Source organism: Salvia hispanica, chromosome 5, assembly GCF_029641045.1.
Source record: "Salvia hispanica isolate PSC_SH4W2 chromosome 5, Shi_PSC_v1, whole genome shotgun sequence".
Lineage (NCBI taxonomy): Eukaryota > Viridiplantae > Streptophyta > Magnoliopsida > Lamiales > Lamiaceae > Salvia > Salvia hispanica.
In genome coordinates, this window is record NC_142696.1 from 38,599,424 (window position 1) to 38,719,198 (window position 119,775).

At 35.7% G+C, this 119,775-nt stretch overlaps 5 protein-coding genes, 1 long non-coding RNA gene and 11 pseudogenes across 7 annotated transcripts; 2 read left to right on the forward strand and 15 right to left on the reverse strand.

Annotated features, from left to right (window-relative positions):
- Positions 1–12,184: 12,184 nt before the first annotated feature.
- Positions 12,185–12,987, reverse strand: LOC125189383 (dirigent protein 11 pseudogene; annotated as a pseudogene).
- Positions 12,988–16,893: 3,906 nt separating this feature from the next.
- Positions 16,894–17,684, reverse strand: LOC148926803 (dirigent protein 22-like). Its single transcript, XM_089058642.1, has one exon. The coding sequence runs from the start codon at positions 17,613–17,615 to the stop codon at positions 17,019–17,021; it is 597 nt and encodes a 198-aa protein (XP_088914768.1). The 5' UTR covers positions 17,616–17,684; the 3' UTR covers positions 16,894–17,018.
- Positions 17,685–19,811: 2,127 nt separating this feature from the next.
- LOC125186170 (uncharacterized) lies at positions 19,812–20,893 on the forward strand. Its single transcript, XR_016130496.1, has 2 exons — positions 19,812–20,101; positions 20,664–20,893. It is a non-coding gene; the product is annotated as an uncharacterized LOC125186170 (long non-coding RNA).
- A 510-nt stretch (positions 20,894–21,403) lies between these two features.
- LOC148926804 (dirigent protein 22 pseudogene) lies at positions 21,404–22,368 on the reverse strand (annotated as a pseudogene).
- A 2,990-nt stretch (positions 22,369–25,358) lies between these two features.
- LOC148926805 (uncharacterized) lies at positions 25,359–30,904 on the reverse strand. The gene is made up of 3 exons (XM_089059254.1): positions 30,898–30,904; positions 30,578–30,828; positions 25,359–25,540 (listed from the first exon to the last, which is right to left on the reverse strand). The coding sequence occupies exons 1-3, from the start codon at positions 30,902–30,904 to the stop codon at positions 25,382–25,384; spliced, it is 417 nt and encodes a 138-aa protein (XP_088915380.1). The 3' UTR covers positions 25,359–25,381.
- A 3,404-nt stretch (positions 30,905–34,308) lies between these two features.
- Positions 34,309–35,190, forward strand: LOC148926806 (uncharacterized). Its single transcript, XM_089059255.1, has one exon. It carries the CDS (start codon positions 34,309–34,311, stop codon positions 35,188–35,190), a length of 882 nt encoding a protein of 293 aa, XP_088915381.1.
- A 1,908-nt stretch (positions 35,191–37,098) lies between these two features.
- LOC125186169 (dirigent protein 22-like) lies at positions 37,099–37,869 on the reverse strand. The gene has a single exon (XM_048082513.2). The coding sequence runs from the start codon at positions 37,790–37,792 to the stop codon at positions 37,196–37,198; it is 597 nt and encodes a 198-aa protein (XP_047938470.1). The 5' UTR covers positions 37,793–37,869; the 3' UTR covers positions 37,099–37,195.
- A 4,043-nt stretch (positions 37,870–41,912) lies between these two features.
- On the reverse strand, positions 41,913–42,708 carry LOC125187728 (dirigent protein 22 pseudogene; annotated as a pseudogene).
- A 7,461-nt stretch (positions 42,709–50,169) lies between these two features.
- On the reverse strand, positions 50,170–50,865 carry LOC125189382 (dirigent protein 1 pseudogene; annotated as a pseudogene).
- Positions 50,866–55,183: 4,318 nt separating this feature from the next.
- LOC125187281 (dirigent protein 22-like) lies at positions 55,184–56,400 on the reverse strand. 2 transcript variants are annotated; one of them, XM_048083836.2, is made up of 2 exons: positions 55,734–56,400; positions 55,184–55,596 (listed from the first exon to the last, which is right to left on the reverse strand). In XM_048083836.2, the coding sequence occupies exons 1-2, from the start codon at positions 56,337–56,339 to the stop codon at positions 55,543–55,545; spliced, it is 660 nt and encodes a 219-aa protein (XP_047939793.1). In that variant the 5' UTR covers positions 56,340–56,400; the 3' UTR covers positions 55,184–55,542. The 2 variants fall into 2 exon arrangements, with proteins under 2 accessions (XP_047939793.1, XP_088914568.1); XM_089058442.1 differs by lacking the exon at positions 55,184–55,596 and having other exon boundaries at positions 55,602–56,400.
- A 2,847-nt stretch (positions 56,401–59,247) lies between these two features.
- Positions 59,248–59,979, reverse strand: LOC125189381 (dirigent protein 1-like; annotated as a pseudogene).
- Positions 59,980–62,142: 2,163 nt separating this feature from the next.
- LOC148926807 (dirigent protein 1 pseudogene) lies at positions 62,143–62,785 on the reverse strand (annotated as a pseudogene).
- A 21,636-nt stretch (positions 62,786–84,421) lies between these two features.
- On the reverse strand, positions 84,422–85,192 carry LOC125190720 (dirigent protein 22 pseudogene; annotated as a pseudogene).
- Positions 85,193–101,294: 16,102 nt separating this feature from the next.
- LOC125186126 (dirigent protein 21 pseudogene) lies at positions 101,295–102,077 on the reverse strand (annotated as a pseudogene).
- A 1,953-nt stretch (positions 102,078–104,030) lies between these two features.
- On the reverse strand, positions 104,031–104,864 carry LOC125189378 (dirigent protein 21 pseudogene; annotated as a pseudogene).
- Positions 104,865–109,227: 4,363 nt separating this feature from the next.
- Positions 109,228–110,011, reverse strand: LOC125191339 (dirigent protein 11 pseudogene; annotated as a pseudogene).
- Positions 110,012–114,543: 4,532 nt separating this feature from the next.
- On the reverse strand, positions 114,544–115,338 carry LOC125187803 (dirigent protein 22 pseudogene; annotated as a pseudogene).
- Between the last annotated feature and the right edge of the window lie 4,437 nt (positions 115,339–119,775).

The following is a 119,775-nucleotide window of genomic DNA, read 5'->3' on the forward strand; positions in this document are numbered from 1 at the left end:
TTTTGTTGAAAAAAGCACACGTGATATTTGAATTGAGAAGAACTAAAATGATTAGTTCACTTAGTACAAAATAAAGGAGTATCTAATTTTTACACAGTAATATGTCTAGTAAATTTATAACTAGAATACACACAGATAATTCGATATGTAATATGTTGCTCTTATTGAGAGTAACGTCGGCGCTTAATCCACATTAACAACCTTTTTTCTTTCCTAGCTAGTATATTAATTTTTATTTTAATATTTTAGAAATAGTCAGTGAGATCGTGAAATTTAGAGATTATAAATCGAAGTATATGATGTTTTTATTACTCCCTCCGTCCCAGAGAAGTTGGCATACTTTGAAAATGGCACGGGATTTTAGGAGGTTTTGTTTTGTGTGTTAAATGGAGAGAGAAAATATAATTTTTATATTCATGTGAGAGAGAACTTTTTCCAAAAAGGGAAATGTGACATCTTTTGTGGGACAAACTAAAAAGGAAAGTGTGCCAACTTCTCTGGGACGGAGGGAGTATATTTTTACTCCTCAAATAAGTAAATAATACTATTAATAATTGATTTATAATGTTAATGTGTAAATTCGATCTGTTTTATACCTCAAAACATAACTATCAAATTCAACTTTTTGCATAAAATTACTAATCTGGCCATCAAATTTAACTTATCCGAATAAATTAAATTGAAGAACGTCATGTTAGACCAACTCAAGAAAATAGTACTAACTGATAACATTGACCACGTGCTTAAAATATCTTGAGATTTACAAGCTAACTCAGGCCATGCATACTGGAGCTCTGAACTCTCTAGAACGCAAAGTTAAGCACGCCATGCTTACACGCCCTCACGTGCATTAGCAAGCATCCCGCAAGCAAATTCGTCGCCCCATTGCACATTGATGCATGCCAATTATTACCTTATGTTAAAGTTGTAACTGAAGATCAAAACAAAGCTGCATATTGTGCAGAGTTGGGGCGGGTGGGAGGGCGGAGGACTGGACCTCGCGGGGCGATAGGGGGGATCCGCCCCTCGCAGCCCGTTGCGCCCGCTTCTGTCCAACCGGGCGGGGGCGACCAACAAATGAAGGAGGGGATGGAAACTCCTCAGCATCCAGGGGGAGGTCGTGGGATCCGTCGCTGCTGCCGCTGTAGTCGCCGGTATAGTTCAACTTTGCTTCTTCGGCCATCCAGCGTCGCACCCCGCCCGGAACTTCTCGGAGTCCTTCAGCAACAAAAAGCACTCCCAGAAGGTGAACTCCTTGTACGTCCCCGCCAAGGGGAACTGACTCTCGGCTATCCTCCGGGCGTCGTCCTCATTCTGCCCACTACTGAGCTGACGGAGGGCGTTGGCGTACAAATTCGCAAAACAGCCCACCGCGGCCCTGATGCGCTCCCACCCCTTCCGGACCTCCTCCCCGCTGAAGTCCTTCCCGTGCAGGCAGTGCCTCCTATAGGCAGCTCTGATCTTCGCCCATATGTTGACGACCCGCTGGTTGTTCGCAACCAGCGGATCGTCGCACACCTCCAACCACCCCCTGGCCACCCCGGCGTACTCATCCTCCGTCCACTTCCTCCGGCCAGGGGTGTCGTCAATAGCGGGCTGCGATGACTCGCCGACCGCCAATTATTAACAAAGCAGCGACCGCCCCCTCCTGCCCCCTAGATCCGCCACTGCGTATGAGATTGGCTGGTGCACGAGACAAAGACAAAGTTGTACTCTTGCCAGCTAGTTTACATCAAGGAGCTGCTACTGCTTTGGCCAACAAATGTGAGGACTACAAGAGTACTTGGAGAGACATAGTCATTAGAGGTTTGTTAAAGAAGGAAGCCTAGTTTGTTTGTTATGCTTAATGGTCTGTAATCCGTTTGTACAAGGATTAGTGTCGCATTCTAGATTGTTCCATAGCTCGGCTATAAGTTGAGAATTTGTGTAACTCATTATTCAATCAATGAAATAATAACTCAATCTTGAATGCAGTTTGCACTACATTTCTTTTAGCTTTCTTCCTTATGACATTCCTCGTTTTCTTTCATGGTATCAGAGCAGGATCTACATGATCCTGTCTCTCCTACCTTTTGGTTCTTACTGAGTTTACCTTAAAAATGACAGAATCAAACGATTCCAATGCCACCTCTATTCCTCTAACTGCTTAACCTCTTTTCTCCCAGTTACCTCCTATCTCAGTTAAGCTAACTGATAGCAACTTTTTAATATGGCAACAACAAGTAGATGTAGCAGTGTATGGGTATGGCCTTGAGTCATTTCTCACTGGAGAAGCAAGCCCACCACCTCAAATGATGGCAGATCCAGCCACTGGATCATTGGTGATGAATCTAACTTTTGTGGCATGGCAGAGACAAGATAGGAGGGTTGCTAGATGGCTGCTCTCATCATTATCAGAAGGAGCACTTTCCCTTGTAGTGGATTGAGATGTGCAAAAGACATTTGGGGAGCGCTGGAGACCAACTTTGCCAGCCGCTCAACAGCCAAAGTCATGCAATACCGCCAGCAAATGCAAAGTCTTAGAAAAGAAGGACTCACAATGAGTGAGTATATAGCCAAAATGAGAAATTATTTTGATCTCCTGAGTTCAGTTGGTTGCAGGGTTTCTGATGGAGAACAGATCTTGCACATCCTTGGAGGTTTGGGTCAAGATTATGATCCAATAGTCTGTGCTATCACCTCCAGATCCGAACCATGGGCCATAGGAGATGTGAGCTCTTTCCTTCTCAGCTTTGAGTCCAGGATGGAGACTACAAGAACTATTTCCTCCAGCACTGAGGGATCTCAGTCCTCTCTTCACCTGGTCCAGCAACAGCAGTCAGTGCCTAAGAAGGATAATCAGCTTACAGCAGCAGATTTGACTCAGGTGGAGGAAGAGGGGGATCAAGAAATCAGAGAGGAGGAAGAGGTGGCAGGGGATTTGGACGAGGAGGCAACAAGATTATTTGCCAACTTTGTGAAAAGCCAGGACATTCGACAGCAAAATGCTGGCACAAATTTGAGCAGAATTACACTCCTCCTCAAGTCCAGTTCATGGCAAATCAGCCTCAACAACAGCAGCAAAAAAGCTACTTCAACCCCTCTGCTCACTTGATCCAGCCAGTTCCCAGTACTCCTACAACAAACTTCTTTGATGGAAGTCAGTCAGAGTTTGGATATGATCCAGCTGCATCAACAAGTTGGTATCCGGATTATGGAGCAACTCATCATGTCTCTAATGATTTGAGCAACCTCAACATCAGCTCTGAGTACACAGGAGGTAAATCCTTGATTCTTGGAAATGGAGAGTCAGTTTCTATAGCTAACATAGGTGAATCTGTTCTAAACTCTCATTCCTCTAATTTCTCTAGAAAACTTCATCTTAAGAACTTGCTACATGTTCCTAACATCACCAAAAACCTCCTCAGTGTCTCACAGTTTGCTAGAGATAACTCTGTTTTCTTTGAATTTCATCCATCCTTTTGTTTTGTTAAGGACCTGTGCACCAAGGAAATCGTGCTCAAGGGAACACTTGAGAAGGGCCTCAATCATTTTCTAGTAGATCATTCCCCAATCAAGAGAAGCAATAACTCCATTCCCATCATTTCCAGCCAAGATGCTCCTGCAGTTCACTCTGTCAGCCTGCCAGTTTCAGCTTCTAGAAGTAGTTCCAAATCTTCTTCTAGTCTAGATATAGCCTTGTGGCATAATAGACTAGGACATCCTACTCTAGATGTTGTTAAAAATGCTTTGAATGGTTGTAATGTTCCCTTTGTTTCAATGAATGATCAATCACTTTGCCATCCATGTTCAATCTCTAAAGCTCACATACTGCCCTACTCATCTTCTTATTCTGTTTCTAATTCTCCACTTGAAATAATTCATAGTGATTTATGGGGACCCTCACCTATTCTTTCTAGAAATGGCTTCTCCTATTATGTATCCTTCATTGATCATTTCTCTAGGTTCACTTGGATATACCTCATCAAACATAAAAATGATGTCTGCACTATTTTTAAGCATTTTAAGACCATGAGTGAGAATCTCTTCAATTCAAAAATCAAATCTTTTCAATCTGATTGGGGAGGTGAGTTTCAAGGTTTGACAACTTTTTTGAGAGAATCTGGGATTTCGCATAGGATATCTTGTCCATATACACCACAACAAAATGGCTTGGTTGAGAGAAAACATAGGCACATTGTGGAAACTGATCTTACCCTGTTAGCTCAAGCTTCATTCCCTCAACATTTTCTGGGATGATGCATTTCTTACTGCAACTTATCTCATAAACCGTATGCCCTCAAAGGTTATCAAAAACTTATCTCCTTATGAGAAACTATATTCCCAGAAGCCTGATTATTCTTCACTTAGAGTATTTGGTTGTTTGTGTTATCCTTTCACTAGGCCTTACAATAAGCACAAACTTGATTATAGATATGTTAAAGCTACTTTCTTGGGATATAGTCCTTCTCATAAAGGTTTTAAGGCATTGCTACCTGATGGAAAAGTGATCATCACAAGGGACATAATTTTTGATGAATCCATCTTTCCTTTCCATTCTCCATCTTCTGTTTCTCATTACCATACACCTATCCAGTCTCCTAATGCTCCCTCATTTGTTCCTCTTCAAGACTATCAGCTCCCAGATCAACCTCCACCACCATTATCTCCACCTTCGTCCAACAACACATCTCATCATCACTTGAACTCAGTCCCTCCCTCTCCTGTTTCTGATATCCCCAATAACTCTCAGAATGATCATTCCAGTTCTTCATATGATACTTCTCCTACTTCTTCTCCCTTAGATACTTCTCATCCTCAGTCTGATCAGCCCACAGTTCAGGGCACTTGTCACACCCCAATCCTTTCTGACGTATACACTTACTATAAATAAATTCAAATTTAAAATAAGCAATCCACACGGTAAGTAAATAAAACACACATTAAATAATTTCAAAAACCAACATTTATCAGGTACATATTTCAAAACATCTGAACAGTAGTGGGACCCTTTCACCACTCTATATACTATACATTTATCTACATGCAAAAATGATGAGGATGAGGAGAAGGTTGCCAAAATGTGTCAGCCGCTGACCCTTATAACATATGGAGTTCCTATGACTCACGTCAACGAATAATTTCACTGATATCTTATTCCTGAAAAATATTAGTGGTTTATATGAGTCACAACTCAGTGCATATAAACCTTACCTTTAATTTCACACACAAATATCAAACACATTCTTTCATCAAAATATATTACCGGAAGTAATAAATATCATAAACAATTTAATATTCATATGCATATGTCTCTCCGTTCTTTTTATTATTCTGTGACAGATCAAGCCCGGTATCTGCCCGGGATTTCTATTGTATACGACCCGAAGGTCCCTTTTACTTATTTGACCTTTCCACGAAGGCCCCTCTTTGTATTGATCTTTCCATGAAGGTCCCTCTTTTATTTGACCTTTCCACGAAGGCCCCTTTTTGCATTTTGACCTTTCCACGAAGGCCCCTCTTTGATTTGACCTTTCCACAAAGGTCCCTCTTTGCATATTTTCTTTGACCCGTAGGCCCATTATCATTGTATATGACCCGTAGGTCTATTGCCATTGATATCAGATCCAGGGCAAGACCGTCACATATCCTCTTTAATTCCATGATTCAAATAATTCCAATAACATGCATCAAACATATCCATATATTCCACCAATAACTCCAATATTATAGATAAACATATTCATTGCACAAATCACATATCCACCTCATTTACACCATCAATATCAAATAACACACAACCATTTCAGGCTCACATCATATAATTCAAATATTCACTCCAATTTAACGCATAACAATCAATCATATAAAATATGTAAAATTAAAAGTGTGATTTATACACACCTAAGCACGGTAGATAAACAACTCAAAAGCTTAATCCCTTCTCTTTGTTTGCCACTCTCAGATTATATATAGTTGTTACTTTTAAATCCTAAATATGCTTTCTACTATTCTTTTGTTTTTCTCCTAACTCTCGTTTCCCTTTTATTTTTTTAATATATATGTATACCGTAACTTCCTCAAAATTCCCCTTTCTCATTCTCATAAAAAAAAAAAATACTCTATAGCCTTAATACTTGTCACCTGCAAAACTAGGTGACTCACTTGTTATTTATTATATTTTTATAAACAAAACACGTATAAGTGGAAAACTAAAAACGTGTAATTTTGTAAACACTTGAGTTGCAAACAAATACATAAAAATGTTCATTTGCTATGCCACGTACAAATGTTTATTTGTTTAATATATATACCTTAGTCTCTCCAAAAACTAAATTTATAAATATGTATATATGTAATATAATCCCATTACACATGCACACGTTGCACCACATGCATATACATAATATATTATATATTTAATATATACAAACATAATTTATAATTATGTAAAATATACATTTACCTATTAAATAAAATTCTCTTGAATCGAAATTATCTATTTATTCGACTAAACTGATTAATCATAACACTAAATATATCCTCTATGACACACTTAATATCTCTGTAATATAAATGACAAGAAAATATGCTAATATGCAAAATAATGCATGTTTCGGGTTAGAGATGTCACAACACTCATCACATGACTACTAGATCAAAGGCTGGGATTTTCAAGCCCAAAATCTACTCTTTAGTCATCTCTCGTTCTATGCTTCCAAGATCTGCCTTAGAAGCTCTTCTCATTCCTATTTGGAAGGCAACTATGTTGGCTGAGTTTCTGGCCCTTCTTAAAAACAGAACTTGGAGGGAAAAATCTAATTGGCTGCACTTGGGTCTTCAAACTCATGTATCATCTTTCTGGTGTTGTTGCTCGGCACAAAGCCAGGCTAGTTGCTCAGGGATTTTCTCAACAACCCGGCTTTGATTTCAATGAGACTTTTAGTCCAGTTGTTAAGCTCACTACAATCAGATTGATTCTCAGCTTGGCAGTGAGTCTTGGATGGTCTGTTACTCACTTAGATGTTAACAATGCCTTCTTGAATGGTGATCTTGAGGAAGATATATACATGAAACATCCTGTCAGTTTTGAACAAGGTGGACCACACCTTGTTTGCAAGCTCAAGAAGGCTATATATGGCCTTAAACAAGCATCAAGGGCCTGGTTTTACACAGTTTATTCTGTTCTTATCTCTCTTGGTTTTTCTCAATCTAAGGATGATGCCTCCATGTTTTTCAGACAGAGAGGAGAAGATGTGGTTTATCTGTTGATCTATGTTGATGACATGCTAGTTACTGGAAATTCGACCTCTTCTATACAGCAAGTCATATCTCAATTGAATTCCCATTTCTACTTAAAAGATCTAGGGGAGGTGGTGAGTCTGTTTCTTGGAGTTGAAGTGATAAGGACTGATCAAAATGGTTTGCATTTGTGTCAATCCAATTACATCAAAGATCTTTTAAAGAAAACAAATATGACAAGAGCTAAAGGGTGTCCAACTCCAATGGTTTCCAACTGTGAGCTGAGCAAGAATGTTGGGGAACCAGTTGCTGATCCCAAGATGTATAGAAGCATTGTTGGAGCATTGCAATATGCTACTATTACAAGACCTAACATTAATTTTGCTGTCAACAAAGTCAGCCAATACATGGCTTCACCTCTTGATACACATTGGAGGGCAGTAAAAAGAATCCTTAGATATCTCTCTGGAACTCTGGATTTTGGAGTGCAGATTCATAAGTCTAATGGTGTGTGATAAGGCTAATTTCATGCATCGGTTATATGATGAAAAGTCACCATTTACTAGGTCTAACACATTGTTTAAGCCAGGTGTGTGAAGGAAATTCGCCAGGTCCAGGAAGAATTGAAGGAAGTGGACTAGCGAAGGAAGAAGGCGAAAAATGAGGAGAATCGAGAAAGAAAATGGCTAGACGAGGGGAGTCCGAAGCTGAGGGCAAAGAAGACAATTCACACAAAAAGCCTCTGCTGGACCCACTTTCACGCCTATATAAGGAGGAGCATGCAACACACATGAGGGATATAGACGATAGCTCTCAGCTCACACACACACACACACACACACACACTTGGGAAATGGGAATTCTGGGGTAGAATAGGGATCTAATCTTCGGGAAAATCTGTGCAACACCGTCCTCAAGGAGGGCGAAGATACAATCATTTACTTTCCAGCGTCTATGTTTTGATTTCTGTCGAACTTTCCGTTCGAAGTCGATTTGTTCGTTTTGCTACTTGCTGTTTATCTATGAATTTTATTTCATGTTATGATGGTTTCGATTCTGTAATGATTTATGTTGATTCTGTGTTTTAAGGAGTTTGTTTCGGAGGTTGATTGTTATTCACTTTGTTGGATGCTTTGCGTACTTGATCTGGGGAATATGAGTTGATCTGTGGTTGTTGTTGTTGATCTGTGGAGAATTGGTGAATCTGTAGTTATGGAGATGATTTTGACCGGAGTTTGTCTCGGATGCTTGGATCCGGAGTGGATTTAGCATCTGAAGTGTGGATCTGAACAGGGGAATTGAATTATGCATGGATTTTGAACTTCTGCTTCGTTTTTGTTTTACTTCATCTAGGAGATAGAGATCTGAGTTTTTTTTGGGTTTCTCGGCGTTTTCTGACGTCCGATCTGTTGGTCGTCGTTGAGTTAATATCATTGTTCTGTTTTCATCATGTTTCAGTTAAATTCCGATTATGCTTTGCATTTTGTGGGTAGTTAGGCTTAGAATTGATTATTTTGCAGCTTTTTGGTCGTACACTTCTAATTTTGGAAAAATGGTCCCCACTACATGCATCGAGTCTGTCTAGCTAGATTAGGTAGTAGTATTACTAGATCTAGGAAGTTGGTTTGAAGATAGTGATGATATAATGTCAATCTATGTTACGTGGATGTTTTCCTGTTCCTAGATCTACAGATAATTAAATTACTTTTCTCCTGTCTAGTATAAGTTCCTCAACCCAAATTTGCGTGGCAGCAGCCAAACCACCCAAAAGCCCCTTAAATGCATGATTTCGCATCTGTCCTCGTGGGATCGATCCCTGCTTCCCTATACTAATTCAAGTATACGCGGGTTGAGGGTTTTGAAGTGATATACTGTGTGTCCAACGACCGAGATCTTTCAGCGTTCCGCGAGGTCCTAGACCTTGTGATCTAGTGGATTCTCTGGACCCAGGAAGCTTGATATTCCATATTGTGCACGCAGCGAAAAATATCAGAGTTCAGTGTGATTTCAGCCTTTTCAGACTCAGATTGGGCAGCTGATTTGGAAGATAGAAGATCCATAAGTGGATTATGTACATACTTTGGAAGGAACCTTATCTCCTGGTGCGTAAAGAAGCAAGGAGTTGTTGCTAGGTCCAGCACAAAAGCTGAATATAGGAGCCTGGCCATGGCATCTTCAGAAGTTGCTTGGGTCTGCTCGTTGCTCAGTGAATTGAAGATCAAAAGAAGTTCAAGCCCAGTGATCTGGGTAGATAACTTGAGTGCCATTGCCCTGGCCTCAAATCCAGTGATGCATGCAAGAACTAAACATATTAAATTGGACATTCACTTTGTCAGAGACAAAGTGTTTGGAAAAGAGATTGAGTTGAGACATGTTCCATCTGCAGATCAAATTCCAGACATCTTCACAAAGCCTTTGTGCAGGCAATCCTTCGTGAGGCTAAGAGAAAGGCTTGGTTTAGTATCCTTGGCCTCACTCGGATTGAGGGGGTGTGTTAGAGAGGACCTTGCAAAGTTGTAACTGAAGATCAAAACAAAGCTGCATATTGTGCAGAGTTGAATGAAGTGAATGGATCCAGTGATCGTATGAGATTGGCTGGTGCACGAGATAAAGACAAAGTTGTACTCTTGCCAGCTAGTTTACATCAAGGAGCTGCTACTGCTTTGGCCAACAAATGTGAGGACAACAACAGTACTTGGAGAGACATAGTCATTAGAGGTTTGTTAAAGAAGGAAGCTTAGTTTGTTTGTTATGCTTAATGGTCTGTAATCCGTTTGTACAAGGATTAGTGTAGCATTTTAGATTGTTCCATAGCTCGGCTATAAGTTAGGAATTTGTGTAACTCATTATTCAATCAATGAAATAGTAATTCAATCTTGAATGCAGTTTGCTCTACATTTATTTTAGCTTTCTTCCTTATGGCATTCCTCGTTTTCTTTCACCTTATTTGTCCTAATAAAGAGGACTCACTTATGTTTTAACAAATTAAGATGATTTTTCTATAAAACAAACATTATACTATAAACACGCTCATTCATCACATACTTCATCTTTTTTCTCAAAATTTTTTCTCAATTTCTATACTACATCGTCAACATTTATGTAAATTATCTACAGTACATCCAAACCCAAAAAGCCATTAACAATTTAGATTTGTTGGAGTTGATCCTACAACTCTCTCACCTTCGATCAGACAATCCCACTAATTTCTCTAACCCTTATACGAATCCATCAATCTGTCGCCGGAGCTGGAAACACAATCATCACGCACCATGTATCCATTCCTTGGTCCGTCGTCACTCTCCCCAAAGTCTCGACTCGATCCATACATACACCACGTGCTCAGCGGATGAAATCCAAATGGTCTTCGAATGCTTTGTGGACATTAGCAACGATTCTTTTGTTGCCAACTCCAAAAAAGCCCGATCAGTTTAAGAAGTAGTTCGTTGCTACCTAGCTACAATGATGGAATTCGAAAGACACAATTCGCTGCACAAGTCGTATGTTAAATCCCCCTAACCCCTAACCCCTCTCCACTCCAATCCCTAACCCCTTTCCACTTGTTGCTCTTAAAACACAGCTCCCTATAAATTGACAATTAATTTATCTTAGATTAATATATTATTGGTACTCATGATATAATTTTAAAAACTTTCTAATCACACTAATTACAAAAAATATAGTAAAATAACAAATTTTCTAATCGCGCGCACTAATTACAAAAAATAGTAACACTAAGCTAATTACCCTATCAAACAGTAATATATTCAGAGTACTAATTTGTTACTCTTAGGCTAGATCTATGATATCTAGATCTTTGATTTAATTAGTATACTTATATTTGATCACACGAATATCTATAATTCAAAGTTTATAACAGTGTTTTGTTTAAATTTAATTAGAACGTGAAATGCATGGTTGATCTGAATTGGGATTCCGTTACTTGAAGTAAAGTGGGAATCGGACAGGCAAGATCCTAATTTCTAGTCTGTATATACTTATTAATTATTTCCAGTACTACTGCTCGATCAAGATCTACTACAAATCGGCCATTTATTCCCTGAACACCAAATTTATTATACAAATCCAAAATCATAATGTATATTTACTCAAAACAGTGATTCCAAATATCGCATGGGCTACCTTACCCACCCACACAAACCTCAATCATTGTGTACACCGTCCACACCATCCAAATAAGTGACAATTCATTGCGATCAGATCAATTATTTCATTATTTAAGGTAATAGTAATATTACCCTACATACTTGAGTACTCGACGTAGATAACAATGCGAGCATCCAATGCGTGAAGGAACAAAAGATGTGAAACAAATGAGTTCACATATAAATTCACCCACCAATGCATGTGAGCACTATATATATTCAACCATAATGATCTGGAACTAAAAATAATAAATACTATAATTGAAACCATTATATAAGTCTTATGTACCTCTCCTCCTATCATCGATTGGTTTTATAATAAACCCTATGAATTTCTACAATAATATCAGAATGGATCGCTAACCGTGAGCAAAATTATCTGACCCAATAATATATCTAGATTGAAACATAAAAAAAATGACTGCTCCAGTTTGATAGAGGGATGGTCCAACTGATCAATAAAAATATCCTTCAAGATTCACCTTGAAGGGTTTGAAGGAGAGGGTTTATTATTGAAACTAAAAATATAAATATAACTATCCCACTTTACTATATATTCACAATTCAAATACTCACACATATAGTACTCCTCCGTCCCAATAAAGAGATTTTATGCAGTGGTGTTTTGTGAGTTAATGAAAAGAGGGTAAAGTAATAGAGAGAAAAATAGAGAGGATGTTATTTCCATTTTAGAAAACGTTTCATTTTTAGTGGGACATTCCAAAAAGGAAAATGTTTTATTTCTAATGGGACGGGAGGGAGTATTTATTTTGATCAATTCAAACAAATTTCATGTGTGGTACACATTTTGTGACATTAATACAAGTTCCTCAAATAATAATTGTTACACAATAACGACGCAAGCGCGATAACATTCAACCATTTCACAATTAATAAAAACAAAAGACTCATTTATTTTGATCATAACCACACATTTAACTAAATTGATTTGAATGATGATCTCACCAAGTGCAAGTCCAATTTTCCGACGTAGCTCACATAAAGAGTGTATTCCATAACAGCGTAGAGCCTCTCGACGTCGTAGGAATACGTCGATGAGAGCGCATAGCCATGGGCCAGCCGGAAAACTCCCGTGCCACCAACCACCGGCATCTCCCTCTCCTCGTTCATCACCTCATTGCGGCCGAGCATCGTGAGCGAGCTGCCGGCATACTCTCCCGTTGTGAAGTAGAAGTTGAGATACATCGCCTCGCCGGAGACTTGGAAGTCGGTGGATATTGTGAGCCCTTGCACTTTTCCGATGATCTCCGAGTCGAGGCCGGGGCCCGTGGTTAGGAGGTCATCGCACACGTGGATCTCCCCAAAGTCGGTCGGGGAGGTCTCGGAAATGGAGGATGTTGCCACCATGTAGACAGTGGCGTTCGGGCCACCACCGGCCCGGAAATCTTGGACGTAGAAGTGGAGCACAGCGGCGTTCTCGGTGGCAAGGTTGGCTACTTTTTTGGACCACGATTCTTTATTGGCAACCCTAATTGCCCTAGCTAGGAATAAAAATGAAATTATTAATGTGATACTAAATATATATTAACTTAGCCATAATTTTGTATCGAAATTTTGAACCATATTTTTTCAGACTAATTTGATTATGTAGCAGGTTTCTATGTAGATATATATATATTGTAGAAAGTGGTGAATAGTACATGAATAATAAAACATATTAGAAAAGGCGTATATATTAAAGAGAGATTAATTTCAAATTTATAAAATTAATGAGTGAGAAAAGTAGATAGACGTAGTATGGTTTAATTTACCAAAAATATTTCTAAATTTGAATTTCCGTAACACGTCAAAAGATAAGGTGCACATTATTAAATATTAATGCTATACATGTGATCAGCAAGTAGATAGTAGTAGTATGGTTTAATTTACCAAAAATATTTCAATATCCAGGTTTAAGTACTTTGACGACTACGTACTATATAAAGAGAAAAAAAAGTAGGAGTAAATAGAGATAAAAAGTGTGATTTTTGCCAAAGAAAAAAAAATGCATCATTTTAGTTGTTACGACCCTGTCATAAGATTAAACAATTTAAAATATTTGTTACGTAATGAATTTTCATTTAGATAATTTTTTGAAATGGGATATCCATATGAAGAAAGATGATCTAATTATTTATGACGGCAAACAGAGTATATGTGATAGTGAGAATTGAATATAGTATAAAATTATGGCATTTGTACTGAAATTAATTATATTTCAAATGTAAAATGAGTAGTATCAAAATTTTATCATTTCATATTATTCCAAACATTAAATGCTTGTGCTATGATTTTTTATTAGTTATTTTTATTTCACATGGGCCATCTTTTCTTTTTTTTCTAAGTCATGGGCCATGACATGGATTGATTTTTTTTACTCTCCGTCCCACAAAAGATGTAATACTTGTGGGACGACACGAGATTTTAGGAGGTTTTGTTTTGTGTATTAAATAGAGAGAGAACATATAATTTTTATATTCATGTGAGAAAGAACTTTTTCCAAAAAGGGAAATGTGACATCTTTTGTGGGATAAACAAAAAAGGAAAGTGTGACATCTTTAGTGGGACGGAGGGAGTAGATTTTAAGCAGACTCTCATATTGATAGTCGCATATGCATGTGCACAACTAAAATGACTTTTGAATTTCTCAATCTATTAATTGAAAAATAGTAGCAGCCACAGTGTGTACAAATGCATGTGCGATGATTGATTTTATTAGTAATAATTCATTTCATATGGATGATGCCATGAGAGGAAAACAGGTCACATTGACTACATTATTCTTGACATTGATTGGTTTTGAGACTACTATACATACTAAGACAATGTTTTTTTTTTATTCAAATTAACATATTATCTCACATATACTAATTCTCAATTTATAACATACGTACGGAGTATTTTATTTTAATTACGTACTTCATATAAATGAGAATCAAGAAAAAAATGTTTAAATTTTGTAATTTGGTATATATAGCTAAACTTTCTTTTATTCAAAAAAGAGTCCAAGCCAATAAATCAGTGAGTATAATATGAGATGTTCCAGTACAATCTGCCATCAGTAAATTTTACTACTACAAAAGGAAACAATTAAGGTAGTAGAAAGATACAACACTGAACAGAACAATTCACACATACTCGACTTTACAACCACAATAACAATTAAAAAAATAAAACATAGTAGTATATCTCAATCAAGCCTTCTATAAATAAATAAATAAATAAATAAATAAATAAAAAACCTTCTACTGAGTCTCAAACTCGAACCCAAAACAACATAAACACAAGAATCAAGAAGATTGGATAGCAAAAAACATGAAATCAAAAAGAGCAAAACACATAACAGGTCGATGAGCTCATACTCTCTTCAATATTATCAATTTAGCTATTTTTGTTTAATTTTGCAAGGTTGTTCACGTCTTTTAAACCCGCACAAAAATATCTCAGTTCATGAAGGATTTAAACTCGAGATCTTGACGTTAACATTAACCACTCTACCAGTAAATCAATAAATCTGGAAAAAAAATTATGTGGAGATAACACTGTACATGTACATGTTGCTATGCCCATAATTAAATTAGCTAGAAAGTTGTTAGAAAGAGGACCCGCTTGATAAAAAATTTTCAAAGTTTAATAACTAATTTTATATTCGAATTAGTTCGAACTTTATGATAGCAGCCGGGAGTGAGAAATATATCAAGACTCTTTTTGTCACACTTTCAAATCAGTATACTTTTTGTTTGTATTAAGACTACATTCACATGGATGAGTAGATAACAACTGCATTTATGAAATACTCTATACTACATAAATAAAACTCAATCAAACCATATTTAATAATGTAATTTTATATCCAAATTGACTTGAAATGAGCCAGTTTTTATGCATCAATTTAGGACTATATATCGTCGTCATAGGTTTTTAGGTATTTATAAGAAGGGCTAATATCAAGAAAATACACCAACTATAGCTTAATTTATATTTTCATCATCAATTTTACGTGCAAAAATACATAAAACTTTTTTTTTTGTAGTCAACATTCACGTATAAAATATTCTAGCAAAATTAAATATTACATGTCCAGTGACAATTTTTAATGATATGGAAATGACATGATAAAAATTAGGTTTAAAATAGCAATTACTATTACAATATCATTGTGGTCATTACTTTGATGTATTTTTTTTTTATTTAATTACAAAACTGGGTATTATGTGACGAAACAACGTGGTTTTGGCCTAGTTAGAAATTTTGACATGCCACCTTAGACCAAAACAACATTGTTTTGGACATTCCGGCATGTCACATTGGACTCAATTTGGCCAAAAGTTGATTTTATTAGAAATTTTCCGCACAATAAAAGTTCATGTTTTTTTCTCTTTAATAAGGTACGTGTATGACTCATTATCCACTAACGTTATTCCATTCACATTTTCTTTCTATATCTCATACTCTACCAGTTATGCTTTAAATTTATTGTCATCCTAGAAATGTCTATTTTTATGGGTCATATGGTATATTATACTGTAGTAAAAATTACTTTCTTATTACTAACAAAGATATCCAGATGAAGCTCATCCATCGACATATAATATCTTTTTCACTCACTACCTATATATTAAAACCTCAAAAATGATAGAACCACTCCAATATATGAATAAATTGTTGGAGGTCTAGCTTAATTTACCTGCAACTGTTAGGCCATCTCTATTGTACACTATATTCAAACTCAATTTTTTTAATAAATGTCATACTCAAGTAGTAGTTACATTCCAATTATTGATATTTCGATGTCGTCAAAGTACATAATCCTGGATATTGAATTTTATTATTTTAACGGGAAAATGCATATATATTTGGAATCAACTCATATTTAGTTAGCATTAATATACATATAATGTGAAAGACGGATCACCAATTGCAACGAACACAAACGGAAATCAAGCGCAAGAATCAAAAGACACAGCACATACGTGGTTCGGCCAATGAAGCCTACATCCACTGAAGAACTCGAGCACTTTGTATTGATATTGAAATGAGGATTACAGATGTACAAGAACTGAAATTTCACACAGAACTTTTCACAAACACAAGCTGACCACAACTGAAACTCGACAGAGAATCAACTAACCAATGCGATGTGAGAACACCTAGAACCGAGCTGCACTTTCCGATCACTAAGATCACCCCACAGCCTTCTTCTCCGACTGAATCTTGAACCAGCTCTCGAAGGTGTATTGCTCACTGAATGTGTGTAATTTCTCTCTTAACTTTTCGTCACTCTTCTAGAATGGGTATTTATACTCAGCCCCAAAATAGAAAAAAATCATGAGCTATAATCAGATGCAACGCGCCCTCACATACACCTCACTTATTTAATTGATGTTGTGAGATGCACAAAGCTAACATATAACATAGGAGTAGAATATAGTATGCATGTGTTCCTTATTTTTTGTGTGTTATCTAAATTCAAATTTAAAATTTCTACTAGAATCCGTGCAAGCAGTTGACTAAACTGGCAAATGATAATTATTCATCCATACAAATGTATAGGAAAAGACGAAAGGGTTTTAGCCACAGATGCAAACGCAATTTAAAACACAATCTGAGTGGAAATTCACAATTCCCTCATCACATTTGACTGAGTGTTCCACTATAGGTGGTGTAGATGTTGTAGTCCAACACCGATATGTTTGTTCCGGTTGAATTAGTCTTTTGAATTGCGTATCCACGTGCAAATCGGAAAACTCCAGTCCCGCCGGCGACCACGAGCTCCCGCTCAGCCAGGCCGATCTCGTTCCGGCCGAGAATGCTGAGTGTGCTGCCCGCGTAGGGACCCGCCGAGAAGTAGAGGTTGAGGTTCACTGCGATGGCGAGCGTGTTTAGGTCGGCTCTCGTGAGGAGCCCCTGAAGGCGCCCGAGCGCTTCCGAGTCGCCCTCCGGCCCGGCCGTGACGAGGTCGTCGATGACACGGACTTTTCCAAAGCCCGTCTTCGAGGTGGCGGTGATGGAGGCTTGCGCCACGTCGTACGTAGTGGTGTTGGGGTGGTTCACGCCGAGATCCTGGACAAAGACACGGAAATTCGCGATACTTTGTTTTCCAAAGCCGCGAGGGAATTCTGCGAGTTCCTCCACGACAAGGCCTTGCTTTCTAGCGTCCACACTGAACGTGGAAGCTAGCAAGCATGAGAGTGTTAGTAACACACCAATTGAGGCTAGCTTTGCCATGTTTGTTTATTTATGGCTGATTTAAACTTAGATGGAGATATGGGAATTTTATGGTTTGATTGATTTCGTATTTAGAGAGGGGTTTATATAAAGGTATTGAACTAATATTAAAAGGACTTGTGCTTATTCATTTCGGAGAAATTTCTCTAGCTTCATAGTTAGAAATAATAACTTTTGTCTGTCTTGTGATCTTATAACTACTATTGTAACTACTCAATTGAAAATGTTTATAATAGGACCATATGGAATATAAAATTCATTTCACAGTCTATGATCAACGAAAAGATGTAAACTCAAACTTACAAACACTAAAACATAAACTTAATCAACTTGGCGCACGTCAACTTTCACGTCATATTGGATTACTACGATAAATTTCCCCCTAATAATTAAATATAACTACTACACGAATTGATCAATTTAGTGTTTAGTCTTGGTAGTTGCTACTATTACAATATTATTAAAATGCCATAGGGTGCATCGTATCAAGCTCTTTGACTCGTGTTATAATGCACGGAACAAAGATGTCATTATTGACTGTTGTGACTCACCCTCAGGCTGCTAAAGCAAAAATATTCGATTTTACATGAAAAATTGATAAGTGGTCCTAGGTAATTAGATTAATAGTAATTGAATTACGTGGAAATTGTGAAAACCCCACCATAAATTATTTAAAAATACTTAAATTTCAAATTGTGAAAAATATCTCAACAATATTTTACGCTATTTAAAAATATCTCAAATTGTGAAAAATATCTCAATGTGTTTTGTATATTTGGAACTGTTCCTCCGTCCACGAAACATATCACAAAAAATGAAATACTACAAAAAAATAAATAAAACGCCCAATAAATTTCAGCCTATTACGGTTCATAAGTCCAATTTGAAAATAAACCCATAAAATTATAGACAAACAAAGAGAACAATTCCCCACACACATGTAGAGTTTCTCAGCCCAACACAGACATCGCGTGGGTGCTGAAGGTGGCGCGTGAGTTGTTAACGTAGATTCTTCGGAGGCTATGAATAATTTTTTAGGCTACCAAAGAAGTGGAAACAGTTTAAAGAACCACTAAGTCAATTTTAACGAGCATGTCCGAGCACTATAGTGCTCTCCACTAAGTAATGGACTCATTCCCTACAATTTACATCTCTTGTTCTAATTTTTTGATAACTAAATCTGCTCAGTAAATTGGATGATTATTTATATAAAAAAATATACTCTTCATTCCATGCTACTCATATGTTTTAGATAGTAAATTAAGGATTGAATAATAAAGTGTAATTAAATTAGTATAATAAGAGAACAAATATATTAACTCCATTATCTTAATTAAATGCCCTAATTTTTACTTAAAATAGAAATATTGCAAGTGGTTTGGGACTGGCCGGAAAATATAAGTGCGAGTAGTATGTGACATGGCACATGTAAGTATTGTTAAATAGAGGAATGCATATTGTTTAGGTCGATTAATTTAATACTCCTAATTATGGAGTATTACTGAGTGTTTGGTCAATATGTATTTTTGCTACATTTCTTTTTGAGTAAAATTCATAGCAAAGTATGGTAATCCCTACAAGCCACTAATGTTGTTTGAGCGTTTACATTTATAATGAAAAAACACTATCATAATCATACTCTTTCATACTGACATAAGTATGATCTTTCTCCGGTTTCAAAATTGGACCAAGCTGGCTAATTGGATCGGCTCGATCGATTTGCACAATAAACCAGTCAGTTAGAACCATTTTCAATTTGATAAAATTGTCCAGTTCGACCATAAACCGTCTGGCCGGTTCAACTAATTTTTTATTTTCTAAAAACTGCTCCATCCGTCCCTGAAAAATAGCCTCATTTTGCAATTTTGCGATATCCACAAAAAATAGTTTCATTTCTAAAAATGGAAAGTTTATCTCTCCTACTTTTCTCACTTTTTCTCCTCTCTCATACTTTACCTACTTTTTCTACCTATTTTTCTCATTTTCTCTCTTAATTTACCAATTTATCATTAAAGCTCGTGTCGTCCATAGATGAGACTATTTTTTAGACCGGAGAGAGTATTAAGCATTAAAATCTTTTGCTTTTTAAAAAAATATTAAATCTCATCGTATAAGAAAACGATGTATCATATTTTAAAAGATTAGTGATATCGTAATTTGAGAATTTAAAACAGATGGTTTCACTGAATTTTGTATTAATTTTGATTAATTTATTTATAAATGTATAAACTCGTGAATTCAATGTTATCAGGAATTAAAATATGTATTCTAGTATATTTTTCCTTTAGCATGCATTACACTGCAATATTTATAGTATAATATACATATAGTATAATGTGAACCGTTGCAGGCGAAATTTGGTCGTCGCTGGTGTGCAAGTCTACAATCGCAGGAGTCGGACTCTTTTCAATTCTGGTGTCGGATTCTTCTCAATTCCGGTGTCGGACTGTTTTCAATTCCCGTTCCTTTGCACTACATTCGTACGGGTATGTCGAATTGTCGATTTTCTGGTTCGATCTGTTGGCAGTGAATGTGAATTTGTTGTTGATGTTTGAATTTGACTCCGATTTGAAGAAATTTGTCTCTGCATGTGTAGCTTTACAATGGGCACAGCCGAATTGCATTGTTTTGAAGCTCGATTTGTTGGGGAATGCTTTGAATATGCGAATTGTGGGGATTTTTTTGTTGCATACTATCTGGATTTGTGCCAACCTTGCGAATTTGTTTTCGATAACTCTGGGTTGTAGAGTTTATTTGGTCCTGCATCCTCCATTGTTAATCAATTTTAAGATAGCTTAGTTGCCGTTCCGTGCTGTTGTTTTAGTTCGAATATGAGCTTCTATGGATTGTGATCTATTGGTTTAAGATTAGATAATTTTATTTCGCCGTAGTTCCTTGCTTCTGTTATTTAAGCAAAGTTTGAAAATTTGCATATGTTTTTGAGTTTGTCATGAATATTTGATTTGGGCCAGCCTAAAAAAAAGTCACTCCAATGAGAGGAGATATTGTGCATCTAACTGTACTCTATTTTGTGCTTGTATGTTGCAGTTCGTAAGTAACCTACGAGTTCGAATTTGAGCTTTCGTGGATTGCAATCTGTTGGTTTAAGATTAGAATATGTTATTGGTCTGGTTGTTTAAGATTTGGAATATGTTATTGCCGTAGTTCCTTGCTTCTGTTTTTGAGCAAAGTTTGTAAAGTTGCATATGTTTTTGACTTTGTCTTGAAATTCAGAATTAGAGATGAATGTATTGGGATGAATGCGGATTTGAGTTTTACTGATTTGGAACTAACAAGTTACCAACGAAATTGGTGAAAATCGGAGAAGTAGAGTAACTTGAAGTTGCTAATTGAGTGTGAATTCGCAAACGAGAATAGTTTGTTTAGTAGCAATTCGAGTACTTAAATCCGAGAATAGTTTGTTGTATGTTCAGGAGTAGTTACCTAGTGTTACATTTTTGTGTCAATTTTATTTCAGTCTGTAGGCTGAAGGATCCTCAGCAGAGTCGATCACTGCCCTTGCTAAAATAAATATAGTCAAGAGGAGGATGGAAGCTGCATATGAGACATTGCAGGTCTAGTTATGATTTAAATTTCTTATTTAGGACTCTCTCAGCTGATGGATGTTTCTTGTTGGTCAGTGGAAGTTTTTTCTGTTGTTGAACAGGATGCTGCTGGATTAACACAACTAAGCTCAACTGTGGAGGATGTATTTGCCAGTGGCGATCTCCCATGAGCTGCAAATACGTTGGCTAACATGAGACATTGTCTTGCTGCTGTTGGGGATGTATTCTTTTCCTAACCCATGCAATTGTTTCGTTTGTTGCTGAGAATCTGCGAAAGAGCATCGCTCATGAATTTGGGATGATTAGGTTGCTGAATTTACTTGCACAGATGAAAGGGTAATTTAGTCAGATTGGATTTTGTTTCCTTCACACCCTGCTTGAACCAAACACTAGATATAAGCCCAATCAGTCTACATGGGCTGAACCAAACAATGTATGAGTCTATCAGCCAAATTAGGAAAGCCCATTATCAATGGGATCATGTTAACATTAGTGGTGGCTACCAGACGCGCCCTTACACGATAACGACGCAAGCATAAGCATGATAACATTCAACCATTAATTGATTTGAATGATGATCTAATTCTCCGATGATCTCACCAAATGCAAGTCCAATTTTCCGACGTAGCTCACATAAAGAGTGTATTCCATAACGGCGTAGAGCCTCTCGACGTCGTAGGAATACGTTGATGAGAGCGCATAGCCACGCGCCAGCCGGAAAACTCCCGTGCCACCAACCACAGGCATCTCCCTCTCCTCGTTCATCACCTCATTGTGGTCGAGCATCGTGAGCGAGCTGCCGGCATACTCTCCCGTTGTGAAGTAGAAGTTGAGATACATCGCCTCGCCGGAGACTTGGAAGTCGGCGGATATTGTGAGCCCTTGCACTTTTCCGATGACCTCCGAGTCGAGGCCGGGCCCCGTGGTTAGGAGTTCATCGCACACGTGAATCTCCCCGAAGTCGGTCGGGGAGGTCTTGGAAATGGAGGATGTTGCCACCACGTAGACGGTGGCGTTCGGGCCACCACCGGCCCGGAAATTTGGACGTAGAAGTGGAGCACGGCGGCGTTCTCGGTGGCGAGGTTGGCTACTTTTTTGGACCATGATTCTTTATTGGCAACCCTAATTGCCCTAGCTAGGAATAAAAATGAAATTATGAATGTGATACAAAATATTAACTTAGCCATAATTTTGTATCGAAATTTTGAACTATTTTTTTCAGACTAATTTGATTATGTAGCAGGTTTCTATGTAGGTATATATTGTAGAAAGTGGCGAACAAAACATGCATGAATAAAGCATATTAGAAAAGCGTATACACATATATATATTATATATTAAAAAATGGAGTAAGTAGGATACAGAAGATGATGTTTGTAAATATGCAGGAAAAAGAAAGATTAATTAATTTGAAATTCTTAAAATAAAAGAGTGAGAAAAGTAAGCAAAAAAAATTAGCATAAGATTAAGTAATGTTAAAATATTACCCCCTCCGTCCCAATAATTTGGGATACTTTGACCCGGTACCGGTTTTAAAAAATCTAATGAAAAGTGATTTGAAAAAGTTGATGGGATGTGAGTCCTACTTTTAAAGTATTAGTTTTATAATAAAGTGTGAGTATGAATGAGTGAAGAGCCCTAGGATGAAACTTTGTGTTTAGAAGCTAATGACGGCTAGCGAAAGCGTGTTCTTAAAAATAATGAAGAAAACCCTCGGTCCAGGAAATCCGCTAGACACTGGGTCTAGGAACTCAGAGAACCTTGAGCTACCTGTCGTCGGGCACACAATCACTTCCTTAACTCCCTCTTCAAAAAAAAACCCTCAACCCACTTTACCTAGGAAAACTAGTACGTGGAAGTAGGGATCGAATCCACAGAGATGAATGCGCAAGTAAACATGCTCAAAGACTTGGGGACTATATTTTTTTGTTGGCTGCTGCCACGCAATTTTAGGGTTGAGCTTTAATTCCTAGACTTGGTAATTGAAATATACTATTCTAACTGCTAGATCTAGACAGAAACTTAGATATATGCATATTAAGGGAAATGGAGCGAGACAATTGCTAGATAAAACGAACAGTTTCCTAGATTAACCTAGACCTGAGAAAACAACTAAACGTGGGGACCATTTTCTGAAAAGGTAGAGTACGATTGAAAAGCTGCAAAATAACTAACTAGAGGACTAACTAACAGCGACATCATCTTCTCCAACATTTATCATGAAACAACCAGTTAAAACAGAGCAAGGACGAAAATCAAAGCAGACGGAATTAAAAGCGACAAAATCGAAGAACAGTTAAAACTAAAGCAGATCTACGGCTACTAGACGAGGTAAAACGAGAATGCAGAATTTAAACAACTAAATGAAACACAAACATGCAGATCCAACCACGAGAGGCTTAATCCACTCCGGATCCAAGACATCCACAACAACCAAACACCATTACCATCTCCGATCCTCACTGATTCACGTAAATTCAACCTATTAACTACAGATTTCTTATAACAGCTTCAAAACTCCGATCAACCAACAAAGATCAGCAAATCAAACCCAAAAACAACACAATAAGATAAACAAAACATAAACAAACATATTCATAGCAAAATACGAGATATCCAACGATAGAAACAACGCCAAACCCGAGCCTCGAACAGTGAGGACTCGACGAGTACCAAAAACAGACAGAAATTTAAAGACAATTGCTTCTTCGCCTCCGTAGAGACGGTGTTGCACCCAAACTTCCGATGAAACGAGAATCCCCCTAAACTTTCCCCCAAGTGTGTAAAAAAACTAAGCTAGGAGCTGGAAAAAGTGATGATCAAGTCTTTCTTTTTTAATGTAGATTGTGTGCTCCTTTTTATAGCGTATAGAGCTTCTAGACTGTTCTTGTGATTCCTTTTTTGCCCTCCAAGCGATGCTCCTCAGTCTAGTGGCTCTTCATCCTTCTGCTCAATTTTCCTTGTCAGCTTCCTTCACCAGGCGATCTTTGTAATCCTCCTGGGCTGACATTTTCTTTACACACCTGGCTCAAAAAGGTTTGTTAGACCTGGGAAACTGCAGAATTTAACCTTATAACCAATGCATGAAATTGGTCTTATCAATGAGTTAGTGGAATATAGGATCCACTACCAAAAATGATAAAGTGAAGTGGGACAAATTATATGGGACGGCCCAAAATAGAATATTGGATCATATTATCTGGGACGGAGGGAGTAGTTACCTAGCTAGTAAATTTTCATTTTAGATAATATTTGAAATGAGATATCCATATGAAGAAATATGATCTGTTATGGATGGAATACTCTGCTTTTACAAGTCAAATTTCGATAACACGTCAAAAGATAAGGAGCACATTACTAAATATTAACGCTATACATGTAATCAGCTAGGGGTGGGGATTCGGTTCCGACCGAACCAATTAGTCGGTTAACCGAATCCCGTTTTTTCCAAAATCTAGAATTGAAATCGCACCTTTTGTCGGTTCGGTTCCTCGAGAAATCGATCGGTTCGATCTGCGGTTTCCACCGCAGTCCGCAGGAACCAGACTAAACTAGCAGCTACTTTTGTTAAAATTGAGATAAAATATTAATAAATATACATATTTCTTGTAGTTTAAAAAATAAACTTTGTTCATTTATATTTGAACCTGCTCAAAAATTGAACTCATAAACTAAAAATCAGCAATATCACAAACATCAGCATCGATATGAAATAAACAAACATCAAACATTAATATGTAAATAGCTAAATAAGTAATACTAATAAGTAATAAGTCATGAAATCAAAAGGACAAAAACCACGATTCCATTTCATCATCAAAAACTAAAAATCCAACAAAGTTTATAAAAATAAAGTTTAAATTCAATATAAACCATCATCATTCATCAAACTAAAAAGTCTAAAATCAATATAAACCATCATCATCCATCAAAGTAATACTCCCTCCGTTCCACAAAAGATGTCACACTTTCCTTATTAATTTGTCCCACAAAAGATGTCACATTTCCCTTTTTGGAAAAGGTTCTCTCTCACATGAATATAAAAATAATATTTTCTCTCTCCATTTAACACACAAAACAAAACCTCCTAAAATCCCGTGCCGTCCAACAAGTGTGACTTCTTTTGTGGGACGGAGGGAGTATTAAAAAATCACAATCATCAACATTCACGCTTCACTTCAAGCAATCGAAGGCGTCTCACTATTCCTTCTGCTGCAAAAACATCTTCACGCAATCAGCTCGTACTGTATATTTGCTCGGGATTTGGAACATAGGGCATATTTCTGCCATGAAAATCTTGAATCCTTCTTTCTCTATGGCTCTGAAGGGAAGTTCATCAATGATAATATATGTAACACCCTACTTTTTCGAACCCTAATTTTTGAGACGTGAATTTTTTTTCCATTAAATGCTTTTAATGCTACGAAGTATGTGGACTAAAGGATGAGTGATTTATTACATGATTCCTTGTGACCTAATTGCGAATTTGAAATTGAGATTTAGTTGAATAGTCAAACTTGTTGATGTTATGACGTGGCTATTAAATAGTCAATATTGTTGATAATATTGTGGTGAATTATTTACCTAAGGGATGAGTGAGATTTAATAGGATCATTATTTAATATTTTGAAATTTTCGATCCCTACTATTATTGGAGAGGAATTCTATTTTTTTCTTAGATTTAATTATTGCTTGGGATAATTACCTAAATTAAATCCAAAGTCCGATTATTCCTTATTTTTCTTCGTGAATTTTCGACCACCATGCCTATTATAAGGAGATTTTCGAAAATCTCCTATTTATGGGAGAGAAGATTATTTAATTATATTATTTGATCCCTTATTTGATTCATTCCATTCATTAATTTAAAGATTCTAGCAAATCTTACCATACCTCAAGGAGATCTTGCCATATCTTATTTTAGTTAATATTTAAAATTGATTACTTATGGAGGAATCAATATTCACGCCTATTTCCTATTATTGGTGGGAGAATTATTATTTTTTATTCTGCTCCGTGATATCTTTCTTCTCCGTGAGTATTTAAATAAATCCTACACATAAATTATAGGCAAAAAAAATAGCCTACTCTCTATTCTCCCCATAATTCACGCCACTTTTCCTTTCTACATGGGAGATTTTCTTTATTTTATTTTGCTCCGTGATATTTTATTCTACTCCGTAAAATACCAAACAAAATCATTAGCTAATTAAATAGCCAAGATTTCGAAAATATCTCCTATTTCTCTGCCCTAATTTACGCCATTTTTCCTTCCCCTCTACTTCACAATATTTATTTTATTTAATTGTGGAGAATCAAATCTTCCCAAATATTCTATTTTAATTACCTAGAGATTTTATAAATAGGAGAGAAAAACCCTAACCCTAACACCACAAAATTTTTGCCCCACCCCATATCACACGCCCCTTTCTCTTCTCCACACCCCATATCACACGCCCCTTTCTCCTCTCCACTATCTCTCAGTTTTCTTCTACTTTTCTCCAATAATTCTTCATCTTTTGAGAAGAATTAGAGTTTGAGCCTCAAGAATTGTTGAAGAATCAAGTCTCTGCTTTGTTTCTACCGTTTGTTTTGGCAAGAAAAGGTACCTATATATTAATCTTTCTCCATCTAATCGATTAATCGGTATTCTTGAATCCTCATGCATTTAGATTGAGTGAAAGTGGGATAAATGGTATATAGGAAGTGTGTGTGCATGTGTGCGTGTGTGTGTGTGCGTGCGTGCGTGTGTGTGTGATGTAACATCTCGGAATTTAGAACCCTAATTTTAGAGCCCTAAAATTTATTATTGATGACGTGGAGTCGAGAATGCATTTATTTTATGTGATGATATGGTCGAGTTGAGTCTAGGGTTTGCGTTGGGAGTTTGAAAAGTCAAACTTGCTTATTTAATGATGTGGCATGTGATTTATTAATTTATGAGATTATGTGGTAAATTAATTGTCTAAGGGTGAGTGAGAATATTAGAGAAAATTTCCATAAATACTTGCCACCTAATTCTTGTGATTTTCGACCCCCTTGATTTTTAGAGGAGGAATTCTATTTTTCCGGATTTAATTTAATTCTTGGGATATTTATCCAAATTAAATCCAAGACCCAATTATTTCCTTATTATTAAGGAGGAAAGATCGACACCCCCTTGTGCCTTGTGATTTTCGAAAATCTCCAATATAAGGAAGGGAGTATTATTTTTATTTTAGTTAACCCCTTATTTGATATCCTTCCATACCTAGAATTAAAATATTCTACCAAATCTTTCCATACCTCAAGAGATCTTGCCTTACCTTATTTTAGTTAATATTCAAAAATCCATACCTTATTTAAAAAGGGCTACTACACGCCTCTTTTGACTCCAAGTTGGGAGAATTCTTATTTTTATTTTTGCTCCGTGATATTTTATTCTACTCCGTAAAATATACCAAAACAAAGTCTTGGCTATTTTAGAAGCCTAATTTTCAAAAACTAGGAGATTTGCCCTAGGATCTATTTTTGTTAATTCTTCTTCCCTACTTCATAATATTTATTTATTTAATTGTGGAGAATAGAATCTTACCAAATATTCTAAAGATCTTATTGGACTCTATAAATAAGAGCCAAAACCCCTAACCCTAGCCCCCATATTTTCGCCTCCTACCCCATAATTCTCGCCCCCTCTCATCTTCCATTCTCTCTCAATTTCCTTCTACTTTACTCCAATAATCCTCCATCCCTTTTGAAGAATTGAAGTTTGATCCAAGAATTTTGAAGAAAAGAGTCCAATACTTAATTTCTACCGTTCGTTTTCTCTCTTAAGGTATTTTTATATTCATCTTCTTGATTCTACTCGATTCCTCTTCTTTCTAACCGATTAATCGGTCTTCTTGAACCCTCATGCATCTTGGTTGAGTACAAGTGGGATAAAAGGGATGTGAGAATATGTATGTGTGTGTGTCGTGTATGTGTGTGTCGTGTATGTGTGTGTGGCGTGTGTGTGTGTGCGACGTGTGTGTGTGTGTGTAGTATTGGTGTAGTGTGTGTTTGATGGCTAAATATTCTTGTGTGATAAAACATGATCTTGATTGATTAGTAATGATAAGATAAGTCGATGGGAAAAGGGAAAAGTGTTGAGACATGCATGAGTAAGAGTAGTGTTGAACCTAATTTGTGATATGTGCCTATGTGATTAAAAGGTGAAACTTTGGTTGCGAAGCCGGATAACGGAAAAACGAAACTACTTGAAATCTAAGCAGTCGAGGTGGGCTTTACTCTTAAAACTCTCTTTTATTTTGTCAAAAGTATGAATTGGTGTTATAAGGGTGGTTTAACTGTTATGCCATGCCTATGTTTGTTTATTTGTGATATTGTGCGCCTGATGCCTAGTTTGTGAGTTCGCTCCATTGGGCTATATGGTTGTGGATGTGATTATACGAATTCGGGTCTGAGTATGGGCCGCAAGCCCTACCAGGCTATGTACACGAGGGGATCGGGAGCCGTCCTTGCTAGTCGGCCGGTCTCGTGGGCGAAAAGTGTGGCCACACTTTCGTCGCACCATGGAATGATTGTGATTGTTGACGTTGTTGAGAAAAATGGGGAGTTATTTTGACTGGCCAGTCTATGGAAAATATATTTTGTGATACTCGTGATATTCTCTTATAACTGCTTAAAACTCGAGTTCACTTGGTGAGGGTGGCATAACTTATAAAATGTTTTGGCAATGAGCTCACTGAGTATTTCAAAATACTCAGCCCTGCATGTGTTTTCCTTATGTGCAGGTTGAACGATGATGAGCGGTGGCGGATGTTGAGCATGATAATTAAATTAAGATGGTGGTTATGAACTTCAAGCATAGTTGTGTCTTCATACATAGCTATTCTTTCTCTTGGTCATCTTCCGCTGAGTTTTGATACACTTTAGGATTTATTTTTGGGATATTTGCATTTTGCCTTCGATTTGAGGCCTTAGCCCTTTTCTCTGACTTTCATCTTGGATATTATGTCGTACTCTTGAGATTTTGATCGTTATTTAAGAGACCCCTTTCTCTTTCTCATTTAAGCTTCTAGGTTAAGTTATTGCTTTAAATACTCTGATAGTTCTTTCAAATCTTTTGGTCAACACTCTTTAAATGAAACCCTAGCCTATGTTTACTTCTTTGGAGTCCGTTCGGGTAGCAGCCGCCGCATTTATTGTACCCTAGGAGGGCGGGCTGTTACATGTGACGTGTGGATAACACTCATGTGTGACATAAGTTGATGTTAGATCTAAGATTTTTGAGTGTATAAACTTATATGATGAATATGTCTTGGTTTGAATGATAAACGTAAACTGGATCGGTGGGAAAAAGGGGAACCATTGGGACATGCATGATTTAGGAGTTGATGTTGAAGCTAATACATGATATGTGCATATGTGATTAAAAGGTGAAACTCTGGTTGCGAAGCCGGATAACAAAAGAGGGAATCATACTTGTAACCTAAGCAGTCAAGGTGGACTTTATTCTTAAACTCTTTTATGTTGCAAAATTTATGAAAGTGGAGAGACAAGGGTGGTTTAAACTGTTATGCCATGCCTGTGATTGTTTTGATGATGTTGTGCGCCTGATGCCTAGTTTGAGAGTTCGCTCCATTGGGCTATAGGGCTATGGATATGTATAAACGAATTCGTGTCTGAGTAGGGCCGCAAACCCTACCAAACTAGTGTACACGGTGGGATCGGGAGCCGTCCTTGCTAGTCGTCCGGTCTCGTGGGCGAAAAGTGTGGCCACACTTTCGTCGCACCATGGTAATGTTGTGATTGTGGAAATTGATGAGGAATTGGGGAGTTTGTTTGACTGGCCAGTCTATGAAAATATTTTTGTGATACTCGATGATATTTATTTTGATAATTACAAACTCGAGTTTACTATGGTAAGGGTGACATAACTATTAAAATGTTTTGGCAACGAGTTCACTGGGTATTTCAAAATACTCAGCCCTGCATGTGTTTTCTTTATGTGCAGGTTGAACGGCGACGAGCGGTGGCGGGTGTTGAGCCCATTAATAAAATAAGATGGATATTTTGAACTTCGAGTGTAGTTGTGTCTTCATACATAGCTTCACTTTCTCTTGGTTGCTTCCGCTAAATTTTTGAAACTTATTAGTATCATTTGGTTGTTTGAACTTATTCCTTTTGAATTAGAAGATGGAGACATATTGTGCTTTTGTTGAATTTATGTCAAACCCTTGACTTTTGATCATAGTTTATGGTATCTATTCTTCATTGATTTTCTTGGTCAAACCGTTGACTTATTGCTTTGATAGCTTGTTTAATACCTTGGTCAAATCTCTTTAAATGAAACCCTAGTCTATGTTCTTATTGCTTTTAAGTCCGCCTTGGTAGCAGTCTCCATATTTATTATACCCTAGAAATCCGGGCTGTTACAATATACTTGCATAAAGCTATCCTAGACTCAGTTTGATTGAATTTCCAACTACTTAGGAGCCCCGATCCTTCTTGGCTGAGCTTCATTTGAGTCTTTCCAACTTGTTGTTTCTTCAAACACGAAGCATGATGTTTCCACATTGCAGAGGTGCCGTTCAACTTCAAATCAGCAGCGATCAACTTGCCACACATCTTACATTTTCTTTTTCTAACTTCCACGGGAGGATCTACTGCATGAACAAAAGTTTTCTCAAATTCATCCCACACATTAGGTCTCTTTGTCGTTGCTCATGTCTTACGTTCCATCTGCAGAATTCACGACTTCAAAGTTCAATGGTTAAACATCAAAATGTTAAATATAAAATATTATTGGTAGACCTACATATGATTTTAGTAATAGTTAAACTATATTTGATTAATTTCTATCACAATTCACAAACATACACTAAAAGTGGCATATGACTAAGAAATCATATTGGCATAATATTATTGATTCCATCACCAACATACACGAATAAATTTATATTACATGATAACAAATTACAAAATCTAATTTAATCATCTAATCTTGAACAACACATATAAATCCCTCACACTAATTACCTCCTTCACTAATCTATCTCACCAACAATAATTCCTAACCTATGCAACATAAGTTAAATAATTTAATATAGCACATATATTAAATAATTCCTAATCTGCTAATTGCCTAATCTGTTAGTATTGTACACATGTACAACAACATGCATGAAGAGAAGTTTTACTTTTCTAAAACCAAAATAATAAAATTAAAATAAATATATAAAAATTAAATATTACGGTTCTAACCTTTCGGTTCTCGGTTAACCGAGAACCAAGATTAACTTAAATTTAATAATCGGGACTGAACCTTAACCTTATTTTTTCGGACCGAGAACCGAGAACCGTTCCCCACTGATCAGCAACTAGATAGTACTAGTATGGTTTAATTTACCAAAAATATTTCTATATCCAGGTATTAAGTACTTTGACGACTACTAAATAAAGAGAGAAAAAATAGGAGAAAGAAAAAAAAATCATTTAGATAATTTTTTGAAATGCGATATCCATATGAATAAAGATGATCTTACGACGGCGAACAGAGTATATGTGATACTGAGAATTGAATATATATAAAATAGTAAATGCCAAAATTGATTCTGAACATATGCCAATTTTACAATTTTGGTCATATATTTTATCTTTTAAATTTTTGCATCTTTAACATTTCAACTTGGATCACAATTGGTCATTTACTAACAATTCCATCAATTTTTAAACGATTTTAACTCGATTTTGACCGATTTTTAAATGGTTTTAACCCGAATGAAACTGTTAAAACCATCAAAATCGGGTTAAAACCATTTAAAAAATTGGCAGAATTGTTAGTGTAGGACCAATTGTGATATGAGTTGAAATGTTCAGGATACAAAAGTTCAAAAGATAAAGTATAGGACCAAAGTCATAAAATGAGCATATGTTCAGGACCAATTTTGGTCTTTACTCTATGTAAAATTATGGAATTTGTACTGAAATTAATTACATTTCAAAAATAAATGATAGTATTAAAATTTTATCATATCATATTATTCCAAACATATGCTTGTGCTATGATTTTTTATCAGTTATTTTTATTTCATATGGGCCAATTTTTTTTTTTTTTTTTTCTAGTCATGGGCCATGACATGGATTTTTTTTTAGATTTTATGCTCGCTCTCATATTGATAGTCACATATGATCTCATGTCCAAAATGACTTTTGAATTCTCAATCTATGAAATTAAAAATAGTATAGCAGCCTGCAGCATGCATGTGCGATGATTGATTTTATTCGTAATAATTCATTTCATTGGATTATGTCATGAGTGGATAACAGGTCACATTGACTAAATTATTCTTAGACATTAATGATTGGTTTTGAGGCTATTTTATACGGCATGAGATTTATGCGGCTTTATTTTATAGCATAGGTACGAAGTATTTCATTTTCGTTACGTACTTCATATAAATAAGAATCAAGAAAAAAATGTTTATATTTTGTAATTTTAGTATATGTAGCTAAACTTTTTTTTATTCAAAAGAAGAGCTTAAGCCAATAAATCAGCTGAGTATAGCATGTACAATACAAGCTGCCATCAATAAATTCTAGTAGTACTACAGAAGGAAACAATTAATTAAGGTCGTACAAAGATTCAAACACCACTTAGAACAATTCACACGTATACTAGACTTTACAACAACAACAACAATTACAGAAATAAAACATATATATCTCAATCAAACTTTCTACTCAAAAGTCTCAAACTCGAACCCAAACAAACATAAACACAAGAATTAAGAATTAAGATTGGACAGCCAAAAGACATGAAGTCGAAAGAGCAAAACACAAAACACATATAACAGGTCGATGAGCTCTAGAAATCTACGATACTCTCTTCAATATCAATTTAGCTATTTTTGTTTGATTTTGTAATGGTTGTTCACGTCTTATAAACCCGCACAAAAATATATCAGCTCATGAAAGATTTAAATTCGAGATCTTGATGTTAATATTAACCACTCTACCAGTAATCTAATAAATCAGAAAAAAAAAATTATGTGTAGGTACATCGTAGGGAGTCGCAAACAAAAGACTGAAGATAACACATGTTGCCATGACCATAATTAAATTAGCTAGAAAGTTGTTAAACAAAGGACCCGCTTGATAAAACAAAGTTTAATTTGCAAAGTGCAATAATTAATTTTTTATTCGAATTAGTTCGAACTTTATGATAGCAGCCGGGAGTGAGAAATGTATCAATCAAGACTCTTTTTGTCACACATTTTAAATTAGTATACTTTTGTTTGTATTAAATTTAAGACTACATTCACATGAATGAGTGGATAACAACAGCATTATGAATAATTTATACCACAAAAATTAAAACTCAATCAAACCATATTTAATCATGTAATTTCATATCCAAATTGACTTGAAATGAGCCAATTTTTATGCATCAATTTAAGACTATATATCGTCGTCATAGGTTTTTAGGTATTTATAAGAAGGGCTAAAAACAATAAAATACACCAACTATAGCTTAATTTATATTTTTATCATCAATTTTAAATTAGTACAAAAATACATAAAATTTTAGTTCGTAGTCAACTTTCACGGATCAAATATTCTAGCAAAATTAAATATGACATGTCCAGTGACAATTTTTCATGATACGGAAACGACATGATAAAAATTAATTTTAAAATAACAATTACTAGTATTACAATATCATTGTGTTGTAACTTTGATGGATTTTTTATATTTAATTTAAAAATTTGGGTAATAAGTGATGAAACAAGCCTAGTTAGAAATTTTGACATGCAACCTTACACCAAAACAACATCCTTTTGGACGTTCCGGCATGTGATTTGGACAAAAGTTGATTTTATAAGAAATTTTTCATACAATAAAAGTTCTATATTTTTTTGTTCTTAAATAAGGTATGACTCATTATTCAATAACGTTATCCTAATCACATTTTCTTTCTATATCTCCTACTCTACCAATGATACTTAAAAATTCTTGTCATCCTAAAAGTGTCTATAAAGGTCAAATGGTATATTAGTATTTTAGTAAAAATTACTATTAATAAAGATATCCGGATGAAGTTCATCCATGGGCAATGGAGCGAGCACAAGATTCTGGCTTGATAAATGGACTGGAAATGCTACCTAAAGTCACTCTTCCCTAGACTTTTCATGATTTCTACCCAACAATACAACTTGAGTGAGAGCATGGGCAAATGGGAAGAAAATAGATGGGTGTGGAAGCTTAAATGGAGAAGAAGACTATTTGTATGGGAGGAGGATTTGGTGAAAGATCTCTACCTAGCTGTGGATCATGACTCCATGAGTGAGAGTGCGGGGGATGTCAGACTATGGGCTTTTGACAAGTCTGGCTCTTTCTCTGTTTCTAATTTTTGCCGGCAGGTCTGTCGCATTGTAGGACAAGGAAGCAACCGCTTTTGTCATGGGAAACTCGCATGGAAGAATGTGGCTCCGTCGCGTGCACAACTCCTCGTTTGGTTTGTCCTACATGGCAGACTAAATATAAAGGAAAGACTTTTCAGATTCCGATTCCCCGGAGTTGAGGATGAGCTTTGTGTATTTTGTGGGGAGGAACCTGAAACAGTTTATCATATTATTTTTGGTTGCAAGTTGTCTAGTAGCTTGTGGTATTTCGGATGCAAATGCTGGAACCTTGCTTTTTGTCTCCCCAAAGATCCGATGGCTTGCTTCCTTACATGGATGGATGCACCTTTTACGAGATTTGACTTTAAAATTTGGAGCTCCTTATTCTACGTGATCTCATGGTCTATTTGGTGGCTCAGAAATAAAGTTATATTTCAAAAAATGGAACCGAACTGGGAAACTGAGAAGAGACTCATTATTTGGAGGCTTGGAGCATGGACTAAAGGATGGTGCCCCGAATTTCCTTTCTCACCGAGCCAAATGTGTGAGGACTTACTTAAAGCTAGAAGATGGACGGAGCATAATCACAGAAGCAACTCTGATAAACATAAAGGTGCATTATAGCTCGCCCTGCCTCCTAGTTAGTTGGTTGATGTTTGTTTAGGTTTTGTTCTCTTTGTTCTGCTTCAGGGGTGCATTTCATTTGCTTAGCTTGCTTTTTATGGCTTTGAGGTTTTTTTGTTGCTTGTTTTCTTGGACTAGTTTGTTGAAACTGAACTTTGGTTCCTTTGCTCACCGATCTCTAAGCGGTTTGAGCCTTTTCTTTCGTATAAAAAAAATATTAAAACCTCAAAAATGATAGAACCACTCCACTATATGATTAAATTGTTGGACGTCTAGCTTACTTTACTTGTTAGGCCATCTCTATTGTACACTATATTCAAACTCAATTTTTTAATAAATGTCATACCAAAGTAGTAGTTACATTTCAATTATTGATATTTCGATGTCGTCAGAGTACATGGCCCTGGATACTGAATTTTATTATTTTAACGAGAAAATGCATCTATGAGTGTTTTTGGGAACATGGAATTGGAGCTATGGAATTAGAATTGGAGGCTCGAACTTCAATTCCATTGTATCAAAAAAATATATAGAATTGGAATTGAATTATAATTCAAAAAATTTCAATTTCATTATTTAAATTCCATATCAAAAGTAGAAAATTAGAATTCCAAATAGTCATAAAATTAGATAGCTTCACTACCTAGTACATACATTTCACATACACTACACACATTCACACACTTCACATATTACACATTACATACATTTCACACAACACACACTACACACATTTCACACACTTCACACACTACACAAATTTTTACACATTTCCCTCATCACACACATTTCACACAATACACAAATTTCACACACTACAAACATTTCACACATTTCGCACACTACACAAATTTCACACATTTCACACTACACACACTACACAAAATACACACGCTATGTACACTATACACAAATACACATGCTACACACATTACACACAAAATACACAGACGACCCAAATTTTACACAAAATACATACACTACGCACACTATACCCAAAATACACACACTATTCACAAACCACAATTTCAAATTTGGTTCAGTTTAAACTTTTGAAAATTTTTAGTTTTTTATTCAGATCGCAAAAAAAAATCTAAAACTGGAAAAAAAAAAAACAAAATCGAATGCTTGAAATGTGTTAAATGTGTGTAAAGTGTGAAAGTGTGTGAAATTTGTGTAGTGTGTGTAGTTTGTGAAATGTGTGTAAAGTGTGAAAGTGTGTGTGCAGTGTGAAAGTGTGTGAAATTTGTGTAGTGTGTGTAGTGTGTGTAGTGTGTAGTGCGGGAAATGTGTGAAATTTGTGTAGTGTGTGTAGTTTGTGAAATTTGTGTAGTGTGTGTAGTGTGTAAAGTGTGTGAAATGTGTGTAGTATGTTGAAATGTGTGGTGTGTGAAATGTGTGTAGTGTGTGAAATTTGTGTAGTGTGTGTAGTGGGTGAAATGTGTGTAGTGTGTGAAATATGTGTAGTGCCGGAAATGTGTGTAGTGTGTGTAGTATGTGAAATGTGTTAAATTTGTGTAGTGTGTGTAGTGTGTGAAATGTGTGTAGGCGGTGTGTGTGAAGTGTGTGTATAGCATGTGTATTTTGTGTGAAGTGTGTTTGAGTGTGTATTTTGTGTATATAGTGTGTGCACAAATTATTCAAATTCAATTTCATATCAATTACTTCACTTTACCAAACATAGGATTTGGAATTGAATTAGAATTCAATTTCTTCCAATTCAATTCCATCAAATTCCAATTCCAATTCCAATTCCAATTCCGTGTAGCAAACGGAGCCTATATATATTTGGAATCAACTCCTATTTACTCAGCATTAATATACATATAACGTATATAGTATGTGTTCCTTATTTTTTGGCGTGTTATCTAAATTCAAAAATTTTAATAAATCCATTCAATCAGTTGATTAAACTGGCAAAAGATAATTATTCATCCATACAAATGTAAAGGAAATACAAACGCAATTTAAAACACAATCTGAGTGGAAATTCACAATTCCCTCATCACATTTGACTGAGTGTTCCACTATAGGTGGTGTAGATGTTGTAGTCCAACACCGATATGTTTGTTCCGGTTGAATTAGTCTTTTGAATTGCGTATCCACGTGCAAATCGGAAAACTCCAGTCCCGCCGGCGACCACGAGCTCCCGCTCAGCCAGGCCGATCTCGTTCCGGCCGAGAATGCTGAGTGTGCTGCCCGCGTAGGGACCCGCCGAGAAGTAGAGGTTGAGGTTCACTGCGATGGCGAGCGTGTTTAGGTCGGCTCTCGTGAGGAGCCCCTGAAGGCGCCCGAGCGCTTCAGAGTCGCCCTCCGGCCCGGCCGTGACGAGGTCGTCGATGACACGGACTTTTCCAAAGCCCGTCTTCGAGGTGGCGGTGATGGAGGCTTGCGCCACGTCGTACGTAGTGGTGTTGGGGTGGTTCACGCCGAGATCCTGGACAAAGACACGGAAATTCGCGATACTTTGTTTTCCAAAGCCGTGAGGGAATTCTGCGAGTTCCTCCACGACAAGGCCTTGCTTTCTAGCGTCCACACTGAACGTGGAAGCTAGCAAGCATGAGAGTGTTAGGAACACACCAATTGAGGCTAGCTTTGCCATGTTTGTTTATTTATGGCTGATTTAAACTTAGATGGAGATATGGGAATTTTATGGTTTGATTGATTTCGTATTTAGAGAGGGGTTTATATAAAGGTATTGAACTAATATTAAAAGGACTTGTGCTTATTCATTTCGGAGAAATTTCTCTAGCTTCATAGTTAGAAATAATAACTTTTGTCTGTCTTGTGATCTTATAACTACTATTGTAACTACTCAATTGAAAATGTTTATAATAGGACCATATGGAATATAAAATTCATTTCACAGTCTATGATCAACGAAAAGATGTAAACTCAAACTTACAAACACTAAAACATAAACTTAATCAACTTGGCGCACGTCAACTTTCACGTCATATTGGATTACTACGATAAATTTCCCCCTAATAATTAAATATAACTACTACACGAATTGATCAATTTAGTGTTTAGTCTTGGTAGTTGCTACTATTACAATATTATTAAAATGCCATAGGGTGCATCGTATCAAGCTCTTTGACTCGTGTTATAATGCACGGAACAAAGATGTCATTATTGACTGTTGTGACTCACCCTCAGGCTGCTAAAGCAAAAATATTCGATTTTACATGAAAAATTGATAAGTGGTCCTAGGTAATTAGATTAATAGTAATTGAATTACGTGGAAATTGTGAAAACCCCACCATAAATTATTTAAAAATACTTAAATTTCAAATTGTGAAAAATATCTCAACAATATTTTACGCTATTTAAAAATATCTCAAATTGTGAAAAATATCTCAATGTGTTTTGTATATTTGGAACTGTTCCTCCGTCCACGAAACATATCACAAAAAATGAAATACTATGAAAAATAAATAAAACGTCCAATAAATTTCAGCCTATTACGGTTCATAAGTCCAATTTGAAAATAAACCCATAAAATTATAGACAAACAAAGAGAACAATTTCCCACACACATGTAGAGTTTCTCAGCCCAACACAGACAGCGCGTGGGTGCTGAAGGTGGCGCGTGAGTTGTTAACGTAGATTCTTCGGAGGCTATGAATAATTTTTTAGGCTACCAAAGAAGTGGAAACAGTTTAAAGAACCACTAAGTAAATTTTAACGAGCATGTCCGAGCACTATAGTGCACTCCACTAAGTAATGGACTCATTCCCTACAATTTACATCCCTTATTCTAATTTTTCGATAACTAAATCTGCTCAGTAAATTGGATGATTATTTATATAAAAAAATATACTCTTCATTCCATGCTACTCATATTTTTTAGATAGTAAATTAAGGATTGAATAATAAAGTGTAATTAAATTAGTATAATAAGAGAACAAATATATTAACTCCATTATCTTAATTAAATGCCCTAATTTTTACTTAAAATAGAAATATTGCAAGTGGTTTGGGACTGGCCGGAAAATATAAGTGCGAGTAGTATGTGACATGACACATGTAAGTATTGTTAAATAGAGGAATGCATATTGTTTAGGTCGATTAATTTAATACTCCTAATTATGGAGTATTACTGAGTGTTTGGTCAATATGTATTTTTGCTACATTTCTTTTTGAGTAAAATTCATAGCAAAGTATGGTAACTCCTACAAGCCACTAATGTTGTTTGAGCGTTTACATTTATAATGAAAAAACACTATCATAATCATAATCTCTTTCATACTGACATAAGTATGATCTTTCTCCGGTTTCAAAATTGGACCAAGCTGGCTAATTGGATCGGCTCGATCGATTTGCACAATAAACCAGTCAGTTAGAACCATTTTCAATTTGATAAAATTGTCCAGTTCGACCATAAACCGTCTGGCCGGTTCAACTAATTTTTTATTTTCTAAAAACTGCTCCATCCGTCCCTGAAAAATAGCCTCATTTTGCAATTGTGCGATATCCACAAAAATAGTTTCATTTCTAAAAACGGAAAGTTTATCTCTCCTACTTTTCTCACTTTTTCTCCTCTCTCATACTTTACCTATTTTTTCTACCTATTTTTCTCATTCCCTCTCTTAATTTACCAATTTATCATTAAACCTCGTGTCGTCCGCAGATGAGACTATTTTTTAGACGGAGAGAGTATTAAGCATTAAAATCTTTTGCTTTTTAAAAAATATTAAATCTCATCGTATAAGAAAACGATGTATCATATTTTAAAAGATTAGTGATATCGTAATTTGAGAATTTAAAACAGATGGTTTCACTGAATTTTGTATTAATTTTGATTAATTTATTTATCAATGTATAAACTCGTGAATTCAATGTTATCAGGAATAAAAATATGTATTCTAGTATATTTTTCCTTTATCATGCATTACACTGCAATATTTATAGTATAATATACATTTAATTATATTATATATATTCGCTATATTAATTAGATTCGACCAATAATTCGGCCTGTCAACTTTTAAGACTTTATAGGTTACTCTGTACGTAGACTGTGGCGAACAAAAGACTAATGAAATTAGAATAACACATGTTGCTATGATAAAGAGTGGTTAGAAAAAGGGCCCACTTAATGAACAAATTAGTAGCAAAAGTAGTAGTATAATGATAGCAGATAGCAGGCGGGAATGGAAATGTAACATGATTCAACACTCTTTTCTTCATAACTTTTAATTAGTACTAGTACTATATATACTTTTTGTTTTTGATTGTATAATTTGTATTTTCCTCTGTCCCATTAAAGATGACTCGATTTCTTTTTTAGTTTATCTCAATTAAGATGATTCATTACTTAAAATAGAAATATCTTTTTCTTTACTTTATTCTCTCTCTTACTTTACTCTCTCCTCTTACCACACAAAATATAACTGCATAAAATTCCGTGCCGCCCAAGGAAGGGGTCATCTTCCTTGAGGACGGAGGGAGTATTAATATTCCGTTCACATGGATAAGTACAAAACAACGGCATTAATAAATACTCCATTCGTCCCATAAAAGATGTCACACTTGTGGGACGGTACGAGATTTTAGGAGGTTTTGTTTTGTGTGTTAAATGCAGAGAGAAAATATAATTTTAATATTCATGTGAGAGAGAACTTTTTCTAAAAAGGAAAATGTGACATCTTTTGTGGGACAAACTAAAAAGGAAAGTGTGACATCTTTTGTGGGACGAGGGAGTACTTTATAGTTGAAAAAAAATCAATCAAACCATACTACGTACTCCCCCTGTCCCATAAAAGATGTCACACTTGTGGGACGACACGGGATTTTATGAGGTTTTGTTTTGTGTGTTAAATGGATAGAGAAAATATAATTTTTATATTCACGTGAGAGAGAACTTTTTCTAAAAAGGGAATGTGACATCTTTTATGGAACAAACTAAAATGAAAAGTGTTACATCTTTTGTGAGACGGAGGGAGTACTATTTAATTAGTATATAATTTTATAGTTAAATTGACTTGAAATGAGCCAGTTTTAACGCACCAATTAAAGTATAATTTGAAATACTTAGTAGTATACTATTGTCGTCATCCTTATTTTAAAAAACTACTCTTTCTGTTCCAGAATAATAATAATAATTCTTTTCGACATAAAAATTAAAATAGAGTGAATAAAATAAAAACGTAAATATAGTAGATTAGTGCATATAGGAGAGAGCAAATTGACAAGGAAATGGTTAAATAAGAGAAACTAAATAAGTATGTTACTAATAGTATTTGATTAAAATTGAAATGATTCTGTTACTTAAGAATGTCTCAAATATAAATACAACTCTATTAGTACTATATTTAAACGGAGGTAGTATTTATAACTGAAATTACTTTTTTCTCAACAAAGATAAATAAAAACATATGAAAATTCTAGCTTCAACATGTAATTTCTTATTCATTCACGACCTTTTAAAAAATGTTAGCATCAACATGTAATTTCTTATTCATCCACTACCTTTTAAAAAATGTTAGAATGCTTCAATTGTTGTTGGTTTAGCTTAAACTATATTGTTAACTACATCATATCTCAGGGAACACGCATATTGGAAAATCAAGTGGGTATATTTTAATTTTTAGATGTCGTCAAAGTTCTTCATCCTGGATATTGAATTTTATTAGTCCAAGGTAAATGCTCCTTACTTTTTGACGTGTAATTATGTAAATGAAATTTAAAATTATAATCCTCGCAAGCAGTAGACTGAATTTGAGAAAAGGAAATTTTCATCCATAGAAATGAAAAGGAAAAGACACAGTGTTTTAGCGACGGATGCTAACAAAACAAAGTCATAAACACAATCAAAGTGGAAATTCATCATAATTCCCTTATCACATATCGGCAACCTTATTGATTGTAGAGCAATAGGTGGTGTAGATGTTATAGTCCAACACCGACACATTAGTTCCGGTTGAATTAGTCTTTTGAATTGCGTATCCACGTGCAAATCGGAAAACTCCAGTGCCGCCGGCAACGGTGAGCTCTCGCTGGGCCAGGGCGATCTCGTTCCGACCGAGAATACTGAGCGTGTAGCCGGCAAAGGGCCCCGCCGAGAAATAGAAGTTGAGGTTCACCGCTATGGCTATCGTGTTTAGGTCGGCTCTCGTGAGGAGCCCCTGGAGGCGCCCGAGCGCCTTGGAGTTGGCGGCTGGCGCGGCCGTGATGAGGTCGTCGATGACGCGGACTTTGCCGAATCCCGTCTTCGAGTTGGCGGTGATGGAGGCTTGCGCCACGTCGTACGTAGTGGTGTTGGGGTGGTTCACGCTAAGATCCTGGACGAAGACACGGAAATTTATGAATTTTTCTTTTCCGCGGCAGAAGCTGTCGGGGAAGCCTGTGACTTCCTCGACGACAAGGTCGTCTTGCTTTCTAGCGTCCACGCTCAGCACGGACGCTAGCAAGCATGAGATTGTTAGGATCACACCAATTGATGCTAGCTTTGCCATGTTTTTATTGCTATTTTGAACTAAATAGGAGCTATGAGAATGTTATGATGTGATTAGTTTTGTATGTGGTGAGAGGGGTTTATATAGAGGTCTTAACAATATTTAATGATTAATGTTCATACTTGGGAAATAATAGCATGTCTTCCATGTGCTTTTAGAGCAGCTGATCCGAAAGAAACATATAACCCCCTCATTAAAGTGTCATATTAATTTATAGTTGCTATTAAAGAATTATACTGTCTACTAGTATTATTGAGTAAAATGCCAAATCCAGTGGTAATAATATCGTGCTCCTTGCTGTAAATATGAATGCACTAAATAAAGATATCGTTAATACGACCCATCTCATCAAGCGGCTAAATGCAAAAGTTTTCATTTTTATTGAATTTTTATTATAATTGGTCTACGTGGAAATTATGAAAACCCCACCATCTATTATTTAAAAATACTTAAATTTCAAACTGTGAAAATATCTCAATAATATTTGATTGCTATATTAGTAATGTGTTTTGGGTTAAGGAGGAACTATTCCTCCCCCCACGAAACATAATCACAAAAAAATAAATAATAAACTAGTAAACAAAGAGATCAAATTTGGCCCAATAAATTTCAGCTATTTACAGTTCATAAGCCCAATTTGATTGAACCCATAAAATTATAGTACAAACAACAAAATCAAATTCAAGCCTCACACATGCGTTGTCGACGATATTTTAAGGGATATGAAGAGTTTCTCAGAACCAACACAGACGGCGCGTAGATGCCGAAGGTGGCGCGTGAATTGTTAAGGTAGATTCTACAGAGGTCTAGTTCATCACCTATTGTCCCATGAATAATTTTTTATGCTACCAAAGAATCGAAAATGTTTATACAACCATTAAGTCATTTTTATCTAGCATGTCCGAGCATGTAGTGTACTCCCTCTGTTTCAAGATGTCTACTTTCTTTAGTGACACAAGATTTTAGGAAAAAATATTAAATGAAGTATGTAGAGATAAAAAAGTAGTTGAATATTTTAATAAAAGGATATGACACTATAAAAAAATGTCTATATTAGTGTTGGATATTAGTGGAGGAAATAGTATGCCAATATAATTATAAATTGTTAAAGTGGAAAAAAAAAATAAAATAAGAGAGAGAATATTGTAAATAAAACTCTTCTCTATATTTTATTTATCTCTCTTACTTTACTTCCTCTCAGATTTAACTAATTATATTATTTTTCTAAAATGGGTGTAGAAAAAAAAACACATGGGAAACCTGCTTCAAGCGATTGGGGTATCCGGAGTGGTGGGAGGAGCGACAGAAGGCGAGGGGTACATCGGCGCAGGCGAAATTCACCGCCGCAGTGAGTGGCGAGGAACAACCTCGACAAACCGATGTTAGAAATCGGAGGGAAACCACCAGTGGCGGCGGCTCAGGAGTCCGTCAAGAGGGACAATCCAGTGGTGGCGGCGTACGAGGCGCCGGAAACCTCGCTGAACGGACGAGATTTAGAAAGTGTGATAGAGACTCGGCCATAACACAAGATATCACAAGTGCAGAACATGCAGAAGAAGAGCAACGAGGAGAGTGATGGAAGAAGAAGCAGAGAAAGAAACAGAGCTTAAGGAAGAAAGGATCGACCAAAGCGTCGGGTGTCCAGGCCCGCGAAGTATGGAGATTTCGTCACTTATTAGAGCTGGAAGCATATCTTGAAGAATTGTCTTTATTTTGTTTTTATTTCCATAATTACCAAACTTATGTTTAGAATAGATTTGAGTCAATCTTCTTGGGTTTTCTTCTTGATTCTTTCCCGAGTCGTACGTCCGAATCAAGTAGGAGGAATTCTATAAATACTATAGAATTCCCATAAATCGAGTCATCGAGAAATAAGAAATAAAATTCTTTTCCTCGAAACCCTAGTCCCAGCGAATCATATTTCCGCCGTTCCTATTTTTCTGCCAATTCTTCACGTTTCAAAACAGGTGCTCCATCGCCGATAGGACTCAGCGCCTATCAAAGTGTGACGGCGCAACAAGGAGGTAAAGGGTCCGGTCTAGAACCGAACCCTAACTATTCTACCCCTTTATATTTTTAGCCTCCAAGTTTTAAGTTAATAGAAAAAAACCCCATCATGTTAAATATCGGCCTCCCGACTTGCTGAAATATAAAAACGACCCCAAACCTTGGCAGAAATTTCGAATAGACCCCAATACATGTAATTATGTGTAAGAAAACCCTTTTGCACCCTTACAAAATATTTCCACTGCATTTCATATTAAAAATATGGCTGATACACATACGAGGGGATGTATTTTTGACTGTGGGGAAACCGATACTATGACTCCGGAGAAAAATTATTATATTGATCTAAGTTGTGAAGTTGATAAATCCTATATTAGAACTGCCAATGGGGAATTGATTATAGTTGTAGGATCTAGAACTATTGAGATATCTCCAACCCTTCGTCTCACGAACTACTTATATGTTCCTACTGTGTCTCAAATCTCAAAGGCTGATGTCTATTTGTCATGTCACGAAGGAGTTAAACTGCGCACTCCTAATGCACCCTGATTTTTGTATCTTACAGGATATTCAGACGAGGAGGATTCTTGGGCGTGGCACTGAGAAGCAAGGACTCTACTATGTGGACGAGATAGCTCAAACTGGTAGTGCGATGCTGGCTCACGGGTCCACGAAACAAGAAAACTTGGCTTTGGCACCGAAGACTAGGACACCCCTCCCCTGGTTATTTTAAACTTATTTATCCGAACCTTTCTATTCCTGCTAAATTTTCTTGTGAAACTAGTGTTTTGGCCAAGAGCCATAGGCAGTCTTTTAAACCTACGAATACTCGAATGAATTCCATGTTTTCTTTAGTATATTCTGATGTGTGGGGTCCTGCCCCATTCGTGGGTGGAAATGGTTTTAGATATTTTGTGGCATTTGTTGATGATTGCACTAGAATGACATAGGCTTATTTCTTGAAACATAAGTATGAAGTATTTGATAGATTTGTCTCCTTTCTCAAACTCATCCAAACACAGTCACAAACTACTGTTAAAATTCTTAGATCTGATAATGAGGGAATTTGTGAATAATGCCATGACCCAATTCTGTAAAGAAAAAGGTATAATCCATCAGACTTCTTGCCCTTATACACCCGAACAAAATGGGGTAGTCGAAAGGAAAAACAGAACAATCCTAGAAATGACCCGAGCCTTGATGATTGAATCCAAAGTCCCAAAATCTTTCTGGCCGGAAGTAGTTGCCACTTCTATCTACCTCATGAACCGCCTCCCTACTAAAATCCTCCGCATGAAAACTCCCCTTGATACCTTGTCCAAATTAGCCAAAAATCCCGATCACCTAAACCTCTCACCAAAGGTCTTCGGATGTACCGTCTACGTTCATATCCCAAAACATGAAAGAACCAAACTATCCCCGTGTGCAACTAAATGTTTCTTCGTGGGGTACGAGTTAAACCAAAAGGGTTATTGTTGTTTTGATCCTCACACCAAAAAAGTCATCACCACTATGAACTGTAATTTTTTGGACACCGAGTTCTTTTACCAAATTCATCTTAGTAGTCAGGGGGGATTGATCCAGGTAGTACAATTGACTAAGTTGGGTTGTGCATTTAAAAAGAATACAATTTGAAGAGAAGTGCATTTTATATAAACATACAATTTGGATAAAGTGCATATAACATCATGACCACATGGTTGTCTCTTATTCTTATTGGTTGAACTTCTTTTTACTGCCGTGTTTTCCTTCTCTCCAAGCTTTTTGCATTGGTCCTTGTCTATTTTGTGAGAAATGTGGGATGTTTGTGGCAGCTCTGTTTTTCTTAGATTTCTTAGTGTAATATTTTTGGTTATTTGTATTCTTGGACTCTAAGATCGCTATCGTTTCTTGACATGAATAAAAAAATATATTTTAAAATTTCTATAATGTGCCATGCGAAAGACCCGCCAAATATGCACCCATTCACACGTATATATCCAAAGCGTTTGTATTGAGAAATGTGATCAGGACAACAATGCCCAATGACATGTCTATCATGTGCTTTTAGAGCAATTGATCAAAAAGAAAGATATAAACCCTAACATCATTTTCATCCGTGCTCTTAAATAAGAGTATAGAGGTGGGCCCGGATCCACTTTTACTCCTTGTTCTTAGGCAAGAGCACAACACCCACATCCGTGTTCTTCCACAAGGACAAATTCAAGGATCCCACTATTCTATTATTCAATTACTAAAAATATTTCTACAATATAAAAATATATTAAAATATAAAAATTACATAATTAAAATCCTAAAAAATAAAAATACATAATTAAAGTGTGAGTTTTGGGGAAAAAATTGAAAATAAATTAAAAGTGTGTAGAAAACGGATATAATTTATTGAGAAGTGGGAAAATAATTTTTTTATTATTTAAAAATAATTTTTTAAATTAAACTCGAATTTTTAAAATAAATTATAAAAAAAAACGAAATTGTCGTTGGCCAATCGCGTGCCGCCACGTAAGGCTGCTCAGCGGCACGGACGTGCTCTTATTTAAGAGCATCGCCATACCGCTGGCACAGAGGGACGAGCTGCAGCGGCGGACAGACTGGGGATGCTCTAAGCTCATTAAAGTGTTTAATTAATTTGTTAGTTGCTATTAAAGAATTATACTACTATAGTAGTATTGAGTAAAATGCCAAATCCAGTGTTAATATCTTGCTCCTTGTCGTAATGCACTAAATAAAGATATCGTTAATACGACCCACCTCATCAAACGGCAAAATGCAAAAGTTTTCATTTTTATTGCATTTTTATTATAATTGGTCTTATTATTTTAACGAATAAACAAACTGAAATTTTAAAATGACAAAAAAAGGTGGATTCAATTTTTTTTTCAAACTGGTCTTTTTATTTAAATAAATAAATAAACGGAAATTTGAAAACAGCACAAATACGATGTAGCATTACACTGTTACTCCATAATAGAATCAGTGAAGCTGCAAATGGCTAATTAGTAGTTACAGCTGCGATTTTTTGCTTTAATTAATAAGTATAATTTTTATTTTTAAAATTGTATTGGCGTAACGTGAAATTCAATTTCATATTACATTTGAATAATGGACCAAATTGATTTCGGTGAAAATTTCGAAAGGCAAGGAGCACTAGTAGTAATTAAAATACTCCTATACACCTATACTATAGCTAGACTAGTGGTCCTCTAACATAAAACAAAAAAAGTAACATTAAAATAAAACAAGCAGGAATAAAGATTAGTAAGATAAATTATTCAAAGATCGATTAATGTATGTCTAAATAAAATCACTTTCTCCTATTGAATAGAAACAGTACTCCATACCTATGCACACTATAAAATCACAGGAGAGAACATAAATATTTTGCTTTAACGTGTTCTCTCATTATAACTCTATAAAAGGTACAAATTAAATATTATATATGAAGAAACCAAGACATTGATCCAGGCACTAAACCATCATTATATTATTGTGGTAACAAGAAATGAAAGCGAAAATAGACGGATCCTATTTCTCATCCTCCATCACACAAATTCCTAATTTAAGAATCGAACCCTCCATTTATTTTCTTTCAATTTTAAACATTTATAACAAGCTCACAATCTTTAGGCAAATTATCTCCTTCAAATGAAATGCATCTGATAAACCTTACATTCATTGATCGATCGAACTCAGATTCTGAGTTAGACTAATTCATACTCTAGAATTTTAGTAATCCAAATAATCCGAAAACGATCAGCAATACCGGATTAAATTAGACGAAATTATATCTTAATTATGTAAGTGACATACATATACAACAAAAAACGCGTGTTGTGCTTGCAAAACACTTTGTTTTGTTTTTTTGTAGTGATAGAAGTATAGAACCATAATTACAAATAAACTCAGACTAAAACCTATAGCCCAATATATACTTTTCAGCCTAACAAGTTTCTTAAGCCCAACTTCTAAATGAAACCATAAATATAACAAAGATTCTAAATTGAGACCTTAATATACCAAAGTTATTACACCATGCACCCCTAAAAATTTATCACCTTCTTTTCATTTCTGTCTGTCCCTAAAAAATTTTCACTTTTCACTTTTACTATTTTTGTTAATGGACTTCACATTTCATTCACTCATTATTATTCACATTTTATTATAAAACTAGTATATAATAAAAGATTGACCCACATTCTACTAATTTTTTTAACTTTCGTGACAGATCAAATGATGACAAATTATTAAGAACGGAAGAAAGTATATACCGATTTGCATTTAATTTTCAAGTATCTTTGAGGTCAAAGTGGATATGGAATTTCAACAACTTCACGTCTTCCCTAAAAGAATAAATGATCTGAATTGCATATGAGCAAACCAGTAAACACTAGTGGCCGCCGGTGACGATCAGCTCCGGACGGTTGACCAACGTTTATTAACTTATTGAAATTAAAAATGAGAAGGTAACTCTATTTAGCTAAATATTCAGTGTGTTCAGCCAATTATTATTATAAAAAGGGTTTTTGGCTTTTTAAACCAAAACCTTTCCCCGAATTCCGGTTTTTCCCATGAATTATGAGATTTGTTTTTAAAACCACGAACTTTCATTTCGTTGGGATTTTCCCCCGGCGGGTCAACGACGAAACCCGGGTTGTCTACATGTCAATTTTAATCCTATTTGTCACTAAATTGATTACTTAGATCCTATTTGGCACAATAATACATACAGTCACAATTATTACATAACAAATGACAACTTTTGAATAAACAAGACACAACTTTAACATTTTGAATTATGCTATTCGGGTCGGAAATGTGCTATTCGGGTCGGGTTGGGAAAATTTTAACGAAATGAAAGTTCGTGGTATTAAAAACAAATCTCACAGTTCATGGGAAAAACCGGAATTCGGGGAAAGGTTTTGGTTTAAAAAGCCAAAAACCCTTATAAAAAAGAAAAAAATGAAGAGAAGAAATATTGTTTCTATAATTATGATTGACTGAAGTTAGTAGTCACCACGTGATAATATGTGCCGATCATTAAAATTTTACTCAATTCTATACCCGAGTTTAATACTCCCTTCATCCATAGTAGTAGAGTCATTTTTTTCGGTATGAAAATTAAGAAAGAGATGTTAAATATATTAAGTGAATAGATAAAATGTAAGGAAAAAAGTGTTATTTTTGCTCAAATATAAAAATGACTCTACTATGATAGAATGTTTCGAGCCACTCCTATAAAATGAAGGGAGTAGTAATTAATACTCCCCCGTCCTGGATAATTCGTCCCAATTTTTTATTTCTGTCCGTCCCACATAATTTGTCTCATTTCACTTTTACCATTTTTGGTAATGGACCTCATATTCCACTAACTCATTCTTACTCATATTTCATTATAAAACTAATTTATAAAGGTAGTACTCACCTTCCACTAATTTTTTCAACCCACTTTTCATTACAATTCTTAAAACCCGTGCCCGGTCAAAGTGACCCGAATTATTCGGGACGGAGGGAGTAATAGTAATCAATCTTATTGCAAAGGCATACAAATGAATCATGAGATAGAACATCTCGAGCTCCAAAATAAAAACATAGCTAGGGACAAAAGGTTGAGTAGATGGTGAATTCTATAACGGTATAGAGGCTGGAATCCTCTCTGACTGCGCTCGAGTAGGTGCTGAACACTGCGTAGCCACGCGCGAACCGGAAAACCCCCGTTCCCCCAACGACGGCCAGCCTGCGCCGCTCTTTCGCCACCTCATTCCGGCCGGCGACGCTGAGGCTGCTCCCGTTGTACTCCCCTGACGTGAAGACGACGTTGTAGCTCATCGCCATCGCTGCATTCGCCATGTCAGCGGAGGTCATGATGCCCTGCGCCTTGCCCAGCGCCTCTGTGTCGGCGCTGGGCCCGGCAGTGATCATGTCGTCGATGACGAACACTTTCCCGAAGGAAAGAAGCGCGTCTGTGAAGACGGCGGCGCGTGCGACCTCGTGAATTGTTGCATTTGGGCCGCCCACTATGTCTTGGGCGTAGAATTGAATTTTGGCTAACTTTTCATTTTTGAGGCATAAATAATTGAGCTTGAGTTCATCTACTTCATCACCTATTTTCCGACTGTTTATTTGCGTCGCACCAAACAAATAAAGAACAATCAAAACTTCATATATATTAAGGCTTGCCATGGACAAAAATGTGTATATAGGGTTTAGATATTTCAGAGAGTTCGTTATATTGAGTGATGTGATTTTGGTGGGTTTAAATAGTGAGTTGATGAAATTGCTGATTACGCAAGTGATAATAATTTAAAGTTATAGTTTTGATTTTCAATTTTATATGACTATTGACTTTGTATTTAATTTGAGTAAGTTTAAAGTTATAGTTTTGATTTTCAATTTTATATGACTATTGACTTTGTATTGGTTGTTCATATGAATAAATGTCTAACTTTGATTTGAACAGATTTTATATAATTTTAAAAAATAAAGAGAAAAAATAAGTAAAATATACTCCCTCCGTCCACGAAAATTCGTCCCGGTTTGACCGGGCACAGGTTTTAAGAAATGTAATGGAAAGTGAGTTGAAAAAGTTAGTGGATTGTGGGTCCTACTTTTAAAGTATTAGTTTTATAATAAAATGTGAGTAGGAATGAGTTAGTGGAATATGGGGTCCACTACCAAAAATGGTAAAAGTGAAATGGGACAAATTTTGGGGGACGGACGGAAATGGAAAATTGGGACAAATTTTCGTGGACGGAGGGAGTAATATCTTATTTCTATATAATAATTATTTTAGAATAAGTTAATTGAATGTGAAGTCAATTTACTAAAAGTAATAATGCATAAGACGATATTTAATAAATGTGGATATTCTAAAATGTTACTTCCTCCGTTTTCTCATAGCTGGGTCACTTTTTTTTACTTGATTTGAAGTATTATTTTTCCAAAATAAGTGCTAAAAAGAAGCGATTCAACTATAAAGAAACAGATGAAGTAATATAATATATTAAATGATGAATGAATGCGTGTAATTTGCATTCCGAGATGTTCTAGTTATAATCTCTCCGTACCATTAAATATGAAATGCTTGTTTTTTCACACGTGTTTTGGAAAAATAATAAGTAATATAATTAGTTAAAGTGAAAAAAAGTGAAAAAGAGAATAATGTAAATGATACTCTCCTCTATATTATTCTTTATCTTACTTTAATTTCTCACTATTTTTGTTATTTCTAATAAATTTTTTAAAATAAGTGCGAGAAAATATCTTTCATATTTAATTGGACAAATGGAGTATTGCTCCATCGGTCAAGAGTGTTTTCTTCATTTAATTTTCACGTTTATTTATTGCTTGACTTCCAATTGATGTTGATTGCGATTAAGGAAAACCTTTTTTAAACAACTAGCTGCAAGAGCCGCCTAAGACTTTGAATATGAACCAGGTGTCATGTGAAAATAAAATGTTCTATTGAATTTTATATTATTTGACTGTGATAGAAAGAGATGATCCGTAAATTTCATCTGGCATGTTTCATAACGAAATTTACTTCAATGTTACTTATCAGATTTATACAGAAAAAATCAAGTAAATAACTGCCCTCAACAAATATAAAGGCATATTTTTTACGTTTTACATGCATGCAGTCCGCATAAACATATAATCTAACAAGTTTTCAAATATATATTACTACTATAAATATAAAAATATGTACACTTTACATTTTTATCAAATATGTAAACTTTCTATTTTTATCAGTCCCGTAAAAATAAGTATTTCCATTTATGAAAAAATATCTCAATTTATTACTAAATATATAAATTATTTACAACTTATACCACCATCAAAACACTAATAATAATATGAGTCTCATTATTCAGTAACACTACTTTAACTATATTTCTCCTCTTCTCTTTTACTTGACTAAGAGCATCTCCAATGGAGGCTAGCGGATAGGCTAGCCGATCACGGGCGCTAGCCGATCCGCTAGCCTCCATTGCGGCAATTTAGGCTAGCCGATCGGCGAGCTCTAGCCGATTCGCGGGCGCTAGCCGATCCGCTGACGGATCCGCTAGTCTCCATTGCAGGCTCAATTTCGGCTAGCCGATTGCATTTTTTTAATGTATTTTTTATGCATTTTTTTTATTTATTGTATTTTTTAATGTATTTTTTAATATTTTTTTATTGCATTTTTAATGTATTTTTTTATGATCTTTTTTTAATTATGTGATTTTTTTAGGATGTACCCTTTTTTTAAATTTATATAAAATTATTGCATTTTTTCGTATCTGTGTCGTAAATTTAATTCCGTATTTTGCGCGATTGTAATTTAAGTAATTTTTTTTATTTAATGTAATTTGTTTTAATCAATGTACCTTTTTTTTATTTAAATGAAATTAATGAATTTTCCCGTATATGTCTCGTAAATTTATTTTCGTAATTTATCATAAATTTAATTTCGTAAATTGAATTATTTTTATTGCGGCTATTTTCTTAAAATGATGATGTGGCAGGTGGAATTTTAGTGCTGATGACGTGGCAGGGAGAGAGAGTGGTTAGCCTGTGACTGGCCTAAAGCCATTGGAGATGCTCTAATTTTGTCTTCATTCTCGTGCCATAGGGAGATATATATGGTTATACTAAAATGACAACAACAATCAAAATGACAAAATAACGCTAATAAAACCCTTACATTTAGGAGCAGATTCAACCCTAGCCTGCCACGTGGTAGACTTGTTTGCCTATGTATTGCAAATTGCTTGATTATCTTTGATTTCGTATCGCAGATTGCTTGGAACCATTTATTTTTATAGGTGGAGTAGATGCACAAAAATGCTCAAATCCCCAGCGAGTGGTGAGCAGAGAGTTACAAAACAAACCCAAGAAAACAAAACAACAAACCAAAGCCGCTTGGAGTACTACACACACCAAGCTAAGAGCCTAAGACAACAAAGACAAAGGCACAACTCTTAGCCTAATCTAATACTAGCACAAACACCACACCAAGCTTAGAAAGTCAACATACCCACATAAGTCGCGTACCTCCTTCAAACGTGGAAAAGGAAGAAAGCTAACCCCATGTGGACATCATAGTCTAGCTCTCTGTGTGCGTTCCACTCCATGCCACTTTCTTTGACTAAATGAGATTTCTTTTCCATGCACTCTTTGATTCCGACCATCCTCTAATGTTGTGTATCACTTGTTCTGTAGATTATGGAGAGTCCCAATGCCATTCACATATCCATATACGAAGCTAAGTTGTTTGTCTAGATATCACATACTCCCTCTGTCCCATTAGAAATGAAACGTTACCCTTTTTTGTCTGTTCCATTAAAAATGAATCGTTTCATAAAATGGAAACATCTCTATCTCTACTTTTTCATCTTTCTTACTTTACTCTCTCTTCATTAACTCACAAAATAACACTACATAAAAATCCGTGCCAATTTCCAAATGTTGCATATTTAATGGGACGGAAAGAGTATTATTTATCTATGAATCGCCGATTGCTCGTCTAGATTATCATTTTAACCATGTTATCATAGGATTCTTGAATGTGTTTATCTATAGGTTGTCATATATATTTACAAGCTAACTAAACATTTTTAAATGCAAAAAGATACATAAACCCCAGAGTTATTAATGATCACATATAAGATGTTTAGATTACGACATGATGACCATAATTAATGATTTGTCAGTATTTTTCTTTAGGTTGAATATAAGTAGTCTATTGGGTAGAATTTTGTATTTTTTTTGTTTTACATATCTTATACTTCCTCCGTCCACAAAAAATAGATCACTTTTGCCATTTTGGGACGTCCACAAAAAATAGATCACTTTTTAAAAATGGAAAGTTTATCTCTCATACTTTTCTCACTTTTTCTTCCCTCTCTCGTACTTTACTTACTTTTTCTCCCTATCTCTCTTACTTTACCTACTTTTTCTCCTCATCTCTCTTACTTTACCAATTCTACATTAAAATCCGTGCGAACAACAATAAATTTATTGTTTGTGGACGGAGGGAGTAGTATGTTCTTCGAATTTTCTCTGGTTGTATTAGCCAAACAATTTTTAATTTTAAAATGACATTTAACCTATAGCAATGACTGAAATATGTTGTTAATAGACATATCAAAAGAATTAATATTTATTAAAACAAAGTTAATTTGAATCTGGAGATTCGTTCTAGATGAATTTTTTTGATAATAAACAATAACAATTAATCTACCTCAATTGAATATATTATTAAAAAAATTCATGTAAGAAATTATACAATGATATAAAACCATATAATATTAAAGTCATATAACAACAAACGCAGTACTCCCAATGAAACTCATTAGTCTTATATAACTGATATATACATCGAATTGAACATTAAAACTCGTACCCCCTCCGTCCCGGAGTATTAGACTCACTTCTTTTGAGCACATAATTTAAGGAATTGATATTTAAATAGTTAAAATGGAGAGAGTAAAGTATTAGAGAGGGAAAAAGTAGGAGAGAGAAGAGAGAAAAAAGTAGGTGGAGAATAAAATAAGATAGATGCTTTTTGCTAAAAAAGGAAATGAGTCTAATATATTGGGACATCCCAAAAAGGAAAGTTGGTCTAATACATTGGGACGGAGGGAGTATCATATTTAATAGACGGAGGTTAGTATCATTCAACTACAATGCCCATTTACTTAAAAACATGTATGGAATTTCTCGTTGCACAGCATCTAAATATATGTAGTATATTCCAAAACACACTTTTTATTCTTGATCACAACTCACATTTTGATCACATCACACTGGTTCTCGTCGCCATCGCTGTCACCTTCATATATGATTCCTTGAAACTTCCCCATCTCCTTCGAGTCGAGCCCTGGTCCTCCGGTGATCACGTCGTCTAGGACAAGGATCTTCCCGAACGATAATGGGTCGTCCGTGGAGATCGCGTAGACTGAATTTGGAAAAGGAAAATTTTCATTCATAGAAATGTAAGGAAAAGAAACAGTGCTTTAGCGACAGACGCTAACAAAGTCATAAACACAATCAAAGTTGAAATTCATCATAATTCCCTTATCACATCGCCACAACCTCATTGATTGTAGCGCAATAGGTTGTGTAGATGTTATAATCCAACACCGATACATTAGTTATGGTGGAATTAGTCTTTTGAATTGCGTATCCACGTGCAAATCGGAAAACTCCAGTGCCGCCGGCAACCGTGAGTTCTCGCTGGGCCAGGGCGATCTCGTTCCGGCCGAGAATGCTGAGCGTGTAGCCGGCAAAGGGCCCCGCCGAGAAATAGAAGTTGAGGTTCACCGCTATACCTATCGTGTTTAGGTCGGCTCTTGTGAGGAGCCCCTGGAGGCGCCCGAGCGCCTTGGAGTTGGCGGCCGGCCCGGCCGTGACGAGGTCGTCGATGACACGGACTTTGCCGAATCCAGTCTTGGAGGTGGCGGTGATGGAGGCTTGCGCCACGTCGTACGTTGTGGTGTTGGGGTGGTTCACACTGAGATCCTGGACGAAGACGCGGAAATTTATGAATTTTTCTTTTCCACGGCAAAAGCTGTCAGGGAAGCCTGTGACTTCCTTGACGACAAAGTCTTCTTGCTTTCTAGCGTCCACGCTCATGTTGAGCGTGAACGCGAGCAAGCATGAGATTGTTAGCATCAAACCAATTGAGGCTAGCTTCGCCATGTTTTTATTGCTATTTTGAACTTGATAGGTACTATGAGAATGTTGTGATGTGATTGGTTTTGTACGTGGTGAGGGGTTTATATAAAGGTTTTAACAATATCTAATGATTAATGTTCATACTTGGAAATAATAACTTGTCTTCCATGTGCTTTTAGAGCAACTGATCCAAAAGAAACATATAAATCCCCCATTAAAGTGTCTAATTAGTTTGTTAGTTGCAATTATAGTATTGAGTAAAATGCCAAATCCAGTGGATAAAGATATCTTGGTCCTTGCTGTAATGCACTATATAAAGATATCATTAATACGACCCACCTCATCAAGCGGATAAATGCAAAACTTTTCATTTTCATTGGATTTTTTTTTTATTATTATAATTGGTCTTATTATTTTAATGAATAAACAAACGGAAATTTAAAATAACACAAATACGATGTAGCATTACACTATTATGATACTCTGAAGCAACGAAGCTGCAGGTGGCTTCGTAGTTACAGCTACGATTTTTGGATTAATCAATATAATTTCATATTTTAGTACTTGCGTAACGTCAAATTCAAGTTCATATTGATCATGGATCACACTTGAATAATGGACCCAATTGATATTGGTGAAAATTTCGAAAGGCAAGGAGCACTTAACATATAGTAATACTCTTATACTAGTGGTCCCCTAACATAAAACAAAAAAAAAAGTAGCATTAAAATAGAACAAGCAGAAAAAAAAAATTAGTAGGATAAATTACAATTCCAAGATCTATTAATGTATGTCTGTAAAGATGTACTCCCTCCGTCCACGAATAAGAGTCCCATTTACTTTTTTGCACTTGTTTTGTAAAAATGATAATAAATAGTTAAAGTAGAGAAATGATAAAGTAAGATAGAGAATAATGTAGACAAGACTCTTATTTACATTATTCTCTATCTTACTTTATCATTTCTCCATTTTAACTATTTATAGTCATTTTCACAAAACAAGTGCGAAAAAGTGAACGGAACTCTTATTCGTGGACGGAGGGAGTAATAACCTTCTTCCTATTGTATATACAGAAACACTTCATACACGTAATATGCACACTAAAATGAATTGAAATGAAAGGAGAGAAAAGAAATATTTTGCTTTACCATGCTCTCTCAATTTTAACTCTATATCTTTTATATGTACAAATTAAATATGAAAAGATCATGACATTAATCCAGGCACTAGTAAACCATCATTATTGTGGTTACAAGAAATGAAAGCGAAAATAGACGGATCATATTTTCTCCTTTAACATTTATAACAAGCTCACACTTTTTAGGCTATTATCTCCTTCAAATGAAATGCATCTTAGAGCATCCACAATGGATGCCCGATCGTGCGCCCGATCGGCCGAGATCGGGCTCGGGCGCGGTCGGGCATCCATTGCAGCCCTCGGTCGCGCCCGATCCCGAGCCCGACCGATCGGGCGTGAGCTCGGGCGCCCATTGCAGAGCCGCGCCCGAGCCCGAGCCCGAGCCATATTTTTTTTTTTTAAATTATTTAACCCTAATTTAAACCACTATAAATACTCCATTTTCTTCACTTTTCACACACCAAACCTTTCACTTTCTCTTCTATATTCTCTCAATATCCACACTTCCAACAATGGATCCGAGTCAATACCCGAGCCCGAATAATATCCACAGAGGACTAAGAATATGATCAAGAATTTGGCGCAGAGGTTGAATTTAGATGACTAGTTTGGTTTTTTCTTTTTTTTAGTATTTTAGTTTTAATGTAGTTTTTTTTTTTAATCTAAGTATGATGTAGTTCCACTTTTCTATTAAGTAATGTAGTTTTTTTTTTTTTTTTTTTTGCATTTGTGGTGTTTGAAATAATATATTTTGATAATTTATAGTAATTAAAAACAAATTAAAAAAATAATAATTTAAAATTGAAATGAAAAGTGGATAAGAGATAGGGCATGCACTAGGGCTCCACCATTGCAGAAAGATAGGGCATACTGACGTAGCAACCACTAGGGCTCTCACTAGGGCTTCCACTAGGGCATCCATTGTGGATGTCCTTATAAACCGTATATTCATTAATCGATCGAACTAAGGTTCAGATTTAGACAGATTCATACACTAGAGTTATACGAATACAAATAATCCGAAAACGAACAACAATAAAAAAATTAAATCAGACGAAATTATAGCCCAATACTTTTCAGCCTAATAAATTTCTTAAGCCCAACTTCTAAACAAGCCCATAAATAAATCAAAGATTCTAAACTGAGACCATAATAAGTCCATTAATTAATACACCAAAGTCATGAGACTGAGAGGTGATGACGTCATCATGAGGAGGATATGAAATTTCAACAACTCCATCTCCACGTCTTACCTAAAAGAATACATGGTCTGAATTGCATATGAGCAATCAGCTCCCGACGGTTGACCAGCGTTTATTAGCTTATTTAAATTAAATATAAGAAGGCAACTCTACATAATAAAAAATTCAGTATGTGCAGCCGATTACCATTGTAGAAACATAGATAAATGAAAGAAGAAATAAAGGCAACTCTACATAATAAAAAATTCAGTATGTGCAGCCGATTACCATTGTAGAAACATAGATAAATGAAAGAAGAAATTTTATTTCTATAATTATGATTGACTGAAATTATCACGTACGTGACAATTTGTCCTGATCATTATAATTTTACTCAATTCTATACCTGAGTTTAATACTCTCTCCGTCCAAAAAAAAATATGGACTTTGGGTTCGGCACGGGTTTTAATGGAAAAATAGTAAAGTAAGAAAGAGATAGAGAGGAAAAGTAATTAAAGTGTTATAAGTGGAGAATGAGTCTCACCTCTTAAATAGAAAAGAAATTCTAAAATTGAAAAGCGCATATTCTTGTGGGACGGACTAAAAAGGAAAGAGTGCATATTCATATGGGACGAAAGGGAGCATTAATAGTAGTAATCAATCTTATTGAAAAGGGAATACAAATGAATCATGAAACAGAACCTCTCGAGCTCCAAAATAGATACTGTACATAAGATTTAGGGACAAAAGGTGGAGTAGATTGTGTATTCCATAACGGTATAGAGGCTCGAATCCTTCCCGACGGCGGTCGAGTAAGTGCCGAGGACTGCGTAGCCTCGCGCGAACCGGAAAACCCCCGTACCCCCAACGACGGCCAGCCGGCGCCGCTCTTCCGCCACCTCGTTCCGGCCAGCGACGCTGAGGCTGCTCCCGTTGTACTCCCCCGACGTGAAGACGACGTTGTAGCTCATCGCCATCTTTACATTCGCCACGTTGGCGGAGGTCATGATGCCCTGCGCCTTGCCCAACGCCTCTGTGTCGGCGCTGGGCCCGGCGGTGATCACGTCGTCGATGACAAACTTTCCCCAAGGAAAGAAGCGCGTCCGGGGAGACGGCGGCGCGTGCGACCTCGTGAACGGTTGCATTTGGGCCGCCCATTACGTCTTGAGCGTATAAATGAATTTTAGCAACCTTTTCATTTTTGAGGCATAAATAATTGAGCTCGAGTTCATCTAATTCATCACCTATTTTCCGACCATTTGTTTGCGTCGCACTAAACAAATAAAGAACAATCAAAACTGCATAAATATTAAAGCTCGCCATATGAAAATGTAAATGTAGGGGTTAAATATTTTGGGGAAATTTATAATAATAATTGTGTGGTTAGGAATTTTGGATGGGTTTATATAGTGAGTTGATGAAATTGCTGATTACGCAAGTATCAATAATTTGAGTAATTTTAATTTGGTTTTATATAATTAATTGGTTATTATATTTATTTTCGATTAAATATATTGTTGACTTAGTATTCTCTATTCACGTGAATAAATTTTTTGACTTTGATTTGCACAAGAAATGTAAAAAAATGAATTAAAAAAATAATAAAATTAAATCTTACTTTTATATAATACTCCTAAAATTTTAGGTGAATAGGAAGTTAATTTATTAAAATTAATAAAAGTGAAATGAGATATTGAATGATGGATATTCTGAAATGACAATATGAGATATTTAATGGACAACGGATAGTTTAATTTTGATTTTGAGAAATCTAATTCTAGTTATATATATTAGTCAATATGTTTTCTTCGTTTAATTTCCTTGTTTCTTTTTCTATAATGTTCTCTTGACTTCCAATTGATGTTGATTGAGATTATGGAAATTTCTTTCAAACTAAGGGGCCTTAAGACTACAGGATATATGAACTAAGTGTCATGTGATAATCAAATTATTGTATTGAATTTTACATAATTTGACTATGGAATAGAAAGACAAAATCAGTAAATTTCATCTGGCATGTTTGTTTTCGTCAATATATGGTGTAGCAGTTATCGTAAGAGACTTTTCATATTGTAATCTACTTCAATAACTAATGTATTTATACAGAAGAATTATATAAATAGCCCCCAATAATACTGTAGTTTTTGAATAAAATATAATATTATGGGAAGTCTCTAGACTATATAATTTATATTTAATGTACTTTTAAACATTTTTTGCTTTTACTAAAATGTCCTCAACAAATAATGGTATTTTATACCCTTTTCATCTTATGGGTTATTCCAAGATAGTTGAGTTATTTCCATTTTTTGGCAAAAACTGTATCCTCTCTCGTACTTTCTTCTATCTTCATCTTTTTTACTTTATTCTGTTCACTTTAACTTATAACACATCAATTTCTTAAATACCGTACCCAAAAAAATGCCTCAATTACCTTGGTACGGAGGGAGTACATATTTACATCCCAAATAAATCATATATCAAGTTTTTTAATATATATTACTCCACTTACTACTAAATATTATATTTATAATACAAAGTAAAAAAATATTATTCTTGATTGTGTTTAACTAAAGGTTGTCATTCGTATTTACAAGCTAACTAAACATTTTAAAATGCCAAAAAATATATAATCCATAGCTAGAGTTTATAATGATCACTTATAATTAAGAAGTTTAAATTACGGCATGGTAACCAATTAATTAATGATCGCCCATTCGCCCGTGTTTATCGAAAGGTTGAAATGTTGAATACTTATTTACTTACGGAATGATGATCACAATTAAGAAATTTTGATTAGGATATAGTCGTAGATAAATTATTACTTAAAAAGTTGCTTTTCGGATCTTTACTAGCTTGCTTAATATAGTCGTGCTCTTGCAGAATTTACGTGAATGAAAATTCTTTAAGTAGGCTATGGGGTAGAATATTGATTTTTTGTTTTATCTTGTGTATGTTCTTCAAAATTTCTTTAGTTATGTATATAGTCAAACAATTTTTAATGCTTTAATGACATTTGAACAGATGGCGAGGACTGCAATAGGAGTATTATTAATGGGCATGAAAAGGATATTTATTAAAAGAAATCGAATTCCAATCCGGAGACCCGTTCTAGATGGTTTTTTGGTAAAACACAATAACAATTAATCTATATAAATAAAAAAACAAGTAAGAAACTACACGCTACAACAAACCTAGTACTACTATCGTTTGAGGAAACAAAATTAGAGACACCGTTACATGAATTGGAAAATTTTTAAAAATAGCCAAAATTATAGACATAAAGAAAAGTGTACATTCTTATATTGAAGATACAATTGTCCACTACTCCATTTTCCTTTTATTTTTCTAAGACATTTTCGTTTCGGTCTTTACTATTAGTTGAGACATCAAGATAGAGAGTGTAGATGATATAGTGGAGTATATTTTAGAAACACCAATTAACGTCCTTAACTGACGTATGTATAGCACACAACATCGAAATATATTCCAAAACACTATTTATTCTTGATCACAATTCACATTTTCATCACATCACATAGGGACAGGGCAAAAGGTGGTGTAAATGGTTAATTCTCCAACAAAATAGAGCACCGAATCCTCAACTCGGCTTGAATAAGTGCTGACAACGGCGTAGCCACGTGTGAACCGGAACACGCCGGTTCCCCCAACCACGGCTATGTGGCGCTCCCGGTCCAAAATCTGATTCCGGCCAGCAATGCTGATGGTGCTCCCCTTATACTCCCCCGATGTGAAGACAACATTGAGGCTCATCGCCATCGCTGTCACCTTCATATCGGCCGAGGTTATCATGCCTTGAAACTTCCCCAGCTCCTTCGAGTCAGAGCCCTGGCCCTGCAGTGATCACATCATCCAGGACAAGGATCTTCCCGAACGATAATGGGTCGTCCGTGGAGACCGCGGGGCGTGCGACCTCCTGCACGGTCGAGTTCGGACCGCCTGTCACGTCATGGGCGTAGAATTTAATTTTGACCAAATTTTGATTGTGAAGGCAGATGTTGTCGAGCCGTAGCTCATCGCTGGCACTAATTTTTGTGGCGATCAACAAAGTGAAAATCACTAAAATTGGATAATTGGCATTGAGTTTTGCCATATCAAAGTTGTGTGTGCTTATGAGAGAGAATTTCTATAAGTTATCGATATTGCTGTATAAGAATGGGATTAATATGCTAGGAGCACTAGTAGGCGCGGAATACGTATGACAAATTAATTACATAGGAATGTTAATTGGACGCAATATAATAACTGGCGTGAGAAGTCAGTTTGATTAACAATAAAATACAAGTGAAATGAATTACTGAAACACGACTTTCATTTGAAAAGAATAATTTAATAGTAGACCTGAAATCTCAATATGATACATTCAACGGTGGATGAAATTATGAAGGGAGTACTCTTAACATATTTTTGGAATATTCCTGATCTAGATAGGTGTAAGATTTAGACCGGGTGAGGACAAACCTAGTTTGGATGGTGACAAATCCATATCTAAAATAGAAAATATGACTAGAGGACTAGAGGCCTATATCTTTGGATTAATAACGATATTTATCTTGATCTTAGGAATTTATTAATGTAACATTAAATTGACGAAATCAACTTTGCTTTTATATTCCATAGTCAATGCCGAGTAGCGGTACAATTTAAATTCTAAAATTGCCCAATGCTGCAGTTTAGAGCTGTAATTTGGTTGCAATAAGACCATTATTTTTTGGTGAAGGGTGATTATTGATAATACGTTGATGTGTGTTGCTCGTTTGCTTATATTTTTCGTTTTTGTCTTAAGTTTTGGTAGAATGCTTATTTTGTGGTATGTTTTTACTGTTGTTTATATCCTAAATTATTTCTAGATCGGTTCGTACAAATTAAAAAGACATGAGACTTTGATTTTCTGCGGCATATTCGATTCTTCTTGAGTTATTTTAGTTTAGAACATATTCTATATATTTCATGACTCTGGGGACTTATATATTGCAAATTGATTGATTGATTCACCACGACAGCGTGGAATCAAATCCTAGGACCCGCTCTCATTCATATATAGATTGATTGTGTGGATTGTATACGCGTATGTACATGTCTTGAGATTGAAAAATATGATCAAAGTTTGAAGTCGTGTAATCTTTTATTAGGGGAGAGGAAGACTGTTGATTTTTCTGTACGTGTTTTTAGTTAAATTCTATTGTTTTTTTTGTGACATTTGAGGATTATTACATAGGTTTGTGTTAAAATGATAACTCATTTTAAAGTGACACCGTGACATCACTTATACAACAATATTATAAACGCTATACAACAATATTATAAACGCTATGCAACAATATTCAATACGCTAGATAGCAATCTATAGTGTACAACATATTGTTGGCCGTCTTTTTTAACTTTTTTTTTTTTTTGCGACATGGCAGCTTATTATTCGTCCACGTATATAAATAATTGGCTAGAAATAGTGGTATGATGTTATTTTAAGAGGTGTGGCACCCTAACACGCCCCTTATTACATGTCATGATTTTGGGCCATAGGTAGAAGTTAAATAACGAATCACAATTGGAAAGTTAAGGGGTTAATATTAAGCCAACATAAGATAGAATATATGCAAACTATGCAACTTAGTTTATAATAAAGCAAATCGACACAAGGGAAAAGCCAAATTCTATACCATAACTTGTTTGTATAAACATTTCATAAATCACAATTAATCTAGGCCAAAGAATTAGGTAGGCGCGGGCATTATGTGCGCCGCCATCAAGCACCATTATCTACAGAAATTTAAAAATGACTAATTAATTAGAATGCTTAAGAATTAACTACGGTGATTAATTGAAAATTATGAATTAGACACATGTAACATGATATTAAAGACAATCATGAGGCCGTAAACTCGTTTGATTTCCAGTTCTCCAATCTCCAATTCTAATCGCGATTGATCTTCAAAATAATAACCAATGGGCTGAGGAATGGAGAGTAAAAATTGTGTGATTTGTTTCTTTCGTAAACACTTCAATTTTTTTGGCTTATGAATGGAGGTAATTTTATTTAATTGATTTATTTGATACTAAGGGCAAACTAAAAATACTATAAATATTTGTATTCTACACATAAATAGGGTATATAATAAGTAAACTAGTCTTATGAATTTGTCGAGATTTTGGGCCTTTATTTCAACATCAATTTTTTTATACAATCCTCAGAAAGGCCTAAATACGTTAAGATATCAACAGTTTCGAAGTCTTAACAAAGCATTGTTTATAGTACTCTTCGTATTTGTCATTTCTCTCTTTTCATTATAATTTATAATTAAGTTTATTTACGAATAAACCAACGGACTGAAAAATCATTAAAATAACTAAAAATAGATGATTAAAAACTATAAAAAATACATAATTTAATAAAAAAATACTCTCTTCGTCCCACAAGAATATGTGTTGGAAAGATAAATTGAAGTGTCCCAATTATGTTGGGAAGAGAAAGTGTGGAGTCCCAAAATCTTTGGAAAGTGGATAACATTTATAATGTAGAGTTCCAATATTATACTCCCTCCGTCCCACAAAAGATGTCACACTTTCCTTTTTAGTTTGTTCCGCAAAAGATGTCACATTTCCATTTTTCGAAAAAGTTCTCTCTCACATGAATATAAAAATAATATTTTCTCTCTCCATTTAACACATAAAATAAAATCTCCTAAAATCCCGTGTCATCCCACAAGTGTGACATCTTTTATGGGACGGAGGGAGTAGTTCCTAGGTATATTTATATCTAGAGTCCTATAAATACCTATGTATTATGCATCAACAAGAACAATTCAAATCAATCAAATTGTAGCCTTCAAGAGTTCTTGTGTTTTATTTTCCGCATTTTACTTTTCAATATAGTATCAGAGCAGGTTCGATCCTCCGCATGGATCGACCTGTCTCTATAGCAAAAAAAAAAAAAAAAAAAAAATATCAAAAACCTCCCAAATACACAGCCGAGAGTCAGCACATGTAAACCATACAGCCGTGAAAAATTGAAGAGCTGGAGCGTGTGCGCATAATGGTCGGCGAAGCGCTAACTGATGATCAAGCAAATGTCTGGAACATGAGCAACAACAGCGCCGAAATTGTAACAGAGAAGAGAACCAACAACGGTTGATTGTCAGTTGGTCGGAGGAAAGGCCGTACCGGTCATGTTGGAGAAGGAGGTTGAGCACAAAAATGGTAGAATGCTCGTCATCTCTCCTCAATCATGGAGAAGACACTGGAGGAGCAGCCAACGTCTTCGCGGCGAGGGAGAGAGAAATGACGTCTCCCCACATCCGTTGTGAAGGCCAAGGTGGGAGTAAAACCTTCGAAGTAGCCATCGTCAAAGCCCAACCAGGAGAAGCCCGCCGAAACGGTGTGCACAGTCGAGGCGGCCGAGGTGGCCAGAGGCCCATTGCCAAAAGTAGTCATTGAGGAACTTTCCTAGAGGAGAGGAATCCCACTAACTGAAGGGAGAAGAGTCTGAGCTGGTCGGAAAGGAGACCATCGGGAAATGAGCTAGTGTCAGAATGGCCGCTGCCCAGCCACTGCGAAGAGCAAACTGACTTAACAAAGAGAAACCCATTGAGAATACCTCGGCATCGGAGAAGACGACGAGTCATCCAGAGGGCGAGAAACTGACTAACTGGACCACTCGTCCTCAAAACAGAAGCACCACCAGTGGAGGGAATCCTCCCAGTAATTGAGTCGGATGCAAGAAAGGGAGCCATTGTCGGAAGTGCATGAGAGAAGCGAAAGCAACCTGTCGAGCAGATGTCATCCAGGAGTATAAGCGGTGCCACCCGGCCGAGGGTGAGAGAGAGTATCCGACCGAACAATCCCTCTCTAAATTTATGTTGGAGAAAGAAGGCAAAGATGACCGGAGTAGGAATCACGAGAAAGCTACAACAATGAAGCCGTGCTAAAGTTTAGGAATCATCGAGACTTTGTATCGTCCTTTCGGATTGTCCATCAGACTGTGGGTGAAAAGCCGTGCTAAAGTTTAGGCGTGTTCCAAGCTCGCGCTGTAGACTAATCCAAAACTTCGAGGTGAACTTCGGGTCACGATCAGACGTAATCGTCACCGGGACTCCATGTAATCGCACAATTTCTTGAATGTAGATCCAAGCTAGCCTATCTGATCCATGGGTTATGGGGATCGGTATGAAGTGCGCACTCTTGGTAAGTCGATCTATGATCAGCCAGATCGTGGTGTTCCCTTTTAGGATCCTTGGCAATGCCGTCACGAAATCCATGGCGATGTGCTCCCATTTCCACTCGGGTATCTCAAGCGGTTGTAAGTTTCCGTACGGCTGTTGATGTAAGGCTTTCACCTGTTGGCAGGCTAAACAGCGCTCCACAAATGCTGCGACATCCCTCTTCATGCCGTTCCACCAAAATGACTTCTTCAGGTCCTGGTACATCTTTGTGCTCCCGGGGTGAGCAGTGTATGGGGTTTCGTGAGCTTCACTCATGATCTCGTTCTTGAGTCCTTCGTCGTTCGGCACGCACAATCTCCCTTCAAAGGTGAGAGCGTTGTTGGAAGCCTCGCTTAAACTTCCGGATTCACCGGTTCTTACTTCGACTCGAATCTCCTCCAACTTCGCATCCATCCGTTGTGCTGCAACGATCCTCGTCCTTAGATTAGGCTTTACTACTAAAGCGGCGATTCGGCCCTTCACGGTTTCGGGTGCCCTCACTACTTCTATTGCAACTTACTCAACTCTCTTACCAAACTTTCCTCTTCTGTCAGAAGAGTAGCGAGTTGCGAATGGTCTCTACGGCTCAAGGCATCTGCCACTACGATTGCCTTGCCAGGGTGGTAGTTGATGCCACAATCGTAGCCCTTCACCAGCTCGAGCCACCTTCGTTGTCGCATGTTCAGGTCCTTCTGCTCGAAGAAGTACTTCAAACTCTTATGGTCCGTAAAGATTTCGCACCTAACTCCGTAGAGATGATGCTTCCAAATCTTTAAGGCATGCACTACCGCTGCTAATTCTAAATCGTGGGTTGGGTAGTTCAACTCATGGGGTTTCAATTGTCGTGACGCGTAGGCGATCACCTTGTTGTTCTGCATCAACACGCATCCTAATCCAACCTTCGAAGCGTCGGTGTAGACTATGTAGTTCACTCCAAGCTCTGGCACAGCTAACACTGGTGCGGTGGTCAATTTCTCCTTCAAGATTTGAAAGCTCGCTTCACACTCCGGCGTCCAGTTCACCCTGACTCCTTTCTTGAGCTGTTGGGTCATCGGTCTCGCTATCTTGGAGAATGCTTCTATGAACCTTTAGTAGTATCCTGCCAAGCCCAGGAAACTCCGAATCTCGTTCGGCGTCGATGGCGACTTCCATTTTTGCACCGCCTCCACCTTGGCGGGGTCCACTCGGATTCCTTCTGCCGACACAATGTGTCCTAGAAAGTTCACTTCCTTCAGCCAGAATTCACACTTGTTGAATTTGGCGTACAACTTCTCGGCCCTCAAAGTCTCCAACGCGATTTGCAGATGTTCCGCGTGCTCCTTCTCGTCCTTCGAGTAGACTAGAATGTCATCTGTGAATACTAGGACGAACTTATCCAAGTATGGGTGAAATACCTGGTTCATCAAGTCCATAAATACCGCTGGGGCATTCGTCAGACCGAACGACATCACGATGAACTCATAGTGACCATATCTGGTTCGGAATGCGGTCTTTGGTATATCCTCCTTTCGTACTCTCAGCTGGTGGTACCCGGATTTTAGGTCCATCTTCGAGAACACGCCGGCTCCTCGGAGTTGATCGAACAGGTCGTCTATCCTCGGCAGTGTAGGAACTGGCAGCGGAAGCGCTCGCATAAATCAATTACATAATAATCAGATCTATTTAGCAGATTATTTAGACAAAACCTATTCGCGTAATTATCACATGTATCATGCTCATAACTTGAATTAATCATGCTTTAAGAATATTGAAACCTAAAACATGCTTTTCTACGGAGCAGAAAAATACCTAATTAATTCTCCAAAGAATTGAAGATGGCTAGCTTCTTCTCCACGTGATGCTTTGAGTACTAGACCACAAATCTTCTCTCTGGTTCCCGAACTGTATCCCAATATCAGTGTGGGCTGATCTTACTAGAATACTAGGACTTAAATAAAGAAGACAGAAGAAATCCTTTTTGGAATAGGAGAGGAATTCGAAAATCTCCTCAGCTGGGGAGGGGAATTTTCGAAAATTACAATAATGAAAATTGTGTTATTTTCGTCTCCTTTATTCTCCTATTTATATTAAGTTCCTTTTGGGCCCAGACAGGGATCTATGGAAGGTTTTGGATATGGGCTCATCCAATTTACTTTTTACTAATTAAATTGAACCCTCAATTTAATATAAGTTATAATTGGAATATTACGAGCAGCCACTACAGAAGTAATATTGAACTCTCCCCATCCAAATCCGAAATTACAAGTAATCCGGGTTTCTGTTTAACTTTTATTTCCCGTGCTTAAGATTAAAATATCCATTAATTAATTAATGTCTGCTATTGACTTAATTAATTAACTTCTTATTAATTCCAAGAGTGGACTTAGCATGAAACGCTTATTTATTATTCATAGAGTAATCAAACTCCAACTAGCTAGGTTCCGAATAATAAAACCTTGTTTCGCGCTTCTCTTGAGGACATTATCAAACGAGACTCAACTCGCGCACGATTCAATATAATAGCAATCCCAGCACCGCTAGATGTTGATCACCACTACCCAATATATCAGGATAATTGGGTTACAAAAAACCCGCACCATTTGATAAGTCAAAGTAGTGCATAATCAATACCGTATGCTCAATGCTAACCTACATTGATTAAGAAATAAATATTTATCAAGACCTCGCCTTTCAGTACATAGCCTAAGGCAAGTCTTGCTGTTAGATCCGTTCAGTGCTATACCACACCAATGTCATCTTATTTTAGTAAGGCTTAGAAATATGCGGACTGACATTGCAACCTTTCTCGATGGATAGTAAAATTCCAACTAGGTTGTGAAATTCATCTTTTTCTTTGTTTAGAACTGACCGTGTTACCTTAAAGTGGACGACGCTCACAACCAGTCTACTAAAACAAAGACTTAGACTTTGTTAAGTTAACTTATACATTTAAACATGCATTAACATCCATTAAATGTAAAACATAACAACATTATGACAAAAATAATCTGTTTATTCCTTTGGAAAATAAAATAAGAGTTTTACAGTATTCAATCACTCGAAACGTGATTTCTAGTATACAAACTCTAACAGGCAGTGGGTACTTGTTCTTGAGGGTCAATTTGTTCTCATTGACCCGTCCTTCTTCTTAACGAAGAGCACCGGTGCGCCCCATGGTGAAACACTGGGCCTAACGAATCCTAAATCCATGAGCTATTGCAGTTGTATCTTGAGTTCTTCCAATTCCTTAGGCGTCATTCGGTACGGTGCCTTGGATACAGGTGCGGCTCCAGGTTCAAGGTCGATCGTGAATTCTAACTGCCTATCCGGCGGCGGTCCAGGAAACACTTTGGGAAAAACATCGGGGAAATTTTGCACGACAGCGACGTCTTCGAGCCTCCTTTCCTCCTCCTCCTCTCTGTGGAGATAGACAAGGTAGGCAGGGCGTCCTTTCTTCATCATCGCGGTGGCTTGTAACGCGGAGATTATGGCGGTTCGCCGGCTCATCGAGATTCCGTGGTACACGATGGGTTCCGTACCTGGAGCTTGTAGGGATATCTGCCTCTCCTTACAACGAATCGTCGCAAAGTTCGCGGTCAACCAGTCCATTCCTAAGATTACGTCGATATCTCCCATCGCCATAACTTGTAGGTCATGAGCAACTAACTTAAGTTCTCCTAGTACGATTTCTACGTTCGAGCAAGTTCGGGCAATCTCTACTATCCCTCCTACTGGTGAGGACACCATCATCCTATGTTCAGATTTTCTAGCAGGCAAGCTCAAGGTATGCACACACAACTCAAATATGAAAGAATGCGACGCGCCCGTTCAAACAAAACAACAATAGGGGTATCGTGGATTTCGCCTATACCTGCCAAGTTTCCACTCTCGTGATTCCCTTGCTCAATTCTGAATTGCTTCTGACTCACGGCATACGCTCTAGCTTGTGCGGGAAGTCTCGGGCAGAAAGGTTGTTGCTGCCGCTGAGGTTGATCCCAGTTCACTCCCGATCCCGTTGGTGGCGCCCTCGGCTGCTGACGGAAACCTTGATTGTTCTGCCTCGACCCGATTCCCATGTTTCTACTCGGACACTCCCTAGAGAAGTGACCGTTTCCTCCGCAGTTGAAACACCTAATCGGGTTCGGCACTCTACACTCCCCAAAATGGTACTTGGCGCAAACATTGCATTGGGGTGGTCTGGCCTGGGAGCCGCTCCTCTGGTTGAACGAGGTCTGCCCGCCTCTATACGGCGGTCGGTTCGGGGCGGGGCGGTATCGCTTGTTGTCATAGTGGGTCCGACTCTCGTCCCACCTCCTCTTATCATGGTTAGGGCGTGGCAGGGGTAGTGCCAGCATAGTGTTCCCCGCGCTCCTCTCCTTAGGCATCGCCGCCTCAACGTCCAGTGCGAGGGCCAGCGCCTCTGCGTACGTAAGCTTTCCACTGACAGCCAACGTCATCCTAATCTCAGGTCTCAGGCCCTCACGAAACTTATCAGCTAGCTTCTCGTCAGTATCTGTCTGTTCCGGCGCATAGCGGGTCATGTCACAAAGCGCACGGTCGTATTCGGTCACTGACAGGCGCCCTTGAGTGAGGTTGTAAAATTCGGCTGCCTTTGCCTTGCGGTAGCTCTTAGGTATGTACTTGTTATACACCTCGGTTTTGAAGTCCTCCCACATTATCCCGTCCACTCGGTCCTGGGGCATGGTCTTCAGCTTGGTATCCCACCAAAAGTCGGCGGACCCGGTTAGTTGATGCGTCACGCAGATCATCTTCTCCTCATCATTGCACACCAAGGTCTTGAAAATGCGCTCCAAAGCGCGTACCCAGGTTTCAGCCTTCGCTGGTTTACCCACCCATTCCGTCGAAGAGGGGAGGCTTTTGGTCTAAGAACAGCTTCACGACTTCCCTATTTACCCGTGGAGGTGGTGGTGGCGGCGGCGGCCTTGGTTGCGTCACACTTTCTTCTTCCGAAGCCTGGGAGGAGGGTTCCTCGTGCCTTACGTTGCGTCTAGGCGGCATTCTGATTCATTTTCACTTGAGTCGTTAGCGCACTTATTCAAACCCAAAAATAGTAATGTGATATATTTTGAAAGAAAAGTTTGATTCTTTCTACAAGTAAGGTCCAAGGGATGACCACACAATAGCATTGTAGGAAAACAGTTGCGCAAGAAAAGGCGTAATAAAGTTGCACCACAAAATGAAAGATGCTTGGGAGAAAAGAGAAAAAAATAGAATGGGCAAGTACATTCACGCAATAAGGTAGAAAAGAGTAGAGATAGCTCATTGCAAGACAAGATAATAAAAAGGTGCAATTTCCCCATTAATTCTTAAAACGTGGCCAAAAGGTCTTAGTACATCGAATGAAAAGGAGTAAAGCAATTGCGAAAGAAAAGGTAAAGTAAGTAAAGGTCTTAAAATTCTCAAAACATGGGGAAAGGAAAACAAAAATCACTATTTGGTCGCTAATCATCTCCGCCCTCATCCTCTCTCGGTTCTTCCGACTCTCCGCGTTTGAGCTCTCTCCCTTCTCGGATGGTCCCATCTCCTCGTCTTTCTTCTCGTCGCTTAGGGGCGAAGGAATTGAGGTGAGCATCTCTTCGACCTCCCTTCTAGCAAGGACGGCTCCCGATCCCACCGTGTACACATCCTGGTAGGGTTTGCGGCCCTACTCAGACTCGAATTCATTTAAACATATCCATAGCCCTATAGCCCAATTGAGCGAACTCTCAAACCGGGCATCAGACGCACAATATCACAACAAAACATACATAGGCATGGCATAACAGTTAAACCACCCTAATCTCTCCACATTTATAAATTTGCAACATAAGAGAGTTTAAGAATAAAGCCCACCTTGACTACTTAGATTTCAAGTATGTTCTTTCCCTTTGTTATCCTGCTTCGCAACCGAGGTTTCACCTTTTAATCACATAGGCACATATCGCAATTCAGTTTCAAAATCAACTCCTAAACATGCATGTCTCAACGCTTTCCCTTTTCTCATCGACTTATCTTAATTTCACCAATCAAAATCATGATCATCATATAAATTTCATTCGCATCTTAACTCTAGATCTATCATCAACATATATCACACATGAGTGTTTTGCCAACACACACACACAAACACACACACACACGACGCACACACGCACACACACGACGTACACGCACACGCACACACATGATTTCACACACACACATACATCCAAATCATCAATTTATTTTCCCCCTTTCACTCGTTCCGTATGCATGAGGGTTCAAGAATACCAATTAATCGGTTAGAAAGAAGAGGATTAATATGAGAATACCTTTTTGAGAAAACGAACGGTAGAAATCAAAGTATTAGCCTTGGTTCTTCAAGATTCTTGGATTAAACTTCAATTCTTCTCCAAAAGATGACGAAATATTGGAGAATAAAAGAAGAAAAATTGAGAGAGTGAGGGGAGAGAGGGAGGCGTGTAGTAGGGGTGGGGGGCGAAAATGTTGGTGGCTAGGGTTTAGGGATTTCTCTTATTTATAGAGTTAAACAAAATCTCTAGGTAAATAAAATAGAATATTTGGGAAGATTTGATTCTCCACAATTAAATAAAAATAAATATTGTGGAGTAGGGAAGAAGAAATAAAAAGTGAGCTAGGGTTCAAGGCATGGAGATTGCAAAAATTATGTCCCTTATTTAGCCAAGATTTCGTTTGGTATATTTTACGGAGTAGAATAAAATATCACGGAGCAAAATAAAAATCCTCCTTTGGAGAAGGGAAAATAGGTGTGTACTATGCCCTTTTAAATAAGGAATGGATTCCTAATATTAACTAAAATAAGATATGGCAAGATCTTTTGAGGTATGGAAAGATTTGGTAGAATATTTAAATTCTAGGTATGGAAGGAAATCAAATAAGGGATCAAATAAAAATAAAATAATTCTTCTTTCCCAAATAGAGGTGATTTTCGAAAATCACCTAGAACAAGTATAGGTGTCGATTTCTCTCATCAAGAAATAGAGAATATTTGGGTTTTGATTTAATTTGGATAAATATCCCAAGAATTAAATTAAGTCCGGAAAAATAGAATTCCTTCCCCAAAAGGTCAAGGGGTTCGAAAATCTCAAAATTATGTGGCTAGTATTTATGGAAATTTCCCTAATATTCTCACTCACCCTTAAACAAATAATTCACCTCATAAATTAATTAATCACATGCCACATCATATAATCAACAAGTTTGACTTTTCAAACTTCCAACACAACCCTAAACTCGACTTGGTCATAAGAAACTCATGCAATAAATTCATTCATCAATTAATTCTCGTCTCCCACGTCATCAATAAAATTCTAGGACTCTAAAATTAGGGTTCGAAAATCCGGGATGTTACATGCATGTTCTTATATTGTGATGAGAATGGATCAAAAGATGATACCCATTGTTGAAGTGGCTGATACATTTAGTTGCGATGTGTATGAATTAGGGCGGATAATTGGCCGGGTGGTTGAATATGTTGATTTGAAGTTGCATGAGTTTGATATTGTGAATGATTTTCAGCGAGCAATGACAAGCATCCCTAGTTTTACTCATGTGGCGGTGGATTTGGTTAAGAGGATGCTGCAGCAAGGGGTGTTTTTGGTGCAGTGTTTGATCAATTGGTTTGTAATTGGGCTCGCCTTATTGGGCTCAGATGAATTTGAAGCTGAATGGGCTAATAATGGCCTTCCAAAATGTTGCTTTGGGCTGCAAATTAAATTCAGTCCAAAGACGAGTGAACTTCTCGACACGAGTCAAAATTGTCAGTAAGAAAAAAAAAACTGTCTAAGATGGCTCCTAGATTTGAGCTAAAACTATAAAAAATGGCTCCTGGATATGAGTTAAAAATGTCTAAGAAGGCTCCTTGACATGAGTTGAAACTGTCAACCAAAAATCGAAGAGCTCTATGACACGAGTTAAAACTGTCAACAGAAAATGAATAAGCTTCTTGAAATGAGTCTAAACTTTCAATAATGAAGAGCTCCTTGATAAGAGCCTAAACAATCAATGAAAAAATTGAAGAAGCTCCTAGAAATGAGTTTAAAATTTCAGTGAAGAACAAATAACTCCTTGATATGATTATAAAATATCAATGATGAATTGAAGAAGCTCTATGATACGAGCATAAACTGTCAATGAAAAGTGAAGAACTCCTGAATACGAGTATAAACTATTTATCAAAGTGAAGGCCATGCAAGTTAAGTGTCGAAAAAAATCGATACTTGACTTGAGGGGTAGTGTTGGAAAGATAAATAGAAGTGTCCCAAGTATGTTGGGAACAGAATGTGTGGAGTCCCAATCTTTGTAAAGTGGATAACATTTATAATGTAGAATTCCAATATTATAGTTCCTAGGTATATTTATATCTAGCGTCCTATAAATACCTATATATTATGCATCAACAAGAACAATTCAAATCAATCAAAATTAGCCTTCAAGATTTCTTTTGTTTTATTTTCCGCATTTTACTTTTCAATAATATGTATTCTTTTCTTTTTAGTCCGTCCCACAAGAATATGCACTTTCTATTTTTGAAAAGTGTATTTTCTCTAATGAGGTGGGACCTATTTTCTACTAATAATACTTTTATAACTTTTTCTCTCTGTCTCTCTTTTATTTTATCAATTTTATATTAAAATCCATGCTGATTTCAAAAAGCATATTATTTAGGGACGGAGGAGGTAAACAATTCAGTGAACTCAATCCTAATAGGATTAACCTAAAATCCAATAAACTTTCCCGGTGACATCTATATCACTGAATGAGAATGAGCACGAGAATATCTATTCAATTTCATTGCTTTTTTGTCGCACCAATCACATCACAATGTTTTGTCATAAACATAAAAAAAAATCGCCTTGTAGTTCTAGATAAATCAAACTAGATAATGTTCAACTTCATAAATTTGTGAATCCATTGTTCTATTAGATCCAAAGTCTTTATTTTGGATAATATTTGGACCAATTTTGGACCAATTCTAGGATACTGAACAATGAAAACAAAAATTATATATGTGACTAATTATGACTCAATTCTTGAAAAATTTAATTCTTCCAAATGTCAGAAATGGAAATCTTCTATAGTGAACACGCCCTTAGGGTATAGATATATGAAAGATAATAGTATTATTATATAGTACTACTCCCTCCATCTCCTATTAATTGGTCCACTTTGATTTCGATACGAGTTTTAAGGGCATCCGCAATGGGGCGGACGATGAGACGGACGATGCATCGTCTGTCGCATCGTCCGCCACTGCAGCATCGCGGACGATGGGTAACCCATCGTCCGCGCCCGATACATCGTCTGTCGCCTCGTCCGCCACTGTAAACGATGCGGACGATGGGTCACGGACAATGCGACGCGGTTCTATTTTTTTTAAAATTTTATTAAATTTTCAAAACCTATATATTCCTCTCATTTTCACTTCATTTTTCTCACTTTACTCTCAAATTCACTACATTTTCAAGCAAAATGGATTCCGGGGATTATCCGAATAGTCCGATGTTCGGTGGTGCACGATGGCAGGGTACAGAACCCGATGAATACCAGCCATTCGACACCAACGCCGAGTACGATCTCTACTTTTCCACCGACTCATACGGGCTGTCTGATATGGAACCTTCTCCCCACCGCCCCTCCGCCGCCGCGGCGCCGCCGCACCTCGCGGCCGGCCCGCCGCCGCTTCTAGGTCCGCCACCAAAAATAAGCGGATCAAGGCACGAGCCTAGAAGTTGCCTACAACGGAGGTGTGCGAAGAGTTCGCCCCGGGAAGGACGAACTACTCCGACCCCGAATCCATCGTCTTGACGAGATGTTGGATTGATGTTTCGGAGGATCCGGTGTACGCCAACAACCAGAGGGTGACTGCGTAATGGGAGCGCATCGCCGAGAAATACAACGCGGCCAAGCCGGCGTACGCGTACAAGCGCCACAGGGAGCAGCTCCGCAAGCACTGAGATCAAATAAAGAAGCAGGTAAATTTATTCGCGGAGGAGTACGAGAAGTGCGAGAGGGAGCAGGCCAGTGGCGAGAGTCTCGCGGATGTGCGGGACAAAGCGATGCAGTCGTACATTTCATTGTACAGCGATTTCAAGCACTACCAGTCCTGGGCGCTCTTGAGGGACAAGCAGAAGTTCGTTGGTGGTGTGATTCCCCAATCGACGGCGGCGAGGAGGAGGGCGTCGAAGCACACCTTCACTGATTATACAAGTAGCGATAGCGGTGCGTCTCCGATGGACCTCAACAGTCCGGTGTTCGAGGATGAGAGTTCCGGCACACCGATGTCCTCCCGGCGTCCCCCTGGCGTCAAGGCTGCCAAGGGTAAGGGCAAGGCCACATCCTCCTTCGCTGCGCCGCCTGACCAGGCCTCGTCGCCGACCCCGAGTTCAACGCCGTCCGCGACTTCGACTGCGGCCCATGCGTACGCGGATTTGGCGGCCTCCTCCGACTACAGGACGTTGTTGGACGCGTACACCGCCCTCATGCAGGCGACCAACCCGGCTCAAATCGAGGGCATCCAGCGGATGATCGATGGCCTCAGCCGCAAGTTGAGACTTCTCTAGACTAGCCTCCTTTTTTTGTATTTTGTGCTTTTTTTTTATTTCTTATTTTGTAACTTTTTTTTAATTAAGTAAATTTAGAATTTTCCTTTAACTGTGTTATTTTTATTTATTTATTTTATTTACATTTGCAAACATAAAAATATAAATACAAAATAGAAGTAAAAAATGCTTAGGGCGTCACTTAGGGTGGGCTATAGTCCGCTCCACTGCAGGTGGAATAGGAGGAGGATAAAATGCTGACGTGACGGTGCATAGGGCGTCGCTTAGGGCGTCCCTGACAAACACGGATTTTGCATGTTTTTAAGGGCTAGATTTGGCTCGTTTTAAATGTCAATCATGCAAATTATGTTCTTAAATTGCATATGTTATACATTTGGTATTTTTAATGTGTTTGTTGATAAATGATAGAAAAAGATAGAAAAAGGTGCAAAAAGACCAAGGTGCAGCAGCCTCTGTTCGAGCCCATTCTGCAAGCGAGTTTGAAGTCCAATCAGTGCTTAATTTATATCATTCTCTTCGTCTTCGAAAGAGCTTCGCGTGGACATCTCGCTCGTCTCAACCGAAGTTCTGTGGAGAAAGTTATGACTATTTTACGAACATTGCGCAGTGCAGTCAAAGCTGACGGAAATTAGGCGGAAATTCAAGGAAGAAATAAATTATTGCTCAAATCTCTCCTATTAATTGAAGAATTCGAAAATAATACTCCCTCCGTCCCCTATTAGGAGTCACTCTTTGACCGGGCACGGGTTTTAAGAAATGTAAAGAAAAGTTGGTTGAAAAAGTTAGTGGAATGTGGGACCCATTTTTTATATTGGTTTTATAATAAAATGTGAGTGAATTGAGTTAGTGGAATGTGGGACCTACTTACTATTTAGGGTAAAAATGAAGTGTGACTCTTAATTGAGTACGGACCGAAATGGAAAAGTGTGACTCTTAATGGGGGACGGAGGGAGTATCTTTTATATTTCTTGGAGGATAATTTTTACCATTCCTAAACCCTTTTTCTAGCCTATAAATACCCAAACCTAATTCACAATCTCTATCTCAGAACCTCCAATCCTTTCCCCTCTACACATTCTTCCATTCCATATTCCACACATCAATTCATCCATCTTCCATTGGAGCGGAGCTCTGCAGATCCAGGCAAGAGAGATTGAAGATTGAAGATTCAACCTTGGGTTTTATCTATTTCTTTCATGTCTAGTACTTTTATTGATTTTTACTACTTGTCTATGAGTAGTTAAATATCTTTTGTATGGTTTTTGGTGAAGACTATTATGAACATGTTTTGCTTTTATTGTTCTTTTGTCTGGCCAACTTTAGAACTATGTCCGTTTAACTAGATTAATCGAGAGATAGCTAGTTTTACGTGGTAAAAGGAACGGGTACAACACATAGGTTTATCTGCACTCGAGAGAGGGGACCCTTTGTGAGGGCTTGAGTCTTAGGAACTTAAGGAGTTAGAATCTAATCTATTAGAATGAGACTTTGATAGTTAGAGTCTAATCTACTGGATAGGTACACTCGAGAGGGGGCTTATCTGATAATCGCGACTTTCCTAATAATCCTGGAGACACATAAAGGTAAAGGTTCTATGAGATTAATCATCACTAGGTTATATTAGTTGGATCCTAAAACTCTACATTCTTTAGTCTGTTTTATATTATTTTATTTTATTTTATTTATTTATATTTATGTCTAGTTTATAAAACCAAAAACCAAAAATAATGTGTGTCTAGATAGTATATGACGCTTAGTATATGATAGACAGTTGCAATCTTATTCCCTGTGTTCGATATCCCGGTACTGACCTTTAGCTATACTAGATCTACCCTGTAAACTTGCAGGTATTTTTAGTGCTAATAAATAGTGCATCAAGTTTTTGGCGCCGTTGCCGAGGATTATTATTGCTTTAAGCTGATATTGTAGAACGGTTGATAATACTAATTTGGAGTGTAATATTTTGTATAGTTTTGTTTTAAATTTTTTTTTATTTATTTTGCAAGGAGCACGAAGCACAACAATGGATTACTCTCCGCTCCTATGGAAGATGCAATTATCTACTACAACATTTGATATACTCCGTAGAGCGTGGGTACAAAAGGCACCCCAAAGGAAGTCCCGAGAATGGGGGCTAACTTATGAGCTTAAAAGAACGTCAAGCTAAAGAATTTAACCAAGCGCTTGTTGGGAGGCAACCCAACGTTGGTATCATTTTTTTTTCACTTTTTCTTTTGTTGCTTTAGTTTATTTTGTTTTCTTAGTTTACTCACGTCCCTATCGACTTTAAAAACTTATTCTTAACGTAGTTTTGAATAAGTTTGCGGGGATGAAGTAGTGGACCGTGAGTTTAGTTGTTTTTGCTTATTTTTGTTAGTTTTAGATTAGTTTGTTTTTGTTAGTTTTTTTTTAGTTAACCCGAGGTGAATCTTGTCATGAGCATAATATAGAAAACTTAGAATGTTGAAGGACATCAGACCGAGTTGCCTATGATGAAAAGTTTGTTTATGTATTGGTTGAGTTGACTTGATGCATTGATTTGAAGGTTTAGTGAAAATGTGCACAATTAATGAATTGTTTGTTTACCTTGAATCATGCTTATACCTTGTGAGACTTTGAGCTATAATTTTCTTCTTGTGTGATTTATCTGCTTTCATGTACTTGTTTCTAGAACTTGCTCCTAGTCTGCCTAAGTCTACATAGTGTTTAAATGATAAAAGAGGACGTTAGGCCATCCTTCTTAACTACTTTCTATATCCAAATTATTAACCTTACTCAAAACATTTTTTCCTAGCTAGCCACTTTGAGCCTTTAATGCCTTTTCCTTTGGAAGCTTAATAAAGGGAAATATACATACACTTTTGGTGAATTTTAGTTTATATTTTGTGAAAAGAGTTGGAGAGATAAGGTAGAGAGAAAAGTAGTGTGCTTACTTGTGAAAAGTGCATAGACATTTGTGGTTTGAATGAGATATTCAGTTGTGCATAAAAAAAATGATGTAAAAGAAAAATGAAAAGAAAAGAAAAAAAAATCAAAGGAATTTGGGAAGTGAGAAGAAATTTAGACAAAGTCTAGAATTTACTGAGATTCGAATTGTTGGTGGGATGCTAAGTTTGATGTAGTAGAAATTGATCACTTTTGCTATGTTTGGGTTTAGTCACTTTTTAGCCATATTTCCTCACTTTACCAAAGAGCCTACATTATAACCTAAAATAAAGACCTTTCGGATTTTTGATTTTAATCACATAAAGTAGAGGAGGGATTAGACTTCGAGCAAGCCTATAGTAAACTTTGCATATTGCATGATCTGAGAGCATACACTTTTTCCAATAAACACTTTGAGAGTGAGTGATAAACACACTTCTAAACACTTGTGAGCGCATGTATTTCAACGTGATCAACGAGCTAGTAATGAAAATGCACTAATAAGCTATGCTTGATTTGATTTGTATTCTTTGTCAAACTCTTTATTTTTATTGTAATTTTTTAGGCAACTATGAAGTCTAGTTCTTAACATTCGTGTTTCTTAATTTGTTTTTCTCTTGTTTTGTTTGAGGACAAACAAATAATTAAGTTTGGGGGAGTTGACAAACACGGATTTTGCATGTTTTTAAAGGCTAGATTTCCTCGTTTTAAATGTCAATCATGCAAATTATGTTCTTAAATTGCATATGTTATACATTTGGTATTTTTAATGTGTTTGTTGATAAATGATAGAAAAAGATAGAAAAAGGTGCAAAAAGACCAAGGTGCAGCAGCCTCTGTTCGAGCTCATTCTGCCAGCGAGTTTGAAGTCCAATCAGTGCTTAATTCATATCATTCTCTTCGTCTTCGAAAGAGTTTTGCGTGGACATCTCGCACGTCTCAATCGGAGTTCTGTGGAAAACGTTATGACCATTCTACGAACATTGCACAGTGCAGTCAAAGCTGACGGAAATTAGGCGGAAATTCAAGGAAGGAATAAATTGTTGCTCAAATCTCTCCTATTAATTGAAGAATTCGAAAATAATATCTTTTATATTTCTTGGAGGATAATTTTTACCATTCCTAAACCCTTTTTCTAGCCTATAAATACCCAAACCTAATTCACAATCTCTATCTCAGAACCTCCAATCCTTTCCCCTCTACACATTCTTCCATTCCATATTCCACACATCAATTCATTCATCTTCCATTGGAGCGGAGCTCTGCAGATCCAGGCAAGAGAGACTGAAGATTGAAGATTCAACCTTGGGTTTTATCTATTTCTTTCATGTCTAGTCCTTTTATTGATTTTTACTACTTGTCTATGAGTAGTTAAATATCTTTTGTATGGTTTTCGGTGAAGACTATGAACATGTTTTGATTTATTGAATTGAACTTTTTCCTAGCTCGTGATTGTTTTGCTTGTTCTTGTGCTTTTATTGTTCTTTTGTCTGGCCAACTTTAGAACTATGTCCGTTTAACTAGATTAATCGAGAGATAGCTAGTTTTACGTGGTGAAAGGAACGGGTACAACACATAGGTTTATCTGCACTCGAGAGAGGGGACCCTTTGTGAGGGCTTGAGTCTTAGGAACTTAAGGAGTTAGAATCTAATCTATTAGAAGGAGACTTTGATAGTTAGAGTCTAATCTACTGGATAGGTACACTCGAGAGGGGGCTTATCTGATAATCGCGACTTTCCTAATAATCCTGGAGACACATAAAGGTAAAGGTTCTATGAGATTAATCATCACTAGGTTATATTAGTTGGATCCTGAAACTCTACATTCTTTAGCCTATTTTGTATTATTTTATTTTATTTTATTTATTTATATTTATGTCTAGTTTATGAAACCAAAAACCAAAAATAATATGTGTCTCTAGATAGTATATGACGCTTAGTATATGATAGACAGTTGTAATCTTATTCTCTGTGTTCGATATCCCGGTACTGACCTTTAGCTATACTAGATCTACTCTGTAAACTTGCAGGTATTTTTAGTGCTAATAAATAGTACATCAGTCCCATTGTGGATGCCCTAAGAAATACAAAAAAAAGTGAGTTGAAAAAGATAGTGGAATATGGGTTCCGTCCCATTTTTGTATATTAGTTTTATAATTAAATGTGTTGAAATGAGCTAGTAGAATGTGGAACCATTTATGAAAATAAAAAGTGAAAGTGGACAATTAATGAGGGGACGGACTAAAATAAAAAAAAAAGTGAACGATTAATAAGGGACGGCGAGAGTACTAATTTTTAGATAAAATACAAAATGTACAGAAAACAAATAATATCAGTAAATCATAAATTCAAACGAAAATTGTCCACACAAAAAAGATAGCAGCAGACACAAATATAACACAATGAGATGACTATACAATAACCAATTTACCACCAACAACAAACAAAAAGACGCCGTATCAACAAAAGAATCTCAAACCAAAAACTGAAGCAAATATATTCTCTAAAATTGAATAAAAAGAACAACTCATGTAGTTGTTGCCGAAGCAGGAGGCCTAATTATAGTGTCTTGTTTGTGATCGCATATTGTCGGGACTAAAGAAAAATACTTGAATTACTATAGTATTTTCTTGAAATCAATATTCAATATATAGTGTATACATGAGTGATACTGCATGTGCTAGTTAGGGAATTCCATTATCAAAGATAGCCCTCTCCATAAATTCGGACTTTAATTTTAGCAAGTACAGTACATTCAAATTTATACGTGGCTCATGTTTTTTTGCACGTGGACAAATTAAACAACAATGAAAAAATTTACAGTATCTTCAAGTCAAGTGGCACCCTCGACTGGGATAGGAATTCATTTTAAATGAGCAACAGTCATATATTCCATTCTCGTTTAGTTCACATTGACATCAATTTTTTTGTTTCATTTATTTATTTTTATTTTAACACCTTAATGTTGTTCATTTTTTGGGTTTTAATTTCATACGAATTTATATACTCAGATTATTTTAATTACTAAAGAGTATAGTCTATAATACATTATCCCAAAAATATTAAGTACTTCACTTTTAGAGAGGCAGATCAACCTATATGTATGCTGATTACTACGAGTATTTTGTAACATGTCTCACATTCGAATCAAGATATTATAACTCACGAATTGCTGATTAGATGTGAACTTCAATCCTAATATTTGACCAGTTGTATTTAGACAATCACTCTTAATTATTTTGATCCATTAATGGCTATGGGTAACAAAATATCATTACCTATGACCAATTCCAAAATTTCGCACATGGTAAAAACAACTTGGATGAAAAAATCATGAATTTTTATATTATTTGGGATTTTCCACAATTGTTAAGTCTGGCGAAATGGAATCATATGTGGCCATTACTAAATTGAATCTAAACTAAAAAAAGAAAGAAACTTGACGATGATAACTAACATATACGTGCACAGAAGGATGATATATCCTAAAATTTTGCCTACGGACAAGGAGAATTTAATCTAAATACATGAAAAATATCATGAGGCATGTGGTTTAATCACAATCTTTGCGTGAAACGACGTCGATTACAACTATTCTAAATGACAACGTTGCTTAATTTTCCCGTCCTATTAGTCTACCCAAACTAACCAACGAGCTGCATATGCTTCAATTTTGCCAAAGTCATCAATTGTTGTAATCTCAAACACAGTTAAAGTAGTCAAAGTACTTGATATTTACGACAAAAACTTAAGCTCGTGGAAAAGTACAAATTCAGTCATAATTGGTGGTATTACCTATATATATAACCCACATTCATTAATTACCTTCCATGTGATTAAAAAGATTCAAAAATATTTCACTACAAAATAGTGTAAATGATTCAGGATAGATAGACAACATTAATTAAGTTATCGGTTAACAAGATTAACCTCATGATTAAATATATATCATATTTGGTTCAAAAGATAGTATCACAACTTTATCCTATATGGACAGTCTTATGATAATAAGTCATCATAGTCACACTATTCAGCTAAAATAATCTCATATATAATTTAATCCTAGATAAATAATTCATAATGACAACTGAAAAAACCGAATCCATTCACTCATTCCAATCAGTTACAATACAATAACATCACTACTATACCCAATATAGGCGTAATTATTTCATAAAACGTAGAACCATAAAAGTCGCAATTAGTCAGCTTATTACAAAAACTAATCTCAAATACAACAACGGAATATTAGACGGTGCCGCGTGATGCGCCGGCGTAGCGTGTCACGTAAAATGTGTACTGCAACACAAGATAATCCGCGACGGTATCTTCCAAGTAGGTCCTCGTGATGGCATACCCCCGCGCAAAACGGAATGCGCCGGTTCCTCCGGCCACCGTCAGCTCCCTCTCCGAATTCGCCACTTGATTCCGGCCAATCGTGGTGATCGTGCTGCCGTTGAACTCCCCCGCCGTGAAAACGAAGTTGATGTTCTCGGAGGCCGCCACCGTGTGCAGATCCGCCAAGATCGCCAGACCCTGGGCCCGCCCGACCGCCTCCGAATTGATGTCCGGCCCCGCCGTGACCAGGTGGTCGACCACGTTGATCACGCCGAAGCCGCCCGGGGAGCTAGCGGAGATGGGAGATATGGCCACCGTGTAGACGGTGGGGCTAGGCCCGCCTTGGATGTCTTGGATGTACACGGTTAGCTTCACAAGGTTCTCCTTTCCCTGGCAGATGTTCTCGAACCATACGGCTTCGGAGTCGGCCGCGGCGGTTAGTAGGCACGAAATTATCAACAAGAGTGGTGTTTTTGTTTTCTCCATTTTCTACTTGTTTGGTAAGGTAAGTGTTTCTGAAGCATGGGAATATATAGATACATATTTTGATTAAATACGATAAGCACAATTTAATTAATATCTTGTTTACTTTTGCAATTCTTTATTAAGGTTCACTGATGTAATTTTAACTTGTACTCATGGTATATAATTTGTTGAAATTACAAATTTTAGTGAATGATATTGAGTACGAATAATTATATAAAAATAACTTCTTTTTTCCCATTTTAGTATGTTTTAAAATTAATATTTTAATTTTAAAAAAATATAAAAAAAAATTGTTGTTATGGTAATTAAGAGGTATGGTTTTGGATTCTAGTGTATCATCAGTTCATCACAATGTACAAAATTATTTGCTCAAACCCTAAAAAACCTCGTGGCACAAGAGACAAGAGAGGTTGCTGTTTCATTTATTATTATTTATTGTGAAATGCAGGAGGTTGGTGACATTAGTTTTTAATTCAATTTTTTTGGAAAGCTCGTTTTCTTTACCCTTTACCAAAACAATAATGCTATGGCATATGTGGTCACATTATGGCCAGCCATAAATTGGTTTAATAGCAAAAAAAAAAAATCGGTTTACTTCAAATTTCTGGTTTAGTATTATTTGATTTTACTTTTATATCCTTTCAATATTTGGAATAGAAATTGGCAGTCTCAGTTCTTCTCTCCCGCCCGCATTAACACAAAATGGAGCCAATAGCCATTTTTAGTTTCTCAGTCAGTCTCACCCATTTTCTTTTCACAATGATTTGTGCAAAAAATCCTTAATATACAAAACTTAAAATTTTTCGTATGAGTTTAGCTCTATGTCAAGCATAGCAAATAAGTGTCGATTTTTTTACTTAAGCTAGAGCTGAAAGAGTTATCGAGCAGGATGATGAGCAGCTGGCCGTCTTTGAGTATCCGGGCGCGGGGTCGCCCTACATAACTTTGATGGGTTTCTTAAATGTATTTCATGAAATTGTTTTTGATTATCTGTAAATTTCGATAAATCAATAGAAAGACTTTTGGTTGTTTTTGAAGAAATGTTGTTGCAGAAAAATGGATATGGCCTACGTAAAGCATTGGAACATGAGAGGAGGGTCAATTCTAATTTTCAATTTTGATAAATTTATTCATCTTGATAAATGTTGTAGATACTTAATTAAAGAAACATGCTTGTATTTAATCAAGCACGATTAATCATGCCATTAATGAAGCATGCTAACAAGATAGAAGGAGGATATTATTTCAAATTTAAATTTAAAACTATTCTCTCCCCGCGAGAGGTACTACTAATTAGTTACAATTTTAAATCAATACAATCAGTAACTCAATCACAATGTTAACAATAAAATTTAATTCTCAATTGAATTTAAAATTCAACTCAATTGTCTAATTTTGCAAAAGGTAATATATTATCATTTTATTTGTTTAAAATAATAGTAATAAATTTTTTAAAAAATACAGAATACAACATAATACTTATTACTTAAAAATTATCGATTACAATTAAAAATAGCTATAAAATTAAACAACAAATAATCCTTAAATAAATTTGGTTCAATATAATAATCTAATAAATTAAGAAGGCTGATGGGATTTTGAATTTGTACTAATCAATTAAAATCAATCAAGTAATTTAAATAATAACAAAATAGTAATATTTGACATTATAATAATTCATAATTCATTAATAAAATAATAATAATCGTATAAACACATTGACTTAAAATTTAATAAAACAGATTAGTCAACCGAATATAGATTAGTTTGATATTCAATTCAATTGAGGCTTATACTGAAATGAATAAAATTCTAGTTTCGCTTAAATATAAGATGCAATTTAGTTACAATCGAATAATTTAGTAGTGCTTAGATTCACTTAAATATAAGATGCAACTAAACTATTCAATTGAATTTAGAAACAATTGAACAATTCAATAGTGCTTAGATACATATAAACACACGATGTAATTAAATAATTCAATTAAACTTAGAACTAATTGAGCAGATAATCAATTGAACAATTCGAAAGTGATTAGATTCATTTAAATATACGACATAACTAAATAATTCAATTGAACTAAGTGTAAAGTGTAAACTGAACAAATATTCAATTGAAAAATTCAATAGTGCTTAGATTCACTCGATTATAAGATACAACTAAACAATTCAATTGTACTTAGAGATAATTGAAAATAGAATCAGTTGAGTAGTTCAGTAGTCTTAGATAGAGGTGCCCACGGTTCAGAAAACCGGCGGTTACAGTTTTGGAAATTGTTGGACCGGAACCGCACCGCGAGGTGTTTCGCGGTTACGGTTCCGATTCCAAAACCGCCGGTTTCGGTTTCGGTTTCGGTTCCGAACCGGCGGTTTTTTACGGTTTCTCACGATTCCGAACCGCTGGTTTTTTTGCGGTTTCGGCTTGATTTTACGGTTTTCCGGTGGTTTTTTTGCGATTCCGGTTTGAAACAGTCCGGAACCGGCGATTCCAGCACGGTTTCGGTTCAAAAAATTTTGAACCTGAACCGAACCACGGTTCAAAAATCGACGGTTTTGATTTGGATAAATTCTCACGGTTTCGGTTCACAACCGTAACCGCCGGTTACGGTTTCGGTTTTAACCGCCGGTTCGATAAACCTTAGGCAGGTCTAGTCTTAGATTCATTCGATTGTAAGATGTAACTAAAATTTCAATTGAACTTAGAGTTATTTTAACATATAATCAGTTAAGTAATTCTACTTAACTCAATAGTGTTTAGATTCAATCGATTATATAATGTAACTAAACAATTCAATTGAATATATAATCAATTGAACAATTCAATAGTGATTAGATTCTTGAATTGGGTTGAATCTAAAATTCACCTTAATTGTCCAATTAAATCTAAAACTAGAATATAAAAGACAAATATATTAATTTGATATGCTTGGGATTTTTTAATTGATACTACTGAATTCAATTGAATCTTAGATAAAAATAGAACAATTTAATATAGTGTTTAGATCAATTCAATACTATAATATAGTGAGTTTTTTAAATTTGAATGAAGTTATACATTAATCACTATTGGACTGTTCATATTAATCTAAAAATCACCTTAATTGTTCAATTACATTTAATAAATAAAATACAAAAAGTAGTAGATTAATTTCTTCAATTATAATTTCCAATAGGATTGATTTTCGTTAATGAGATTATTAATACAATTTTAAAATTTTATTTTTAAGAGTTACAACTAAGATTCGTAGTTATATATTTTAATTTTCTAAATAGGTTTTGTTAATTTCTAATTTAATTTCATAGTATTAAGAAAGAAAAATCTTAGTACTAAAATGACAGCTGTCGTATCTTTACTAACATGATGTAGTACAAGAAATAACAAGGATAGAAAAGGTTGTGAGTTTATTCTCTTTAATTTGCAAACGCTATTAAGTATACTAATGAATCTGCTATTAAATGGAGTAGTAATTAATGAGGACAGTAATTAAATTTGCTATTAAGTCGAGGCTGAATTATCTATTAATGACGATTTGGAGGGTAACATAGACTAAAAATAGGGAAGGACAATCAAGTAATTAATAAATGGGTGACGTGGAAGGAGTCGCTCATCTGTCGCTCATTTTTAGTCTATGTTACTTGATTGTCCTCCCCTCATTTTTAGTCTATGTTACCCTCCAAATCGTCATTGATAGATAATTCAGCCTCGACTTAATGAGAAAAGATCTGCTGGGCGATTGTAGTGAGCGACAGATGAGCGACTCCTTCCACCTCACCCATTCTTTTCAATTATTCTACGAATTTCTCTCTCTCCTCAACTTCAACGTCTACACCTAAAATTTTGCTGCAATTGTTCCTCTGTAAAAGTTAAAAATTCTCTACACTCTCATTCACAATTTTCTTCTTCGTCGTTCCTTAATCTTTTATCACGGTCAAAAGTTATACCCAAGGGGATAAACAATGTTCGACAAATTTCCGTCCATCGCCGATGAAGAGTTTATCAGCGCTGAAGAAGAAGAAGATAAGAGCTCCAGTTCGATTGCTACTGCCACTAATTGAGAAGTGCAATTTCTTTGGGAAATTTAACTGACCAACCAGTTGCATTGTTTCTTGCCCAATTCTATAGAGACGGTGACGAATCTCTTCTTCCCCTTTCTTGATTTCTCTCGGTCTGTTTCATTCTCAGTAGCAACCCTTGACCACTTTCATATTTCCCCAACTCAGTCGCTCCCGTGAGTAACTCAATCGCTGCCTCAACGTTGCTAGTGGCCAGAGCCACCTACACCTCGACCGGTCCATCCCTCGTCGAGAGACTCACGGTGCCTGACGGTTGATGCAAACTGAGCTTAAGATTTGATTTAATTTTCCTCGAGTTGGATTGATTGTACTTGACTGGAAGTTAGCGAGTCAGTATGAGAAATTCATAGTACTTTGGGAGAAATTAGATTTTGATCATTGAAACAAATTTTTTGAGAAAATGCTCCAGTATTATCTTATAAATACCTTATTCTTGTTTCCTTCAACCTAAGTCCATCTTCAATTTGGTTTTTGGTTGATCTACAATGACAATGAGAAGTTGGTGTATGCTTATGTATGTTAAAGAGCTTGGTTTTCGTCATGGCATGAGGTCATTTGTCTGTTGGTGTGTTTAGATTGATATTGAGTTGGTGATGTCTGCAATCTAAAGCAGTTCAATACAGCAAGTTACCATATTTTGATCAGTAATTCTCTAGTAATATTTGACCGCTCATTTTAGAAGATACCATACTGTAGTTTCATAGATGAAGGCCATTCTTTTTTGATATTGTTAGTATCATCCTAAAACATGAAGAATCAGCAGATAACATGCCAACACAAACATCTTTTCTCCAAAACATAACCGTATTAAGTTCAAGCTTGCTAATACCATCTCAAACAAATTTATTAGAATTGAAGAACGGAAAAGAGTCACAGCCTCACAGGACTAGGTAAATAAATATGCAGTCCCGACTCTAGTAATCAGAGTATTCAACATCCACACAAGTGACCCCAAAGTATTAGCATAACAATGCCAATTTACTTCTTTTGCAAAATAGAGGAGGATTATTCTGCCTTAAAACTAACTCTGCTTGTAGAACAAAATAGATCTTCTTACTCTTGTTGCTCATTTACAACGAGTTCTTGAAGTGGGGGTGTCATATCCGAGGAAGAACGCTAAGGACGCCGACTTTTGAAAAGAGAGAATAAAATGCGATTTGTGTTGTTTGTAGTAGAAAAGAATTGATGAAACAACTATGAAGGCAAATATTATAGACATACAATTAAACAATAGAGAGAATGAAATGGTATTTGATAAAAACTGAGCACAAGGAATTTGATTGTCACATTAAAAGAGAGAGAGAGAGAGAGAATTGGCAAAAAAGAAGAGGAACACACGTTTATGGAGAATGAAATTGGGTAAGAAAGAAGTGAATTGGTCAACGAAATAAATTTCTCTAAAAATTTCGCATCTCAATTGGCGATAGTTGAATTGAAGCTCAATCATCCTCTTTCTCTCATCCTTCATCGACGATGGACAAAAATTTGTCGAATATTGTTTATCCCCTTGGGTATAACTTTTGGCTGTGATAAAAGATTAAGGAACGGCGAAGAAGAAAATTGTGGATGAGAGTGTAGAGAATTTTTAACTTTTGCAGAGGAACAATTGCAGCAAAATTTTAGGTGTAGACGTTGAAGAAGGTGGAGTTGATGAGAGAGAGAAATTCGTAGAATAATTGAAAAGAATGGGTGACGTGGAAGGAGTCGCTCATCTGTCGCTCACTACAATCGCCCAGTAGATCTTTTCTCATTAAGTCGAGGCTGAATTATCTATTAATGACGATTTGGAAGGTAACATAGACTAAAAATGAGGGAAGGACAATCAAGTAATTTTAATTTTTTGGATACCATTAAATTGACTAAATTAACCCTGTGTGACTGGCCATAATGTGGCCATTTAGCATCACTCTTACTAAAAAGGCTCAACCTCACAAAATTATAATCGAAATAATAAGATATGGAGGGACAGTGCGGTCCGACGGCCCAGAAATTCATCATTTTATATAATTCCAGAGAGGCATTTTTCTCATACTATTTGTGTTTATTGATTATGATTTTTGAATTTTTTGCATTGTATTGATGTCGACGATGCTTAAAACAAGATGTTCTCGTCATCAGTGTTTAAAGATGTGGAGATTTTATAGATGCATTTGTCGTCCACGATTAATTGCACTTATAGCATTGTTTTCTTTTTTCCTTTCATTTGTTTTACAGCCTATGTTACTAATTTCCCCTGATTAGGTTTTGGTAAATTATGTAGAGTGCCACATTTGTGTTGTAATTTGTTTAACTTTGATTATCTGCGTAACTTTTGTCCCAATTTAATAGTCTCAATCATTTTTTTACCTAGTTTTATAAAAATGATATTAAAATAATAGTTAAAGTGGAGAAATGATAAAATAAGAGATAGAACAATGTTGAAAAGTTGAGAAGATTCTTCTCAACATTATTCTCTCTCTTACTTTACCATTTCTTCACTTTAACTATTTATCATTTTTATAAAACGAGTGCAGAAAAGTAACTGGTCGAGACTCCTAAGTGGTCCGGATGGAATATCACTACAAAAAAACTCGCTATTTAGTGACTGTCCGTCACTAATTAGTGAAATTTAGGTACTAAACAGATTTAGTGACATACTTAATATCGGCTAATCCGTCATAAAATATCTTGTCGATAAAAAATATTATTGACGGATTCGTCCGTCACTAAAGTTACAACGACGGATATCAAGCCGGTTGCCTGGTAAGTTTGCATTAGTGACGGAATATTCTATCACCAATTAATGACTGACGTTTTTCAGTCATTTATCCGTATTAATTCTTGAAATTTCAATGGTCGTCACTAATTTCCGTCACTAAGTAGCTTTTTTTTTGTAGTGATATATGTTATAAGGATTTTGATCATCCGAATTGTGATATATTGGTATAGTTAGTACTATGATGAGTCAACTACATTGAAATATGTAGGCATCCAACATCTTCAGTTCACTCATGTATAAAATTCACGTTCTCAATGTATACTAGTTTGTCAATATATCTTGACTCATAATCCATTTTTATTGATAAATTGGTATTCTTTTTCTCATGACTTATGAAAAACTCGTCAAGTTTTTTTTAAAAAAAATCATTTGCACTAGTTCAAGCTTTTAATAATGAATATATAAAATATTGAATGTCTCTGGAAGTATTTGGCATTACATCTACAAAAGGTATCAATCCAATTTCCCCATAGAAAGTTTTTAGTTATACCGTCGGTCGAACTGGACCATGTATAATTTAATATGAATTTCATAAAAGAAGTCTATGTCATGCTTTTCCACATTGTAGTCCAAACGTATTTGAAACACTAGGACATTAAGATGTTCACATCTTTAATATATTCAAAGAATATCTCTAATAGTAGTCATGTTATAGAGAAGAAGTGTGGACATAAAACGTGTTAATAAAAGAGATATGTATATGTATTATTCATAGATTAACTTAGAAAGTTTCCAAATTTCAAGATTTTATATCATTTATTTAAACTAAATACCTTAAATAGTTTATATCTTTAGATTCTTTCTAGTTACACTTGTCAAATGATAATTAGTGGGACACACCACATCATCATGTCACGTGGTGTGTGGTATATTCGGTGGTTTTGCTCTTATTCATAAATTTATTTGTACCCTAGTCTAAATAATCATAATAATTAATTTTGATTATAGATTTCTACTTTTTTTTAATAAAACAAGATTAAATAGTGCTATAGCATATCATAAAAATTTATTAGTTAAATATATTTTGACTTTTATTGAATTTATGTAAAAGTAAAATAATATTTAGTCATTTTTATATATTCATTGAATAAGCTAATTATCATGTACTGCAATATAACAAGTACTATTTATATTTTATTACAAAATAATTATATAAAAGTTGGAGTACTAACGAGTACTATTTATATTTTAATACTAGTTCTTATTAAAAAAATAATTATTTAACTATTGGAGTCCTAGTTATTTCGTTAGTTCCGACCCATAATTATCAATTCCTGGATCTACCATTGAATAGAAAACTAATGTAGGAATACAAGGAGCTAAACCCTTCTTCTCTGTCAGAATAGGCACCGCAGAGCTTAATATTGAGAACGCGGCGGTGCAAAGATTGTGGGGTCGGCAGCCTATTGAGAGCATTTCTCAGCGATTCTCCGGAGCTGGCGGTGGGGTCAGCTGACCCCACTCGACCCCACCTACATTGATCAAGCCCCGCAAAAGTTTTCATTTTTATTGGATTTTTATTATAATTGGTGTTATTATTTTAATGCATAAACAAACTGAAATTTTAGAATGGCAAAACACGGGTGGATTCATTGCTTTTAATAACTGGTCTTTTTATTTTTAATAAATAAATAAACGAAAATTTGAGTGGTCCTCTTACCTAAAATGGCAAAACACGTTTTTAATTAATACTCTTATACAGCTATATATTTGTGGTCCTCTAACATAAATGAGTGGTTCCCTAACTGTCTAACATAAAACAAAAAAGTCACATTAAAATAAAAACAAGCAGGAATAAAGATTAGTAAGATACATTATTCAAAGATCGATTAATGTATGCCTAAATTAAATAACTTTCTTCGTATTGAACATAAACACTTCATACACGTAATCTGCACACTAAAAATGATAAGAAATCAAAGGAGAGAAATTAAAAGAAATATTTTGCTTTAACGTGTTCTCTCATTTTAACTCAATATTTATAGTACAAATTCAAGATGAAAAGATCATGACACTAAACCATCATTATTGTGGTAACAAAATGAAAGCGAGAATAGACGGATCGATCCTATTTCTCATCCTCCATCACACAAATTCCCAATTTAAGAATCGAACCCTCCATTTCTTTTCTATCAATTTTAAACATTTATAACAAGCTCACAATTTTTAGGCAAATTATCTCCTTCAAATTGATCGATCGAACTCTAGAATTTTAGTAATACAAATAATCCGAAAATAATCAGCAATACCAAATTAAATTTGACAAAATTATATCTTAACTATATACGTGACATGTATCTATACACTACAATAAAAATGCGTGTTTTGGTGCTCCCAAAAAAAACCTTTTTTTTTTGTGGTGATAGAACCATAATCACAAATAAACTCAGACTTAACCTATAGCCCAATACTATTCAGCCTAATAAGTTTTCTTAGGCCCACTTGTAAATGAACCCATACATATAACAAAGATTAAGACCATAATCGGTCCATTAACACCCCAAAGTTATTACTCCCAAAAAAAAATAAAAAATTATCCCTTATTTTCATATTTGTCCAACACTAAAAATTTATTACTTTTCATTTTTATTATTTTTTTAGTGGTCTCACGTTCCATTTACTCATTTTCACTCATATTTTATTATAAACAAATACTCCATAAAAGAGTACTTAAATTTCATTAACTTTTTCAATTCACTTTTTATTACATTTCTTAAAATTCGTATTGAGTCAAACAGTGAAAAATTTGTAGATTGTATGCTCATATCATCTCAATACTTAGAAAATAAAGGGAAGGTTTTAAATGGGAGTTTAAATCCTAGCCACAGATCTGAATTGATCAAGATGGATGAATCTGGACCATTGGATCAGTCAGCTGCTGATCTTTTATCTTGACTTTTCATTTACTTAGTTTGTATAGAAGAAACATCTGTAATTCTTCATTCAAGTTGAAAACTCCGAAAAATCCCCAAATTACTCAATCAATCAAATTCTCTCATTCTTCCTCTCTGAATCATCTGAATCACCTGATTTCAATCTCAAAAGCTAACAAATCTGGCGCCGTCTGTGGGAACAACAGGCATTTGAGATTGTGTTTGTCTGGAATCGAATTCGCGAGGAAGAGGATGGCTTCAAGATTTGAAGCGGAAAAGTTCACCGGGAAAAACGACTTCGGTCTGTGGCGGATGAAGATGCGCGCGATGCTCATCCAACAAGGGCTATCGGCGGCGCTTGAAGGAGAGAAGGTGGGGGACGGTACAGCACCGGCGGCTGGAACGGCCGGAGCAGAGCCTGATGAGAAAGTGCTCGCGAAGCGAGCAGAAATTATGGCGAAAGCTCACAGCGTAGTGGTTCTGTGCCTTGGTGATAAGGTGCTGCGAGAGGTCGCGAAAGAAACTACAGCGGCCGGGATTTTAACCAAATTGGAAAACCTCTACCTGACGAAGTCTTTGGCAAATCGATTGTGCATGAAACAAAGGCTATACTCGTACAGATTCTTGGATGATAAAGGCGTAATGGAACAACTGGAGGATTTTAATAAAGCGATTGATGATCTTGAGAACATCGACGTGACGATCGGCGATGAGGATAAGGCGATACTCCTCCTCAACGCTCTACCTAAATCCTATGATCATCTCCGCGATGGGATGATGTATGGAAGGGAAGGGACCATCACTTTCCTAGAAGTTCAGTCTGCGTTAAGGGCCAAAGAGCTTCAATCTGTTGGGGCAAGAAACGTTGATTCTACCTCAGAGAGTCTGAATATTAAAGGCTTCAAGGGCAAGAAAGCATCCAAGAAGAAGTTCGATGGGTCGAAGCAATCTGGGAATGATCAGAAAGAGAGCCGGGTGTGTTTTTGGTGCAAGAAGCCTGGGCATTTGAAAAAGGACTGCTATGGCTGGAAACGGAAACAAGCTACATCTGGAAATCAAGGTACAAATACTTCTGACTGTATTGAATCAATTGAAACTGCAGAAGTTTTGATTGTAATGGAAACCATTGATGGGGCATCTTGGATTATGGATAGTGGATGTAGTTTTCATATATGTCCAAATCTGAATTGGTATGAACATCTAGATGAAGCCTCTGGCACTGTGACATTGGGGAACAACAAGGTGTGTGATGTGAAGGGGATAGGCTCAATAAGGTTGAAGATGCAAGATCAGTCTATAAAGCTGTTGACTGATGTAAGATATATTCCAGAGGTGAAAAGGAATTTGATATCCCTGGGGTCACTAGAGATGAAGGGGTATTCTTTCCTTTCATCTGGTGGAAGAATGGTGGTAAGGAAGGGGCAAGATGTGGTCATGACTGCTGAGAGGAGAGGGAGCCTATACTGTCTTTATGCTTCTGTCATCAAGATTCAGAGTAATGAGGTAAACTTGGTGAGTTCAGCCAGCTTGAAGTTATGGCATGAAAGGCTGGGTCATCCAGCCATGGGGAGCATCAAAGAACTGGTGAAAAAGGAGATCATCTCAGCTACTGATACACAAGAGCCAGAACCTTGCCAAGATTGCATTCGAGGGAAAGCAAAGAAACAGCCATATCCCATTGGTAAACATACTTCTTCTTCTCCTTTAGAGTATGTCCATAGTGATTTATGGGGGCCAGCATCTGTGAATACTATTGGTGGGGGTAAATACTACATGTCACTAATTGATGATTATTCTAAGAAGATTTGGATATATATTTTGAAAGAGAAATCAGAAGCCTTTAGTAAATTCAAGGATGGTGTAGTGAGGTGGAGTTAGAGAGGGGTTGTAAGGTGAAGTGCCTCAGAACTGACAATGGCCTTGAATACTTATCTAAGGAGTTTGATAATTTCTGTAAGGAGAAGGGAATCAAAAGGCATAAGACTGTTCCCATGAACCCCCAACAAAATGGGGTGGCTGAGAGAGCCAACAGAACCATTGTTGAGAGAATAAGGTGTATGTTGTTCTCTTCAGGGCTAGGAAAGAAGTTCTGGGGTGAAGCTGCCTCTACTGCTGTGCATTTGTTGAATAAATGCCCATCATCTTCCATTAATGGTGACACACCAGATTACAGATGGTATGGAAGGCATTCTAGTTACTCTAACTTGAAGATTTTTGGCTGTAAAGCCTTTGCTCATGTGAAGCAAGGAAAACTGGATCCTAGGGCATTAATGTGTGTAATGCTAGGATATCAAAAGGGGGTAAAAGGTTATAGGCTATGGTGCATAGAGCCTGGAAATCACAAGATCTTGATAAGTAGAGATGTGACTTTTCTGGAGAATGATATGCCTTACTTGAACAAAGGAAATACTGCTGATGGAATAAGGATTCTTACTGATAGTAGTAATGACTTTGAGGTGGAGCCAGGGGTTGATAAGGATGATAACCAAGGTCAACAAATGCCTGAAAGAGATGCTGGAACTGAGCAGGTAGATACTGATCAATCTGATGAATCAGGTACCGGAACTCATCAGCAAGATGGTGCAGCTGAGGATTTGAAAAATTATCAGTTAGCCAAGGACAGAGTCAGAAGAACTTCAAGACGACTTCCTGCCAGATTCTCTGATTCTGAAATGGTTTTTTATGCGCTGACTATTGCAGAGCAGCTAGAGCCTGAAGAGCCACTGACATATAAAGAGGCCATGGAAAGCAATGACAAGGATAAGTGGCTGCAAGCAATGAGAGATGAGATAAACTCTCTGATGAAAAATAAGACATGGACTTTGGTGGATAGAGTGGAAGGCAGAAAGCTGGTTACATGCAAGTGGATTTTCAAGAGAAAATTGGAGGCAGATGGTTCAATCAGATATAAGGCCAGGTTGGTTGCAAAGAGTTTAGTCAAGAATATGGAATCGATTACAACGAGGTTTTTTCACCTGTTGTGAAGCATAGCTCCATCAGAATGCTTATGGCTATTGTGGCAAACAGAAACTGGGAATTAGAACAATTGGATGTCAAAACGGCATTTTTGAATGGTGACTTGGAGGAAACCATATACATGGTGCAACCCGAGGGGTTTGTTGTACCTGGGGAAGAGATGAAGGTTTGCAAGCTCAACAAGAGCCTTTATGGCTTGAAACAGGCCAGTAGGCAATGGCACAAGAAATTCAACTCTCACATGCTGAAATGTGGCTTCATCAGATCCAAATATGATTCTTGTGTGTACTACAAGAAAAGAGGTGGAGTTGTTGTGGCTTATCTGCTATTATACGTAGATGATATGCTCGTTGCAGGGTCCAGCATGAAAGAGGTGCAAATAGTGAAAGATGATCTGAAATCAGGCTTTGACATGAAGGACCTAGGGCCTGCAAGAAGAATACTTGGGATGAGTATAGTCAGAAGTAGAAAGGCTGGGAGTATTTGGCTTGGTCAATCTGAGTATATCCTAAGATTGTTGAAAAGATTCAGAATTGACAACCTTAAGGAAACAGCTACACCATTGGCACAACATTTCAAGTTATCAGTTGATCAAAAGCCACATAATGCAGAAGAAAGGAAAGAAATGGAGCTCATCCCATATGCTAGCATCATAGGGAGTGTGATGTATGCCATGATTTGTACGAGGCCGGACATTGCACAAGCTGTGAGTTTGACTAGTAGATTTATGTCTGATCATGGAAAGGAACACTGGTCAGCTCTCAAGTGGCTCTTAAGGTATCTAAAGGGAGCAGCAAATCTGGGAATATTGTATGGAGGAGGCAGTGGCTGGAAAGGGGATGCACTCGTAGGTTTCTCTGACTCGGACTTTGCTGGCAACGTGGATAACAGGCGATCTCAGTCAGGCTACGTATTTACCATGTTTGGGTCAGCAGTTAGTTGGAAATCGAGCCTCCAAGATGTTGTTGCACTATCAACGACAGAGGCAGAATATCTTGCCTTAACAGCAGCAGTTAAGGAAAGCTTTTGGCTAAAGGGGCTAGCTGCAGAGTTTGGGATTGTTCAGAGATCAGTAGCCATTGGATGCGATAACAACAGCGCTATATGCCTCGCTAAGCACCAAGTCTTCCACGAACGGAGCAAGCACATAGACGCGCGCCTACACTTCATCAGAGAAAAGATAGAGGAGAATGAAGTGGAGATATTCAAAGTGAACACCAAAGTTAATCCAGCAGACATGCTTACAAAGGCACTACCGAGAGAGAAACTTCAGCTCTGCAGGAGATTGGTGTTTTTGAGTGATGACAGTGGGATGATTGAGCAAGGTGGAGATTTGTAGATTGTATGCTCATATCATCTCAATACTTAGAAAATAAAGGGAAGGTTTTAAATGGGAGTTTAAATCCTAGCCACAGATCTGAATTGATCAAGATGGATGAATCTGGACCATTGGATCAGTCAGCTGCTGATCTTTTATCTTGACTTTTCATTTACTTAGTTTGTATAGAAGAAACATCTGTAATTCTTCATTCAAGTTGAAAACTCCAAAAAATCCCCAAATTACTCAATCAATCAAATTCTCTCATTCTTCCTCTCTGAATCATCTGAATCACCTGATTTCAATCTCAAAAGCTAACAAAATTATTAGGTACAAGGAAGTTTAAAGTATATACAGATTTGCATTTTAACATATAAGTACAGTAGGTCAACGTCGGAGGATGACATCATCATGACGAGGATATGGAATTTCAATAACTTCACATCTTACCTAGAAGAATAAATGGTCTGAATTGCATATGAGCAAACCCGTAAACACCAGTGCTGCCGGTGACGATCAGCTCCTGTCGGTTGACCAACATTTATTAGCTTTTTGAAATTAAATATGAGATGGTAACTCTATATATAGCTTAAAATTCAGTGTGTTCAGCCAATTATTATACTTATAAAAAAGAGAAAAATGAAGAGAAGAAATATTCTTTCTATAATTATAATTGACTGAAGTCACCGCGTGATAATATGTACGGATCATTAAAATTTTACTCATATATATCCGAGTTTAATTTTCCCTCCGTTCCATAGTAGATGTCACACTTGAGGATTGACACGAGATTTTAGGAGGTGTTGTTTCGCATGTTAAGAAAAATACCGTACCTAAAGTTTTAAATATCCCATTTTAAATACGATTAGGTTCAATGTTGCTTATTCATGGAAGATATTATCACATCAGCAGTGTGGAAATAATGGAAAGTAAAAAGTAAGCCAAAAATTAAGAAAGCAATGCGAATTAATTACAACGAATCAATATACTATTATACCACTCAGAAGCTAACACACAGGCTATAGCACACGGTTTCGTATGCAATTAAAACTCAAATTGAATTCTCAAGCTAAACTATAGTACATTAATTAACGTCATAAAACACTATGTAACACGTTTCCTTATTTTCCATGTTATTCGTTCCAGTTTTACTCTCACCTATAAATTTCGAGACTAGTAAGTACAAGAAAAATGTTATAATTATATTGTACTAATTACAATATACGTTATGAGCTGTTAATATTGTGTCACACACAATCTCATATTATACTGTCAAAAAATCTATTTTCTTTATATAATCCATCTTCAACTTTTGGATTCTACCGACATATACATTCTCAAATTAGTAACCGTTTATACATCCCCAGATGTATTGATTTTATTTGTAGTGGAGTACTAATTATATTTCAACATTTAAAACATTGTACTAGTTTTATTATCTCCCAACTTTTATTCTATAAACCAAAAATCTCAAACCACAAAAGTGATGAGGGAGAGCACAAGATAGTAATAATCCAACAATTAAAAAAAATCACAAATACAAACACAAACGACATCACAACAACCAAAGATCTGATAAATGAACATAAATGCACATATACATAATTTGACATTTTAGGTATTTTACATTAAAAATTAATATTTCATAAACATAAATTAATTGAAAATAAAATTATTCTTCATATTATATAGTATGTCCTAAAAAAAAGACTACTTTTACTATTTTAGGTCGTTCCCTAAAACTATACTAAGTCTAAATATGAAAAGTTTTTAACCAATTACAACCAACTAATATTGCGGATCTCACAATCCATTAACACTATTTCCATTATTTTTTCCCTCTAATCTTTCTTACTTTTTTTCATTTATCTCTTACTTTACCAATTGCATATTTAAACTCATGTCATTTATAAATTTATCTATTTTTTGAGAACGAATAGAGTATTAACTATTAACCCTTATGCAATAACTTAATAAAAGAATAAATTTTCGTATTACATAATTATTTCCACATCAAGATCAAAATCATTCTTCTAATTTTTTATTACTATAAAATAATATAAGTAAAAATAAATTAATTTTATAAGGCCATTCATAAAAAGAAAACTCGCAGATGTTGAACAATACGAGGAACAAAAAAATAAAGGTCGTATTATACATTGTGGGACAATATCAATTTATGTACACATCATTTATTCTAACATAATCCAGAGACCACAAACATCATGAATAAAAAACCACATTTATACTGTTACTATACACACGATCGATGTGTACTAATAAAAACGTTCAAGAACATTTTCTAGAAGTCCTGATATAAATCGTATATTCGAGCACACCATAATTCGTTGCCGCATCATTAGAATAGCTCCTAGTAATCGCATATCCACGAGCATACCGGAAGGCCCCGTTGCCGCCGACAACCGGCAGCTCCCTCTCCGCGTCGGAGAACTGGTTCCGGCCGACAACGGTGACCGTGCTTCCGTTAAACTTCCCCGCCTTCAAGAAGAAGTTGAGGTTCATGGATGCCGCCGAGACTTGGAGGTCCACGGAAGTGGTGGAACCCTGCGCTCTCGCCACCTCTTCCGAGGCGATGTCCGGCTCCGCTGTGACCTTGTCGTCGAAGACGTTGATCCGGCCGAAGCCGGTGGGGGAGGTGGCGGTGATGGAGGAGTTTGCGACGTTGTATAAGGTGGCGTTGGGGCCGCTTCGGACGTCGTGGACGTAGAAATGAAGCTTTGTTGTGTTTTTCTTACATATGCAAAGGTTTTCGAACCATGGGGTTGCGGCGGCGGTGGTGGTGATGAGGAGGAAGGAAATTGTTAACAGAATATTAATTGTTGGGTTTTTCATATTTTCTTTTTTTTTTAGGGTTTTCTTTTTGGGGATCAATGTGTTGATGGTATAATTTGAGGGGGTGATAAAAGGAGTTTATATAGAATTAATCAATTAATCATATATAGATGGACTGATTTAAAAATGTTGAACCCTTGGATTAGCTAAAGTATAGGATTAAATAATTAAGATGATATAATTATAGACTTTGAATACTTACATCAGCTTCATTATAGATTTAAGTACATCTGTATTTGCGGCCTTTAACAAGTTCGGATTGCTTGGATATAGATTTGGGGGGCCATTGCGTGAGTTAATAAATTTGACACGTAAATTAAGTACTACTAGTATTAGTAAGTGTACTATCGATTTCCGACCTTAAAAGTAAATGTATATTAATTTGGAGAGTGTTATAATAGGGGGTATGAAGAAAGTAATTTTGATTACGACCTATATATGAGTATAAAATAAGATACGTACAAATCGAGTATTCGATTTACTCGATTTAAAGACTATAATAAAGCTCCAAGAAAATATTATACCAGTGATACTACTATAGTAATGCCGTATTCTAATTATAAGGATGCTCTACTCTAGTTATTTACATTATACTCCTTCCGTGTTCCTCATTACGTGTCTCAATTTTTTCATTTTGATTCATTTCATATTAATTGTCTCGCTTCATTTCTACTATATATTCCACTAATTCATTTTTATTCACATTTTATAAAGTACTACCCCCGTCCTTGAAAAATAAAAACTTTTGAAATGACGCGAATTTGAATGTACAATTAGTAGAGTAAGAGAAAAGAATTGTAAAGTACCTAAGAAAGATGGAAAGAAAAAGTATTGGAAGTAATGTTAGTGGATTATGGAATTCACATCCTAAATAGAAAGTTTCTATAATTAAAGGACGGATCAAAAAGAAAATAGTTTCTATTTTTAAAAGACAGAAGTAGTATAAAACTACTCCATATATAAAGTAGGACTCATAATTTACTAACTTTTTCAACTCACTTTCTGTTACATTTGTACCGTGCCATGTCAAAGTGGGACACATGTTAGAGGATGGAGGGAGTGCGTGACTATAGCTAATTGATATTACAATTAAATTAAAGATAATCATTATTGCAATAAATATTCTAATTTTTACACGATAATTTATCGTGCTTAAATATGAATATTATTCTTAGTATTATGCGGTATACTCCTTCTGTCCATCATAAATTGGCTCCAATTTCCTTTTTAGTTTGTTCCCAATTAATTGCAACACTTATTTTTTTTTACTGTTACTTTTGTAATAGATCTTACATTTCATTAACTCATTTCATTCATATTTTATTATAAAAATAAGATTTATATTTCATTAACTTTTTTCATCCACTTTCTATTACATTTTTTTAAATTTGTATTAAGTCAAATGGTATCCATTAAAAGGAGACTGAGAAAGTATATGATAGAGTACATGATTCTATATATTCGTTCTCTAGCATAGACAAAAGGCGAGTGATACAATCAAAACCAAAACGATTGAACACAAACTGAAGGTGGTCAATCACAGTGCCACGCTAGTAAGATAAATTACTTACACATCTTAATAAGTTTGAATTCTCAAATAAATTAAAATAAAAATAATATGCCAGATAATTGTACCACAAGCTATAACAAATAAATTAACCAAATCACACACATTCACGTAGTAAAACAAAACATAGCACGTTTCCTTGTTTACTTTCCGTGGAATACCACAATAGCGTTTCAATCTTTTCCACATAAAAGTTCCACGATTGATAGCACAAGAAAAATCGTACAATTATTGCAATATCTATCGATGAAAAGCCCTTTGTGACCTTAACTTAGTTAAATATTGATGCTCATTGTGCGATTATGTATAATATACCGTTTTGAGTTCCATTTATGATATATAAAACAATTGTCCAAAACGGCACATGTACTTCATTGCAACATCAAACATGCACTAGTAATCAAGCCACACATCTCGAAACTAGCTCAATTGGTACGACGATTCCCCTCAGATCAATCATCGGAACATTCAAGTCACCATTCCACATCATAGAAGACTTATATTTTTCCTTCAAAATACACATCTTATCATATTAATTAAGCAATGTGTGGACATCATTTATTCATAGATAATTCCACCATCAAACACAAGAGGAAATAAAACGATAGAGACGCCCACTAATTAATAAAACGATCTTATTAAGCCCTCTCGATATACGAGCATCTCCTAGGCGTGGTGACATAAACCGTGTACTCGAGCACACTGTAGTTGTTGACCTCCTCATAAGAATAGCTACTTGTAATTGCATATCCACGAGCATTCCGGAAAGCCTTGGCCCCGCCGATGACGGAAAGCTCCCTCGTGGCATCGGCGAATTGGTTCCGGCCGTTGATGGTGACGGTGCTCCCCTTGTACGGACCCGAGGTCAAGAAGAAGTTGAGGTTCATGGAGTATGCTTGAACATTTAGGTCCATGGAAGTGGTGGTGCCCTGGCCTCTAGCCACCTCCTCCGAGCCGAGCTCCGGGCCCACCGTGACCTTGTCGTCAAAGACGTTGACCCGGCCAAAGGCGGTGGGGGAGGTGTTGGTGATGGAGGAGTTGGCGACGTTGAATAAGGTGGCGTTAGGGCCGGCGCGGATGTCGTGGACGTAGAAATGAAACTTGGTGGTGGCTTTGTTTCCTTGGCAGAAGGTTTGGAACCATGGGGTGTCCCCCGCAGTGGTGGCGGCGGCCGTGAGGAGGGCGACAATTGTTAAGAGAAGACTAAATGTTGTTAAGTTCTTCATTTTTTTTTTTGGAGGAAACCCTAATTTGGTGAGGGTGTTGAAGGCGAGGATATGTTTTGAGATGATGAATGGGGTTTATATAGATGCATGGTTACATATTTGATGAACTCTATGACTCATTATTACTCCATGATTATCTATCTAGGATTAAGATATGGAACATTATCATATGATTATCCATCTAGGATTAAGCTGTTAGATTAATTTAATTGAATGATTATCCATCTGTGATTAAATTGTGTGATTAATTCAATTGGAACTTGGAAAGGATTGACTATGAGTTTTATCATATGATTATCCATCTATGATTAAGTTATGAAATTCAATATCATAAAACAAAATACTACTATAAGATATAGGTATTCAATCATGTTCAAATCACTTCTAGGCAGAATAAATTAAGTTGCTACTATAATTTGGTAAAATAATTTGGGTAGCTTTCGGTGTCTGATATTTGTTTCCGCCTAATGAATAAGAGTGGTCATATTTAATTTAATTTAATTTAATTCAATTTGCAGGACGACTAAGATCTTAATTACTATAGTATTTATCTCAGTTGAAAAGTAAAATTTATACAAGAGGGTTTTATGATACGTGCATATTTATAGAAACATCCTCGTGTCTTTATTAATTACTAGGAGTAGTTAGTTTTGATTTATCTTATTTTTAGGATATCTATATTCTTGTTCGCACAAAGTTACTAAAATAGAAGCTATTGTTATCGTTTGGAATGAATCAATGAATTAACAAGTTTACGTCTATTTTCTTTCTTTTATTTTTCGGTTCGCAAACCATAATCTCACTGAATTGATTGACGAGGCTCGATTTCCTCACAACTTTCTCCTATGGATCTCTCGACTCAATACCCCTTATCATCTTACCACATTATTGGACAGTTATATCTAACCTAATATTCTACTCCTAATTTATAGATAATAAATATAGCCAGTATTGGAAACAATTTGATTAATCCTAAGCTCCTAGCTCATTTGCCAAAAAAATAACTATGGGAGTGATATGTTTATAACTTAATAATATTTATGACATACTACTAATTAAATACGGTACTAGTATCTTAAAAAAAATTATTAATTGTGTCTTAGTTTGATATTTTTATTGTTAACCACTTTTTACTAATTCGATTAAGATTTATAATTATTTTTTTCCACATTTATTTTTTTATTAAAAAGAAAATTTAAAATTATTGTATATAAATTTCATTTTTGAGTGGATCCCATACGGCCAACTGTATTTTCTCTTCCAATTCAACTTGCATGCATAACATGCTAGCTAATAGGGGATGCTTAAACCTTATCTCAATGACATCAAAATAAAGAAATTGATATCAATCTCAATCATCACTAAAAATAAGCGCTCATTTGCTACTAAATTTTTTGATATACACTAATTAAATACGGTACTAGCTAGCTAAATTGCCGCTTTTTTTGTAATGCATGACTCGAATAATTTGTACTGTTTATAAGATTAAATACAAATTAATCAAACGTGTAGAAAGATTAAGAAAAATTGCACTATCAAATTGAATGATAAGTAAAAAATAATTACAAAAATAAAAATTTCTCTTAGTGAAAGTCACTGAGATATACGGGAGAGAAGATTATTATATATGGTCCCCTCGACATGAAATGTGCTTCTCGATAAATTTTCTATCGCTTGTTTTTATTTGAATTATTTTGTGACAGTGATAGACAGGAACATAAAATTCATTTCACTTTTTTCAAAATTAGATATGGAAAATCACATGAAAGTTATGACATGTAGATAATAATGCTTTATTTGTTACCATTATAATAATGCGTTACTCCTATTTGATTTGATACCATTAAGACTTCTAATTCATCAACTTATCAAAGAAAATTATTTTTAAATAATTGAGTGTGATACAAAGCATGAGCCACCTACTACTATCAGACTTTTAAGTATTGCTTAAATTTCTATACTTGTTTAACCTGAACTCCTTCAGCCTAAAAATTCAGCATCGTATATGATTCCTTCCTAGCTACAGCAAAATAAAAATTTAACTAACTTAGAGTAAACTTCATAAATGATTTTTAAATTATGCCATTTACACGTATATGGATATTGGATAAGGGTTGCATTAGTGTGCTAACTAATTTACAGTAATAGCTAATAACTTTCAATTCTGTGTATTAAAATTATCAACACAATGACATAATTATATCAGTACACCATGGAAATTTAAATATCAACACAAAGACACATAAATTTATCAACACAAGAATATTGATAAATTTATGTCATTGTGTTGATATTATTAACATACAAACTTGATATATTAGTTTTTGGTTACTACCAGTGGCGGACGCAGGATTTTAATGTTGGGGGTCCAATTATATACTCCCTTCGTCCGCTAATAGAAATCCCACTTCTTTCCGGCACGAGTTTTAAGAAATGTTAAGAAAAGTGGGTGGAAGAAAGTTAGTGGAATATGTGTCCCACTTATTTATATTAGTTTTAAAAGATATGTGAGTGAAATGAGTTGGTGGAATGTGGGGCCTTTTTACTATTTATAGTAATTATGAACCGGGACTCCTTTTCGCGGACGGACCAAAATGGAAAAACGGGACTCCTATTCGTGGACGGAGGGAGTAGTAACTAATCATGGTATTATTTTTTTTTAATAGCGGCGCAGCCAAACATTTCGACATTATTAAGATGTGATGAAGATGAGTAATGAGATAAAATAATTAAATGATATGGAAACTAGAAATATGTATATATTTAATATATCAATTATGAATAAATTTGAAATAAATTAATTAATTAATATAACATGAAAATTTTTGTGTATAAAAGTTGCAGAAAAATAGAAAATAAAATCACAAAAAATAGCTAAAAGAAAAATGAAATTTCAATTATGAATAATTTTAAAATTAATTAATTAAATAATTATTACTTTTTAAACATAAATTTTTTTTGCATAATAGCTGTAAGAAAAATAAAAAAACGTCATAAAATTACAAATTAAATTGACAAAACCTGAATTGTGCTTGATAGGATTCGAACTCAGGCAAAGTGGGTAGCAAGCAAGGCAGCTTGCCAATGTGCTACCAAGTGAACTAGCAACTTGTAGTATAAATATAGTAATATAAATTCTTGGGGGTTCCATGAGTCCCCCAAGGCACTGTGTATGTCCGCCCTTGGTTACTACATCCGTCCCCCAAATATTGACACACTTTGATCCGTCAGTGGTTTTAAGAAATGTGATGGAAAATGAGTTGAAAAAGTTGGTGGGATGTGGATCTTATTTTTAAAGTATTAGTTTTAAAATAAAATGTGAGTAGGAATGAGCTAGTGGAATATGAGGTCCACAACCAAAAACAGTAAAAATGAAATGTGTCAAGTTTTTAGGAACGGACTGAAATGGTATACTGTGTCAAACTTCCAGGAACGGAGATAGTATTATTATAAACTAGTTAGTACCTGATAACACGCCTACTGGTATAAAATTAAAAAACATCTCCAGTGGTCACCATAACAATTATGTTGGCCAGATGTAAGTGCCAACTTGTGTACCATTAAAATAATAATATATGGACACTTTATTTTTTATAACCAAACATCTACCATAAATGCGTAACTATAAATTTATAATAGTTGAGGGATTGAGATAGGCGTGTTTTGAATGTGATGACACATCTTAATGTCGCAAAAGGCAGACACGTCACATACGTCACAATGTGATTCACTATCACACAACTATATCAACAAGATGTCCCTAATTAAAATTCGGTTTTCTCAATATGTCGGAAATATCTGCCTCTCCCAGTCAACCTCCTCACATTTCAACCATTATAAGATATGAGCAAGCTAATGTGTAGTTCTAGATATAGATATAGATATAGTATGAGGATGAAATTTTATTGTTTAGATTTACGTATGAACGACATGTAACAAAATTTGAAATCTATCAAATTTTGTTTATGGAAATTTCGAAAAATATAAGGATTATATATGAACATAGGAGAGTTAATAACGTATTTTTCGAAAATTTGAACTATTCTTTGTATGTGAAAAAGAGTTATATATACAATGTGATGCAAAAAAATGATCCCAAAAAAATCAAGAATATCAATAAAATAATGCATTTCGATAAGAAAATGGCTACGCCGATCCGCGATAATCAATTCCTTTTGCTTTGGGCCTATCAAATTGGACTGTTTAAAACCCATATTCGAGCCAAGTAGTCTAGTCCAAGCCTAGATTTTGTTGGTACTTTTAGATAGAAAAGATTGGTTTTCTATCATTTTTTTCTGGTTACATGTTTTCTATCATATTAACACGTTGCATAATTACATCCGATTACTTTAATAATGCCAAATCGCGCATACACCCAACCAAAATAAAATACTGTAGTTAGTACTAGTAACATGAAATTCTGCAAAAGCACAAATGTCACAACTTGGGAATAAAGACGTTGACTACGAGCCTCTATATGAACAATTCCTTCAACAAATTTAAAAACAAAAATCATACAATCAATTATATAAATCACAAATAAGATAACAAAATAAAATGACATACATGCACCAAGTTAAAAGAATCAGAGTTTAGTAGAAGTCACATAAATAGTGTATTCAATGACACTATAATTTGTTGCAACATCATTTGAGTAAGACTTGGTAATTGCATATCCACGAGCGTTCCGGAAAGCCTTTGTTCCGCCAACCACCGGCAGCTCCCGTTCGGCATCGGACACTGCGTTCCGGCCAACGACGCTGATGGTGCTTCCTTTGAACTCACCTGCCGTTATGAAAAAGTTCATGTTCATGGACACCGCCCGCACCCGGAGGTCCGCGGAGGTGGTGGTTCCTTGCACTCTCGCGACCTCCGGGGAGCTGATGTCCGGCTCGGCTGTGACAAGGTCGTCGAACACATTGATTTGGCCGAATCTCGTCGGAGAATCTGCCGTGATGGGAGCACTGGCGACCGGGTACAAGGTGGCGTTTGGGCCCCCTCGTACGTCGTGCACGTAGAAATGAAACGTTGTTATTTGCTTCTTTCCACGGCAGATCGAGTGGGACCACGTTGGGGCCGCGGCCGCAACGGTGATCATCAACATGAAGGAAATTATCAAGAGATGGCCTAATTTTGGATTCTCCATCTTCTCTCTCTAGAGTGTATTGGAGTCTAGTTGAGTAAACCCTAATTGGAAATATGTTGAAGGAGAGGATATTTGAAGTGTTGAAGAAGGGTGACTATATATAGACAGTTTGATTCTAGAGCAATAGTCAGAATTGATCAAGTGTCAATTTCTAATTAAGGTAGGACTAATTAATTTTCCCACGTTACAAGGTTTGTTTAAAAAGTACTAATGGATATATTAACAACAACAATTGGGTTGTTTATTTGACTTTGATTGAAAATTGAAAGAGAACATTAGAAGTTGTCTAAATTACTTTCCCACGTTTAACAACTGCTGGTTGGTAAAAAATTATTTGGAATCTGGGATTAAATATGATTATGTTAGCACAACAATTGGGTTGTTTATTTGACTTTAATTGAAAAATGAAAGAGAATATTAGAAGTAGTCTTGGTTAATTTGATCTAATGCATTTCATTCTTTGACATTTATTTTTAAAGTGGCGCAGTCAAAAGAGACGACTTTCATTTTAATCGATCCTATGCTCCTAATCTTTTCCATATTGTTAGCTATTCTTGGTTTGTCTTAATTTGAAGTTTCTTTTGGTTGGGTTTCAGAAAAATAATATAAATGCTATAGTAATTAATAGTGTTTAATACATACATATAGAGAAAACTCGGTTGATCTCATTGTTTAAGAGAATACCGAAAACAATGCGATAGAGTCACGGAGATTAATAGAGAAATACGGGAATAAATCCTTGTTTTTGTGCATGAAAATATACTCCTTTATATATAAGTCACACCCTAAACTAAAATACAGCAAATAAATCACATTTCTATATACTGGAAAGTCTGGAATGACAAAGTCCACTCATGAGTTGTAAAGTCAAATAAATCACATTTCTATATAAGTTATTACTATTGCTTATTCTTTTATTGTTATTGTGTGTTTTCTCATTTTATCCTCTTGAAAAATAAATCGATTTATTTACAGAGTATTTCAATAAAACAAAGTGTTTCATCCACATTGAAAAGAATTATGAAGTCATATTTTAAAACATATTCTTCTACTATATATCCATGGGCTAAATTTTAGTATGAGCTATTGTTAATTATTTGTTTCTTAATTTTTTAATTAAATTTATTATTGTAAATAAAAAACAATGTACGAAAATAATCTTGTGAATGCCCCCTCGACCACAAGGGTGCCAGGAAAACAGTCGAGTGGCTGGGCATTGCGCCGCATGGGGGTGGAATGGCGGGCGACCCCTCTGCTTTTCCAATCACAATGCAGCCGCATCCGAGGTGATTGCATTGTAGATGACCTGATTGTTAGAACTTATAAAAGTAATAATTATAATTATGTACTCCCTCCGTCCTACATAATTTGGGACACTTTGATCTGACACGAGTTTTAAGAAATTTAATGGAAAGTAGATTGAAAAAGTTGGTGGGATGTGGATCATATTTTTAAAATATTAGTTTTATAATAAAATGTTAGGAATGAGTTAGTGGAATATGGGGTCCACTACCAAATATGATAAAAGTGAAGTGTGTCAAATTATATGGGACGATCCAAAATAGAATATTGGGTCAAATTATGTGGGACTGAGGGAGTATATTTTATAGAAATTGTTGTCTAGACCCCCAAAAGGTTATTTAATAATAAAAGGATAGGATTTAACCCACCTATATTGACTGAACTCAATTAACAAAAAAAATACTAGTATAAGATTTAACCAGCAGAAAGTTTGATCAAATAAAAATAAATGGAGGAGATTGTTTAGTAGAAGATCTCCCTGAAACATATAGAGCTTCTCCTAAAACAAAGAGACAGTAAAACAACTTTGAGTCAAGTATTTTATTATTAATAATAAAAATTTTAAACTAAATAATAGTAATAACTTATTAAAAGTGTTAAATTCTCTAACATCTTGTTTCACATCGACTTGGTAACGATCCTAGCTCACCTATAAAAGTATGGATAACCCTCCCCCTTATAAGGCCTTTTAAGGGGTGAGTGCCCCATTTCTAATATGATATCAGAGCGGGCCCAAGTCGATGATGGATTATATCTCGTTTATCTCTTCTCTTCCCTACCCACGTGATGGAAGTCCGATGTGTTATTCCGGCCCACACGTGAGGGGCGTGTTAAATTCTCTAAAATCTTGTCTCACATCGACTTGGTAACGATCTTAGCACACCTATAAAAGTGTAGATAACCCTCCTCTTTTAAGGGGTGATTGTCTCATTTCTATTAATAAACACTATTAATTGGTAAAACTTAATTAACATAAATAAAAGTTGCATTTCTTATAAAAGAAAAAAAAGTGAACAATCTAGTTCGTATGGATTCCAGTAAGAGCAAAGCCCACAGGACCCTCCAGTTTGGGCCCCTCTTTAGTCTCGATATGCAATATAATTTCATGTTCTTCGCAAAAATCGGGATTAAAAAAAATCTCTGAATTTATCAATTCTATTAGTAATTGAGATTTATAGTAAAAATGAAATCAAATTTACAGAAAAATATATATTTATCCTAATCAAAGTATAAAATAACACTTGATGATAATTAAAATAAAAAATCAAATATATAAAAATTTACATAAAATAGGATTAAAAATAGACCACCTACTTTTTGAAATCCCTCGAAATATTAATAATTTACATAAAATAGGACAAAAATGACCACTTTCTCTTCTTCGCTAATTTATTGAGTTCATCACGTTCCTTTCACTTATTTCTTCGATGAAAATAAAATAAATATATTTGGTCTTTTCCACCAAGCCGGCTGACCACTACAGGACAAAATATCCTTAAGTTACTGGATCAAGAAAATTATACATTCATCCACCACTTATTCATGAATCATAATCAATTACTACTTGTCTAAAGTAGTTAGGTTAGATCACTTGAGTCTTTCCCTTCCAACTACCATTCTTCATCTACCAACAAGCCGCTATGAAAAATTGATCAAATTTTATTCAACACCTAAAATGCTTTGGAGAGCGTAAATGCAAATTTTGTAATCATATTGGAAATTTATCTATGTTCATACTCCTTTAGTCTCTACTATCTGATACAGTTAATAGAAGATAAAATTTGGAGGCTAAGAAAATATATTTTGTGTTTTATTTATTTTGTTGTTAGTAAAATTAATAGATGGAAAAATATGGTAGAGGGAAAAATATTAGGAGTAATTGTTTTTCCTTTTACAATATTAGGTTTTCCTTTTTTCCTTATTTTTTTTATAGTTATTTTCCTTTTAGTTTTATTTTCTATAAGTTTAGGATTTCACTTTGCCTATATAAAGGTGCCTATATAAAGGCCTCATTGTTGATCTTATATAATTTTACATTGAGTTTTTATACTCCGAAGTTCTTAGTTGAGTTCTGTATCTATCAGTTAATCATTCTCATACGTTTCTATCAGTTCTGCATCCCTATGTGTCTCATCTTTTCGTCTTGCGACGTTCCTTATTGAATGTGTCATTTCACTTTAATTTTTTTTAAATAGATTTTGAACTTTATTAACTCATTTCATTCACATTTAATAAATTTCTCATTTTACTTTTATTATTTTTGACATGTGTATCTTATATTTCATTAACATATTTCACTTACATTTTATTATAAAATTAATATAGAAAAGTATCATCACTTTCTTAAAATCCAAATCGATCAAAAATAGGACATTTATTGCGTGACAGAGGGAGTATGAATTAATACTCCTTCCGTCGGATATTAGGAGTCCCATTTTTTCATCTTGGTCCGTCAGCCAATAGGGGTTTCATTTTATTTTATTATAAATGGTAATAAACCTCACATTCCACTAACTTATTTTACTCGCATTTCATTTAAAATTAATACTCCCCATGTTGCATTAAAAATGAAATGTTTTTTCTTATTGTCCTATTAAAAACGAAACGTTTTCAAAAATGAAAATAACACTATCTCTACTTTTTCATCTCTCTTCATCACTCACAAAATAACACTCATTCGAACAACAAATGTTTCATATTTAATATGACGAAAAAAGTACTCATTCACCCCTCATTTAAAGAGTCTTTTTAACTCGGTACGAGTTTTAAGAAATTGTTTGATTTTATGAGGAAAAGTAAAGAGAGAAAATGAGTGGAATGAGAAACCCATTTTTTGTAGTATTAGTTTTATAATGGATTGTGTGTGTAAAAATTTAGTCGAATGTGAGGTCCACATACTATAATTGTACTAATAAAGTAAAAAAGGTTTATTAATTGTGGATAACTTAAAATGACAAAATGAGTCTTTAAATAGTGAATAGAGGGAATATATAATAGCGGGAATTCCACAAACTTTTTTCAGTTACCTTCTTTATAATATTTCATAAAACATGTGCCATAAAGAAATGTGACTTTCTATTTGTCGACTGAAGGAGTACTCTATGAAATTAGTACTCATATTTCACTGCTTTCTTTAAATTACCTTTCTTGAATCCTGCAGTAGATACATAATGAAAGACATGATAAACAAGCCCACAATTTTAATAAGTCACTCTGTCAGTTAGGACATTTAAATTCGATAATGAGTCGTCGGCTAAATCATTTTATCACCTTGTAACTGATAGAATGAATCAAACACAAAGAACATGCGCATTTCACATTACAATACCGTAATACAGAGCACGTTTTATTACAACAAGAAGACAAATAAAAGAACAATAAAACAATCACATGAACTCATGTTCAATATTCTTCAACCTTGCGCCAGCCGTTTTCACATAAAACGTGTACTCAATCACAGAGTGACTAGTAGCCGCATCGTAGGAATAAGTGGAGCTTATCGAATACCCGGTGGCGAACCGGAAGAGGCCGGTCCCGCCCACAACGGGCAGCTCTCGTGTCGCCTGGCCGATTTCATTCCGTCCGACAATGCTGATGGTGCTCCCATTGTACTCCCCAACAGTGAAATAAAAGTTGAGGTTGGTGGCAAAGCCCATAACTCCGAGATCCGCAGAAGTTATGAGCCCCTGGACTCGCCCCACCACGGCTGAAGCCTGGTCGGCTTCAGCCGTGATTAGGTGGTCCATCACTTTGACTTGACCGAACCTCACCGAGGAATTCCCGGTTATCGAGGCTCGGGCAACCTCGTAAACTGTGGGATTGTCGCCGCCGGCTATGTCTTGGACGTAGAAGTGGAGCTTCGACACCTTTAGGTGTGGTCCGATGACTTTAGTTTTCAAAAATGGCAATGAATTTTCGGCATTAGAAATAAATAGCAAGAGAGAGAGGAACATCAAACATATCACTCCGGCATTGATGTTTGCCATATTTGAAAGAAATAAACGGAAATAGAAGTGATGAACCGAGCACAAAGATATGGATGAAGAAGTATTGTGACCAAAAATATTGGTTCAGTTATAAGCATAATTAGTCAAACAAGGCTGGCTTAATAGGAAACGAATAGTTACAATATTTCTATTTTTATATCTATCCATTTGAATAGATATAATTTTATATCTATTTTTATATCTATAAGCATAATTTGAATAATTAAATGCAGCAACAGAGTACCGTAGTTAGTAGTGACAACTCTTCTAGGTTGGCGTGAAGCATGTGTTTTCTTACATAGTGATATATAAAAATGGATATTTTTATATCATAAATTAAGTAATTTATCATCGACAAAAATAATATTATAACTACTTTACATATCAACACAAATAATTTTAAAACTTGTTGAACTGGTCTGCAGATGTCAGCAATAGATATACAGCTCATACTACAACCTAATACATCATATATGTAATTTTGAATTATAGTAGCATATGCTCCTTCATTGTTGTACGATGTAACTTACATAGAGAATATATTTTCGTGGATTAGAACTGAAATAATCAGAAAATTCAAGATTTATAGAAGTGACGAGACGACAATTAAAGTACGGATGAAGAAGTAAACAATTTGAGCAAAAATACTGGCATATTAATAAACTGTATAAAATTAGTCCAGTGATAACTTTTCTAAGTTACATATATATAAAATGGCCAATTAAAATAACATAAATTGCATAATTTATTGTCAATAAAAACATATATACTCTCTCTGTCCCATAGAAATAGGTCATTTGGGATTGACACGAGTTTTAATGTGTAATTGGTAAAGTAAAAGAGAAAAGAAAGAATAGTTGAAATTGTGTAGTGGATTGTGGGGTCAATAAATGATAAAGGAAAGAGAAGGAGAAAAATGTTTTATGAGATGAGGAAGGAATAAATATAGGTTAGTATTTGTTTTTTTTACAATTGTTGTAATCACAAATATATGTTCATTACCATTATTGTGGGGTGTGATTTAATTTGCATAAATATATATTGAGATTTGAGCATATCCATAGCATAGTGGATGTAGCTTGCATTTTTCACGAACCCTTCATTGATAATTTGGCATGTTTGTGATTGAGGATTCTGATATTGAATCATAGCAAGTGGAGCCTTTTTTGTGGGAAAGACTTGACCATCGATCGTGGTACAGAAGAAGAGTCAAATGCATACTCGGTAACTCAATGAACAATTTCTGCTTGGTTAGTAATTGAAATATCCCACTGCAATTATAATTAGTCATCATACTTGCGCATAATTTGCTTAGTTTTCTAATTTTAAACCTTTTATTTTCATTTATATGGGTTAATTGTGTAATTTTAATATTTATACATTTAAGTTGTTTTTGTTTGAGAATGCTATCTTTATATGAGTGTGATCATGATGTGTAGTTTTAGATTTATTTTTGGTTAATCAACAAATATGGATAAACCAATTGTTAAATCGCACCATACCGGGTCAATACAACTTGATTTACTTTGATTTTAGTTATAATACAATTCGGTTTACTTTATGAAAATCACCAAATTGTATTTTAAATTCTGCTAATTGGTTTGGTTTTGCTCAGTGACGCAGGAAATTAAATATGCCCGGACTGAAATTTTTAAAATAATAATGATGTTAAAATATTTAACTTGTTAAATCGCACCATACCGTGTCAATACAACTTGATTTACTTTGATTTTAATTATAATACAATTCGGTTTACTTTATGAAAATCACCAAATTGTATTTTAAATTCTGCTAACGCAGAAAATTAAATAAGTCGGGGCTGAAATTTTTAAAATAATAATAATGTTAAAATATTTAACTTTACATGTAATGTCTGTACTGTCACACTCTAACCCTTTTGACGTATATTCTTAAAATAAATATATCCAAAAATTTAAAGCTATTAATTCACATGTGGAATAAAACACTCATATCAGATACATTCAAAAACCAACATCTATCTATATCATTGATATCTTGCCCCTGAAAAATACTAGTGGTTTATACGAGTCACAACTCAGTGTATAAATTTCACCTTTAATTCACACTACAATTATCAAACAAATCTCTAAGCAACACATATAACCATAAACATTAAATATCATAAACAATTTCATATTCATATACATATGCCTCTCTGTCCAGTTTATTATTCTGTGACAAATCAAACCTGATATCTGTCCGGGATTTCCAATATGCCAATATGATCGACTCGTAAGTCCCACTATGATTGACCCGTAGCTCCCACTATGATTGACCCGTAGGTCCCAATAGATTGACCCGAAGGTCCCAATATGTCCACTGTGATTTCAGATCTAGGGCAAGACTGTCACAGATCCTCTTTAATTCAATGATTCAATTAAATCCAAAATCATGTATAAACATGCTCATGGCATCGATTACATATTTCTATCATATTCCATCAAATAATTATTTTACAATATATAAAACGTATCAATTGCACCACTCACATATCCATTGCACCAATCATATATCCATATCACATTCCACAACATAATCCCAATTAATACATAACTATATTAGATTCACATCATACAATCCAAATATTCACTCCATTCTTATACATAGCAATTAACTATGTAACAATAACACACATAAATTTAAAAATGTAATTTATACACACAACACATTATATATGATAGGTATTTTAATCTATACCTCTGATTCCATCTTATGATGCTATATGATCAATACTGACTCCCCGGAAATAAATTTGTTACACTCCCTTTTGTTCTCTTATTCTCATTCTTATTTCTCAACCTTCGTTCTTAATAAAATGTGAAACCATACTATTTATTATTCTCTCTCCTCCCCATAAAATAATATAGATAATTATATTTAGATAAATAACACCCATGCATGCTACATATTTTTTTTCTAATTGACATTTGTCTCAAGATATTAGTGGCACTTTTCAAAGTGTATACGTGCATGCAGCACAATTATACTAGCTATACTTATTTTATTTATGTAACATTTATTTAGAATCACTGCCATTAATCCATTATGAATATTTTCCATGCATAAAAATACTACCATGTACACACGGATTATACACATGCACACACATAAATTAACCACTTAATATTTAAAGTAAAATGCATGTTATAAACGCAAAATAATATGTAATTGTACTTAATTTATGAAAACTTTCATGAACATATATCTTAGACCATTAATTATATTAACCCGATCTATCTCAATTCATCAAATAATATTACACTTTATGATACCAATATAATATCTTAATTATATAAATAATAATAAAATATACCAATATACAAAGTAGTGTATGATTCAGGTCAGAGATGTCACATGTACAGCTTTTACGACACACTAGATGACATTCCTCAGTCCGCGAATAGGAGTCTCATTTCTCCCGGCTCGGGTTTTAAGAAATGTTAAGAAAAGTGGGTGGAAGAAAGTTAGTGGAATATGAGTCTCACTTGTATATATTAGTAGTTTTAAATGAAATGTGAGTGGATTGAGTTAGTGGAATGTATGTCTCTTTTCCATTTATAGTAATTATGAACCGAAACTCCTATTCGTGGACAGACCAAAATAAAAAAAATGAGACTCCAATTCGCGAAGGGTACTGTTTTCGACAAATCGCTATGTCTTGAAATCGCTTAATAATAGTCTCATTCTGTTTTTTTTTTTTGAATAATTACTATTTCTCAATGTATACAAGTAATATATTATTAATTCATTCTATCTCCTTTCTATTTTAAAAATATATCTTAAATAAGTTTCACGTACTAATAAATTTATTAACAACTATTTGCATAACACTTGCAAATAATTTTATACTACTAATTCTAATTTTACCAAACCACTAAGTGATCTATTTTACAAATATCTCTTAAATAAATTTCACATGCTAATAAGTTTATTAACTACTACTTGCATGACACTTGCAATAATTTTATAATACTAATTCTAATTCTATCAAACCACCAAGTGATCTGAATCCAAGTACCAAGCAAATTAGGAGGTTTGGGAGTAAACAAAATTTATAAAGAACATGAGAAGTATTGCAGTACACTGCACTTAAGATTATTTTATTTGATAAAATTATAAACATTTACATAGCCATCAAATTTTTATCGAAATCGGCTAATTATATCAAGGGCATTATTAGTTTATTATATCCAAAAATTAAAATTAGCCAACAATTATATAAATGGCCCAAAACTTATAAGCCCAAGTCTCATCTTCTCCAATAATTTTTCAATTTCACAGAATCAGCGGCGGCGGCGAATTCTGTGCAGTCTGGACGGTTGGAGTGCAGGGCTTAATCTGGGGCGGATGTCGGTAGGAGGAAAAAGGCAGGCGCGGGGGCTTGTTCCCTACGTAGTTCCGTCGCTGGTTTTGCTACAGAGCACCGAAACAAACGGCTGTCGGCAGCAGCCGCTAATGGATGGATTAGATAGTTAAGAGCAGACTTAGTTTCTTAATTCTTAATTTAATTA

What these genes read in the sequence shown, in the direction of transcription:
- LOC148926806 (XM_089059255.1), top strand. Translation starts at nt 34,309, where the DNA reads ATGGACTGGAAATGCTACCTAAAGTCACTCTTCCCTAGACTTTTCATG.
- LOC148926803 (XM_089058642.1), bottom strand. Translation starts at nt 17,615, where the DNA reads ATGGCAAAGCTAGCCTCAATTGGTGTGTTACTAACACTCTCATGCTTG.
- LOC148926805 (XM_089059254.1), bottom strand. An exon ending in TAACAGCCCGGATTTCTAGG is followed by an intron (nt 25,541 to 30,577) that starts GTATAATAAATA and finishes TCGAAAAAGTAG; the next exon opens with GGTGTTACATATATTATCAT.
- LOC125187281 (XM_048083836.2), bottom strand. Translation starts at nt 56,339, where the DNA reads ATGGCGAAGCTAGCCTCAATTGGTTTGATGCTAACAATCTCATGCTTG. An exon ending in ATTGCGCTACAATCAATGAG is followed by an intron (nt 55,597 to 55,733) that starts GTTGTGGCGATG and finishes TTCCAAATTCAG; the next exon opens with TCTACGCGATCTCCACGGAC.
- LOC125186169 (XM_048082513.2), bottom strand. Translation starts at nt 37,792, where the DNA reads ATGGCAAAGCTAGCCTCAATTGGTGTGTTCCTAACACTCTCATGCTTG.